The following is a 144,179-nucleotide window of genomic DNA, read 5'->3' as shown; positions in this document are numbered from 1 at the left end:
GCAGTATTTTCTCACCTGAATTTTTAATAAGACTTAAAGAGCTGAAGAACCTGAAATTACCTGGTCAAAACTTATGAAGTGATATCAGCTGCTCCAAATTCTTCAGAAGGTTAGGTCACACTGGTTCTAGCTTCCATGTTCATATTTTCTTAGGAAATATGAATCATAGTATATTCTTATTTTCCCTTATAAAGAACTTTAACCCAATGAATTATATATAAATATTCCCTGAAGTTAAAATGTTAAAATTGAAATCACTTTTTTCTACTACACACTCTACTAGAATTCTGTTTCTGGCAATGTCAGACAAGCTAATATGGATAAACTACCCCCACTGAGAAGTGAAAAGTCTAGGCAAAATGCCTTTAAACATTACCTCAGTCAGGGGTGTAGCTCCATGGGCGATTGCATGTTTAGCATGTATAAAACTCTTGATTCAATCCCCAACACAAAAAACAAGAACAATAAAAATTACCTAAAGGCATTAGAGAACTAACTGGAGGATGAAAGATTACTATGCTACAAGGGCATGAAGTTCAAAAAAAGGTGACCTCTGGCTTTGGAGCCCTTTTTCTTCTAGGTTATCTTCTAAACCTGGGAGAGGGACTTGGTATGGGTAGGTTCACAGAGGGAAAAAAAATACCAAAATTGGAATCTGGGGACTAAGAAGAAGATCAGGACTGATAAGCTAATTTTGGTATATGGGTCCCATAGTCAGAACTTTAAGGGTAAACCAGACTTAGGCTCTCCCAGGGTGCTGAAGCAACTTTGAATTTTCTCAGTCCCTATAATTACATTTAAGTAATCCCATGGTGCTAAAGAATCAATTTTCTGGAAGTCTGCTCTATGAGTAATTATTTGGGCTCTTAACTTACTTCTATAAACAATTTTTGCAAAAAGAAAATTTAAAACTAAGCACATGAAGATAAAAGTAACAAAACCAACAAAAGCAACAGCTAATAGAAACCCATCCAATGGGATCCAGAATTAGTTACCATAAAGATATTTAAATATGCATATAACACTCAAATATATAGAAGAGAAGATTAAGAATTTTAACACAAGAAACAATGAGAACCAGATGGAAAATCTGAAATTGAAAAATAATAAGTAATTCAGTGGATACTGCAGCAGATAAAACCCAACTAAAGAAAAAATTAGTGAACTTAATAGTTGAAGAAAATATCTAGAATGGAGCACAAAGGGACAAAAAGGATGGACTATATAGGAAAGGGATGAAAGAGAAAACAGATCCAAAATACTTATAATTGAGGTTATAGGAGAAATGAGAGGAGATTGGAGAAGACACAATATTTGAAGAGATCATAGCTGAGAGCTTTCTAAAATTAAATAACAAATGAAAATCATATCTGGATAAAGCATGGTAAAATTGCTAAATATCAAGCACAGAAATATCTTTAAAGCAATGGGGGAAAAGTGGTCTTCAAAGAAATAACAATTAGATTGACAGCCAATAAAAAAAGTCAAATCCAAAAAACACTGAGATATCTTCATTGTGCAAAAAGAAATTAACACCAACACAGAATTCTGTAATTAGCAAAAATTTGCCTTCAAGAATAAATACAGAAACAAAAGCAAGAGAAATCATTGCAGACAAGCTCTCAAAAAGAAAGCATTCAAGAGAACTCAGCAGACAAAAGGAAAATATTCCTACTTGGAGGGTTGGAAATATGAGAAGTCATGAACAAAGAAAATAATAAATAGATGGGGACTTCCGGCTGGACGCGGAGTGGGAATATGCGCCGGCCTCTGTCCCTGGCCCCACACGCTGGCGGAGAGCCGAGACTCCCACTCACTCCCCGGGTGAGTCGGAGCCCGGGCGTCTGCTGGTGTTCACGCGTCCGCTTCCCCAGTACCTCCTGGCGCTGCACGGGGTCCGAGTCCTCACACCACCCCCAGGTGTGCAGCCGCTAGGACTTCTTGGGAGCACCAAAGCAGACACGAGGGAAGATGGCGGCGGGGAGTGAGTGAGCCGCTCTGTGTTCCGTGCCACCGCGACCCCAGCGTATGTTGCTGCTTCTTAAAAGAAGAAGTAAAGATCATTAAAGGAGATCTGTCGACAAGGATTCAGCACCGTGTCAAGAAAGGGGCCTAGATGGAGTGAATCCGCCACGACTTCAGCTCAAGCATGCCTGCAAGCTAGGCGAACCTGCAACCCACGGGCGGGTCAGGTCCAGCAACCTGCCGAGTGACAGAACAGCTACACGCACCTGCATGGAACGCTGACAGGACCCACAAGTAGGACAGGGCCGGTGGCTTGCTGAGGGGCAGGCCCGTCCCCTCCCCCAGTGTCTGCAAGGTAGGAAGGACTGTGACCACCGGCAGATCAGGCCTAGCGGCCTGCTGAGGGGCGGAACCGGCCCCTCCCCCAGTGCCTGCAAGCTAGGCTAACCTTTGACCCATCAGGAGGTTAGGCCCAGCAACCTGTGGAGTGACAGTGGTGCCCCTCGTGCCTGCTGGGTAGGCGGACCTTTGACCGACCAGCAGAGCAGACCTAGGGCCTGCCAGCGTGGTAGACGGATCACACCAATTGGAGGAGGATCACAGCCACTACCTGCCCTGCAAGGGTGATTTTTCAACTATACAAGAGCAATATAAATAAATAGAGGGAAAATTTCAAAAACACAACAGTTTCACCAAGCAGAAAGAAACGCCAGCAGTATGAAAAGACAAGGAAAGAAAGGATCACAGGCAATGCAGGTCAACTCAACTTTAGAAGAGGTAATAGCTGCAACAGATGGAATGTCAGATAGAGAGGTCAGGATGTACATGCTTCAGATGATCTGGAGTCTCAAAGAACACATGAGACAGCAAAATCAGATAATGAAAGATCACATTGACAAACAAATCCAGGAAGTAAAAGATCAATTTCACAGGGAGATAGAGGTAATAAAAAACAAACAAATAGAAATCCTAGAAATGCAGGAAACAATAAACCAACTTAAAAACTCAATTGAGAATACTACCAGCAGAGTAGATCACTTAGAAGAGAGAACATCAGACAATGAAGACAAAGTATTTCGACTGGAAAAGAACATAGACAGCTCAGCAAGTCTGCTAAGAAACCATGAGCAGAACATCCAAGAATTATGGGACAATATCAAAAGACCAAATTTAAGAGTCATTGGGATACAGGAAGGCACAGAGCTCTAAACCAAAGGAATAAACAGTCTATACAGTGAAATAATACGAGAAAACTTCCCAGACTTGAAGAATGAGACAGAATCCCAAATCCTAGAAGCCTACAGGACGCCGAACGTGCAAAATCATAAGAGATCCACACCTAGACACATTATAATGAAGATGTCCAACATACAGAATAAGGAGAGAATTTTAAAAGCTGCAAGAGAAAGAAAGCAGATTACATTTAGGGGTAAACCAATCAGGATAACAGCTGATCTCTCAACACAGACTCTGAAAGCTAGAAGATCCTGGAATAACATATTTCAAACACTGAAAGAAAATGGGTTCCAACCAAGAATCGTGTATCCGGTGAAATTAAGCTTCAGGATAGAAGATGAAATTAAAACCTTCCACGATAAACAAAAGTTAAAAGAATTCGCAGCTAGAAAACCATCTCTTCAAAAAATCCTTGGCAAAACATTACAGGAAGAGGAAATGGAAAATAACATTGAAAACCAACAATGGAAGTAGGACAGTAAAGGGGGGAAAGTAGTCAAAGAGGATAACAAATCAGGTTTAGTAACATCAATAAACAAATATGGCTAGAAGAACAAACCATATCTCAATAATAACCCTAAATGTTAATGGCTTAAACTCACCAATTAAGAGACACAGGCTAGTAGAATGGATCACAAAACAAGACCCAACAATATGCTGCCTACAGGAGACGCATCTGATAGGAAAAGATATTCATAGACTGAAGGTGAAAGGTTGGGAAAAATCATACCACTCATATGGACTGCGGAAACAAGCAGGAGTGTCCATACTCATATCTAATAAAATAGATTTCAAGCCAAAGTTAATAAAAAGGGATAAAGAAGGACACTTCATACTGCTCAAGGGAACCATACACCAACAAGACATAACAATCATAAATATAAATGCCCCCAATAATGGTGCAGCTGTGTTCATCAAGCAAACTCTTCTCAAGTTCAAGAGTCTAATAGACCACCATACAATAATCATGGGAGACTTCAACTCACCTCTCTCACCACTCGACAGATCTACCAAACAAAAGTTAAATAAGGAAACTATAGAACTCAATAACACAATTAACAACCTAGACTTAATTGACATATATAGACTATACCACCCAACATCAAGTAGTTACACTTTTTTCTCAGCAGCACATGGAACCTTCTCAAAAATAGACCATATATTATGTCACAGGGCAACTCTTAGACAATATAAAGGGGTAGAGATAATACCATGCATCTTATCTGATCATAATGGAGTGAAACTGAAAATCAATGATAAAAGAAGGAAGGAAAAATCAAGCATCACTTGGAGAATGAACAATAGGTTGCTGAATGATCAATGGGTTTTAGAAGACATCAAGGAGGAAATTAAAAACTTCCTAGAGTTAAATGAAAACACAGACACAACATATCGGAATCTATGGGACACATTGAAAGCAGTTCTAAGAGGAAAATTCATTGCTTGGAGTTCATTCCTCAAAAAAAGAAAAAACCAACAAATAAATGATCTCATACTTCATCTCAAAATCCTAGAAAAAGAAGAGCAAAACAACAGCAAAAGAAGTAGAAGGCAAGAAATAATTAAAATCAGAGCTGAAATTAATGAAATTGAAACAAAAGAAAAAATTGAAAAAATTGACAAAACTAAAAGTTGGTTCTTTGAAAAAATAAATAAAATTGACAGACCCTTAGCCATGCTAACGAAGAGAAGAAGAGAGAGAACCCAAATTACTAGCATACGGGATGAAAAAGGCAATATCACAACAGACACTTCAGAAATACAGAAGATAATCAGAAATTATTTTGAATCATTATACTCCAATAAAATAGAAGATAGTGAAGGCATAGATAAATTCCTTAAGTCTTATGATCTGCCCAGATTGAGTCAGGAGGATATAGACAACCTAAACAGACCAATAACAATAGAGGAAATAGAAGAAACCATCAAAAGATTACCAACTAAGAAAAGCCCAGGACCGGATGGGTATAGAGCAGAGTTTTACAAAACCTTTAAAGAGGAACTAACACCAATACTTTTCAAGCTATTTCAGGAAATAGAAAAACAGGGAGAACTTCCAAATTCATTCTACGAGGCCAACATCACCCTGATTCCGAAACCAGACAAAGACACTTCAAAGAAAGAAAACTACAGACCAATATCTCTAATGAACCTTGACGCAAAAATCCTCAATAAAATTCTGGCGAATTGGATTCAAATACATATCAAAAAAATTATACACCATGATCAAGTAGGATTCATCCATGGGATGCAAGGCTGGTTCAATATACAGAAATCAATAAATGTTATTCACCACATCAATAGACTTAAAAATAAGAACCATATGATCATCTCGATAGATGCAGAAAAAGCATTCGACAAAGTACAGCATCCCTTTATGTTCAAAACTCTAGAAAAATTAGGGATAACTGGATCATACCTCAACATTGTGAAAGCAATCTATGATAAGCCACAGGCCAGCATCATTCTGAATGGAGAAAAATTGAAGGCATTCCCTCTAAGATCTGGTACAAGACAGGGATGCCCTCTCTCTCCACTTCTGTTCAACATAGTCCTCGAAACACTGGCCAGAGCAATTAGACAGATGAAAGAAATTAAAGGCATAAAAATAGGAAAAGAAGAACTTAAATTATCACTATTTGCAGATGATATGATTCTATACCTAGCAGACCCAAAAGGGTCTACAAAGAGGCTATTAGACCTAATAAATGAATTCAGCAAAGTGGTAGGATATAAGATCAACACGCATAAATCAATGGCATTCCTGTAAATCAGCGACAAACCCTCTGAAACGGAAATGAGGACAACTACTCCATTCACAATATCCCCCCAAAAAATAAAATACTTGGGAATCAACCTAACAAAAGAGGTGAAAGATTTATACAATGAAAATTACAGAACCCTAAAGAGAGAAATAGAAGAAGACCTTAGAAGATGGAAAAATATACCCTGCTCATGGATAGGCAGAACTAACATCATCAAAATGGCGATATTACCAAAAGTTCTCTATAAGTTCAATGCAATGCCAATCAAAATCCCAACAGCATTTCTTGTAGAAATAGATAAAAGAATCATGAAATTCATATGGAATAATAAAAGACCCAGAATAGCAAAAACAACACTAAGCAGGAAGTGTGAATCAGGTGGTATAGCGATACCAGACTTCAAACTATACTACAGAGCAATAGTAACAAAAACAGCATGGTACTGGTACCAAAACAGGTGGGTGAGGACACAGTAACCAATCCACAAAACTACAACTATCTGATATTTGATAAAGGGGCTAAAAGCATGCAATGGAGGAAGGATAGCATCTTCAACAAATGGTGCTGGGAAAACTGGAAATCCATTTGCATCAAAATGAATCTGAATCCCTATCTCTCGCCATGCACAAAAGTTAACTCAAAATGGATCAAAGAGCTTGATATTAAATCAGAGACACGGCATCTGATAGAAGAAAAAGTTGGTTATGATCTACATACTGTGGGATCAGGCTCCAAATTCCTTAATAGGACACCCATAGCACAAGAGTTAACAACTAGAATCAACAAATGGGACTTACTCAAACTAAAAAGTTTTTTCTCAGCAAAAGAAACAATAAGAGAGATAAACAGGGAGCCTACATCCTGGGAACAAATCTTTACTCCACACACTTCAGATAGAGCCCTAATAACCAGAATATATAAAGAACTCAAAAAATTAGACAATAAGATAACAAATAACCCAATCAATAAATGGGCAAAGGACCTGAACAGACACTTCTCAGAGGAGGACATACAATCAATCAATAAGTACATGAAAAAATGCTCACCATCGCTAGCAGTCAGAGAAATGCAAATCAAAACTACCCTAAGATACCATCTCACTCCAGTAAGATTGGCAGCCATTAGGAAGTCAAACAACAATAAGTGCTGGAGAGGATGCGGGGAAAAGGGCACTCTTGTTCATTGCTGGTGGGACTGCAAATTGGTGCAGCCAATTTGGAAAGCAGTATGGAGATTTCTTGGAAAGCTGGGAATGGAACCACCATTTGACCCAGCTATTCCCCTTCTCAGTCTATTCCCTAAAGACCTAATAAGAGCATGCTACAGGGACACTGCTACATCGATGTTCATAGCAGCACAATTCACGATAGCAAGATTGTGGAATCAGCCTAGATGCCCTTCAATGGATGAATGGATAAAAAAAATGTGGCATTTATACACAATGGAGTATTACTCTGCATTAAAAAATGACAAAATCATAGAATTTGGAGGGAAATGGATGGCATTAGAGCAGATTATGCTAAGTGAAGCTAGTCAATCTTTAAAAAACAAATACCAAATGACTCCTTTGATATAAGGGGAGGAAACAAGGACAGGGTAGGGACGAAGAGCTTGAGAAGAAGATTTACATTAACAGGGTTGAGAGGTGGGAGGGAAAGGAAGTGAGAAGGGAAATCGCATGGAAATGGAAGGCGATCCTCAGGGTTATACAAAATGACATATAAGAGGAAAGGAGGGGTAAGACAAGATAATACAAATGGAAGAAATGATTTACAGTAGAAGGGGTAGAGATAGAAAAGGGGAGGGGAGGGGAGGGGAGGGGGGATAGTAGAGAATAGGACAGACAGCAGAATACATCAGACACTAGAAAGGCAATATGTCAATCAATGGAAGGGTAACTGATGTGATACAGCAATCTGTATACGGGGTAAAATTGGGAGTTCATAACCCACTTGAATCAAACTGTGAAATATGATGTATTAAGAACTATGTAATGTTTTGAACGACCAACAATTAAAAAAAAAAGAAAAATTTAAAAAAATTAAAAAACAAAACTGCAAAGACTTGCCTAAATAAGTAAATAAATAAATAAATAGATGGGTAAAAATAGACAAATCTTGATCATATATAAAACAAATATATCTTGTAGAGTGTAAAAGTCTATAATATAAAGGGTTTGGATTGCTAATATAAAGAGTGAAAGTAGAGCGCTCACCTAGCACGTGTGAGGCACTGTGTTCAATCCTCAGCACCACATAAAAATAAAGGTATTGTGTCCATGGTATACCAGAAGAAAATATTGTATGTTAGAAGAATAAAAATGGACTTAAATATCCCTAAGGTTCTTACATTATCTATGAGGTTGTGAAATAAACAATTACTATAAATAAGTCAAGAATGCAAGTTATAATCTTAAAGTAACCACTACAAGAATAGCCAAAGAGTATATATTTCCAAGTTAATTCATGGAGAAGAAAATTTGAAAATGAAACAATTCTAAAGAGAAAACAATTCTTGTTATGAAATAGCATTTAGTAAATTATACAATTAAACTAATATTAAATATATGTGGTCTAAATTCTTCATTTAAAACACAATTGTGTAGATGACATTTTTTTAATATTTTTTATTTTTTAGTTATTGGCGGACATCTTTGTTTGTATGTGGTGCTGAGAATCGAACCCGGGCCGCACGCATGCCAGGCGAGTATGCTACCACTTGAGCCACATCCCCAGCCCCTAGATGACTTTTCTTAAATAGCCTTGTTTATAAGAGGCACATTTTAACCATAAGAATGTGAAAATATTGAAAATAAAAGGATGTATCATGCAAACATCAAAAGAGTGATATAGCTCTTTCACCATCAGATAATGTAGAATTTAATGGCCTAAATTTATTTAAATATACAACTGGCAGAAGGATACAAAGCAGAATAGAAAAATTGTTCATGGAGGGAAAATGTAGCATGCCTTTTTTGGTAACAGAATAGACAAAGTTTTGTTACAAAACAGTACGTGTATTTAGAAGATTTGAGAGATTTTTTAAAATAATGGATCAGAGGAACCTAGAGCACCATATTAGCTTCCCAAGAGTGAATTAAAGCAGCAGTTCTGTAGAGGCAAACTGAGGTAAGAAAATGGTAGGGCAAAGCTGGAGGACAACTCTAGCAACCAGGAGAAAAACAAAAATACTGCTGTCTAGAATAGAAATAAAATTTTAAATATGCCCAGTGTTGGGCATAGTGTGGCTCAGTAGAGAAGGAAATACTTCCCCAACAAGTCCAAAGACGTTCTTTCACCAAGCTTAAGAAAAACTGATGCTGACCACCATATTCACAATCAAAGCAGAAAAGCTGGGGTGACCAGAGAGAGAACCAGCACTCCTTGGCAAAGATAACTGGAGCTTCCTGGAACAGGTGGTTGGAGAGGGGAAGCATTAACAACTTTATGAGACTTGTTGTTTGGAATTGATTGCCATGCATGTATGAGTTTGTCAAGATGAACCCAAATACATAATAACCATAAAGCTCTAATAGAGCAAGAGAAAGAGACTTGTTTGGACTTTCTGAGTCAGCAGAATAGGAATTATTACAATTTATCATTGTTTTTCAGAAAACACTATTTTTTGTCCTGTATTTGGTATGCTTACTTTTGAATATCCAAGAACAAATAACAACTTAGGACTCTACTTTTAACTGAATTGGTGGTGCCCATATGAGAGCCAATCTGAGCATAAAAGAAACACTTGAACTCAATCTGGGGAGAAATTTCACCAGTTGATCAATCTACAGAGTGGAAAAGGGCACTTCCATTTTGAAATTGGAAGGCTGTACTCTGGGACAAGGAGTGTGGATTATGGGGTAAGCAACTGGGACAAATCAAGGTCACATGGAAAGATCCACCTCTCTCAAGCACAGAAATGACTGGAAGATAGAGTGATGCTCCCACACACATTTCCCCAGCACACAGAGACTCTTGGAACTAGGATTACAATTGAACCATGATCAGACTGCAGACAGAGTAGGTAAAGAAGCTGTCCAACACAACTAGATTTACTCCTCTACACACACACACCAGACACAACAAACCATTTTGAGAGAGAAAGATGTCCATACTTATACTCTCCTCCACCAGAGATTGCCAGGCAAGGAGACATAGCCTCACCTAACAAGTTTGGCATTTGGGGTCAGAACTGGAAACTGCAGTGTAGAAGGTTTGCATCATAGAAACTTCCTCCAAGTTAGATGTTTCTAAAATTGAAAAACAGGATACAAAACTGCCAGGCATGGTGACACATGCCTGTAATTCCAGCAGCTTGGGAGTCTGAGGCAGGAAGATTGCAAGTTTAAAGAACCAGACTCAGCAAATTAACAAGACCCTTTCTCAAAACCAAAATATATAAAAAGTGTTGGAAGTGTTGCTCAGTGGTTAAGCACCCCTGGGTTCACTATTTCAAAAACTTCAGGAAGAAGTAATCTGAAACTCTGTATGATAATTATTGCATTAACTGATTGACATTCACTAATACTTAGTATTTGCTATCCACAATCTCTTTCTTCTTTTGCATCTTCATTTCAGCCTCCTCTCCTACATCAATTTTACTCTCTCCATTTTAACCTCTGTCTTCTCTCCCTTAGTCCTTTTCTTTTTTTCTTTTTTTCTGTTTATTTTTACCTCATATCCAAATTCTATTTAGTATACAATTATTAATGTGTAATCTGTTCAGCCTCTTCTATATTACTTCTCACTCATATTCTTCCTTGATTAGTAGAGTTGTAGAGATCACTAGTAATCACATTTATAGAATCTGTTAATATATGGTTTGCTCATAAACCACCACTGTGACTTGCAGCACTCTCTTTTCAAAGAGATATTGGGGGTTAAAATTAATGCTTTGATTTTGCTGATCAGAAGTGTTGAAGTAGAAATACAACTTCAACACAGGACTCATAAAGAGATAACTAGTCACCAACAGAACCCAACATAAATGAGGAAGAAGAATCCATCTCAACAGATGTGCAAACATAGGACCTCTGAAAACATGAGGACACGTGCCAACAGGATCTCTAAAGACATGAGAAAACAGATCAACAGGACACCTCCAAAAATTTGCAACCCTCTAATAACTAAATCTGCAGATGTTGAAGGAGATAAAATTCCAGAGAGTGACTACAAAATATTGTTTAAATGATTAATTATCTAGGCAATGAAGTAAGAAAGAAAATACAGGATGTAAAAAAATGTATTTCAATAAAGAGAGATTCTGAAAAAAAAACACAGAAATCCTGGAAATGAAAGATACAAAATCAAAAAAAATTTAGTTGAAAATCTCTCCAATAAAATAAAATATGTAGAAAACAGGATTTCAGGTCTTGAATACAAGTTATATGAATTTGAACACTTATCAGCAATAGAGAAAAATTTTAAATCATTATGAGAATACATAAGAATTCTGGGAAATTAAGAGGCCAAACATAAGGGTTATTGGAATCAAAGGAGGAACTGAGATACAAGCTACTGGCATTAATAACTTTTTCAGAGAAATAATAGAAGAAATTTTTTCAAACCCTAACAATGAGATGGACACATTCCCATACAGGATGCATACAGAATCCCAAACAGACATCATAAAAAAGAAAACATCTCCATGATACATTATATTTAAAATGCCTAATATAAATAACAGAATAGAATCTTAAAACACTCAGGAGAAAAATGTCAGGTCATGTGTAGAGATAAACCAATAGGAATAATGTATGATTTCTTAGCATACACATTAAAAATCCAGAAGGACTTGGAAGGAGTTATTCGAAGACCTGGGTGTAGGGAGATCCAAGATGATGGCTAGAGGGAGGACGCATTCTGTGTTGCTCTGTGACCTTGGATTCTAGTTGTGAAAATACTGTTTCTCTGTGAGTTATTAGAGGACCCCTGACAGCTGCTCCCCCACAGGAATTCTAGCCACTGTGCCTGTGCAGGTCTCCAGACCTAAGTGTCACTGCCCACATGCAGGACCTCTACCACCACACCTGTGTGGACCCCCATCTATCAATGTGGGGCTCTCATCTTGGGACTCTGGAACCACTGCATAGTCCCCTACATTCATAAGTCTGCACCTGGGGACAGCTGCCAGTCACAACACTTCACACCACAGAGCTGCATCTCTGAACATGCTGTCCAATGCTACCATCCAGCCCAACTCAACCTGACACCCCATCTCTGAAAGCAGCCACCTCCATCTTGGGACACCTTTGTCACAAACTTTAGTTGGGGCAACTCCCAGCTTGGGACACCTGCTGGGGCCTAGAAGCAATATCAAGATTTCCAACTCCCCCTTCTCTGCAGCCACTAACCCAGCACAGTGTTTGCAGCTATGCAGCCAGTTCATAGTTTGCAAAGTCTGGCCCTGAACTGCCCAATATAAAACAGCTCTCTGAAGCAGATGTGCAGCCCCCAGAGTGCAGCAAAAGATCTCTAGAGAGAGAGGCTCCTGGTTGGGAAGTAGAAAGCAAGAAGGTGAGTTAGATACAATTTAGAGACTAAATTAGAGACCAGGAATTGTGAGGTCTACAGGTGATATAAGGAGATAAGACCAGGCTCCCACATCACATGAGCAGCCCCCAAAGGAGATCCCTGGGGTGCAGTCTCCCATTGGGGACCATCAAGTGCTATACCCCTGTTAGAGTCTATAAACAAGTCTGGATGGTGCTTGGCAAAATGCCAGAAGGAATGATTTATGAAGTAATGCCAGAGAACCATTAAGTGTGGAGATTTCTTATTGGTTGACTGCTGTATCTAGTTTATGTTAATTAGATAAGCTCTGTGGAATGTATAAATACCCCTCTGGTCCTACAATAAATGGCTTCCACTCCTGCTGTATCAATGTACACAAGTTGTTCGTCACCCCCCAGTTATTTTGCTGCAGCCAGACTGTGGCAGATGGTGGCCCGTACAGGGAGCCCCAGGACACTCTGGGGTAAGTGATGAAAAAAAAAAGCTGCCCGTCCGTAGATAGGACTGGAGCAAATCTGCTCATCCCTAGACAGATAAGGCAAAAGGAAAAATGGCCATTTTGAGAAAATGGAGAAGATTAATACAGTATGTTTGTGTCTTGTTTTGTCTTGAAATGTTGTATTGTCTTTGTGATGAAAATATGGAAGGAGTGAAAAGTAAATTGATAAGGGAAAGAGGCACCCTAATGGAACCAAGAGCTGTTAGGGCATGTGTTGATGGAAGCCCAGGAACTCTAATCAAAAAGAAAAAGAAAGTTCAGAAGAAGAAAGATTATCAGGAAAAAAGTTGCAACAAAAGGCTATTACTAAATACTTTCCGTTACCAGAGGGTACATGAATCGACGAAATGGTGGCTGCCAAATGCATGCACCAGCTGGTCATGGCGCAGCAAGGACTTTCTGAGCTGCAGCAGCTGGCTCTTCCACTGCCGCCAGCCCAAATCTAAACCTGACCCAAAGGCACAGTCTCGCAGGCTCTTGCTCCCTGTGCCCAGAAGCAGTTTGAGTCCAGAACACTCCCCGGACTCTCTCTGGGGCCATCTGAGGTGGCCCGGGATGCTGCAAATGGAATATGGCCCATGTCCCTGAAGTTTGATCATTTCCAAGGCCAGTAACTACAATGGTTCTCCCACACCTGGAAGCTAATGAGTAATGAGAGCCATTAAGGCCTATTTCAAATGTAAAAAACCTTGAGATAATGTACTAAATTGTTCAGAAGGTTGTTTTCTTAGTGGAATACTTCAGGATTTTCTTTAACCAGCATTGCTGGAGTTCCTGCCTTTGTCCCAGTGCCAATGAAGACAAAGGTGGAAGAATTTCCAGTGTTGCTGAGAACCAGAGGAGACTTCAGATCAAGCTAGCTGCCTGCAGAACTTACCTGGACTGTGATTTAAGCTAGCTGCCTGCAGAACTTACCTGGACTGTGACTTACCTGGACTGTGAGTTAATCTATTGAGACACTGCTTTACCTGGACTGAGAAAACAAACTGTAATCTACAACAAATTGTAACTCGGTATCTTTCTAACGGTGTCATTGCTGGTATAATTTTTTCAAGGGCTTCTTGCATGGAGCCATCAATTGGCTTGGTATTGTGGCATTTTGTATCCTCCCTTTCCATTTGTAGCAGGTTATTTATGGTGTTTGTGTAAAAACCACTATGGTAGTTATTTAAATTAAACAAATGGGGGAAATGTTAGAGTCTATAAACAAGTCTGGATGGTGCCTGGCAAAATGCCAGAGGGAATGGTTTATGAAGTAATGCCAGCAAACCATTAAGTGTGGACATTTCTTATTGGTTGACTGCTGTATCTAGTTTATGTTAATTAGATAAGCTCTGTGGAATGTATAAATATCCCTCTGGTCCTACAATAAATGGCTTCCCCTCCTGCTGTATCAATGTACACAAGTTGTTCTTCACCCCCCGGTTATTTTGCTGCAGCCAAACTGCGGCATACCCCACCTCCAGGAGCTCTTTCCCAAAGACCAACCCTCCCAACCTAATAACCTTCACCATTCTGAGGGTGGAGATACCATCAAACAACAGACAACCCCACCTATTGGATGAGAAGGGAAGCAGGAAAGATACTGAACTCCAGCAAAATCAATCCTTGTATTTTCCTGAGAATTAATAACTCTTTTCTTTTCTTCTTCTTTTCTCTTTCTTCTGCAACCCTCACATCCCCAATATTTGTGAAACCAAGTACTTTTCATGAATGAGGCTACTGAGGACTGGGATGTTGGAATAGTATATTATAGTTGTGTTGTGTATTCTTTTATCTCCTGTTTTTACATTTTTTGTTTTCTTAAATTTGGGCGGGGGGGTCTTCCCAATTATTTTTATGTCTCCCCAAAATCACTTTCTCTCTTTTCTCCTGCTACTAGCCAACTTATTTAGATTCCTCTTTCAAGCTCCCTAAGATCTAATAACTATATCCTCACCTCCTACCTCCTTAACACCTTATTCTGCATCCGTGGCATCACTGTACCAGATCTTAAACTATACTACAGAGCAATAGTGACAAAACAGCATGGTATTAGCACCAAACTAGACTTGTAGACCAGTGGTACGGAATAGAGGACACAGAGACAAACTCACATAAATACAGTTATCTCAAACTAGACAAAGGTGCCAAAAATATATATTTGAGAAAAGATAACCTCTTCAAGAAATGGTGCTAGAAGAACTGGAAATCCATATGCAGCAAAATGAAATTAAGCTCCTATCTCTTACCATGCATGAAACTCAACTCAAAGTGAATCGTGGCCCTAGCAATTAGAACAGAGACCCTGAGCCTAATAGAAGAAAAAGTAGGCCAAAACTTCATCATGTCAGATTAGGCCCCAACTTCCTTAAATCAAGAATCAATAAATGGAATGGATTCAAACTGAAAAGCTTCTTCTCAGCAAAAGAAATAATCAGCGAGGTGAAAAGAGAGCCTACAAAATGGGAGCAAATTTTTACCACCACCCACATCAGATAGAGCACTAATCTCTAGGATATATAAAGAACTCAAAAAACTTAACACCAAAAAAATAACCCAATCAATAAATGAGCCACGGAACTGAACAGATACTTCACAGAAGATGATATACAATCAATCAACAAATATATGAAAAAATATTCAACATCTCTAGCAATTAGAGAAATGCAAATCAAAACTACTCTGATTTTATCTCACTCCAGTCAGAATGGCAGTTAATAAGAATATGAAAAAAATAAAAGTTGGTGAGGATGTGGGGGAAAAGTCACACTCATACATTGCTTGTGGGACTGCAGATTAGTGCAATCAACATGGATGTTCCTTGGAACACTGGAAATGAAACCTCAATTTGACCCAGCTATCCCACTCCTCAGTCTATACCCAGAGGACTTAAAAACAGCATACCACAAGGACCCAGCCACATCAATGTTTACAGCAGCCCAATTCACAATAATTAAACTGTGGAAGCAATATAGATGCCCATCAGTTGAAGAATGGATGAAGAAAATGTGGTATATATACACAATGGAGTACTATTCAGCATTAAAAGAGAATAAAATCATGGCATTTGACAGGTAGATGAATGGAGTTGGAGAATATAATGCTAAGTGAAGTAAGCTAATCCATCCCAAAAAATGCCAAATGTTTTCTCTTATATAATGGTGCTGAATCATAACGGGGTTGGGGGGAACATGGGACGATTATACAAACTCTAGATAGAACAAAGGGGAAGGGAGAGGGAATTGAGGTAGGAGAGATGGTGGAATGAGGTGAACATCATCACCCTAAGTACACAAATGGTGTGACTCTACTTTGTGTATGATCAGAGATATGAAAAATTGTGCTCTATATAAATCATATGAATTATAATGCATTCTGCTATCATATATAACAAATTAGAATTTTTAAAATGCTTACTGCAGTCATGCAGCCACATCAATATTTATAGCAGCACAATTCCCAGTAGCTAAATTGTGGAACCAACCTAGATGTCCTTCAATAGATTAATGGATAAAAAACTGGTATATATACACAATGGAATATTAATCAGCATTAAAAGAGAATAAAATCTTGGCATTTGCAGGTAAATGGATGGAGTTGGAGAATATTATGCTAAGTGAAGTTAGCCAATCCCAAAAATCTAAAGGCCAACTGTTTTCTCTGATATGTGAATGCTTATTCATAATGGGGGTGGGGGGAGCATGGGAGGAATAGAGGAACTTTAGATAGGTCAAAGGGAAGGGAGGGGAAGGGAGGAAGCATCAGGGTAAGAAAGATGGTGGAATGAGGTGGACATCATTACCATAAGTAAATGTACAAAAATGCAAATTGTGTGACTCTACTTTTTGTACAACCAGAGACATGAAAAATTGTGCTCCTTATGTGTACTGTGAATTGAAATACTTTCTGCTGTCATATATAACAAATAGAATAAATAAATAAATTTTAAAATAAAAATACCTGGGTGAGGGGGACTGTTAACCAAGATTTTTATATCCAGCAAAGCTATCCTTCAGAATTGAAGAAGAAATAAAATCTTTCCAAGATAAATTTTTAAATAAAGTCTGACTAGTAAGCCAGCATTACAGAAAATACTTAAAGAAATACTAAAAAATAACTTAAAGCCCAGAGCTCCTGAATGGATGAGGCTCATTAGAAGAGAAGTTAAACAAATGAGAATTAACACCAAATTAAATATATGGGATAAATAAAAATGTCAGGAAATAACACCCAGGACCAGGGCCTTCCTTGCAGAGGAAGAGAAGCAGAGTGACCCTGGCTCTCCTTGAGGAGGAGGAGGAGACTGACTGGTACATGAGTGGAGGAGGACAGTGACTGTGCCATGGCCTCTCATCTGTGAACACATGGCTCCTCTGGTCTAGTTCCATCTTGTGACATTGCAGCCACCCCGATAGATCCCCACCACCCACAGCATGTGTCAGCTTCCACATTAGGACAATAGACAGGGCCTGGAGGCAGCAGCCTGCTGCAGCACTGCACACCACAGCATTGCATCTCCAAACAGATGGCCCAATTTTACTGCATAACGTGCCCCTCAGCCCCATCTATGAAAGCCATCACTTCCATCTTGGAATGCCTCCACCAACATCTTGTGTTACCTCTCCTGCTACCACCACCATATTTGGTTTGGGCAGCTTCCATGTTAAGACACCAGCTAGGGCCTGGAAACCTAACATCAAGGTACCTACAGGTCTGATGCTGCCATCAACAAAAACTAGGACCATGCCTTCTTCCATTTAGAGACAACAGCCACCACCAACATCCCTGTAGGTTTGTTTACATTGGAAGTATCCCTGCTAACATACTTCTCTTGATTCCTCTTTCACTCTTCCTGTGATCTAATATACCTCTATATCCTTAACTCTTACCTTATAAACCCCACATTCTACACCCCACCCACCTCCCTGGCTCTCTTTGTTCACCCTTAGAAACTGTAGACCCTTGTGCAATCCTACTATTTATGATGTAGATATTATTTGAGCACATCATTTCTGCTTATTGTGACAAAACTCTAATTGTTTAAATAGGAGATATTTGGCTTAAGGCTGCATATTTTTTTGCATTGGGTGCTGTGTTGATCTTCCCCGTAAAGGCAAGGTATTATTAACCTGAATGGATACTACAAGATTATAGGGTAGAAACTGTAATACCTTGGATCTGCACTGATAGAGAGGAAGACACATGGACAACATAAAAAAAATAAAAGAAAAAAGTGCCCCAAACAAACCAAGATGCTTCAATAATAGACTTCATTGACAGCACCATAGATGAAATGTCAGAGAAGGAGTTTTTCAATGTACATAATTAAAATGATCTGCAAAGCAATGAATAAGAAAATAAATACAGGCAATAATTGGTCACTCTAACAAAGACATAAGAGAGCAAATACAAGTAGTAAAAGATTAATTCATGAAAGAGAGATTATGGGAAGACAAAAAACAGAAATCCTTGAAATGAAGGAAACAATAGACCAAATTTAAAAATTCAATAGAAAGCATCACCAACAGACTAGATCACTTAGAAGACAGAACCTCAGGTAATGAAGACAAAATATATAATCTTAAAAATAAAGTTGAAAAAATAAAAAGAAGGAAAAGAAAGTTGACCACACAGTGAAGATGGTAATAAACCATGAACAGAACCTCCAAGAATTATAGGATAACAAGAAAAGACCCAATAAGAATTATCAGAATAGAAGAGGGCAGAGTTACAAACTAAAGGAATGCATAATCTCTTCAATGAAATAATATCAGAAAAATTTTCAAACCTGAACAATGTATTAGAAAATCAAATACAAGAGGCTTGTAGGACACCAAATGTACAAAATTACAACAGATCCACACCAAGCCACATTATAATGAAAATGCCTAGCATACAGAATAAAGATAGAATTTTTAAAGCCTCACGAGGAAATTTCAGATTACATATAGGAGGAAACTAATCCATACATCAGAAGATTTTTTAACCCAAACACTGAAAGGTAGGAGATCCTGGAGAAGAAAAAAAAAATATATATATATATACCAAGCTCTGAAAAAAAATGGAACCAACCAAAAATCTTATATTCAAAAAAATTAAACTTCACATTTGATGACAAAATAAAAATCTTCCATGATAAACAAAAGATAAAAGAATTTACTAGAAATCCTGCACTACAGAACATTTATGGCAAAATATTCCAAGAGGAGGATATGAAAAACAACAATGAAAATCAGCAAAGGAAGTTCCTACTCTAAAGGAAAAGTCAACCAAGTCTAGTTAAAAACAAAACAAACAAACAAACAAAAACAGAAATATAAGCCATACCCTGAATAATAACCCTGAATATTAATGACCTAAATTCATCAATAAAAAGACATAGTCTGGTAGATTGGATTAAAAGAATTCAGAAATGTGCTGAATTCAGGAGACTCATCTCATAGGAAAAGATATCCACAGACTAAAGGTGAAAGGATTGGAAAAAAATATCACTCATATGGACCACATAAACAAGCAGGGGTTTCCATCCTCATATCAGATAAAGTGGATTTCAAACCCAAGTTAGTCAGAAGTGATAAAGAAGGTCATTTCACACTACTTACGGGAATCATACATCAAGACATAACAATTGTAAATATCTATTGATATATATGAAGCATCTGTATATATCAAACAAACCCTTCTCAAAAAAATGATGCTAGATAAAACTTAGGGTTTTATATGTTTTTCTGTTTTTAACATTTATCTTCTGGGAAATACATGCTTTTTTAATGGCCCCCTCTTCCAGCCTGTGCTGAAATTCTAAGTAAGAAAACCTATCACTCTAAATTTTAAATTGATAAAATTTGTTTAGAAGCAAATCACTTTCTACTCTCATTTCAAGTGAACATGAAATTGTCTCATTTTTAAATTTTAAAAAACCACTTGAAAAAACCCTGAATGTAGAATAATGATTATTATGGATTAGTAAGGAAGAGTAGGGGGTGTGTGTAGAAAAATGATGAATGGTTAGATTTGATCAGTGCATGCTGTATGCATGTATTGAAATATCACAATGAATCCCATTAATATCACAATAATTAAGAGCAAAAACAAAAAATTACACCCTACTTAACAAAAATTGCCTATATTTATGGTTTCAAACATGATGTTTTGATAAATTTATGCCTTGCAACAAAATGGCTAACTCAAATTAATTACCAGATTAATTGTTATCTCACATTTGTTTCATTTTTATAGTAAGAATCTTCTCTCTTGTTCAAATATCAAATTCACTGTGCTCAGATTATATAAATTACAGATTTATATGTATTATAGTTAATATGGGTCATGAAGCTCCAGAAATATGAAGGAAAAAAAACATGCTGGGACTGGTGTTGTGGCTCAGTGGCAGATTGCTTGCCTCAAACATGTGAGGCACTGGGTTCAATTCTCAGCACCACATAAAGATAAATAAAATAAGAATAGTGTGTCCATTTATATATAAAACATGCTATGACCTTGTAGAGCTATGAATTCTAAATTAATTGTAGTTACTTTTGCCAGTTTGCTTTGTTAAATCATTTTGTTTGGTTAAGGTTTTTTGTGTTCTACAGTTCTTTGTCTTCTATGTTGATCAAGAAAGAACCTTGTTTTTGTGAGACTATAGCATATCTATTGGTGAGATACAAATGATTTCATGTTAAATCAACCTCCCCAAAAATGGGACAATATAAACTTTAAAAAATGCATATATTTCCTTCACTAAACAAGTGATGTATGCCAATTTATTTTTAATCAGAAAACTATCACACTAAGATTCATTATTAACATTCTGGTAGTTTTTCTCCTAGTTGTTTATTTGTATTTGGGACAACAGATTCCTCTAAAAAAAAACTGTAATCAAACTAAATTAAACTAAAAAATATTGTAATCAAACTAAATATTACTATTTTTATTCTATTACTTTATGCATTTTCTATGCTGTTTCACAATCACATTGCTATATTTTATTTCATCCACTATAACTCAAAATAAATGAATATAAAATATATTTTAAAAATTTAATGAAGATGAATTATAGCTGATTGAGACTGATTTTTATAAGCTGAAAAATCATGTAAAACATATCTCCAATTTTTGGTAGATTGAAACAATACAAACAAAAGGTAACTATGGTTTGTGTAAGTGTGGAGGGAAAAAAAGCAATAAGCCTTAGATGGAAAGATTCCTTATGTAATCTTTATGTGTTCTCATATGTGAAAAATACAGAAAAGGAAAAAAACTGAATGTAGAATAGTGATTATTATGGATTAGTAAGGAATAGTAGGGAGTGTGGGTGGGAAAAGAATGAATGGTTAGATTTGATCAATGCATGCTGTATGCATGTGTGGAAGTATCACAATGAATCCCATTAATATGTACAATTAATATATGCTAATAAAATAATTAAGAGCAAAAACAAAATAACACCCAACTATATCCTTTTTGCAAGAGACTTATATGCAATGACTTCCACAGGTTAAAAGTGAAAAGATGGAAAACAATATTCCATGTAAATGAAGTCAGAAAACCATCAGGAGTAGCTATTTTCATATCTGAAAAATCAGATTTCAGCATAAATTAATCAGAACACACAAGGCCACTTCATACTAATAAAGGGAACAATCCAATAAGATATGATGACAGTAAATATTTATATGTCAAACATTGGTGAGACTAATTATGTTAAACATTTTTTTACATAAAGAATCAAATCACCCCAATACAATAACACTGGGTGATTTTAACACACTTAATTCACCAATGGATTGATCATCCAACATAAAATCAATAAACACTCATCAGATCTAAAAAATACTATAAATCAAAGGACCAAACTGACATCTATAAAACATTTCATTTAACAACAATTGGATTTATTTTCTTTTTTGGTTGATCATAGAATCTTATCTAAAATAGAAAATATTTTAGGTCCAAAGCAAGTCTTAACAAATACAAAAAACATCAATAGAATTTGTTGCACCTTTTCAGATCATAATGGAATGAGATTCTAATCAACAGCTAGAAAAATTATAGAAACCATGAAAATTGAATAAAAAATTCCTGTAATCAAACTAAACTAAATAAAATGAGAAAAGTGAGACAACACACCAAAATCTATGGGACAATACAAAGGCATTTATAAGAGAATAGTTTGTGGGAAGATTCTCCTGAGCTATTTAGCATCTTCACTCAAGACTTGAGCCAAGGAGATTTTGATCTGGCATTGCATAATATTTGTGGCCCCTCCCACTTAATGGATTACACATGCATGTGACTTCAGTCTTTACTCAGCTAGAAAGACTGCTCTCATAACTCGAGAATTGGGTGTGACCCATTGGGCATGGACAGCACACCTCCTGCCTTATTTGGCAAAGAACATTCTATGGTTAACCTTTGAAGATTCCCCATATATAATAAAATAAATGCAGGGCCCCACTCTCTCTCTTCCCAGTGTGAAGCTGGACCCCTAAGTTAATAGAGCCATCCCACCTCCAGTTTCCAAAGTTACTTCCTGTGTAGTATGGTTTTTTTACTGCTTCCTTTTCTTAGCTTAATTTTGCAGCCAGCCCACTTCACACAGAGGAGACCCAAATTCTATCACCTGTGCAGGATGTGGGTGAGAAGAGTTTATAGTATTGATATCTACATATGAAGAAAAAACAGAAAGATACCAAATAAAGAATCTAATGTTACATTTTAAGGCCCTGGAAAAATAAAACCAACACAACAAAACCAATATAAGGCAGGAAATAATTAAGATCAGAGCCAAAGCCAACAAAATAGAGAATAAAAACAACACAAAGGATAAATGTAACAAAGAGATTGTTCTTTGAAAAGTTAAACAAGATTGATAAACCCTTAGGCAAACTAACCAAAGAAAAAAGACTGAAATCAAAATTAGAGATGAAGAAGGAAACATCTCTAGCAACATTTCTGAAATCCAGAGGATAATGAGACTATGTTTACATTTGGATAAATTTTAAAAATCTGTAAAATATTGGCAAATTTCCAGAAACTAATGACCTACCCAAATTGAACAAAAGGATATAATAAACTTAAACATACCAATAACAAGCAATGAAATGGAAGCAGTAATAAAAAGTTGTTCAAAAAAGAAAAGCTTAGGCCCACCTGGATTCTCAGCTGAGTTCTACCAGATCATTAAATAAGAACGAATGTCAATCATCCTCAAATTAGTATCATGCTGATACAAAAACCAGATAAGGACAGACACATCAAGAAAAGAAAACTACAGACCAATTTCCCTGATGAACACAGATGTAAAAATATTTTTAAAATATTAACAACTTTATTCATAAACACATCTAGAATATTGTACACCAGTACCAATTTGGTTTCATTCCAGATATGCAAAATTGGTTCAATATACACAAATCTGTAAACATAATTCATCACTAGGGTAGAATTAAGAATAAAAATTACATGATCATTTCAATAGAAGCAGAAAAAAAGTACTTGATAAAATTCAGCACCAATTCCTGTGAAAACCAATGGGGAAAAACTAGTAATAGAAGAAACCTCAGCATCATAATGGCTAGATTGACAAATCAAAGTCAACATAATACTGACTGGGGTAAAACAGAAAGCATTTCCTCTAAAATCAGGAATAAAACAAAGATATCTGCTCTCATCACTCCTATTCAGTATAGTACTTGTCATTTTAGCCAAAGAATTTATGAAAGAGAAGGAAATTAAATGGATACAAATAGGAAAAAAAGAAGTCAAATTATTTGTTTCCACACGACTTGGTTCCTATACTTAAAAGACTCAAACAACTCCATCAGAAAACTTGTGGAGCTGATACATTCAGTAAAAATAGCAGACACAAATGTATGGGACCCCAAATATACAAAATTACAACAGATCCACACAAAGTCACATTATAATGAAAATGCCTAACATACAGAAAAAAGATAGAATTTTAAAGCTTGACAGAGAAAAATATCAGATTATGTATAGGGGGAATTAATTTGGATCTCAGTTTATTTTTCAACTCAGACTCTGTTATGTATTATTCTCCTAGAGTAATACATAACAAGCTAAAAAAGAAAGTGGATACCATGGGTTGGGGTTGTGGCTCAGTGGTAGAATGCTCACCTAGCACATGCAAGGCTCTGGGTTCAATCCTCAGCACCACATAAAAATAAATAAATAAAATAAAGGTATTGTGTCCAACTACAATGTATGTGTGTGTATGTGTGTGTTTTAAAAAGAAAATAGATGTCAACCAGGAATTCTATATTTAACAAAATTAAGCTTCAAATATAAAGATGAAGTAAAAATATTCCAATATAAACAAATGTTAAAAGAATTCACAACTAGGAAAGCCAGCTCTACAGAACATTCTCAAAATATCCCATGAAGATAAAATGAAAATAAAAGAAGTGAAAACCAGCAAAGGTAGAACTACACTAAAGGAATAGTCAAAGAGAAATTACATTTATTAAAAACTAGAAATTAACCAAAATAACCAGGAACATAAATCATATCTTTATAATAAACTTAAAAGTCAATGGCCTAAAGTCATCAAACAAAAGGCATACACACGGGGACTGGATTTAAAAACAAGACCCAACAATATTCTATCTTCAGGAAACTTACCTCATAGGCAACAACATCCACAGACTGAAAGTGAAAGGATGGGGGAAACATATCACTCACATGAATCATATAAACAGGGAGGGGTTTCTATGCTCATATCAGATATAATGGAATTCAGGCCAAAGTTAATCATAAGGGACAAAGAAGGGCATTTTATACTGATTAAGGGAATTATACATCAGCAAAACATAACAATCATAACTATTTATGCCCCTAACAATGAAGCATCAAATAATACATCAAATAAATTCTCCTCAACTTAAAAAATCAAATAGACTGCAACATAATAATATTGGGTAAATTTAACACATGTCTCTCACTACTGGATAGATCCTCTAAACAAAAACTAAACAAAGAAACTATATAACTAAATAATACAATCGATTTAGACATAAAATATATACTATTTCATCCACCAATGAGTGATACACTTTTTTCTCAGCATCACATAGACCCTATGTAAAATAGACCATATCTTATGCACAAAAAAACTCTTAGCAAATACAAAAAAAATACAGATTCTACCCTGTATCTATCAGATTATAATGGAATGAAATTAGAAATCAATGAAAAATGTAAAAATAGAAACTACTCTAACACCTGGAGACTAAATACTACACTATTGAATGATGAATGGATAGCAGGATAAGTCAGGAATAAAATTTAAAAATACTTAGATCAGCGGGATCACAGGAGGTTTTTAAAGAGATGATTTAGAGAAAATGTGATTAGGGAGGAGAGATCAAGAAGGAGAAGATCAGGAAAGAGAAGTTTAGGAAAAAAATATCAGAGCAGATGAGGGGAAAAAAATATCAGGAAGGAAAAGGTTACAAACAAGAAAATCAGAAGAGAATATCATGGAGGAGAAGATCAGGGAGAAGAAGTTTGGAAAAAAGAAAACAATATGTAAGTTTCAAAACCACAAGGAATATAATCAAAGCATCAAGTGAAGTCCTGTTACAATTCCTCACTGTCAATTTTTACCTTCCATTTCTATGGAAAGTGTATCCAAACTACTTCCTGCTGAAAGGTGCTGAAGTTGGGGGATGTAACCCCAAGTTCTTGTTCTCTATCAGGTTGAGTGTGAACAGTTTAAGAGCATTCAGCATTGGAGCAGTTCAGAGGTCCACAGTGGCAGATGGCAGCTGACTGAACAAAAGCACATATAGGGCAGGGATCATGCTAAGACAACAATAAAGGCAGCAAAGCATTACTTTTTTTGTAAGTGATTAGAACAAAAACAATTAGTATTTCAGCCAGTCTCTGAAAGCCATTCGGACAGTAACTCATAATCTTATCAGTGAAAACCAGATCAAGTTCATCAATGTAAGAGGTTAGGAAGATTTGTTTGTCTATGAAATCAGACTCAAATTAACTCTGGACAAATTTGCAACTCTTGTGGTCAGTATTATTAGGCACTCTCACACAAGAACCCTTCTGTTATTGCCTCCAGCTTTACTTACTTTTGGTAGGGCTGACATAACTGTACATCTTAAGTTACATTTTTTGAAACTGTTTTTTCTTTGAAATGTTCACATAGGACTGTGCTTTTTTTTTAGGTTATACTCTCCTGTCAGGTGTTTAAGACCAAGTGTGTCAAAACTGACCTTTTTACTATCTACTCTTATGAGTCAGGTGAGATTCCTCAGGGATCATTCTTGGAGACATGTATGAAGCCCCCTGGCTCCTTTAGCTTTTCTCTAACAGTGATGCCACTTACCAGAATGGTTGGGATGTGGCTGATCATATGTGGCTTTCTCTTGGAAGCATCAGGGAAATTTTCATCTCCAATGACCCTTCTCTTTGCAAAATGAGCACTGGTTGGCTTCCTGTTTTCTCAATTTCCTTGATCAGAAGATCGAGTAACTCACCAGAGTTGCAGGTCCCAGAGAGGAGTCCCACCATTCTCTGTGTTCTGGATGATCGTAGAGGGCAAGTGCCAAATGTTAGCTACTGTTTCCTTGTCATTTTTACTTCCTTGACTTTGGTCTCCAAGATTTTTGTTTAAACACACAGCAAAGTCATTTTGCCTCTCTTAAAGAGAGAGTAACCAGTTATAACTTAAATATCTATAATTTTGCAGATACCCCTTTCATGTAATTGGGGTCAGTATTAGTACTGGAAGTCAGCATTATTTACTTATCTGTCCTGTAAGAGATGGCTTATTATCTCTGAAAAGAAAGTGACCACAACACTCGGGGTGACCAAAAGATCTTTTTGCAGCAGTGCAACAGAGGAGAAAAGAGAGAAAGAGAGAGAGAGAGAGAGAGAGAGAGAGAGAGAGAGGAGAGCATGCGCGCAAGGGAGACAGAGAGATCAAGAGAGAGAGACAGAGCAAGAGAACAAGAGAGCAAGAGAGCAAGAGAGCGAGGGGCCCAGAAGGAGGGAGTTTTTATAGCCCAAATCTAACGGGGGGCCTCTGGGTCTGTAAGCTGCCTTGTTGTCACAAAGGGGGGTTGAGTGTTCAGCCTTGAGTGGGGGTTGAATGTTCAGCTTTGACGCAAACAGGTGATAAAGGACCAGACAGAAGGAGGTTTGAGTGCGTGGGCCATCCCGCAGCTAACATTTGTTTAGCCTGCGCTGCAGATAACATAGTTCAGCCTGTTCTGCACCTAACAATCTCAAATGAACCCATTTGGGTTTTGTTTTTGTTTATTCAAAAGCAGTACCTCTGCAGAACACTAACAGGCAACAGTTATAAAATTTACAAGGAAAATACAAACTAAAATTAACTGAGCAAAAACATATTCAATTTGTGTAATAACTATGAAACAAGAAATATAACTTTAATAATCTTGAACTTTTACTTAGTTATATATTATATTCCTGTTTGAGGTCACAGTAACCTTTATAACAAAAATCAATCTTTTGAACACAACTTTAAGTGAGCCTAAGTCTAGCCTATTTTGGAGCCATTTTAACATGGTGCAAAGTGGAAGGCAGAGTCTTATCACGGGTAAGGTGGGGTTCTTCACAATTAACACAATACAACATTACACCTGAAACTTGTTTAACTTTCTATTTGTGAAAAAAGTGGCAGAATTATTTCATGTTTTACAGTGTCACCTTTAAATAGATCAGGATCTCCTTGTTATCTTCCAATAATGCATTTAAATTTCAATTCCAGTGTAAAGAGTAACCAAAAAAAATGTATATACAACTTACCGGTTACTTTATCCATGTTACTTTATTCAGCTATAAAACATCAAATGACATGAATAAATACCAACCAAATTTTTTATTTCCATACAACCTGAGACTTTTGCTACACCTATTTTAGTTTGGAGAACGCCAACTTGGCAAGGTGCTCTCCAAAGCTTTATATTTAACTGTTTAACTTTTACAGTACAATTTATAATCCAGAGTGTACAGTAACAATAACCACAGGTCTGCATGAGTTAACAAAAATTAGGGGATTGCTTTTAATCTCTTATACATTTAGGAAACAATGTTAATAATTGAAATTGACTTAGTCAAAGCAAACAGATATAAGACAGCTGTTCAAATGAGAGTGTGACCCTTCTATATCAGATACAATGCATAAAAGAGAGAATGAATTGGTTATCTTGCCTTTAAACTTATATAAACTTTCATTTTATAAACTTTTACATAACACTTAGACAAGGCTTAGAGAGTTCTCAGATGCATACATATACCTAGTCACATATATTTAGGGTGTCCACTATATCATTATAACCTAAGTAACAGTTGCTTGTTTAACCAGTTACAAAGTAATCATGTGACTTTACAACAGGTACAAACCCTAATTTCTTAGTTCCCCAAGTAATAAAACCTAACAAGTACAAGAAAATTATCTCAATAGATAGAGCAGATCAATATTTCAGACTTTGCTTCACATAAGTACCTTAAAATTCAAGTAACTTTAACTGATTGTCCTAATTATAGCCAATTTAATCACAAACAGAAACTTTTTTGAGATTTACCCTCTTCAAACCTTCTGCAACTTACTTAGACATTCACAACTTTACATTCTTAGTTTAGTCCTTTTTAGTCTTGGAATTTACCCCAAGAATATTACTTTGCCAGATAAAATACTTTCTCATCCAGAAACACTTCTTTTATCTTCTATTTTTTTATCCTATAACTTTCTTATATCTTTTCTAGTTTCAGAGCCTTTCTTAAATTCATATTCTTAAACATGTTGTCTGTGCATTTAATTTACACAAAAGATTTTATTCCAGGAGAGGTTTGGACAACCCAGCATGTACCAAAAACTATGCCTTAATCATTTTTCTCCCAGGTTGTATTCAAAAGGCTGGATATTTTTTATCCTGACCTGTCTCCATTATCATTATCACAATGCCATCAACTTTAAGTGAGTTACCCACTGTCAATTGTACCCAGAGGATCTTTGGGGGGCTATTTCTTATACTAGGCATATGATATGCAATGGAGGAGGTCCATCCCACTATTTTATTTAGGTTTCTTTGAGATCCCTTTGAAAAGGCTGCCTACAAAACACTGACTTAGTTTCTGCCTTTTTTCTTTTCTGAATGCAGTTATTTATTCTGCCAGCCTCCCCATGCAGTTAGTTTGATGGGATACTATTATACCAAGAATTGCTTTGCCCCAGTGATGAATTATCCCCTGGCAAATGGGGTCTCCTATAAGATCTTAAAAGGGGAAACTATTCCTGTCCCCAGATTATAAACTGACAGTCTGGAACCTACTACCACATTCTTTGTGGACAGCAGCCTCACCCCACTCCCACAGGGCAAAAGGGCTGAAAGGTAGGGCAGAGGCCAAGTTCTCTTTGACCATTTTTCTACAGCACAGTAAGATTTTCTGGGATTTTTTCCCCTCATTTTAGGGCTGGTGTCCTTGACCCACAGTGAAATGATCTGCATCTGCCTGAGGCTAGGCTGAGAAACAGTGCTGGGATTGTCAGCACTGGGTTTAAAGGATTTAAACCTTTTAAAAATTTTTCTTCTGGTGTCCTGCTGTCCTTGCACACCAGAGGCAGTGACTTTTGGCACCTTCAAATTAGTTTCTGATAGTTCAGACCCCTTATAATGCAACTGCCTAAATTCCTGTATATACAGAATCTCTTTCAGATACTTTAACCCTAACAGATCAACTTCAATGTCAAAATTATATAATAATCCAGAAAAAAACTTTTAAAGGCCATATTGTATTACAGTAAACCCTCTTTCTCCTAGACTGTCTTATTTCTATTGGTGGCTCATGTAGCCAAGACCTCTGCTCAAGAGACTACCAGTAAGATCAATGCAGCATGGCCTATGGCTTAAAGGACCAGTAACAGACAAAAACAATCAAGAATCACCAAAACCAGAGCTGACAGATAGGAACCTTTAAAACAAATAGAACTACATGTGTAAATTTCTTCTGACAGACCAACTCCAACTGCAAGATTGTAAAATAATCTAGAATCTATTTAAAAGCCCGATTATTACAGTAAAATATTATCTTAGACTTATAGGTGGCCTTTCTTCAACTCATTTTACCTCTCAAATTGCAAGATTCCACAAAAGAGAAACACAAAGAGAAACATCCAGAGATGAGTGCCCAAACCAAGGATGGGAACCTTCAAATTGATCAGCCAAGATCTTTCCCAAGAGACTACCCATAGAATCAGTGCAGTCCTGGCCATGTCTTAAAAGGGGCAGTAACAGACACAAACAAAACAGATGACCAGAGGGAATTCCCAAATCATGGCCAACAGATGGGAACTTTTAAAACAGACAGACCAGATAGGGAAAGATCCTAAGTTCCCAATTCCCAATTAACCATGACTTCTACACCAGCAGTGCCACAGATGTCCCCACAAAGAGGGACCAGGTAGTCCCACAAATGGGAACAAGATGTGTAGAATCAAGGGCCTTGTTGTGCACACTGGGGAGCTTACCAAATGGTCAAAGTTGTCATGACTTTCCTGATTTCAGTTTCCTTTTTCTCAAACTAGAGCAACTGATAGAGAAATTTGTTCAGTTTAGGAAGAGAAGACAGGAGTTCCCTGAAGCAAAAAGAGCTTCAACAATGGCTGAGATGATCCCTCAGTTCCTCAGTTAATCCCTCAAAGAATCCTCTGGTCCCAATTTCTCCATAAGTCAACTCTCAACAAGCTCACCAGCCACCTTGTATCCTTAGCAATGAAGTGGGGGTTGCTTGAAATGTCAGACCTGCCCAAGAATGCTGGAGTGGGGGCTGCTCTCAGGCCTCATCTGGATCATCAAACTTCTTGCCAAAACTCAGTACTTTTCCCAGATGCCAATACAATAATAAGGACACGGTTTTAGGAAAAAGGAAAACGAGGCCCAGATCCACCCATACTGGCCCAAGAGGGACCCAGACTCTCACTAGGCCTGGTTTACCTCTCCACCTGTGGGACAGACACCCGCCAAAGCCTAGCCTCTGGCACAGGACCACCCCTTTTGACCAGCAGACTACGTCAGGACGTCAGGCCCAGTGGTCCAGATCCACCCACACCAGCCTGTGCAGGTCCCAGGCACACAGCAGGCCCAGTCCACCCCTCTCCTGGCAGGACATACACCCACCAGAGCCTAGCCTCTGGCACAGAACTGCCCCTTCCTACCATCAGACTTCCAAGGGAGGTCAAGACTAACTGCCCAGCTCCACCCACTCCAACTGCACAAGACACAGGTCCAGGATGAAGCAGCATTCATTGAGCAACACCGCAGGGTCTGGAAGACCAACATCAAGGTGAGGTACAGACAATCTACACAGGTACTACAAGAATATAGGGAAGAAACTATAATATCTCATATCCACACTGCAAGAAAGGAAGACACATAGACAACATAAAAAAACAAGGAGGAAAGTGCCCCAAACAAACCAGGATGCTATAATAACAGAACCATAGACAGTGAAGTTGATGAAAGGTCAGAGAAGGAGTTTAGAAGGTTCATAGTTTAAATGATCTGTGAATTAAAGAATGACCTAAATGAGCAAATACAGGCAAAAATTAATCACTCCAACAATGAGTTAAGAGAGTAAATACAAGTAGCAAAAGATTACTTCGAAAGAGATAGAGATTCTGAAAAACAAAAAAGTTAGAAATCCTTGAAATGAAGGATACAATAAATCAAATAAAAACACAATAGAAAGCATAACCAATAGACTAGATCACTTGGAAGAAAGATTGTCAGATAATGAACACAAATTATACAATTTGGAAAATAAAGCTGATCACACAGTGAAGATAGTTAGAAACCAGGAACATAACATCCAAGAATTATGGGATGTCATCCAAAGACCAAATCTAGGAGTTATTGGGATAGAGGAAGGCACAGAGTTTCAGACCAAAAGAATGCAAAATCTCTTCAATGAGATAATATCAGAAAATTTCCCAAGCATGAAGAATGAATTGGAATACAAAATACAAGAGGCTTATAGGATAACAAATGTACAAAATTACAACAGATCTACACCAAGTCACATTATAATGAAAATACCTAGCATACAGAATAAGGGTAGAATCTTAAAAGTTGCAAGAAAGAGGAATCAGATCACATATAGAGGTTAAAAAGTTGTTAAAGGTGAATGAGAACACAGATAATTCATATCTCAGCAGATTTTTCAACCCAGATCCTCAAAGCCAGGAGATCATGGAACAACATATACCAATCATGAAAGAAAATGTATGCCAACCAAGAATATTATATCCAGCAAAACTAAGCTTTAGATTTGAGGATGAAATAAAAACCTTCCATGATAAACAAAAGTTATAAGAATTTACAACTAAAAATCCTTCACTACAGAACATACTCTGCAAAATATTCCAAGAAGAGGAAATAAAAAACAATGATGAAAATCAGCTGAGGGAGGGATTACACTAAAGAAAAATCTAATCAAAGGAAAAAAAACTCATGTTTAATACCCAAAATGGCTGGGAATACAAACAGACTTTCTTCTCAGCAGCACATATATCCTTCTCTAAAATAGACCATATACTATGCCACAAAGCAACTCTTAGCAAATATAACTCCGAATGTTAATGGCCTAAACTCACCAATCAAAAAATATAGACTAGCAGATTGGATTTTTAAAAAATACCAACAATATGCTGTCTCCAAGAGACTCGTTTCATAGAAAAAGACATGCACAGATGGAAGTTGAAGGGTTGGGAAAAATCAGACCACTCAAATGGACTGTGGAAGCAAACAGGGGTTTCCATTCTCATATCAAATAAAGAAGACTTCAAACTAAAGTCAATCAAAAAGGAAAAAGAAGTGCACTACATACTGCTCAAGAGAACTATATATCAACAAGACTTAACAATTATAAATATATATGCCCCCTAAAATGAAGCATTTATGTTCACCAAAAATACTCTTCTCAAGTTCAAGAATCAAATATACCTCAACACAATAATTTTGGGTGACTTTAACATACCTCTTTAATCACTAAAAAGATCTTTCAAACAAAAGCTGAACAAAGAAACTATAGAACTCAATAATACAATCAATAACTTAGACTTAACTGACATATATAGAATATTTCATCCTTCAATGAGAGAATATACTTTAGTTTCAGCAGCATATGGATCCTTCTCTAAATAGACCATATACTATGCCACAAAGCAACTCTTAGCAAAGACAAAAAAGAAGAGAAACTAACCTGCATTCTATCAGATTATAATGGAATGAAATTAGAAATCAATAATAAAATAAGAAATAAAATCCACTCCAACACCTGGAGACTAAATAATATGCTACTGAATGAACAATGGGTTACAGAAGACATCAAGGAGGAGGTTAAAAAGTTGTTAGAGGTGAATGAGAACACAGATACAACATATCAGAGGAAAGTTCATTGCATGAAGTTCATTCCTTAAAAAAAAAAGTCAACAAATAAATGAATTAACATTACATCTCAAAGTCCTAGAAAAAAGAAGAACAAATCAACACCAAAAAACAGCAAAAGACAGGAAATAATTCAAATCAGAGCTGAAATCAATGAAATTGAAACAAAATAAACAATTGAAAAAATTGACAGAACAAAAAGTTGGTTGTTTGAAAAAATAAATAAAATTGACAGACCCTTATCCATGCTAATAAAGAGAAGGAGAGAGAAAACTCAAATCACTAACATACATAATGAAAAAGGAAATATCACAACAGACATGACAGAAATACAAAAGATAATTAGAAATTATTTTGAAAACTTGTACTCCAACAAAATAGAAAATATTGAAGGCTTTGACAAATTTCTAGAGTCATATAATTTTCCCCAATTGAATCAGGATGATATACACAATTTAAACAAATTAATTTCAAGTGACAAAATAGAAGATGCCATCAAAAGTCTACCAACCAAGAAAAGCCCAGGACCGGATGAATACACAGCTGAGTTCTACAAGACCTTTAAAGAAGAACTAGTGCCAATACTCTTCAATTTATTTCAGGAAATAGAAAAAGAGGCAGCACTTCCAAACTCATTCTATGAGGCCAAGATCACTCTGATTCCAAAATCAGGCAAAGACACATCAAAGAAAAAAACTTCAGACCAATATCTCTAATGAACATAGATGCAAAAATTCTCAATAAAATTCTGGCAAATTGAATACAAAAACATATCGAAAAGATCATGCACCATGATCAAGTGGGATTCATTCCAGGGACAAGGTTGGTTCAACATACAAAAATTAATAAATGTAATTCGTCACATCAATAAACTTAAAGATAAGAATCGTATGATCATCTCAATAGATGCAGAAAAAGCATTTGACAAAATACAGCACCTATTTATATTCAAAACACTAAAAAAAAAACTAGGGATGACAGGAACATATCTCAACATCATAACAGCTATCTATGCTAAGCCCCAAGCCAACATCATTCTAAATGTAGAAAATTTGAAGGCATTTCCTCTAAAGACTGGAACAAGACAGGGATGCCCTCTTTCACCACTTCTACTTAGCAATTAGAAAGACAAAAGAAAGTAAAGGGATACACATAGGGAAAGAAGAACTCAAATTGACACTATTTGCTGATGATATGATTCTATACCTAGAAGACCCTAAAATTTCCACCAGAAAACTTCTAGAACTAGTAAATGAATTTATCAAAGTAGCAGGATATAAAATCAACACCCATAAATCAAAGGCATTTCTGTATATCAGTGACAAATCCTCAGAAAGGGAAATGAGGAAAACTACCCCATTTAAAATAGCCTCAAAAAATAAAATAAAATACTTTGGAATAAACTTAACAAAAGAGGTGAAAGATCTTTATAATGAAAATTACAGAACTCCAAAGAAAGAAGTCAAAGAAGACTTTAGAAGATGGAAAGATCTACCTTGCTCTTGGATAGGCAGAATTAATATTATAAAAATTACCATAGTTCCAAAAACAGGTTTAATAAAAAATTCCAATGACATTCCTCATAGAAATAAAAAAGCAATCATGAAATTCATCTGAAAAAATAAGAGACCCAGAATAGCAAAAGCAATCCTTAGCAGGAAGAGTGAAGCAGGTGGCATCACTCTACCAGACCTTAAACTATACTATGGAGCAATAGTAACAAAAACAGCACTGTATTGGCACCAAAACAGACTGGTAGACCAATGGTGCATAATAGAGGACACAGAGACCAACCCACAAAATTACAATTATCTTATACAAAGGTGCCAAAAACATGCACTGGAGAAAAGATAGCCTCTTCAACAAATGGTGCTGGGAAAATTGGAAATCCATATGCAACAAAATGAAATTAAACCCCTATCTCTCACCATGCACAAAACTCATCTTAAAATGGATCAAAAACTAAGTAATAAAACCAGAGACCCTGCATCTAATAGAAGAAAAAGTAGGTCCTAATCTCCATCATGTGGGATTAGGGCTCAACTTCCTTAATAACACTCCTGTGGCACAAGAATTAAAATCAAGAATCAATAAATGGGGTGGAATCAAACTGAAAAGTTTCTTTTTAGCAAAAGAAACAATCTGTGAAGTGAATAAAGAGCCTACATCTTGGAAGTAAATCTTTACCCCTCACATATCAGATAGAGCACTAATCTCTAGGGTATATAAAGAACTCAAAAAGCTAAGCACAAAAAAATACAATCAATAAATGGGCCAAGCACCTGAACAGACACTTCTCAGAAGATGATATACAATCAATCAACAAATACATGAAAAAATGTTCATCATCACTAGCAATTACAGAAATGCAAATCAAAACTACTCTAAGATTTCATCTCACTCCAGTCAGAATGGCAGATATTATGAAGACAAACAACAATAAGTGTTGGCAAGGATGTGGGGGAAAAGGTACACTCATACACTGCTGATGTGACTGCAAATTGGTACAGCCATATGGATAGTAGTATGGAGATTTCTTGGAAAATTGGGGATGGAACCACCATTTGACCCAGCTATCCCTCTTCTCGGACTATACCCAAAGGACTTAAAAACAGCATAATAAAGGGACACAGCCATATCAATGTTTATAGCAGCACAATCCACAATAGCTAAACTGGGGAACCAATCTAGATGTCCTTCAATAGATGAATGAATAAAAATAATGTGGCATATACACACAATGGAATATTACTCAGCAATAAAAGAGAATAAAATCATGGCATTTGCAGGTAAATGGATGGAGTTAGAGAAGATGATGCTAAGTGAAGTTAGTCAATACCAAAAAACAAAGTGACCAGTCAGTGTCACTCCAGGTGAACTGGGCTGGCAGAAAATAATCACACAAAAACAGAGACAATACCTTTTTCTTTGGGTTCTGTGATGACTCCTCTGGCCCAGCTTCCACAAAGCAGGCAAGGCAGGCAAGAAAGAGAGAGGAGCATGCCTTGAACCCTGATTTTATTGGGGGAGGCTGTTCAAAAGAACATTTCATCCATATAAGGCAGAGGGATAATGTTACAAGGGGCAGCCCACTCCCATTGGGTAAAGCCCACTCTCAAAGCTGTGCTCCTCTGCTGAGCAGAGATGGGGTGCTTTCTGGTGAGGAAAGCCAGTCTCTACATTTCCATCACTCAAAGCTAGTGGGCACTCAGCTATTATGTGGCAGCTCCTGACAGAAGGATAGTACTTTTTCTGCTTCTCTCTTTTGTTCCACAATTCATTGATAAGCAGACATTTTCTCTGGGAATTTTCTCCAAACACTAACGGAAATGAATAGGACAAAGTTTAACCTGATTTTCTTTTTATGAGGGATTCTTAGCTCAGTGGAAATGATAATTCCCAGATCTTTTTGTGTAAAAATTTATTTTTCTTCTTTCTTTCTTTATTTTCATCCATTTTTCTGCAAGTGACATAATTTCATTTTCTTAATAGTTGAATAAAACTCTTGTGTTTATATACCATATTTTCTTTACACAGTTATCTGTTGATGGACACCTAGTCTGGTTCCACACTTTGGTATTGTGAAATATTCTGCTATATTTGTGCATTATTATGCACATATTGCTATAACTTTCATTCTCTAGGATAAATACCAAGGAGTGACATAACTAGATCATACGGTGGTTCCAATCCTAAGTCTCTTGAGGTTGTACTTATTTACAATGCCACCAATAAGGTAAAAATATTTTATTTTATTCACATCCTCTCTAGCATTTATTACTGTTTGTATTCTTGATGGCTGCCAGTCCGTTCAGTCACCTGATTCTTGGCAAAACTGCCAAGAACATACATTGGAGAAAAGACAGCTTCTTGAACAAATTATGCTGGAAAAACTGGTTATCCATGTGTAGAAAAAAGAATGAGCCAGGCAAGGTTGTGCATGCCTGTAATCTCATGGCTCAGGAGCCCAGGCAGGAGGATTATGAATTCAAAGCCAGCCTCCACAAAATCAAGGCACTAAACAACTCAGTGAAACCCTGTCTCTAAATAAAATACAAAATAGGGCTGGGGATGTGGCTCAGTGGTCAATGGCCCCTGAATTCAATCCCTGATACCAAAAAGAAGAAGAAGGAGGAGGAGGAGACTAGACTCCTGTCTCACATCCTATACAAAAGGTAACTCAAAATGGATCAAAGAGTTAGGTACAAGAACAAAAAAAGAAAGAAAGAAAGAAAAGAAAAAAAAAACAGAAAAAGAAGGGGAAACATGAAACACTATGACAGATAAGCACAAGTGACAATTCCTGAACAAGAACCAGATCTTAACACAGGGAAATGTTGGAACATCCACCTGGTCACCATCTTTCCTAACATCCCCACTGGCTGCCTGAGCCCACACTAAATATTTATTAAATCACAAATTTCTCTACTAATAGTTTGTTTACCTTTAGAAAGAATCAGAGAGGAGAATAAGAGAGTCAGTATAATTAATTGGTCATAACTTTCCTAGCCTTGTATTTGTATTTGTGACCAGGGTAGCTCCACATAATGTATGACCACAAGAATGGGAACCTAAACGGAATAAGTTATACTCTTGGTATGTATATTCTGTCAAAATACATTCTACTGTCATGCATAACTAAAAGTACAAAAAAGAGAAAGAATCAGAGGGTATTCAGCAAAAGCAAGGATTTGGGCAACTTTCCTGGGATCTAACACCATAGATGGGGAGTATAAGAAACTCAGTGTGTATCCCAGCAGGGGCAAAGTGGCATTAATATGCCACTGCTGTTGAAATTCCCTACAATTCATTTGTTATGCTCCTTGACTTTCTTCTCTGTACCTCCAGGAAAAAGTAATTCTCTAGAAGAGGGTACACTGGACATGATATCCGATTCCTTCAAACAAACATAATTTTGGAGCATTGGCTAATATTCTCTATTGTGAAAGATTCACTCCTGACACCTGATTTAAATGGATGTGGAGGGCTGTCAACATTTTTGTAAAATTGGAGGTTTTTCTAGCCAAGTGTTCTGGCATACACATCTCAGCAACTTGAGTGGCTGAGGTAGGAAGATCACAAGTTCAAGGCCTGCCTCAGCATCTTAGCAAGACCTTGTTTCAAAATAAAAAAGGGCTGGGGATTTGGCTCAGTGGTTAAGCAATCCTGGTACTTAATAACCCTGGTTAATATTTAATATTCCTGGTTATTGAAACCTGGGTTTAATCCCTGTTCCCCCAATCCCTGAAAAAAAATTGGAGGCTTTCTTAAAAGCTTCCCTATTCTTTTTGGTAAATATGTACAACTTAAATTTTTGACATTTAAATAAATGGACAATGTAAAGAATAGGTAGTCATTGGAAATGGAACATAAGCCAACAAATCAGTAAATGATTTCCTATTAATTAGATTTACTCAAAGAAAGATAGATTCCAGAATATTTACCAATTGTAGTTAAAATCTCTAATGAAGAATGAGTTCTCCATATGGATATAAATCTGATATTTTCTATAGTATTTTTAAAAATCTTTCTCTGAAAAAAATCCTACTTTAGACATTTGGCCTGCATAGGTTTATGACTAATCTTAACATTCAAAAGTTAAATCATCATTCCCACATTACCTGCTTTTCCCCAAATTTTCCCATTTTCAATAACTACTACTTTCATTTGCCTCACCACTCAAGATGGAAGCAAGACTTACATTGATGCTTCCCTGTCACCAATTGTTCGGGTTTACCTGAGTCATTGGAAACTACCAATGTCAAAATGGGAAAATTTTCAGCAAGCCAGGACAAGATTTTACCCTACTTGTCCCCACAGTATTTATCAAAATCACCATCAGATTTCCATGATTTTATCTCCAAAATGCATCTTGGACCCATCCATCTGTCTCTGTTCCTATTGACAAACTTCTAGTCCAAGCTACAACCATCATCCTTGGTGACTGCTGGAATCTGCTCACATCTATATCTTACCACCTAGTTTCTCTGGGTTAACCAGAATGGTTTTTTAAAAATATTACACAGAACAATTTTATTATCCAATACATAAGTAAGTATTGGATTTTATACTTCTTTGTATTGATCCTTAATTGTTTTATGCCTGTTCTCTTATATTTCCCTATCCCATATTTTGTGGCAAGATAAGATTTTTAAGTACTGCTTTGACAATTTTGTTTGCTTGTTTGTGTTAGCTTCCAGATCCTGACACTGAAAACATAATTTTATAAATAACATAAAACATTATTTGTTTTATTTATGAAAACATAAATAAAAAGGAACATTTCTTATGAATGTGTGTGTGTATATATATATATATATATATATATATATATATATATATATAATGTGTGTGTGTATTTTTTTTACATAGGTCTGGTGCAGTGGTGCACACCTGTAATCCTATGTCATTGATTCGTACTCTGAAATATATATATGAAAATTAGAATTTACAGTAGATGCTGCTATAGTGGCCATTTCCAATGGAGATTTAGGAGAGACAGTATATACCCATGATATGAGGAAGATATTCTATTATGCTTACAATCCCTACGGCAGCATCAAACATCTCCTTGCCCATTGGAAATACTCATAGATCTCTATATACATAAGGTTACTCCTTTTTGTTTACCCCAATTTCTTCCATTGCTTAAATATACCATGTCATTCCTTTATGAACTCTTTGAATTTTATGAAAAAATTATTACATGTGTATATTCATACTCCTGTTTTAAAACTGTATTCATTGACAAGGCTTATGTTGAAGTGGCTACTTATGCTTCCATGAGTGTTATTAGCACAAATCTTCTATACAGTGCCATGATTATAGATGACACACCTTTGACTAGAAGGTGTTTAGCCAGTCTTTGGCCCAGCAGTTTTTTGGATGTTTCATATCCAGAATGTCTTAATCTGAGGAATGGAGCTGAAGGGAATTTCAGGCTATATTTATGAACATTGGATGAAAAAGAAAACTTTTGTTGTTAATGCATACTACCATTGGGTTAAAGAGGAGCTAGATAAAATAGTGGCATAGGTACTGAAAACTGGGGGAATTTTACTACATCCACTGGTGGAGGAAAAGAGAAGGATAATCCAGCATCCTGCCTACACTTTTTAATAAAGTGTCCACATACACTCTCCAGGGAATACTACTAATAATAGTATGTTTCAGTGTAAAGCCCACCTTGTGATGAGATTGATTGAAAATATAATCAGCATGGAATTTATGCTACAAGTTTTTAATAAATTGATAAGCATGGAAGAAAGAAAGAAAGAAAGAAAGAAAGAAAGAAAGAAAGAAAGAAAGAAAGAAAGAAACTTCATCTCAGAATTTCCAGTCACACATGTGGAGTCAAATGTTCATTTCCACATCAGGGTTTTTGAAAACCATTACAAATGTCTCTGCCAAATATATCTAGCTTTTAATACAACAGTGGGTAGACCAAAGTAGAATGGGAAAATTTTATGGAACTTTTGTATTTAATAAAAAATGAAATGTCTTAGAGTTGGAAATAAAATTATACATCTAGAACTCAGAAAAATATGGTACCACTTAAAGTGATAGTACAAGAATTAGATGGATGTTTCAATCATACATTGCAAATTGAAGAAAACAACTTTAAACATGATATACTCTGCCATTCCAAAAGCAGAAGGAATAATAAGAAAAAATCCCAATGATGAATGAAGAAGAAGTTGACATAGATCTTTCTGCAATGAATGCTGATTCCCCTTTGTTGTGGATAAGGATAGACCCAGATATGTCATATTGAAAAAGGAAGAATTTGAGCAAGATGAGGATGTGTAGAAATATCAACTCCACTATGAGGACAATGTTGTTGCACAGTAGGAATTCATCTTGACTTTGGAAAAATTCTCTACTCCAGCATCTCACTTTTCCTATTCTAGCATCTTATTTTCACTGACACATTAGAATAAGGGCAGTGTTTCTACTGAGTAAGAATGTCAGCTTGCTCCTGCCTTGCAAAGACTGGAAATTGAACAGTGAGCACATGGACAGAACCAAGGACCATAAAGTCACTCTTTACTAGAATGTTTTGTTGTAAAAATTGTCCAGATATTGTAAAAACAACCAACTTCATGATATTTTAATTTTATTTTCTACAAAAGACTGTGCCAGTTGCAATGGCTTTATTAAGATATGTTCATAACCTCTGTTCCAGAGAAGTCTTAACATTTATTTTAGATTTAATCAAGTAGAATGACAACAGGAAAATAATTTTTAATTTAACTACTATTGTGCACAAATAATTGATGCCCTGGCCAACTCTTTTACATCTACAGTCAAAGTGAATAATGAAGTTAGAATGCTGGATAACTTAAATCCTGATATGCAACTGATTCTTGAAGAAATCATCAGGTTTTTGTATACAAAAAAATCTTCTTCCAAGTTATAGACACACCATCACTGCCAGTTGTTTGAGAGCCACACAGGTACTTCAAAAGAATGGACATGTACCAAGTGATCCAGCTCTTTTGAAATCTTATACTGAACACAGTCACTTTGTGGACATCAGGATAGCAGCTTAGGAAGATGTTGATTTTACTAAAGTGGGCAGCAGTTATGAAGAACTGTAGTGGCTTTTTAATATGATTCAGAATGACTTTGAACCCTATGTGAGGCATAAGATTCTAAACATTGTTAAGGCACTATTCCAAAATCTCAACTAAAATTCTGGGTCTTTTTGAAGCAAAGACAAAGGATTTATAATGGCAAGGGCCAAGTGAGCAGAAAGCAGACAATTTTGCAGCCCAAGCTGCTGAATGCAGACAAGGGTCACTTAAAAACAGAAAAAAAAAAAAACGAAAAGTAGGGGGGCCGAGAGAGGCAAGTACAATCATAAAACACACTTCTTACAGTGCCACCACGTTCTCAGAATTGGCACTTCCTGTACCTACTCAGGATGTAAGCTAGCACCAGCTCCACAGTTTAAAGATACTATGGTCAGAGTGCAAGTGGGTAAGGGTGGAGATGTGAGCTTCTATGTGAGTGGGCTCATGCAGAAAGAGTTCTGCACAGGTTGAGAGGTCTGAACAGAGTGGGATCAACCTGATTTAACTTTCAAATCAGCCCATAATAATATGTTGACTAAGAATCCACCATTTACAAAAAAACATGGAGTCTGCCTTATGCAATGAAGCCTTGGTAGATCAACTTTGGAAACTTATGAATTCTGGAACTTCATATGACTGGAGGTTGTAGTGTGGTGCTGTGGACTTGTTTTGCACATTGTGGGCCTCAGTAGACCTTCCTGTTTACCATACCAGAATTTGGGTTGGTTCTTTATATTTATTTATTTATTTATTTATTTATTAGTTATAGGTGGACACAAATCTTTGTTTTATTTTATATGTGGTGCTGAGGATCGAACCCAGTGCCTCATGCATGCTAGGTGAGTGCTCTACCTCTGAGCCACAACCCTAGGCCAAAATGGTAAGATTTTTTTTTTTTTGGTGGTGGTGCTGGGGATTGAACCAGGGCCTTGTACATGGGAGGCAAGCACTCTACCAACTGAGCTATATCCCCAGCCCTTGGGTTGGTTCTTAATTTGAAGGAAAAAAAACTGTCTTGAATCCTACTATAATGCCAGAGGCAATAGCAGGTGACAAAAAGCTGTGAGTTAATCCAAGCAGTCATGCACAGCTAGTTGTATTTCAAAACCCAGAAGATGATCACTTTGCCAAGGGAGCATCTTATAATGTTTCAGCTCATCAGCAGGGAGTGAAGAAAAAGGCTGATACACCACTGAGGTTCCCACTAGAACCTGGTAAAATATTGGAGATGAATGAGGATAACAGTAAGGTCAAACTCAAAATCAGATTTTCAAATTCTCAAGATGAGGAGGAGATTTACATGGTACTGTTCCTGATAGTGAGGCCTTCATTTTCCATTATCTGAATATACTTGAAAGACCATTAACTCCAGGACTCTCCAAATATTGACCAGCTAGCTTTCTATCTACTCTAATGCCCCAGCATTCATCAGGTTGTGATAGCACAGTCACCATAAAACCCCAATGGAGTATGGAACTTACACATAAAGAAACAGGTAATGAACAATCAATCGCATTTGGGATAAGTATGTATCCAGTGGCAAGAGCTCCACTTTCAGCATTTACTAAGGAATCTACATCCTCCAAACACAGTGATGAACATCACCACAAGCATAAGAAAAAGAAGAAGCACAAAAGACAAGCATAAGTACCACAGCAAAGAAAAGGACATGGATCCTTTCACTTACTCAAGCACTGCTAGTGGCAGTTCTGCTCATTTTCCTCTTTCAAACTGAAAAAGAGACAAAGATCCCTTTCCTTCTGTGTCCAGAAGAAGACATACAACTAAAACTCTGTCCTCTGTGGACAATGATAAAAGGTAGGAAAAGATTTCTTCTTACATGAATTTAGAATCCATTTAAGTTCTAGATATTTGATGTATATTGCTTATACAGTTGAGATTTAATTAGGAAGATATGTTTTATAATTGTGGATAAACTATTTCATTGCCTGTTTCCTACTTAAAACATACATACACACAGAGAAAACTTCTTTTTACAAAAGACCTTATAGCCATGAGGCAGTCCCTATTCACATCATGATCTCCATGTGTGTGATAGTAGGAGCAAATGTGATTCCATTTTGTTTTATGACTTCATCCTGTAAAACAACCATGCCAAGTAGAAGAGTCATGACTGGGGCAAGATGATCTTTTCCTTTTGCTATAGAAATCTTTAAGAACACAAAACTACCTAATGGGGTATTGTTTCTGTAACTAGGGAAATGGGGCTCTGTTTCTGTAACTGGGGTGACTGGGCTAACTGTGATTGCTTAGGCTTCCCTCCACTTGACTGCACTGTCCCGCTTCTGTAACCTGGCTTGCTTGCATTGGCTAGACCCCCTGAACATCCCTTTTGCAGTTTTCAAACTTATAAGGAGTGCCCTTGCAATTGTTCAGGGCTGATCAGGGGAACAGCTTTATGTTCTGGTCAGCCGCCACCGGTGTGCTTCAATAAAGGCTTGATTCGATTATACATAAGTGGTCTGGAAGTCAGTGTATGAAACCCTGGGATGAAGATTTAACTATAACAGTGTACTGCCAAAATCAATTTTTGAAGCCTTTGATGGATGTGGTAGGACAGAGTTGAAGTTTAAATAGAAGCAACTGCCAAATGTGTGGTGTGACCACTATTTCCAGAGAAATATTATATAACTTCATTTGAAACTACTGAAAAGACAGAGGTTTTTTCTATAGGAGTATTCCCTCTTGCACTAGTTATTGTGTTAACAGTAAAAACTAAGCACCATAATTTATGAACAAAGAAGTTGTAATTCCTTTTATGCCAAAATATTACAAATTTGGAAGAAGTTCTTTTTAACAAAAACTGGGATAACTATCTTTTAATAGCACATTTGGTTATTATGATGTTGGAATTTAACAGAACTACCAAATCCATGGTTATTCTCAAATCAAGAAGCTTAAATTTGGGCTGAGAATATAGCTCAGTTGATAAAATGCTTGCTTTGCATGCACAAGACCCTGGATTCAATCCCCAGCACCACCAAAAAAAAAAAAAAAGTTTTGTTTTGTCTTCCATTAAGTATGAACAAATAAGTTTAGATATAAAATGTTTTGTAACATGTAGACAATTTACATACCCAATACATATTCTTTCTAAAATTGTATAACACAAAGTTTGACTTAAGAAGCTTAGTTTATATTTTGTTTATTAACTTGAATGAAGTTTCATGTGAGTGTACCAGAAGTATTTGCAAATGTGTAACATTTTGCTTTCCTGGTTTAATAGTCTATGGTTATGTGTTTTTATTTTTTCTTCTGAATTTACCATATGCTTTATTGTTTACTTAAGGAAGCTTTTCATATCTTCAATTTTTATCATTTCCCATGTCATTAAAAAGTTTGACAAGAAAAAAATATTAAAAATATCATATTCTTACCTCTTTATAAAGTTTCAATAAGATCCCACTACAATTTGGGTAGTATTTTAAATCCTATATATGGTATGTAATTCCTGTAAGATTTGGTCAACCTCTCTAGTCCAGTTCAGGTTACGTAGACATTCTGATAATTTTCTAGCTTTCCCTGCTCCTCCTGCTTTACAAACTTCACACACATTTCACTCTGCCTAGAATACCCTTTGCTTCACATTTCTCCACCCAATATCCTACTCTTCTCTCAGGTTCCTAATAACATTTTGTGCATTTTTTATATCCCTTAATAAAATTAGTGATGATGTACTTGTATGCTTTTTTATTTCAAGTCTGTCTTTCCTACCAGACAGTATACACTGTTTATAATGCAGTACCTGACATTTGTCATATAACTGTTGAAAGAATTGATGTGCAGATGGTGTGAATTTATCATCTTCAAAGTGAAAATGTGTTTCCTGGTAGATTTGCTTCACTTTTTCATGTTTTTTTCAACTATTTTAAATGATCTGAGCAAATATAGTAAAAATTTGAGCAGTAAATCCCCCAGACCACTCAGGGATTTAGCTGCATCTGTTTGTGTAGAAAATAAGAGAAAAACTGGAAAGATACAGAGGACAAGGAGATTATCTGAATGGCATCAGAATCAAAGCTTTCCCTGCTCCTATATATTGGGTACATAAGCAGATGATAAGGAAGGGGCTCAAACACAGGGAACAGATGCAGAGCATCAAATGAGAATTCTACTCAGAATCTGATTCAGAGGGGTTTGTAATCAAGTAAATCAAGTATTTTTTCCTTGAAATCAAATGCTCTCCCTGTGGAATAGGGAGATCTGTAATATAAACCATATATGAACTGAGAAAATGTGGGGAAATATAGTCCTGGTCCCCTATAGTTTCGTGAAAATTAAGAAACAAGATTAACTTTGGTAGAAGAATGTCCAGATGTTTACTCAGCTTGAGTCGGGAGAAAACAGCAATTATAGCCATTAACATCACAATTAAAAAAAATGTTTTCCACTGTCCTGAAATCCTTTGTGGAATCATACTGCTTATAGGTAACGTCTGCCAATTAGAACCATAAGATGTTAAAAAGAAACTACATTATGTCATACATAAAAGCGGTTGTTGTTAAATCTAGTGTTCATCTCTTCATATCTTACTCATTTCTGAGCAGCATTTAGCTATGTTCCCTGTTCTGCTTTTAAATAATTTGTTAAAATTCATCTCTGTTTTCAAAAATTTAACTACTGGGTAATACATATTTGTGATAAAGGAAAAAAGTAAAATCTTGAAAAAGACATTTAATGTAGAAAGTTTAAAAGTTTCGTAGTCTCATTCCTAGAGATACCAGATGTTAACAATTGTTATAGATCATTCAGAAAATTTTATTTTGTTTATATTGATCAGAGCCTTCCAGAAGATGCAAAAGATTACCAATTACCATCTTCTTTCTCAATATATAAAAAAAATAGAAATACAAATTAGATTTGAAAATGCTGAGCTATATTGAAAACCCTTAATTTAACTCAAAAAAATACACAGTGGTTGTATGATTAATATATACATAGACATACATAATACTCCTTTGAAGATAACATGAACACTCTTAGTTTAAAACCTTTATGGGATTTAGGCTAAAGTTAAATGGCCCTCATTGATAGTAAATATCTAAACTTTCTCAGTCTAATACCTAAAACAAAAATACTATGTATATTATTCTGCAACTTGATTTTTTAAAGTAGAAAAATATTTGCAAATTATTTATAGAAATCAGTATTATTTTATTAAATATTACATCCTAATTTTTTAATCATTCATTATTTAACTATTCCATTTTGGTGAATTTGGAATAATTTTTAATGTTCAACTATTAAAAGTAGTTGCTCCATTGTTTGTGTATTTCACATTAGTATAGGTATTTCTCTAGCATTTGCAACTAGATTAACTATTCAGTTTAGGGAAGGGAAGAAAGGTATGAACTTTATAATTTTTTTCCAATGCTGGGGATTGAACTCAGTGCCTCTCACTTTACAGGAAAGCACTCTACCACTGAACTATATCCCAAACCCTGAATGTTGTAAATTTTAGTAGGCCTTATGCAATTGTCTGACAACCTGGTTAAACTTGTATGAACAGTATTTCAGACATCTAAAATAGTAGTATGAATAGACAGATGATATAAGGCTTTAAATATCTTTAGGTATAAGTAAAGTGAAGAAGCTTCAGAAACATTCATTAACATTTGATATTCTCTTGTGAGTAAATGTGTTTTTACCTCCTGGGCTTTTCTTGTTGGATATAATTGCAGGTAATCAAATAGTAGTTTATTGTTTATTGTCTTAGCATAGTAATGAAAGCTACTACAATAATATCAAATGACTTATGTAGTACTTACTATTTACTAGACAATTTTCTAAACATTTAATTGCTATTAACTCATTTAATTTCAACACAACTTTATAATTTTTCTTTAAAAACCGAGATTATTGATCAAGAAATTTAATTCATTGAAAACATTCTTTACCCTTGATTCTGATAGTTAGATTTTGTATGAAATCTAGCCTGCTTCATTAATACTTTTAACAATAGTTATTATTTGCTTATTCAGGCACTGATATAATATTATAACCAAGACACATATGTTTCCTGTCCTGCAGAGAGACAATGGTCTAAACTTCAATTTAGTTAATAGCAGAAATCCCCACACCTGACCAAAGCTTCCCCTGAGGAATGGTTCTGAAGTTACTAGTATGAAATGAGGTTGTCCTTGAATCTCTGAAGAGTAAGTGTGAGGGGTAGTGAATGACTCAATGTTTAATAAAAACTGCAACATATGTGCCCACTCAAAGCAATAATAAAGATTATTTTATTCATTTCTGTGGATGAAGTTTTTCTTATGGGTGGGTGTGAATCCACACCCATGAGAAAGAGAAAGGGAAAGAGGGAGAGGGGTATGGGGGGAGAAAAAGAGAGAGAGAGAGAGACCAACCTTAGGTTCAGTGAAGAAACAGCGGGTAAGTCTAGGACTATATCTTTGTGGTAGAGATTGTACTTAGCATGCCCAAGGTCCTGGACTCAATGCCCAATATCAAATCAAAACCAAACAGACCAAAAAAAAAAAAAATGGAACAAAAGAAAACAGGTGAGAGAGGAAAGCCCTTCCCATCAAAGCTAAGAACAGAACTAAGGTGTTTCATAGGGAGAGTAAAAAGCACCAACACTTTGATAGAAAAATTTCCTCTCCAAAATTCTGCACTAAATTCAAAAATCACAAAAACTCTCAAGAGTGGAAGAGGTTCTGCAGGGGTCTTTATATCACTGAGGTCGTCATCACTGGAAGTTAAGGGCTAGTCAGTTCAATCTCCCAAATGGAAGTTGGAATAAGTAGTGGGGCTTGGAAAAGAGCCACGACCAAGACCTCCCCATCCCTCCCTTTGCAGTAGGTAGCAGTCAGTCCAAGCCTATCTTGCCTTAGGTACAAGAGTGTCTTTTCCCACCATCCTGACCAATGCCCGAGCAGCCCCACCAATGTGCTTATAGTTCTTCACCACTTCTTTTCAAAACTGGGAGTCGCTTGTTGCTGATTTATCAAACAGATCAATGCCAAATCTGAGAGAGAGGCTCCTCTTGGCTATCCAGCTTATTATAGAAGCAAATTAATGAAACCACACAGTAAGTTTCTTTTTCAGAAAACAGGAATCTAAGAGAAGTTCTGGTCAGGGGCAGGGGAATCGCCCTGAATGCAGTACTGAGCAGCTAGGTAAGTGGGCTACTGTTGTTTAACCAGATTTGACCTGCATCTAACAATGTGTTAGGCACCAGTAAACACTATCTGGTATTTGCCAATAACTTCCCACTTTAAAATTTTGCAGTAGTTCTGAAATGTACTTTTTGACATGTGACTCCGTCAATGATTATAAAGATTAAGCTAGTGAAAGGGCTATTAAATGTATTAATACATTGGGGAGCCCTACATGGAGGGGAAAATGACAAACAATGAGTCCTGAGCTCTTATGTGAGGAGGTGGATGGGTGGTTAAGGCAATGGACTTCTAATTGATTGTACTTTGCGTGGGTGGATTCTAATTCCATCCTTGTCAAGTTGAGCAATTTTCTCTAATCCTCCTGTTCTCTTGATTCCTCCGAAGTTGTTATTCTGACTGAGAACCTAATTTGGTAGTTGAATTATTTGATTCAAAATTTTATTACCTCACAAACTTTCTTAGCAGGGATTCCTTATCAAGGTAAGAACTGAAGAATAAATTGAGGACCACAGGAAAGCATTGCCTAACCAATTTAAAGGAACTAGCCAATTTATAGATAAAATTATCTAAGAGTTATATACACAAATTTATGTATCCCAAACTTTATGGGTTACTTAAGGCATTTTTAGGCCAATTTTATCTCTACTGCAACTTTTATCTATTATCTTTTATGTTAATTTTTTACTATTTATTTCTGAAACCTTGATTTTCCCAGGCTGTTTCCCAGGATGTTTCCCAGGCTGGGCTCAAGGCATCTGCCTCAACCTTCCAAGTAGCTGGAACAATAGGCACAGCCATAAAGCCTGACTCTATGCTAACTTTTAAAGCAATCACTATTGTCTACAGATCCCTATCTTTGACAAAAATGAATGTGTTTCAGAAATAAAAAGGGAATTCTAGGGCTGGGGATGTGGCTCAAGCGGTAGCCGCCTGGCATGTGTGCGGCCCAGGTTCGATCCTCAGCACCACATACAAACAAAGATGTTATGTCCACCAAAAAACTGAAAATAAATATTAAAATTCTCTCTCTCTTAATAAAAAAGTAATTCTATACAACATTCCCTGTTAAGAAGAAAGATTTCTTCCTCAGAATGGAAAAGAAGAATGTCACTATTGTGGTGGTTTATACTTGTGACTTCCTCCTGGCTCATAGTCAGAGGGGAAAGTGAATAGCATATTTCTTCATTTGATTCATTTATTTTATAATTTTTATTTTTAAATAAATACCACAATCTCATGATTTTAAAAGTATAAAAAGACATACAACAAAGATTTGTCATCAATTACCCTTCTCACCAGTTATTACTGTTTTTAAACAGCATATATCCTTTCAGAAACAGAGTACACATATGTTAGAAAATTAAGCTCGCAAAGATATATTGTTGTGTGGGCTCTCTTTCATCCAGTGAGGAGGTCCACAAAACACAAAACAAGGTAGAGGAGAGTATGGCTGTGAAGTCACTAATCAAGACCTCCAGAAACCAAGCAGGAAGCAGGTTTGATTTCATTGCACAGTTACCATGTATATATACTCAGGCAGTAGCTAAACAGATTACAGGCAGTCACCAATACAATTTCTTGCCAACTGTCCTTGCTATGACAATTCGAGGAGTGGGCTGTGGAGCAAGCACAGGGACTGCAACACATAACCTCACACTCAGGGCTGTGCCTGTGGGGTAAGCAGTCTGCCATTCATGCGTCTAGCACGAGGGGAGTGGCCTTCTACTCAGACACCCTTAACCTATGCCATGTAGGCAGTACTCCATGCATTAAGTGAAAAAGGTCATGGTACAATTCATGAATAGGCAGAATTAATATTGTCTAAATAGCCATACTATCAAAAGCAATATACAGATTCAATGCAACCCCCCCCCATTAAAATACCAATAACAATTTTTGCAGAACTAGAAAGAACAGTGCTAAAATTCATTTGGAAGAATAAAAGACACAGCAATTCTAAGTCAAAAAAGCCATGCTGAAGGCATCAGAACACCTGATTTCAAACTACAATACAGAGCTATAATAACAAAAGTTACATGATACCGGCATAAAAACACACAAACCAATGGTACACAATAGAAGACACAGAGGCAAACCCATTCAGATATTGTTATCTGATCCTTGACAAAGGTGCCCAAAACATACATTGGAGAAAAGAGAACCTTTTTAACAAATGGTGCTGGGAAAACTGGTTATCTATATGTAGAAACTTGAGATTAGACCCTTATCTTTCACCCTGAACAAAAATCAACTCAAAATTGATCAAAGACTTAGGTCTTTGATGCAACTCCTAGAAGGAAATGTAGGGTCAACACTCCAACATATAGGCACAAACAATGACTTCCTCAAAAGAACCCCTAAAGCTCAGGAAAAAATGCCAAGAGTTAATAAGTGGGCTGATATCAAATTTAAAAGCTTCTGCACAGCAAAGGAAACAATTAAGAATGTAAAGAGAGAACCTGCAGAATGGGAGAAAATCTTTGGTAACTACTCTTCTAACAAAGGATTAATATCCAGAATATACAAGGAACTCAAAAAACTTAATGCCAAAGAAGATCAAATAATCCAATTAATAAGTGGGTAAATGAGCTGAACAAATACTTTTCAAAAGAAACCCAGATTACCAACAAATACATAAAAAATGTTCAATTTTCATTAACAATTATGGAAATGCAAACCAAAACTACACTGGAGATTTCATCTCACTCTGGTTAGAATGGTAGTCATCAAGAATACAAACAATAATAAGTGCTAGAGAGGATGCAGAGGACAAGGAACACTTTTACACTGTTCATATAAAAGGATTGTAAATTAGTACAGCCACTATGGAAATCAGTTTGGAGTTTCCTCAAAAATCTAAGCATAAAACCACCATATGACCCAGCTATATTTGTAATAAAGTCTTCATATTATAGGAATACATGCATACCCATGTTTATAGCAAAACAATTTACAATAGCCAAACTGGAACCAGTCTAGTGTTCATTAACAGATGAATGGAAAGAAAATGAAAAGAAAAATATATACATATATATGTATGTGTGTGTGTGTGTGTGTGTGTGTGTGTGTGAGAGAGAGAGAGAGAGAGAGAGAGAGAGAGAGAGAGAGAGAGAGAGAGAGAGTGTTTTATTCAACCATAAAGAAAAATGAAATTATTTCATTTGCAGGAAAATGCATGGAACTTGAGATCATTATGGTAAGCCAGATAAGCCAAATTCGGAAGGTCAAAGGTCACATGTTTTCTCTCATATGTGGAAACTAGAGAAGGGAAAGGGGGGAAAAGGTTAGGGAGAGTTCTTATGAAAATTGAAGGGAGATCAGTAGAGAAGAAAGAAAAGATCAGAGGCAGAAAATGGGAAGTGTTTCCAAAATCTCGGTCCTTGTCCCCAATGCCAATACAATAACAAAGACACAGTTTTGAGAAAAAAAGGAAAAGGTTTATTGCTTTGCTAACAAAGAAGAAACACAGGGGACTCCTATCCCAAATGCTGTGATTCTGCCCATCAGCAGGAACAAGGGATTTTTAAAGAGGTGATTCAGAGAAAATGAGATTAGGGAGGAGAGATTGTTATGAGGTGACCGTTCAGAAAACACTTCCAAGTCGAAACTGGAAACAAATCAAGGAATTTTATTTGATCTATTTGACAATTATACCTGGCCAGGGACTGCTTCTGACAGAAAATAGATCTCTAAGAGAAAGAGCAGCCAGTTGTTTTTGGTCAGAGTATTTAAGGAGAAGAATAGAGAACCACTTCACACTTTATAGACTTCCATTTGGAATTTTGTAAGATCTTGAAAAATTCAAGCAAGCAAGCAGAATACAGGGGCTAAAAATGTAGTTAGCAGAGCAAGAACAGAAAACCACATCCCATCGATGGGGGTCTACATCCTCATTTGTATGGATTTACATCCTCATTCCCATGGATCTTTCACAATAATACTTTATATGTAATAGAATTTTCACGGGAACCAAGAAAATGAAATCACTATGGCTGTACTAACTTATGCTTGTCTATAGTTATTTCTTATATCTGACTACTGTTTTAGCAACCTGTATTTACCTCTATATTTATCTATAACTACTTGTAACTATATTAGACTTATGAGCTTACACTTACCACATTACATTTTCAATATCTTATTACTGGCAACATAAATCTTTATGTCCTTTAGTGATTATCTTATTGTTATTTCTTTTAACTTATAACTAGGGCAGACTGGAGTATCTTAACATTACTAATTTTATAACACTTATCTTATACTCCTATTATTTTTATTAATTATTATTTTATTAACTTATAATTTCTAATTTATAACCTATAACCTGTATTGATTAAATTCAGACTATAACAAGATCATGAAGGAGAAGATCAGGGGAAAAGAAGAACATGGAGGAGGTAAGGAAAAGATGATCAGGAAAAAGATTAGGGACAAGAAGATCAGAGGAGAGAAGATCAGGAAGGAGGTTAGGGAAAAGAAGATCAGGGAGAAGGAGGTTGGGAAAAAGAAAAACACATGTATGTTTCAAAACCATAGGGATATAGTCAAAGCATCAAGTGAAACCCTGTTACAGTCTAACTCCTCTTCAGATATGCCACAACTGAAGGAATAGCTGGTCCAGCATGGTCACTGCACCATCTCTGCTTCTGGCTTGAAGAAACAGTTCTCCACACTTTGTTTTAAGGAAACTAGCAGATGCTGTTACTGAGGTCATTGCTTGCCTGAGCCTTGGCAAGTGAAACGTTTCTGCTAGAACTGGAGATGTCTAGCTCTGGCTCAATAAAGGGTTTAAGTTCATATAAAAGGATTGTCCACGTCCCACACAGGCAATGGAGTCAGGGTCACTCTGCATGAATTTGGGCTGGCAATAAAAGGACCACACAAACACAGATACCTCTTGGGAGTTCAAGGATGGCTCTGAGACCTTAGCTCCCATGCTGGAGGGCAAGGGGAACAAGGGAAGCAAGAGGCAAGAGGCCAGACAGAGAGAGCATACCCAGAACCCCTGCTTTTATTTAGGGGGGGCATTCTATAGAAAATTCCACCCAAATAAGGCAATTGTATTGTGTTACAGCAAACTCGGGGGTGTAGCCCAGTCTCATTGGATGACACCTATTCCCAGAGCTGCACTCCCTTGGGGAGCCAAAGTGAGGCCAACCTGCATAGCAGGTAGTGTGATGCTGGTTTCAAATCCCCTTTACTCAAGGCTAAGGGGGCGTGCTAAGCTTCTATTCAGGGCAGACCCCGACATTTATGCCCTGTGTTAATCTACCTGCCCTTCATGATTTGTTGTAGAGTGCCTTGCTTAATTGGGTTTAGCACCAGGAAGCATTTGAGAAGGTTTTCACAAGTCTGTGGAAAAGCAGAATGGGGTTCTGTATTTCCCTTGTACCATTCTCTCACTAAGACCCTTCGGATTCTGTCCACAAAAAGGAAGTGACCCACTGACTAGGGTGTACAGGATAATGCTAAGACTCCACATGTCAACTACCAGCCCATCATACTTCTTGGTCTGGAAGATCTTTGGGGCTGCATATGGAGGACTACCACAAAACATGTCTGGTTTACTGTCAAAAGTAAACTCATTGCTAAAATAAAAATCTGCTATTTTAATGTTTGTATCTGCATCTAACAACATATTTTCAGCCTTGAGGTCTTTGTGAACTATCTGCTTTTGTTGGTCATACTGTACTGCAGACACGATCTGCCTAAATTTAGCTCTTTCTTCTTTCTCAGTCATTCTTCCATGTGCAACCAAATAGTCAAATAGATCACCTCCACTTGCATACTCCATGATTAAGTAGAATTTTTTTCAGTTTTAATGACTTCAAGCAACTTCACTATGCTTGGATGATTTAAAATCTTCATATACTTACTTCTCTGAAGAGATTTTGTAGACTTGTTGTATTCAAATTTTGTCAATTATTGAAACTTCTCTGCCTGTAAGGGTGCGTCGTGCCAATGTCACTTTTTCAAAGCTCCCCTTACCATCACTTTCAATAGTCTGTATGTAGTCTTTGATGTGAGTCTGCTCATCTGCACAAGAAGCTATGGAGTTTCTATACCATGCTCCAGAGTGCCCAGTGCAGGAGGTGACTTCTTGTCACCAATCTCCACAAGAGGTGTGCGGGTGTGCATGGTATGAGCGAGTTTTTTTTAAATATTTATTCTTAAGATTTAGGTAGACACAATATCTTTATTTTACATTATGTAGTGCTGAGGATCGAACCCAGTGCCTCTTGCATGCTAGGCGAGCACTCTACCACTGAGCCACAACCCCAGCCCCTGCAAGGTTCTTTATCATTAAATATACTCAATGTCTTTTGATGATTTAAATAAAAAAAAATAAACTCCTACATCTACTTAACTAGCAAAGCTAATAAATATCTCTGGGTCCTGTTATGCTCGAGTTCGGGACCCCCAAAAGACCACCAGAGACCCAAGATCCATGTAAGCAGCAAAGAGGTGTTTATTGCAAGCTAGCTCGGTCCTCCACGCGCACACACAGCAATTGGTGATGCTGAGAGGCCCCGAGCCCAGGGTTTGCTGCAGTTTTATACATTCTTTGGAGAAGACAGGGACCCCCACATACATCATAGCATCCCTTAGCAAATCATCACACACCACAGGAAAATCAAATCACAACTCTAAGACATGATTAGCACATTCACTGGTGGGAACAAGTTGGGTAAGGGTGATTGGTCAGTACAAAAGGGGTATTCATTTGAACTGATTGGTTTAAGCCATGAGGGGTGTACGTGCTGAACTACATGGTTTCCCAACATGTTATCAACCACCATAAACTACTGGGAGGGTCATCTGTCATCCCAGGTATTTCCCTGTCTCATGCTGATTGGTGGCTTCTAGGGGTTGCTATGGATCCCCACCTAGCTTGACTGGTCAGGGACACCTGGCGCAGCAGATCTCTCCTCTTATTTGTAGATAAACAACTTAGCAGGGTGGGAATGATCCTAGGAGTGCTCTGTGGGTTTTTCCAAGGACAAAGGTGATGTCCCTTCCTTGGACAGGCTTTGCTCTGAGGTAGAGGCTGGTTTTTCAGGTACCACTACCAGGCTTAGGATAGGTAAGGGTTAGGCAAGGGAAGGAGAAAAAGGAAAGAGCTGGAGATAGAATGTGAAAAGAATGCTAATAGCCTCAAATGCCTTCCACAACAAAAGATGTTTGCCCAGTTTAAAACTATTCTTCTGGGGTAAGTCAAAGAGAAAAAGGCAAATGAGGAGTGGTTCTAGGTATATTCATTTCTAGAATTCTCATTCTAGAATCTACTATGCAGTCAATGAATGCAGTCATAAATGTACTGACTGCATAAAGAATAGTTATATACACTCTAAGTGGATCGAAGACCTAGGCAGTTCATGGTACTTTACAGTTTGGGGATTAAGACCTGATGAAAACTAAAACAATATTTCCCAGAAATATGCAGCCAAACAACAACAACAAAAAAACTTTACAAATCAATTTGGATGGTAAAGTTGATTGGTTGACAGCAATGGGATTTTAACAGTGGTCCACTTTACTTTTTGAATATAGCCCTTGATGCTGATTTTAAAAGGAACATGTTTTTCTGTTCCTCTTCTCCCTCTTCCCTTCCCTAACCTGGGGGCAGGGAACAAGATTACATTGAGTTATCTGTTCTCCTCAGAAAGGAGATGTCACCAGAATAACTAGGAAGTGACTATTTCCCAAATAAACAAGTGAATTTCAACACACCATCAGGGTGCACCTGGGACCTTCTATCAGGGCATACCTGGAATGTAGCCTTTGAATAGCTTCTTTAAAAGTCCTCTGTTTTCACTGATGGGCAGAATCACAAAAGTCCCCTGAGTTTCTCCTTTGGTAGAAAAATAATACTTTTTTTCTTTTTCTCAAAACTGCATCCTCATTATGGAATTTGAATCAGGGACAAGGCCCATGCTTTTCAGTAATAGGGTCAGACACCCAGCCTCTAGTGTTATTGCTCATCTGCTTTTCTTTCTAGTGTCTTTCAAAAGACTTCACAACCTCTTTCAATGAAAGTTGTAGATTTAGGGACCACAATATGCAAATACTAGTTTCACCTCTGTTCTTTGTACAAGTTGTCTTACATTTCTGCCAAATGCCCCATATTTTTAAAACATATTATTAACTTATTTCAGTTATTGAACATATAGGATTTTTAATATCAATAAAGAAACAAAATAAAATGCCTCACACATGTGACAAGTTAATATTTACAATTCATTCTCAAAATAAACCATGATGCAATAAAAAGTGCATTTGCACTCCATCTGTTTAAATTGTATATATTTTATTTTGGAAATGAAATCACTTTTGAACAAAGAAAAATATGTCTGGCATGTGGTATGTACTCAATAAATATTTGTGAAATAAATAGATTAATATTGCTTTGGATTCTTCTGAGAAACTGATGTGACTTCATTTTTGAGAAACCAACCTCTACCTCAGAGCAAATCCTGTCCAAAGTGGGGGAGTGACCCTTGTTCTTGGAAAACATACAGAGCGTTCCTAGGCATGTAGCTACGGACTATGTCGTTTGTAAATAACAGGAGAGATCTACTGATAGACCCAACCTGATCTTTTATTAAAATTGGGAGCCATCTTGCCACAAAGCCATGAAAAGCCAATTTCGGCTTTACTATAAATTACTGAAAATTCTGAACCTGCTTGGAATGCCTGCTCGTGCCTTGAACTTACCCATTCCTGGCTCTCTGACCAGATAGCAGCCCTCTCTGAAACTTAGTGACACCTCATAAATATTGGCCTTCCCTGGCCAGACAATGACCCTCTCTGAGGCTCTAATGGTCCTCATAAATTCTGATGTTGGGGCCAGCAAAAAAAAAAATGTAAACTACCATTAGTGTGATGCTTGTCAGAGTTCTGTTATCTGTAACCCCCCTTTGTGTAACTTTCTGGGCTATAAAGCTGGGCTGTAGGAAAGGTGGGGCGGCTGTTTTGTTCCCACCATTTTGGGATGGAAAGGCAGCCCGGCCGGTCGAAATAATAAGCTTGCTTTAATTTGATTTTAATTGGAGTCAGTGGTCTTTTCTTGCGTCCTGGTCTAACACTACAGCGCCAAGTGTCCCTGACTCAGCAAAACTAGTTCCTGGAAAGACCAAAGAATGTTTGAGGCCTAAGACCTGACGGTGATAACCCTAGCAACAACCAATCAGCGTGAGACAGGGAAGATACCTGGAATGCCAGACGGACACCCCCCTCCCCCCCTCAGTCTCGATGATTGATAACATGTTAGGAAATCATGTAGTTTAGCACATACACTCCTAACATCTTAAACTAATCAGTTCAAATGTATCCACCTCTTGAACTAACCAATCACACTTACCCAACATGTTCCCGCCAATGAATGTACTAAACAATGCTAAGAGGTGTTGTTTGATTTTCCCATGGTATGGAATGATTTGCTGTGTGATGTTTACAGTATCTCCCAAAACCCATAAAATCTGAACAAATGAACAACGGACTGAACTCACTCCTTGGGACCACTGTGTCAGAATGGTTGTGAGTCCAGGCTCGAGCTTGCAATGAAGACTCTTGTGCAATTGCATCAGATTCAGCTCCTGGAGGTCTATTGGGGTCCCATGAATCTGGTATAACACTTCATGACAGGGTACATATACATTGGTACAGCCTTTCCTTGTTAATAGCAACCTTCTTGTTCATATTGAATGTTTTCACACATAATTTTCTAATAGCACTACATACATCTAGTGTCAATGTAACAATCCACTCTATGCTTTGAATACAACACTTACTGCTCTGCCACTGCAACTGATTTTTAAAGTGGACATGTCTCTTTCTCACCCTCTCTCCCTGCTCCTAATCTCTTCCCCTCCCTAGTCTGTAGTGAAACAGGATTACCTTTCTTCCCCATTTTAGGCAGAGTTATCTGTCCCTGAGTACACACCCACCATAGAAATGAAGTAATCCAGACTTTGGGAATAGTACCAGAAGATCTCAAAAATGACTATCTCTCAAATTAACAAGTGAATTACAACTCCAGACAGAGAACAGGTGGAATATAGCCTTTGAGCTACATTAAAAGTCCCCAGTTTCTGTTGATAGGTGGATAGGTTTCTGTTGATAGCCTTTAGGACAGGAGTCCCCTGTGTTTCTCCTTTGCTAGCAAAGCAATAAACCTTCTTTTTCCTTTTTCTCAAAACCATTTTCTCATTTTTGGATTGGCATCAGGGCAAGGACTGAGCTTTCAGCAACACTTTGGAGAAAGTTTTTTCTCACCATCATGGAAAGAGACAATGTAATCAACTTGCCACTGATAATATCCTATATCTAAGTTTTAGGATTAGTTGCAGATCTTGCAGAGTTGACCTCCAGCCATGGTAATGACTAGATTAGTCTTTGTAAAAGAAAGTTTGTTGTTTTAGTTTGTTTTTTGTTGTTTTTTTTTCAGCCTATGCAAAAAAAATCATGCAATTATAGTCACTGTATTCAAAAGATACTTAAAGTGAATAAGAGAGAGTTGCTAAGTTCCACAGAGCAAATTATTATACCCACTTATACTGAAATCCTCATACACAGTGGGTTAGTGAAAGAGTTATATGTGATACCAATATTTGGACATTTGGCATGAATGTATAGATTCTTTGTCAAGAATCCTCCAATTCCTTCCCTTCTTTTTTTTTTTCTCTTTTGGAGACCTCCCTTCTATAAGGTCCTTGCTTAGCATCTGGATTGACATCTTAAGTGACAGCCACCATTTTAAGGAAAAAGTTTCTCTTTCCCACCCGAGGGCATTTCTGAGAAAGGCTCACCACTCCCTCATACCAACCCAACCCTTAACTGCCCACATTAGGACCTACCCATCTCTTATTCCTGAGCCTCCCTGATAAAAGTCCCAGAACTCAAGCCTGTTTTGCCTCTCTCTCCTATAGAGAGATGGCCTTTATTTGTCAGCTTTGAGAAATAAACTCTTGTGTATATCTCTGCCTTGTCTCTGTCTCATTTCTCACTTACCTATCTCTTATTTCTCACTTTCCCTTCATTTTGGTGCCAAAACCCAGGATAGGCTGAGTTCCTGGTGTGCCTGCTCCCCTCTTTGAGGGTCACTGAGCATCCCCAGGCCCTGATCAGTATTCCATCAAGGGACCAGGTCCTCCATTTTGCTGAATGCCCTCTCTGCACTCATCACTGGACATTTTAGGTAAGACCCCTGTCTCCAGTCAACCTAAATGACCTATGGGTCCCAGGAAGTGACCATGGATCATCTGGCACTCCCAGGGTTACCATTTGGTCAGGGGAACCCCAGCCACAGCTTTCACAGCTACTGCTGATCCCTACTGTCAACTGAGTCTATAGGTGGTCTTTTATTAGGGTCCTGGGTATTGAGAAAAAAACACAGAGGATTATTGGGAGTTGTTTCTGGTGAGATTACCTCTCATCCTTGGGTTAATCTCTACAGGCTTCTGCCCCTTCTACAGGCTTCTGCCTCTACCACATAGTCCTGGCCAGGCACCCAAGTGCCTTGACAGACTCCTGCCCTGACACTTACCCAGTGGTGGTGACAATCCACTGAGCGTAACTGTCTTCTCAACTAGGTGATACTAGAGACTGGGGGACACCCCACCTCTAAACTCATTTCCTACATCTCACCCATGGGTGGCTCTTCATTCATTCCTTCCCATAGTCCCCTAGGCTGCCTCCTGGCTAATCTAGGGTCTCTCTCTTACACCTTGAATGTAAACCTTCCAAAACTTATCTGCTTGTGCAATCAGATCTGGCCTCAATATCCTTTGGATAATGACTCTAAATGGCTGCTTAATGGCACTCTAGATCCCAATATTATCAGGGATCTTTTCAACTATTGTGAACATTTGGGAAAATGGAAAGAGATATTATAAGTTCAGGCCTTCTCCTTTCTATGTTCTAAGCCCTCTCTCTCTGCAACTCTTGCTCTCCCTCACAAGTCCTCTTAGCTCTCACTTCGCCTATACCTGCTTCCAAAGGGACAGAAGATCCTACTCATGACTCCTTCTCCTTCAAACCAGCAGATGAGCCCCCACCATACCACAATTCTTTCTAATGAAGCCTCCTCAGCAACTGTCCCCATGGCCCCTCTGCCCTTTTCTCCTCCCACCACATGCTCATGAGCTGCCGCATCCCGACTCACATCTCTGTGTCCTGATAGTATAATCTGGGTTCATGTACCTTTCTCTTTGTCAGATCTTTCACAAATAGAAAAGTAGCTTGGGTCCTATACTTCAAGTCCCACCACATACATCAAAAAGTTTCAGTATCTGACTTGATCATATAATTTGGCCTTCCATGATGTCCATATGATTTTGTCTAACACCCTCCTTTCTGAGGAGTGCAGGAGAGTTTGAGAGCAAGCTAGAAATTATGCTGATGAAGTACATCAAACCTCCCCTGCCCATCCAATTGGCACTGAAGCAGTCCCTGATCAGGACCCCAATTGGCATTTTAATTCACATAGGGGAGTCACTAGTAACTAAACCAACTCATTACTTGCCTCATGGCAGGACCTAGAAAGGCAGCCCATAAGGCTATCAATTATGAAAGGCTTCAGGAAATCTTCCAAGATAAAAATAAAAATCCTTCAACATTTTTAGATTGCCTGACCAAGGCTTTATTACAATATACTAATCTGGACCCTGAAACTTCAGATGGGAGACAACTACTAATGACCTACTTTTTCTCCCAGATTTCCCCCAATATTAAGGCCAAACTAACATGCCTCAAAAGGGAGCCCCTAGATCTCCAAACTGAGGTTCTGAAAGTGGCCTTTAAGTGTATAACGAGAGAGAGGAGAAGGCCCGGAAGCAGAAATATCAGATGCTTGCTCAAGCCATTGGTCCAACCTTAGCATCTCCCTTGTTCCACTGACCATCTGTCCCTCAGGACTGCCAGGATCCTGTTTTAATGTGGTTAGACAGGTCACTGGGCTTATACATGTCCTAAGCCTCACAAGCCTCAGGACTTTGTCCTAAATTCCATCAGAAGGGACACTGGGCCATTGACTGTCCCTGAGCCTATAGCAGCCCCCAGCCATCTGGCCCTTCTGATTCTCCTTTCCAACTTTTAGGACTGGCTGCAGAGGACTGATGAGTCCCAGGTCCCCCATCATCTGTCCACTGCCATCACTCTGTGGGGACCCAAGGTAACTCTGCATATTTCAGGTAGGTCTGTCTCCTTCCTCCTAGATACCAGAGCTATATATTCAGTCCTCAAGGAGTTCTGGGGGCCTACTACTCATTCAATGACTTCTATTGTCATGGTAGAGGGTTAACCTTACCAACCCTTATAGACACTTATTTTTGTTTGTGCTTTTGGCTCTCTAATTTTTACTCACTCCTTTTTAGTCATTCCACAGTGCCCTGTTCTCCTTATGGGAAGGGACATCCTCACAAAGTTGGGGGCTATGCTTTCCTTCTCCCCTCATATACACTTCCATCCAGACTCTCCAGATACCCTGATCTTCACCCTTACCTTAGGACCATACCCTATTCTATCTGCCAGTGCCTTCCCATTACCTCTTTCTGAGGTGGACCCTACTGTCAGGGATGCTTCAAGTTCTATCACGCTGCACCACAAGCCCATTCATATTTGTCTCAAAGACACCCTCCATTTTTTGGCCCAATCACAGTACCCGCTCTCCCAACAAAAACTCCCAGGCTTACAGCCTATCATTCAAGATCTCTTTTTGAAAGGGATTTCCTAAACCTACTCATTCCCCTTATAACACCCTCATCTTAGCAGTTAAAAAGCCTAATGGTTTCTACCTCTTGGTCCAAGACCACCATTCCATCAACTCTGCAGTCATCCCAATCCACCCCATAGTAATCCTTACATCTTTTTCTCCACCATTCCTTCCAGGACCTCTTACTTCTCAGTACTAGACCTGAAATATGCCTTCTTCTGTATTCCCCTCCATTCTGACCCTCAAGACATTTTCATCTTTATATGGATAGACCCTGAGTCTTATAAGTCCACTCAGCTGACATGGACAGTTCTCCTCGAAGTGTTCAGAGACAGTCATCATATCTTCAGACAGGCCTTGGTTAAGGACCTAGCATTCATACATCTCATTCAGTCTATGGTCCTACAGTATGTTGATGACCTCCCTCTTTGCAGTCCCTCCTTTGAGGTCAGTCATCAGGTCACCTGTAAACTTCCTAACTTCCTTTCTGCCCATGGCTATATGGTTTCTCCACCCAAAGTACAGCTTTCTTTGACAATAGTAACATACCTAGGCCTCCTCCTGACCCCTACACACAAAGCCATTACAGTTGATAGAAAAGGCCTTATTGCTAATATACCAATGCCCTCTACTAAGGAAGAAATTTTCTCCTTTCTTGGTATGGCAGGATTCCTCAGAGCTTGGATTCCTAACTACTCTATATTGGCTAAGCCTCTATATGACGCAGCCGGGGACCTACTCTCTGAACCCCTATTACACTCTGTTACAAATCCCTTCACCAGGCTCCAGCAGGCCCTCCACTGGGCCCTCCTCCAGGCCCCTGCTCCCCATCTCCCTGATCTCACATGCCCATTTCACCTTTACATGGTTGAAAAGCAAGGATTTGCTCTAGGGGTCTTCAGACACATGCTGGAGTCAACATTTGCCCCTGTGGCTTATCTATCAAAGGGTCTTGGCCCTACTGCTCAGGGATTGGCCCCTTGCCTACAAACATGGCTTCAGCCTCTTTACTCATTAACGAGTCAAAGAAACTCACCTTTGGAGTCCCACTCACCATCCTGGCTCCTCATCACCTAAAGGAACACTTCACCTACAAGGGTTTACATTCTTTACCCCACTGTCACCTTTTGTCTCTAAAAGTTTCCCTGGTGGAAGATCCCCATCTTACTTTCCACACATGCTCAGCTCTAAACCTTGCTACTCTCCTCCCCACTCCTCAGGACTCTTCCATTTCTTCTCATCTTACCCATTCATGCATTGAAACTCTGGAGGAACTTCTTCCATATCCTTCCCACTACAGGAAGGCCTCTTGCTCCAGGCAACATACACATGGTTCACAGATGGCTCCTCCTTCCTTCAGTGGGGAGTTCATCAGGCAGGGTATGCTATAGTCTTTCTAATCTCCATTGTGGAAGCAGCTCCCCTTCCCAATAATATATCCAATCAGCAGGCTGAACTTGTTGTTCTCATAAGAGCATTCACTTTGGCAAAGGGAGCCTCCCTTAATGTCTACACTGACTCTCAATACACTTTCCACATATTTCTCTCCACTCTGCTATTTGGAAGGAGTGTGAATTCCTTACCACCAAGAGAACTTCAATTATTAATGCCCTCTTTATCTCTGATCTTCTTCAGGCCTCAAAGCTTTCCACTGCCATTGGAATCTCACATTATATATCCCATCAGACAGACACCTCCTTTGTGACACTCAGCAACAAAAAGGCAGACTCTAAGGCAAGGGACACTGCCCTCCAACAGCCTACCCCAACTGCTATCCTCTGCCTTGCTAGTCCCCTGATGGACTCTTTCCCACCTGACACTCAACAGATGCTTACCTTCCTTCACAAGCTCTTTCACCCTAACATCACATCTTTAAAACAATTTCTCACATCCCACCTTAAATTCTCTCCATAGGACCTACAATTTCTCTCTACCCTCTCTGCCTCCTGTGAAATCTGCCAAAAAAAAATAAATAATCCCACCTCCAATCTCCACCCACCTGCCTTCCCTTCACACCAGGCAAGAGGATATCACCCTTACTCTAATTGGCAGCTGGATTTCATCAATATGCCCCCAGTCAAGCAGTACAAATTTCTCTTGGTACTTTTAGACACCTTCTCAGTATGGGTCAAGGCTTTTCCTCCCACCAATAAATGTGCCCCTATGGTAGCCAACATCCTCATTGAACACATTCTTCCCCTTTTGGCCTCCCTTCCTTGCCCCAGGCTGATAATTGTCCTGAATTTACTTCCCATGTTTCACAGTCTATAGCTAAGGCACTCAACATCTCCTCCCTTTTTCATATCTTCTACCATCCCCAGTCCTCTGGCAAGGTGAATGTACCAACCAGACCTTGAAGAACATTCTCACTAAACTATCCCTTGAATTACATTTAGAATGGATTAAACTCCTTCCCTTGGCTCTTCTTAGGTTATGAGCCTTCCCAAAGAAGCCACTCAACATCTCCCCTTTTGAGCTTCTATATGGACAACCTGTTTCCATGCTCAGCTCAACACCCACTCATTCTCCACTACCCCCTTGCTCCTCATACTTTCTGGCCCTTTCTTGCATATAATTAGGAATATTCTTTGGCAATACAGTAATGATATTCTAGCAAAGCCTAGTTATGCCTCTTCTCTTTCTCCTTCTCTGTCTGCTGGTGACTTGACTTTTTTTTGAGAGAGAGAGAGAGAGAGAGAGAGAGAGAGAGAGAGAGAGAGAATTTCAATATTTATTTTTCAGTTTTTGGTGGACACAAGTTTTTTTTGTTTTGTTTTGTTTTTTTTTGTATGTGGTGCTGAGGATCAAACCCGGGCCGCACGCATGTCAGGCAAGCACGCTACCGCTTGAGCCACATCCCCAGCCCAAACCTGGTACTTTTTAACTGCCCCAACAGGCCCCCTTTCTCCTCTCAACTCTTCACAAAATGGACTGGACACTATCAGATCATTCTTACCACCACCTCTATTGCCCACCTTGAGGGCATCCCATATTGGGTTCATAACTCCCATTTAAAATGACTTTTCTCTTCCCCTTTATACTGTGACACCCACAGGCCTTCTCAAGCTGTGTTTCTCCAAGAACAAAACCCCCAATCTTCCTTTGGTCTCTGAGGACCACAAGGACACTGCAAAACCATGAATACCATCCTTCCCTTTTTTCATTTTTGACCTCCTGCCTTATTCTGCAGTCACCTCCTAGGGGTGCCATTACCAGGAATTACCATTCCAGTTTCTAGGAGACTTATAGCAATTTGCTCAAACCATACTAACCATACAGTCTCAGCTTGATTCTTTAGCTGCTGTTGTTCTGCAGAATTGAAGGGGCCTTGATATTTTTAAAGTCAAAAAGGAAGACTTTGTCTGCACCTACATGAGGAATGCTATTTTTATGTCAGTCAATCTGGTATAGTAAAGGTCCAGATAAAACAATTCCAACAGGACCTTGAACATTGGAAACAACAGCTCTCCTCTACTGAAGGATGACAGCTAAGTAACCCCCTTCCCCAGTGGGCATTTCCCTTCTCCTTGTCATAGGCCTTCTGTTAACTCTTGCCCCCTGCATCATTAAATTGGTTCAAGACCAGATCCAAAATTCCTCACCAAAAATTGAGGTTCTGAGCACAGCATTCCAACACCACTCAACCTCCATCATCATTCCAATGGCATCCCATCCCCTAATGAAGGATTCAAATGCCACACTTTACCAGCAAGAAGCAGTTATAGAAGATTGACCTACATCCCTGTTCCCTAATGATCCCAATAAAAACAAAAAAGAGGGGAATATAAGGTCCATGCTTAGCCTCTTAAGTGACAGCTGCTATTTTAAGGAAAAAGTTTCACTTTCTGACCCAAGGGAGTTTCTAAGAAAGGCTCACCACTCCCTCATACCAACCCAACCCTTAACTGTCCACATTAGGACCCTCTCAACTCTGATTCCTGAACCTCTCCCATAAAAGTCCCAGAACTCAAGCCTATTTTGTCTCTCTCCTATAGATAGATGGCCTTAATTTGTCAGCTCTGAGAAACAAACTTGTGTGTATCTCTGCCTGGTCTCCATCTTTTTTTTCTTGCTTGCTCATCTCATTCCTTGCTTTCCCTTCACCTCCCTTCCTTTTTTCATTCCTCCTCCTCCTCCTTCTCCTCTCTCTAATTTATTTTTTAAATCACAGCAGAGTCAGTAATTCCAAAATTAGTTTTGTAGTCTCCTGTCCATGAGGACAGTATTTTCAGTAGGAATTTCCAAATCTAAGTTGAAAATTAACCCTTCAAAATTAACAAAATTAACACAAAATACTGCTACATGTGAACGACTCCAAACATAGAGATGGGAGGCAATCTATCTGAGAGCTATTTACAGATAAGTTCAGTGTGCTGCCCACTTGACTCTAGGTTTGGGCCTGAGTCCTATAGTTAGCTCACTCAATGAGCACATATAAACCAGCTGCCAGTAAAACATTTGGGTAGTCTCATAAATAAAATGGAAGAGAATAATATATTTAAAGCTATATTATTAAAGTTCAAGAGAAGTTGAGCATTTCTCCCATTACTTAATTGGTTAGGAAAGTTTGTAGGGAGGGCTTCAAAAGTAAATATAGCATTTTGAAGAAAGCAATGAGTATTTGAGCAAATTTTCCTCATGTTGGTGCTATTAATGATTATACATATATGTACCTATATATGTATGAATATATGTGTATGTATATTTATGTGTATATATGTGTATGTATATTTGCATGTGTGTGTGTGTGTGGAGAGAGAGAGAGGAAGACAGAGACAGAAACTGACTCTCACTATGTTGCCTAGTGCCGCAATCTGGCTGGGCACAATTCAGGAGCCACTTGTCAAAAGAAACTAACTTTATTTTTAGAACCACACATGCCAAACAAAACAGCTCCTCAGGAAAAACCCTCAGAGCCCAACTGCCACCACCGGCTTCCCACAAGCCTCTCCCCCAACCACAAGCCTCTCCACCTCCCACAATCCTCCTGCTCTTGAGGCCAATTGGCTGAGTCGCGTGGATGGAGCCAAAAAAGTCCCCCAATGAGCAGCTCCGTGGTCTGAAAGGGCAGGGAAACAGCCCAATGAGCATCACCCAAGAGGAGCCAATCAGCTAGAAGTTGCTGGGGCCGCTGTGAGCCAATCATCAGCCGGCAGCTAGAAATTTGCTGGCAGCTGGAAGTTTGCTGGGGCCCCATCGGCTGTGGCTCTCAACAGCCTAGGCCTAAAACTCCTGCGCTCAAAGGATCCTTCTGCTTCAGCAAGTGCTAGGACGACAGGAATGAGCCAGCCCATCAGGATTCACACTGAAGGAACTGAAGTAAAATGTGAAACTTGGATTTATTTAATGCCTTCAGAAGAGTAGGTTGAGGGATATAAAGAAATTAATAGAGCTACAGTTTTAGAGTTAAAACACATCTTGGAAACTCCAATAACACCGAATATACTTTCTTACTGTTATAATAAAATAAGGAGCTTCAATTAAAATAAAACAAAGCTTATGCAATACCACAATTTTGTTTTGGCATAACAAAACTGATATGTGACTAACAGTATATATGGTTATACTCTTTTGTACCAGTAATGCTTATTTATTATTATTACTATTATTATTGGTACCAGGGATTGAAGTTGGGGTCACTTAACAGCTAAGCCACATCCCCAGCCCTATTTTGTACTTTATTTTATTTAGAAACAGGATCTCACTGAGTTGTTTAGCACCTCGCTTTTGCTGAGGCTGGCTTTCAACTCACTATCCTCCTTCTTCAGTTTCCCAAGTTGTTAGGATCACAGCCAAGGCGCCCAATTTCTATATATATATTTTGTCGTAGATAGACTGAATACCTTTATTTTATTTACTTATTTTTATGTATTACTGAGGATCAAACCCAGTGCCTCACACATGTGAGGCAGGCGCTCTACCACTGAGCTACAGCCCCAGCTCCCTCTTTGTATTCTTAATGTAGACTTTATCTCTTCCTGCCTTCCCTTTCCCTTCCTTCCTTTCTTCCTTCCTTCCTTCCTTTCTTTCTTTCTTTCTTTCTTTCTTTCTTTCTTTCTTTCTTTCTTTCTTTTTAATTAAAGAATAGATTTTTAATTTGTCCCAGAAAACATCTGTAATCCCAGTGGCTTCAGGGGCTAAGGCAGGAAGATCACCAGTTCAAAGTCAACTCAGCACAGCGAAGCACTAAACTACTCAGTGAGACCTGTCTCTAAATAAAAATATAAAATAGTGCTGGAGATGTGGCTCAGTGTTCCAGGGCCCCTGAGTTCGATCCTAGTATTCCTACTCTTAAAAAAAAAAAAGGCCTTGAGTTGCATGGTAGCTCTCCCCTTTGATCGCAGCAATTAGGGAGCTTTGAGGCAGGAGGATAGCAAATTTGAGAAGAGCCTGGGTAATTTAGCCAGACTCTGTCTCAAAAAATGAAAAAGGCTGGGATGTAGCTCAGTTATAGAGGACCCCTGGGTTTAATTCCCAACACAATAAAGGCATTGTGAATGTGATTTATGGACTCTTATGCAGTCACTAAATTAGATACAAGACAGACAAAAGATATCTGAAGATACAGTACATGAATACCTGAAGTGAAAATTTTAAAATAATAGAGGGAGAGAAAGCTAAATGTAAAATAGCTTAACGACATTTTGTGTGTGTGTGTGTACGAGAGCACACCAGAGACATCACAATAATAAATATAAATTCCAAACTAACAGTAAAAGTGACATTCTCAGAGAATTCAACTAAGGAAGAACAGAGAAGGGTTCCCCTTTTACTTTATTAATTTTGGCATTTCTGAGGGGTTTTTTTTAACCACAATAAATGTATTAATTTTTTAAATCAGCATTTCAATAGTCAATTGTCTATGTTTCATCCTTTCAGGTTATGCTGGTGTTGTGGCTCAGTGGTAGAGCACTTGCTTAGCGAGTGTGAGGCCCTGAGTTTGATCTTCTGCACCACACAAAAAGATAAATAAAATAAAAGGTATTGTGTTCATCTACAACTAAAAAATAATTTTAAAAAATAAAATAAAAACTTGAGTGTGACGCACACACGCATGAAATTCTGATTATGTGACACAGTGCTTAAAGAGAACTGGATGTCAGAGGAGAGTAGGGGAAAGGGAAAAGGAATGGGAAAGACAGTAGAATTAAACGGACATCAATTCCTTGTTCATATATGGATACACCATCAGTGAAACTCCACACCATGTACAACCACAAAAATGGGTCGGTATGACATGTCAAAATACATTCTACTGTCATGTACAACTTAAAAGAACAAATAAAAATTAAAGGGGGGGGGGGGAGGTAGTAGAAATCGATTCCAAGGTGAGGTGGGCGTAGGAGGTAGGACACCTAGACTCGGAATCTTAGATCCTCCCGCAAGTGCCTCAGCTCCGTGGGTCGCCGGGACTGGCCAGTCAGCATCTTCCCCGCGGAGCCTTTATTTCTTTCAAGATCCAGGTCAAGCCGGAGGAGTAGCCCAGTACCTTCAGCGCTAGTTTCGGCCTGGTGAGTTGACCCCTGGGACTGGGGTTGGGGAGGGTGGGGCTGAGAAAGCGGTGTGGACTGTGGGGTTGGAGTACTCCGAAGGAACCCAGGTCTGTGCCACCCCGGGCTGGATTTAGCGACTTTGCATGGGAGGGGGCTGAGGGGACTGAGAGGCTAAAGGGTTTCCAGGGTGAATAACGACCACAACATTAGGACTCTGGGAACGCAGGCAACTCAGGAATTATCCTCCGGGGAGAGGAAACTAAGGGACAAATTAGGAAAAATAAACGATTTTGCAGCCTTTTTCAGCAAAGTCGGTATGGCTACCCTCTGACCTTTTGGTTCTTAAAAGCTGATTAAAAGGCATTGAATGAGCTGATTTTCAAGAGCACAAGGTGATCATTCCCTTTCCCTTAGTTCATTGATTCTCAAACTTTATGGTGCATACAAATCAGAGGGGTGTGTTAAAGGTGCATATTACAGTGTTCCCTAAGGTTCTTTCCCACGTCCCCACCGGGATTCAGATTCCCTAGATGTTTGTCAAAGAGTCTTCCTGGCTGGAATCCAGCTGCTGCGTGATACTTCCTGACATTTTGGAGACACACAGATCTCCTAGGTCTCAGGCACTGCCTGGGTTTACAGAAAACTGGCTTGGATACTTCCTAAGACTGTGCTCCAAAGATTTGGCCTTGGGTAACCTACTGAACTTTCCCTGCCCTACATTTCTTATCTGGTGAAATGATTATAACAAAAACTCAGAGGATAATTGTATTAAATAGGGTCCTGTTTGTGTCCTAAAGCAAACTGAAGATTTGTGTGCATGTTGGATGTTACTTTTAGGAAGCAGCAGGGTAGTATGGAAAGCTGACAGGACTTGGAACCTATCTAAGCTTTTCTTTCTGTAAACCTGGTGAATATAATACCAACTTTAAATGGTTGTTTTAAAGAATAATTTAAGAAAGCTCAAGAGAAAGTGTAAATAAATGTTGGTTTGCTCATTTTGAGAACAATATTTCCATTCATTTGTTTTCTGCTTTGCTTTTTTATACAGTGAGTTTAAACTTTTTATCCAGACATTGGTGAGTGATCTGTGTGGTCCCTAATTCATGGAATATTTCCTCCATGAACTCTGTTTGGTAAAGGGATTTTTTTTCTTTTTTCTCCAGTGCTAAGAATAAAAATCAGGGCTTCATGTGTGCTTGGCACATGCCCTACCACTGAACTATAACCCCGCCCCCATGAGCTCTATATTATTACTATTTCTTTTTCATATACAGAAATTGAAAGAACTTAAGAAATTGGCACAAGATCACACAATTAGTAAACGTTAGAACTAGAATCAGACCTAGGTCAGAGTACCTTGAAAGTCTCTTTGTCCATTATAACTTTATATTTTTCTACTAGTTCTATTCTTTGTTCATCAGGTCATTCACTTTACTTTTTAAGCAAAAAGCTTTAGGCTCTATGATGATTATATTATCAGTTTCTATCATGATTTATTGCCATTTTCTCTATAAACAATTATTTTTACTGATTAGGAGGGAGCCTCCCAGGGTGTGTCTTGAAGCATAGCTCCAGCTGGAAGGTACTTTAAGAACTATTCAAGGTCAAGATGAACACAGAGTCAAAGGAGGCTTTTATCCCTGAATGTTCAAGCTCCTGAGATATGGGAAGAGCTTCTGACAATGAAAGTTGAGCCAGAAAGTCACTTCCATAGTCAGGAACCCAGACTGAAAAGCAGTAACCCACTGGCAAGGGAAATCTTCCGAAGACACTTTTGGCAGCTCTGATACCAGGAGACACCTGGACCAAGGGAGGCTCTAACCCAGCTTCAAGAACTTTGCTACCAGTAGTTGAGGTCACAAGTAAGCACAAAGGAGCAGATTTTGGATGTATAGTTCTGGAGAAGTTCCTCTCCATCCTACCCAAGGAGCTTCAGGGCTGGGTAAGGGAACATTGTCCAGAGAGTGGGGAAGAAGCTGTGATTTTGTTGGAGGACCTGAAGAGAGAGCTTGATGAACCACAACATGAGGTAGGAAGAGAGTTTTGTGAAGGAAAAGTGTCTTTGTGGAACAGCAAGAGTCCCTGTGTCGACTGTTCCTTGACTTTGGTAATAAAATAAGATCTTCTTTTCTGCTTCCTTTTTTTCTAGGAAGTGTTTCTTCAGTTCATTTCTTTAGAAATCAGATCTTGTCTCTCTGTCCCCAGATGGTAACTCACCACCAAGTAAAAGTCCTCTCTAAAGAAATAGTGCCTGTAGCAGAGCAGACATTACTGAGCCTTCAGTCCCAGCCTACAGAGTCCCAGATCACATGTGACCCCACTCAGGAGTCCCATGCTATTGGAGAGACAGGTGAGAGACAGAGTTTATCTATTGTTGAACATATCTCACCTGGTCAAGTAAACCAATAAATCACAGCTGGGGAAATGAGGCATCTAATGAGTCTTTACCAGATAACAGTAATGCTCAGTGCTTCTGAATGCCTAGTGTGCTCATCTTTGACTCATCTTATGCAAGCATCTTCCTCCTGAGTACCATCCTGAAGCTCTCTGGAATTCTGGCACATGATTATTAGAAAACTTTCAGAACTTGCTGTGGGGCATAGCTGTAAAGGATAGGTTTCAAGGTTTTACAGATATAGGTTCAGATCATGGCTTTGCCCTGTGGAAGTTGCTTATACTGGGCAGATTAGTTAACCACTTGGCCTTAGCTCTCTTATCTACAAAATGGAAGTAATAATAGTATTTTTTAGTCTATTCAGGCTTTCATAACAGAATGTCACAGACTGGTGACTTAAACAACAGAAATTTATTTTCTCACAATTCTGAAGGCTGGAAGTCTAAGATCAGTATATATCAGGTTTGGGTTTTGGGCATCTCTCTTCCTGGCTTGTACACAACGATCACCCTGTATCCTTATACAACCTCTCCTCTACATGTATGCAGAGAAAGAGAGATAGAGATCTGGTGTCTCTTCTCATGAGGACATTAGTCCCCACCCTATAACTTTATTTAACCTTAGTCACCTCCTCAATGGCCTTATCTCCAAATAATCGCATTGAGGGTTAGAACCTAAACATATGAATTGTGAGAGAACACAAGTTAGTCCATAACAATTGTGTACTTCAGAATATTATCGTAAGCATCAAATAAAAACAGTCTGTGAAAATCCCTTAGCATGCATTATGGTACAGACATGGCAGCTGTTCTTATAAGAACTCACCCACTAGTAGCATCTTTGGCACTTTGAGTTTGCACTTGGCCATAGAAAGATATGAGAAGTATGCTTAGTAGGTAAAAGACTGTATGAGAAGATCCAGTGGAATCAGACTTTGTGATTTCTTTTTTTTTTAATTTTTTGGTTGTTGATAGACCTTTATTTTATTTAGTTATATGCGGTGCTGAGAATAGAACCCAGTGCCTCATATATGCCAGGCAAGTGTGCTACTGCTGAGCCACAGCTTTGCATATAATCTTAGTGGTGGTAGTGGCCACCCTTGTGAACATAGTACTGGGCGCTTGGGGCTGAGTCAGCTGCCTTCCCATTCTAGCTCTCCCTGTAGGAACTGGCTTCAGCTTTCCTCTAGTTATCTACACGTAACATAAAAATCTCTTGCTGACTTTTTATTAGCCTTCTACCAATCAATCTATAGCAAGATTCTTGTTCTTTTCACAGTCACATTATTCCCATCTATATCAAAGCTATTTTCATTGCCTATGTCTAGCCAATATTTCATCTACCCTAGCAATCATATAGTTACTGTATATTTCTATTATATTGAACACATCTCTTGGCTTAAATTAAAATAGACTTGTTGAGTAAATTCCATGTACACTGCAGACCTTCCCTTGGCTCCCATAATCTTGTCAGATTATAATTCCTTCTGGTTTCATTTTCCTCCTTTATGAGCATCTTTCCTGCCAGTTCTTTTGTTTCTTTCCTCTTCTTTTCTCTATTTATTTATTTTTTAATTTTCTAGCCATCATTTCCTTTCTTCTACCTCCTGAACTGCCTCTAGAATCTTACTGAGAACCCTCTCCCAACCTTTCTAGGAAGCACAGCTCAGTAAATTCATCCACCTACACATACATCTGTTGAGGCATTCATTTGTTGAACTATTAAGTATTGACTCTGGCTATAGGAGAGTATCCAAAGGGCTTCTATAAATTAGAGTTCTCACTATAGAATATTAATTCAGCTTATTGAGTTTCTTTTTAGTTCATGCTGATTACAAAAAAATCAATATAGAAGCTTATATAATGAAAAAATGAAAGTTCTCTAAATCCTTGCACTTAGGAGTAACTAGTCTTGACAATTTGCTGTGTATTTTCCAGACTTTTTTCTATCTATATATAATATGTCTGGCTATACATCTGTCCTATCTTCCCCTGACCCAGTTCATTTATATATATAATTTTGGGGGGGTGGTGCTAAGAATTAAACCCAGGGCCTTGTACATGTGAGGTAAGCACTCTACCAACTGAGCTATATCCCCAGCCCCTTACCACCAATTTTTTTAAAGAGGTGGAATAGAGCAGCTCAGCAGCCTGAGGCAGGAGGATTGCAAGTTCAAAGCTAGCCTCAGCAACTTAGCAAGACCCTGTCTGGAAACAAAAAATAAAAATGGCTGGGGATGTGGCTTCGTGGTTAAGTGCCCCTGGATCCAATCCTTGGTACCAAAAAAAGAATAAAAATAAAGAGACAGGATAATAACATCAAGGGGGGTTGTGTTGAGTCAATTTGATAATACATATGAAAGTGTTTAATAAGCCATGAAGGCCGTATAAATAGTAATTATTAAAATGTGGAATGTATTCTGGTTTTTATATTCTCCCTAGTTCCTTGAACATTTCAGATGTAATTGTGAAGTTTGAACAAAAGGGAAGTACGAATCCTACTTATGGCACATCTGTTCTATGGAGACAAATTTCTGTTTTCCAAACCTGTTGCAATTCCCCAGCCAAAAGGAGGAGAAGAGCCATGGCCTAACAACAGAGGAGTCCTAAGAGGTACCTACTCAGGTATGTGAAGAACAATACAGTTAAATGTGGAAGAAAGAATCAGATATTTTGGTCAAAAGAGGAGGTCAGAGGCTGTTTTCTTTGGGTTTCATCTGGGTTGCAAGTTGGAAGTCCAAGATCACACAGCAGCTGCTTTCCAGTATTTAGACAATTTGGGTCTGTTTCTCACCATTTTTTCCTGATGCTTCTCTAAGCAAAGAGGTCATAATTTGGTTGTCTGGACACTGCCCAATATGGATAGTGGTGTAGCCTTTGCCTTAGGTGTCAACGTTGGGCCAATCAATTGAGATCATAAAATAGTTGAACTGGTTTCAATCCTTTCCCTTTTCTTCATTTATTCATTCAATAAACATTTTTGAGGAACTACTATGTGCCAGGCATTATTCTAAGGCAATAAAATATATCTTGCTCTCATAGAGATTATATTGTAATAATGGAGAGACAATGAACAACATAAAAATAAGGCCATCTAGTATGCTGGAAGGTAATAAGTGTTGTTGAATAAATAACAAATAGAACAAGATAAGGGAGGTTCAGAGTGCAGTGGGACTCGGCACAATGGCATGTACCTGTAGACCCAGCTACTACTCAAGCAGGAGGGTTACTTTAATTTAGGATTTTGAGACCAGGGTAGGCAACATAACAAGACCCCCATCTCAAATTTAAAAAAAAAGAGCAACACATTAAGCAAAGAGATTGCTTTATTAATTAGAAGAATTAAGATAGGCCTCATTAGAAGGTAAGCATTGAACAAACACTAGAAGGAAGTGAGGGAAGGCCTTGCTCTTTCCAGAAAAGGAGAGGTGCTAGAGCAGAAAGGACTTATGGGAATACAACTTGGATGGCTGTGGATTTGAAAGTCATGAAGTACTACTTGAAATACCTGGAATGGTAAAGCTTGATATTTGTTCCATAAATGAATGAGTCAATATATAAAGTAACTTTCCTTGGAAACTGTCTCTTTGAAGCTTCCTATCTCAAAAGGGAAAAAAACTCCTAAGAGTAAACTCCAGAAAAGCCACCCTGATCTTTATCTTCCCACATCCATGGAAGAAGCATAAAAATTTTCCCCAGGCTAAGTTCACATGGGGATAGACTGAGCCACATTTTGATAATGAAGGCAAACTTTCCTCGTTACCTATGAAAAGATATTAACACACGAGCTCTTCAACTTTTAAAATCTTCCATATGGTATGATGTATGTCTGTGGACATAGTGATCCTATCATAGATGCTGGATCAAGTGACATTTATTTAGGGAAATACTGTCCTAAGGTAGTAGAACCACATGGGGAAATGTTTCATGGTCAGACCAGGGAGATATCACACCAGGATCCTCGAAATGAAGAAGTTAGTGAACCTAATGGTGGGATAGAGAGGCAGTGGAAAAACTCCTTAGGAGATGGGCAACACAAATGTGATGTTTGTGGAAAGAACTTTGCTCAGAGTTCAGGTCTCATTTGACATCAAAGAACTCACACTGGTGAAAGGCCCCATGAATGTAATGAGTGTGGGAAGACCTTCAGTAGAAGTTCTGGCCTTTTTAATCACCAAGGAATCCATAATATATAGAAGCAGTACCACTGCAAAGAACATGGGAAGGCTTTCAGCCAGAGTTCGGGTTTTATCCAGCATCAGAGAATCCACAAGGGCAAAAAGCCCTATCAGTGCAGCCAGTGCAATAAGAGCTGCAGTTCTTGTTCATTTCTTATTGAGCATCAGAGAAGCCACACAGGGGAGTGACCTCACCAGTGCTTAAAATGTGGAAAAAGCTTTAACTGCCACTGCAATCTTATCCGCCATCAGAAGATCCATGTAGGGGCTGATCCTGTCTAGCCCTGCTTTAGTATGTTTTCTGGAGCACTGGCCAAGTTTTGTGAGGAAGATAAGATGAGAAAATGCCTCTTTCCTTCCTGTCTCCACTAAATATATTTGGAACAAATACTAACCAATGACCCAGTCACTTCCCAAGAGGAATGTGTGGGTTTTTGAAGCTGCTGCTTTCCATTTTGTTCATTTGCCCTTTTCCTGTTCTTACTACTTTGACCCTTTTTAAAATTATCTTTTAGATGGCTGCTAATATAATAAATGGCATTGCTTACATCAGCACACATAAAAGATCTGGTATTTGTGTTTAATTCCTAAAAATAACAGAACTCTGCTCATGTTTTATAATAGATGGGTCTTTGGTGTTCCCTGAGACCCATGCCTACATTATAAACTCCTTTCCACCCTACTGGTTCCTTCTGATTCTGCCTTAGAATAGTGACCAGCATTGGCTTGGTGCTTCAGTGTTTACAGAAGGCATCCCTTTACCTAACCACCATTGTTCCTTACAATAATCACACAGGGAAATAAGTTTTATCATTATCCCATTTTACAGATGAGGTATCGCAAATTCAGAAAGTCCCAAGCATCAGAACTAAACCTGAAGCCTGAACTTTTCAATAATCTCTTCCTTTTGGAATAATTTTAGACTTATAAAAAAAGATTAGAGTTTTCCTATACCTTTTACCAGGTTCTAATGTACACTTTTAATATCATGTCTCTTTGATAACCCTAGGATTGTAACCACAAATTCTAATCTCCTTAAAATTCGGATTTCCTTAGTCACCTGAAATTACCTTAGTATTTTTCTATCACATCTTCAGTGTTACAAAAAAATCACTTGTATTCTGATTACAAGGTCACACCAAAGACTTCTGAGTAGAAGGACACCTCAAGGAATTGAACACTGACTAGATAAGATGCTACACAAGCTACTGTTGGAAATCTCCTAATTCTTTCTCTTATGTTTGCTTAAGTCCAGAGAAAAACAATTCTTCCATGTATAGATCTTTAAAAAAAAAATCAAAGAAGAGTTCGTAGCCTTGTGAGTTCTCAAATCTCTCAAAGGAAACTCTTTCTAGCGCAGTTTACTCAAGGGAAAGAAGAATCTCCTCCTCCTTGGGATGAAAACAAGTCTTAAGGCTTGAAGATATCAAAAGATTTCTTTGCTTTTTGTATTCCCTTTTATGATCTCTCTTCCATTTCTTTCCTTTAATTTATTTGACTTGATGTTTGGAGGTTTCCCAACATATAGGGGTAAAAGCAGGAAAATCCTGCAGTTTGCTCAGACAACTGTACAATTAGAGCTTTGCACTGTTTTTAATAATTCTTAAATATGCTGCACAAAGCATTCAACTCTTAATTTAAATTGGGGATAATATGAATGAAATATTTTATTGAAAATGTAAATAAAAGTGGAATAACATGTAGACCCCCATGCACATATTCACCCAGCTTCAACAGTTATCTACTTGTAGCCCATTTTGTTAAATTTATACCTTCTCCTCCTCACTTCCTCTGTATACTTTTAGAATAAACTTAAAATATAAACTTTAATTCAGGTAGAAATTATTAAACAGATCTGGTGACTGAGTTCCCTCTTGTGTGGGATTTTGTTGTTGTTGTTCTTTGATTGGTTGGTTGGTTAGTTGGTTTGGTTAGGTTTTTTGTTCATATTTTTGTTTGTTTTCAGTTTGGGATATTGGGGATTGAGCCCAGGGGTATTCTACCACACCCTTGGAACTACATTCTCAGCCCTTTATTTTTTATTTTGAGACAGGGTCTCACTAAATTGCCAAAAGCCAGCCTCCAACTTGCAATCCTCCTGCCTCATCCTCCCAAGTTGCTAGGATTACAGGTATACACCAACATACCCAGCCTGAATCCCCCCTTGATCCAAACCTCTATCTTTTTTTTAAATTTCTTCATAAGTGGCATAGGAAGTTAGATTTTAAGTCAAGGCCATTACTAACATTTCCCCATCACAAGGAAAATAAATAATCTAACACACAGCATACCAACTTCACAAAGTTTATTCTAAAAAATACAAGCTGGAACTGACATCCATTTTCCTCTTTCTGCAATTCTTTTGGATGTCAATTAGATTAATTATAATCCTTGATGTTATTTGAAATGCACTCATATCACTGGTATTTAAATGACATGCTTTTGATTATAACTTTGGTAACTTAGAGTTATTTTTAATAGTTAAATTAGCATTCACCTGTCATACAAAAGATTAGACCTTAAAAACTGCATATACAACTGAGGTGTGGCTCAGTGATAGAGTGCTTACCTAGCATGCACAAGAGACTGGGTTCAATCCACAGCACCCCAAAAAGAAACAAAATATTTTTTAAAAGAAAACTACCTATATATCCATTATCTGTTACCCCTTATTTCAGCTACCTGACTTCTTCCAATTGAAGAAACATCAACTACCTTGAATCCCAATTTTATTCACTTCTTGCTTTCTTTTGTTATATATAATTCTATTACATATGTATGCATTCCTAAGAAGTATCATTCTTATTCTTATTTATCTATTTTTGCAGTGCTAGAAGTTGAACCCAAGGCCTCATGCCTCGATAAGTGCCCTACTCCTGACCTATATCCCCAGCCCTTTATTTTAAGTGATTTTAGTATTCTTTTACAGAATTTTCAGTGAAGCATTGATGTATTTATTCCTTCAGAAATATAGCAGGACACATGCTATAAACCTGGAAACAATCCTGTTATTTTTTTTTTTTAGAGAGTGAGAGAGGAGAGAGAGAGAGAGAGAGAGAGAGAGAGAGAGAGAGAGAGAGAGAATTTTTAATATTTATTTTTTAGTTCTTGGCAGACACAACATCTTTGTTGGTATGTGGTGCTGAGGATCGAACCCAGGCCGCATGCATGCTAGGCGAGCGCGCTACCGCTTGAGCCACAGCCCCAGCCCCAATCCTGTTATTATTGAAGGAAGGAGTCATGACAATAATATAATATTATCAAAACTACATTTGAAAACCAGAAGATATAATGAGAAGCTTGATATATTGAAAGGGTTAATAGTGATATATTTTCCATCTATTGGGAATATAAGGACTGATCATAATCTATGAACAAACATTCATTTATTTAGCAAATAATTTATTAAGTACCTATGCAGTAGGAAATATTTTCAGGACTTAAAATACATAAATGAACAAGACATCCAAATATCCTAGGCTCATCTTTCTAGCTGGGGGAGTCAGACAAATAATCAAGTAAATAAATAAAACATACAATATATTAGAAGAAGATAAAATGTTTTTTAAAAGACTCATCAGGCTCAGGAGAAGATCAGGAGTGCTAGTGCATAGAGGACAGTTTGAGTATTAAATAAGGAGATTGTAGTAGGCTTTATTGAAAAACGGCCTTTGAGGGGAGGAGACTTAAAAGAGGTAAGAAAGTTAGTCAAGTAGATTACTCTAGGAAGAGTAGTAGCTAGAGCAAAGGTCTTGAAAATATGTATGTTTGTTGTATTCAAAAAGTAATAAGGTCCAGCTACTTCAGAGGCTGAGGTAGGATAATCACAAATTCGAGGCCAACTTCATCAACATAGGGAGACCCAATCTCAAACTGAAATAAAAAGGAATGGGGATATAATTCAGTGGCAGAGTGCTTGCCTAATGTGTGTGAGGCCCTGAGTTAAATTCATGGTACCACATAAAGAAAAAAGAAGAAAGGAAGGAAGGAAGAAGGAAAGAGAAAACAAAAAGAAACAAGGAGGCCTGGGCCAGGCCTGAGAAAGGGGGTAAGAGATAGGAGATTAGGTGAAAGAGGTAATGGGAAGCCAGAATTTTGAAGAGATTTGTCCACCTCTGTAAAGACTTGGGCTGTTGATTTTGGTAAAAAATGGAAACCATTGTAGGGTTTTGAGTGAAAAAATGATGTGTGTGATACAACATAGATTTAAAAATAGATTTTAAATTTTCTCAATATGCTCTTGACTGACATATTGAGAAGAGAATAAGGGGAGCAAGAGTCCACTCTTGCAAACTTTTTGCAAGCTACCATACTTATAAATTTGAAAGACAGAGTGTCCTAGACCAGGATGGCAGCAGGAAGGTAATGAAAAATGATCAGTTTCTGAGTCAACTTGGAAAATATACCACAAATGAAAACTTAACATGTAAGAATAGAGGGTAGTTCTCAGGCACTTCAAGGGCAAAGCCAAAATCTTGTTCATCTTCTTTTTTATTCATCTTTAATTCCTTAGTGTTTGATCACAGATATGACATAAACCATCACATTTATTGAATCAATGGTGGGGACACAAAACTTATTTAGAAAAAAGGAAAAGATTGGTATTACTGGAAGCAAGAATGCCAGCACTTTGGATTCCAGCAGTAGGTGCTAAGAGACCTTGTTTTATTATAATAAGACAAAAGAATGAGTTGACTCAATTTTCAGATTCACTCATTTAATAAGAACTCTGCTAGAAGAAAATATAATGGTAAGCCTAATACATATCTCACATATCTCTTGAATATCTCACATGTATCTTGTATATCTCTCAGCCCCAAACCAGCTGTTCTATGTCCTGTGCTATATACAAATGGGCATGGAAAGGTACCAACTCCATCTCCCAGGCTCCCAATGTTGATGGGTAGAATTGATGAGACAGAAGGAGAAAATGGTTAAAGGTTTTAACACTTTAATTAATACATGAGAACTTGTTATTTGATGAATTAAGCAATGTGTTGTCTGTTTAAGAATTCACTCAGAGAAAATTTGAAATATGGCATATTGCTTGCATTTAATAAGTTACATTAGGAATGTTTTCCCAGACTCCTGAAAACCTTGAAGAACCCAAGAAATTGAAATTTTAAAAAGAGATTTGGAAAGGTGTTCTGAAGATTTTAGATAATGACCCAATTCCTAATTTTAAAAAATACACAATGCAGACAAGAATATATCACAATGTACATTCAATTATTAGTTGTGAAAGAGAACAAGGAGAACTTGCAATTTCAAATTCCAGAGTCTTAGATTGATGTTGCAAATAGAGAGGGATTGCTAATGCCATAAACCAAGTGAGAAATGGGGGTAGATAAAAATAGAAAACCATATATATATATAGTAAAGTAAAGTGAAACATTCACCAAAAAAAGTTAACAGGAAAGTGGTCATCCTGAAAATTTTCTATAGCAGCAACATTATTTGAAATGTAGAAAACACATACTAGACAAAACTGATGGAAAAACAGTTTCCTCATTTGAATCTGTAAGACTCAATTTTACTATCATGAAAAAAAACCAAAATGGACTAAAAAAAGTTTTTAGAGAAAAGCAGATAAGCTGAGTTTACTTAGTGGTTGAAGTTCTCATCATGGGTAATGAGGAAATAGTATCATACAGATGTAGGGCATCATTGGAAGATAAGATACTGTCAAAAAGCTACAGGATATTTTTCAAATATAGTCTATTATTAAACATTTATGATTCCAAAATATAGAGGTTTCAGCTAACAAGTGATTTCCAGTTATCTATCAATTATTAACATTTTGAGAGTACTTAGGTAACACTTATTTGTATAAGCAGACCCTCACAACTTTGTGAAATAAGTTGTCACTCTTACTATTCTTTCTCCCATCAAAGGAAGAGGCAGAAAAGGTCTTCTGCAGCATTACACACATCTTTGCCAAAATTAAGAACCAATCTAGGTGGACTCTTCATCAAAAGTTATTTTTGTTATAACCATTCATCCTACCTAAGTAGCAGAGGGGAGAAATAGAGGGTTTTTACCTGGCTTTCAGTTGGAGAAATAGAATTTGTGTATTTGGTTTTTTATGGTGCTGGAGATTGAACACAAGTCCTGGTGTGTGCTAATCAAGCACTCTACCACTGAGCTACATCCCAAGACCAGGAGAAATGAAATAGAATGCGAGCTAACCAATGCTAAAATTTCTAAAATTAACTTAAGAAAGCATGTAAAGTGGTATTGTTTTATACTTTATATGCTGCTTATTTTTTTAGCTAAGCAGTTTACTAGGTCTCAATTTTCAATTTTATTTGAAGATGACTTTTTGCTCATCCTTTAAATAGTCTAGAGAAGGTGGATGCGGTGGTGCACACCTATAGTTCCAGTGACTGGGGAAGCTGAGGCAAAAGGATCACAACTTTGAGGCCAGCCTTGGCAATGTAGCAAGACCCTATATCAAAAAAAATAAATAAATAAAAAGGACTGGGAATGTAGCTCTGTGGTAGAGTACCCCTGGGTTTAATCCCCAGTATTTAAAAAAGGCCAGAAATATAATTCACTTATTTATAAAGACACATTTATCTTATACAAAAGTAGAGTATCTAAAAGACTATCAGCAAAATATTTTATTTTTTAATTTTTTATTTTTTGGAGTACTAGGGATTAAACACAGGGATGCTCTACCACTGAGCTATACCCCCAGCCCTTTTTGAAACAAAATCTCACTAAGTTGCTTAGGTCCTTGCTAAATTGCTAAGGCAACTTGTGATCCTATCACCTTAGCCTCCTGAGTCACTGAGAGGTGTGTACCAGCATGCCCCAAAGTAAAATAATTTCATTTTTAGGTAATACTTCTTATTTTTATAAGCAGACTTTCACAACTTTGTGAAATTTTATAATACTGTCAAATAGTTTCCCAGATAAGATCTTTTTTTTTTTTTTTAGAAAGAAAGACTGAGTTTCTTTCTTTTTTTTTTTTAAAGAGAGAGTGAGAGGGGGACAGAGAGAATTTTAATGTTTATTTATTTTTTCTTAGTTCTCGGCGGACACAACATCTTTGTTTGTATGTGGTGCTGAGGATCGAACCCGGGTCGCACGCACGCTAGGCGAGGGCGCTACCGCTTGAGCCACATCCCCAGCCCCCCAGATAAGATCTTGATCATAAAATGTCAGTGGTTTTCTAGCACTTCCTGAATGAAGTTTAAACTCTTTGCTCTGGCTCCCTTACCTAATTCGTCAAACTTGCCTTATTTACTGAATTTAACAAAGTCATGATCTTTTCAACTAAACATGTCATCCTATCCATATAATAATTAGTCATACCCCACAAGTAGTATTTCCTTTCTCTGAACTTCTATAGCCTTCAGCTTACCACTCACAAGATTATTTCTCAGTGTACTATCTTCTCTGTTACAAATCTTGTCGAACTTATCATAATAAAAACCTAAGTATATAGGTATGTACGTTTTATCCCTTCCACTGTCTAGCATAGTAGGTACTAAAAATACTTTTCTATGACATTCCTCTCCTCTACAGAGATTTTAGGGCCAGAAGAGTGAAAGAAGGTCCAGGGATCCTCTATTAATTTCAGAATTATATTTGTATTGTTTTCTGGTTTCTATAACATGCCTCTCTTCATGTAATTCCAGAAATAGTTAAATACCACTGAGCTTGATGTCACTCACCTGTAAGCCCAGATACTCAGGAGACTGAGGCAGAAGGATTGCAAGTTTGAGTCCAACCTGGGCAATTTAGCCAGATCTAGTCTCAAAACTAAATTAAAAAGGGACTGAGGGCATGGGTCAGTAGTAGATTTTCCTGGGTTAAATTCCTAGTACCAAACGAGAAAGAAAAAAAAAATACAGTTGCTAGCTATTATGGTTTGGATGTGAGGTGTTTCCCAAAACTCACATGTGTGACAGTACAAGGTTTGGAGGAGAAATGACCTAATCAGTGAATACCTGATGGGACTAACTGAGTGGTAACTGGAGGCAGGTGGGGTATGGCTGGAGGAAGTGGTTCATTGGGGGCATAGCTATGGGTATATGTTTTATATCTGGAGAGTAGAGTCTCTTTCTCTCTTTCTCTCTCTCTCTCTCTCTCTCTCTCTCTCTCTCTCTCTCTCTCTCTCTCTCTCTCTCTTATCATCATCATCATCATCATGTGAGCTGCTTCCCTCTGCCACACTCTTCCACCATGATGTTCTGCCTCACCTCCAATCCCAAGGAATGCATCCTACTGTCTATAGACTGAAATCTCTGAAACTGTGAGCCTCCAAATAAACTTTTCCTCCTCTACAATTTGTCTGGTCAGATCCTTTAATCATAGCAGTGAAAAAGCTGACTAAAACACTAGCCCATCATGAATTTGAATGTTAAAAGTCATTCTAAGATTAGCAAAAATTTAGAAAAGGTAAAGATTATAAGACAAAAGGAAATGGCCAGCTGGTAAGGTTAATTTAAAATGAAATTTTAAAAAGCTAGACAAGATTAAGTAGAGAAAGTCTACAGATTTGGAAACTAAAGAAGTTTAAACTGGACTAAAATTGGGGATAATAAAGGCAACGAAAGATAATAGAGGATTATTAAATGAAGAGCCCTTCTGTTTTGAAAGTACCTAATCAGCCTGCAGTACTTCAGAGCAGGAATCCAGAAATGGCACTTGAGAACAGACATGAACACTATGATGTTGGTTGAATAAAACATGATCAGGCAGTTATCAGAAGCAAAATCCACTTATGACATAGTCTGGCAAGGCTGGAGGCTAGTGATATACTTAAGCACCTAAGAAGATGATATCAGTCTTTGAAGAACAGAGGTGATTTGGGTGGAAAATAAGGGATATCACAAAACTCTTGTTACTCATGTTTAACTCACAGCTTTGAGTCTTGATTTCATATGTTGATTCTTTGGATATTGTAGAGTTCTTTTCTTCAGAAGCTCAAGATTCTCAATGTGCTTCTACCTACAGTTGGGTTTCTATTCATATAACCTGCCACTAATCTAATTTTCCTATTCCCATCCCACAGGGAAGTTTTGAAGCCACGAATAATAATTATAAATATTTAACGAGATTGCTCTCACCTGGAGGAAGTTTAAGCTTACCTGTCATAAGCCTTTGTGCAGTTGACTTTAAGTAGGGGGAGAAGGATATACAGGGATCATAGAACTTGGTTAGGCCCAAGATATGTAAAAGGTGACAAAGAAGATGTTGAACATTAGAGAATTACATAAAAATTCATAATCATTTTACCTGACTTAATAAATTAATTTTTATTTACCTGAATGCAAAAGAGTAGCAAACCTGATTGCAATAATACAATTCTATGGATGAAGCCATCTCCCAATATCTTAATCATTAAGAAGTTGTTTAAAGCATTCTTACTATTAGTACTATCCTCATGAAGAAATATGGATTCCCCCACCCCAAATCTGGCACAAATACATAGTATTGACCCAGAATCTAGAATCTGAGAATCAGACACAAACACAAATGGCATTAGTTACAAATCTCTCAGAAATCTAGACACAGATTTCCAGAGCTATGCAGATCATTTCACAGGTACATCCAGTCAATATTTATTAGCACCTATATGCAAGGCACAATGAGGGGTAAAAGACCTCATGAACCTGACCTACTCATGAAGGATTCATTATTAGAAAATGAATGGTAAGAGCAGCAGCCCCCCAGATTAAGAATTATCCATCCAGGAGAAAACAAAAATACTGCTGTGGCATTTAGCTATTCTGGAAGGCCATTTAAGTCCAATAGGTAAGAATAAAACATTTTAAGTCAACCTTTTCCAGACAACATTCCTCAAAAAAGTTTGGTTCCAACCAATTGCTAGAATGTGGAAGATAATTCATCTCAGATTGTTTCCTAACACATGATGATGCACTGGTAAATAAAGCCCTGGCCTACAATTTCTGTAGTGCTCCAGGCTAGCTTCAGTTGAATTACAAATAAGCCCCAACTTTGGCATGTATAGTCAGTGAGACAGAATTTTTTTTCCCTACATGGCTCCTCTGATGTTGAACAAGGTATGAAGTTCGGGTGAAGCCTTTTCCACATGCATCACACTGATAGGGTTTCTCACCAGTATGGATTTTTTGATGTTCAATAAGGCTTCTATTCTGAGTAAAACTTCTTTCACACTCATTACATTTATAAGACACAGGAGTTCCAACATTTTCCCACTGGCTTTCTATCCTACCGTGACCTTCCCAGGCCTCTCCATGCTCAGGCTCCTGATTTTTATCAGCATGGATCCTCTGATGTCTCAGAAGATGTGAATTACGCCTAAAGGCTTTGCCACACATCTTGCATTGGTATGGCTTCTCTCCAGTGTGAATTTTGTGATGTTCAAGGAGGCTGCAGCTCTGGCTGAAGGTTTTCCCACAGTCATCACACTCATAGGGCTTCTCCCCAGTGTGAGTTCTCTGATGTTTAATAAGGTTTGAACTGTGACTGAAGACCTTGCCACATTCTTCACACTCATATGGCTTCTCACCAGTGTGAACTCTCTGATGAATGACAAGGGCAGAGCTCCCAATGAAGGTCTTCCCACAGTCTTCACACTCATAGGGTTTCTCTCCAGTATGGATTCTCCTGTGCTTGGTCAGGCCTGAACTCTGAGCAAAACTCTTTCCACATTCATGGCAAATGTGTCGCCTACTCCCTATGGCATTTTTCTGCTTTCTTTGCAACCCACCCTCATCCTGTTCACCAGCTTCTGCACCTGCAGAGATTTGTGCAATGTCCTCACCAAGATGGTACAATTTCTGCCCAGGCTTTTCTAGATGTTCCTTTGCTGGAGGCAAATCCTGAATTGTAGCCTGTATTTTACCACCTGAAACAACAAGCCAACAACTGTTAATTATAGGAGCAAAGCTCTGTGATGAAAAGTGATGAGGCAAGAATTACAGAATTATATGCTTGCCAAGGATGAGAATTTAAGTTCAAAAATAAGGGTGGGAATAATGGAGGAAAAGGAATGCTGGAAAGGAAAGAGACCTGAGAATGGAAATGGGGCCATTGAAAGAAGGGGACAACTGGAAACAAAAGAAGTGGAAGAAGAGTATCAAAAACAAAGTACTATATTGAGCATTTATGGAGTGGAGGCTTGAAAGAATAGTAAGGCAGAGTCATAGACCCAGGATTAGATACCGATAGGTCTGAGCAGAAGGCAATCGTAAACAGAGGAAGCAAAAGGATTTCTGAAACATTCTGTAACAAACAGCAAAAGTAGAAACTTAGAAATTGATCACTGATCAATGATACACGTTGTTATTTCTGCTCTCATTTCAGGCAGAAGTAGGATCCCCAAACAGAATAGGCATTGGTGCTGGGAGTTCTGAGTCAGAGCACCCACTGTGCCATCAATGAGCTGTGTGACCTCTGACAAGTCGGATAACCCTCTGTGTTTCTTCACCCTCACCTCTAAGAGAGTGTAGTCTGTAGTCAATGTCTGAGGTTACTACTAACTTTCACACTGTTTGACTCAATGGTCTGTTTCCTGAAGAGGCCCTTCAGGTTTTCTCCTCTGTCAGGGCTAGAAATTCAAAGGAAATCAACATTTACTGAGCACCTACTTGAGCCACAACTGTACCAAGGTTTGTATCTACTTCCTCTCATTTAAACTGACCAGAATACTGACATGATAGAGAAGAAGGCACGGATCAGAGGTTTAGGAGTTAATTATACATCTGACCATTAACAGGGGTTCAGAAATGGTGGTTCTGAAACCAAACATACTCCAAACACGTTCTAACAATCCGGTAGGTTCTAATACACAAAATGAAAGAAAAAAAGATACCTTAGTAAAAATTAGGGACTATTAATCTTACCCAGGGAGACTAGGTTTCCACAGTTTTCCTGCCTTTCATCTCTGTAGAGGTTCATTTGAGATGAATTCAGCTGTGTCCAACCAGGAGAGAAGGTCAGGGCCACATTTTCCATTTTCAGCATCCTCTAAAACAATAAATAATCCCACTTAGTACTTCTTATATATAATGATTATATGATTATAATTCTATAATCACTCCCAAAGCAGGATACTTGCAAAGAACAGACATAATTCTTTAAAAAGGGCCTACCTAACCCTATCTCAATAAAATCTTTATTTAAAAGAACTGTCAAAGGCAAGAAACAATTACATTTGATGTAAGTACTTTCATATAAATATCTAAACAGTCCAGAAAGTGAAAAGGTTTGGAAAACAAGGGGCAAAACAAAAGGAGTAGAACCATATCCAAACTCTCCAAAAGATGTGTGGTATGCTTTGGTAAAGGAGCAAGTAAGGGCTTATTTACATTAATGGTTTTTAAAATACAATGAAATCTAGATCTGAGGTAAGAAAAAAATACAAAAACTCTGCAAACACTGAGTACTTCAAGCAGGACATTAAAGACTGAGAAATGAAAATCTAGGTTTAGTAAATCTTCCTTCTGGGAGTGGTGACACACTCTGTAATCTCAGCTACTTAGGGGAAACTGAGGCAAGAGGATCACAAGTTCAGGGCCAGCTTCAGCAACTTCATGAGACCCTGTCTCAAAAAACAAAAAGGGCTGGGGATTATAGGTGTGGTAGAGCACCCTGGGATCAATCCCCAGTACCACATTAAAAATAGGGCTAGGGATATAGTTCAGTTCATAAAGTGCTTGCCTCACACACACAAAGCCCCAGGTTCAATCTCCAGCACCACAAAAATAAATAAATAAATAAACAAGCAAAAAACAAAAAAGTTGGGAATGTAGTTCAGTGGTAGAGTACTTGCCTAGTATGTGTAAGGCCCTTGATTTAATCCTCCTCACTGCCAAAACAAAACACCCCATAAAACAAACCACCATCACAATGAAATATTTAATTGTTGAAGAAAAAAATCCCACTGATAAAGGAGCTAACCAAAGAAAAGGGAAGCACAGAGAACCCTTTCCTGTAAGAAAACAGGAAAAGCCTCTTAAGTGGGCATCAAATATTAACCAATGATGAGATGAGAAAACTCAAATCCTATGTGGATTTAGAATGGGGTAGGGTAGAACTGGGGAAAGAGGAACCTAATAGGAAGCCTACCAATAGTAAAGTGTGTGGAGTATCAGAAAGGGGAGGGCTTTTAACTCACCTGGGACTGTGGAGTGGATCTGGCAGCTACTGGGGTATCTTCTCTGCAAATGATTCCCTGAGAAAGTCCAGGAACCTGGAGAACTAAGAAAGAAAGAAACTCTGGATAAGATATACCCTGGTGTTTAGCCTCCTTGCCTTATGGAATCTAAGATCAAAAACTGGGTTAGAACAGGGCAGGGTGGTGCATGTCTATAATCTCAGGGGCTCAAGAGGCTGAGGTAGGAGGATCATGAGTTAAAAGCCAGCCTCAGCAAAAGTGAGGTGCAAAGCAACTCAGTGAGATCCTGTCTCAAATACAAAATTGGGGGGCTGAGGCTGTGGCTCAGTGGAAGCACACTTGCCCAGCATGTGTGAGTCACTGGGTTCAATTCTCAGCACCACATAAAAATAAATAAAGGACTGTCAACAACTAAAATATATTTTTAAAAAATACAAAATAGGGCTAGGGCTATGGCTCAATGGTCAAGCGCCCCTGAGTTCAATCCCTAGTACTCCAAAATTTAAAAAAAAAAAAAAAAACTGGGTTAGGAAATTGTTGCTGAGAAGTTTATACAGTGTATTCCTTTCCAAAGTGCAAAGGCCTAAGGAGTTCTGGTATGCTCCTGCAGACACACAAAAAACATGGGCAGAATTCTTGGGAGGAATGGTAAAGTGAATATAATATAAAACCAAAACAAAGCTTTTCATTTTTAGACCTTTTGGTCTTCAGTTTTGATGGGAAGAGAAAAGGGGTTTTATTTGTTTTTGTTTTTTGTTTTGGTTAAACTGTCTTTAGTGTGTATTAGAGTACTTTCCTCTTAGGTTCTGAAAAACTGAGAAAAATAAGGCTGATCCCATAAAGAATACAGAGAAGTAGAGAGGAACCTCACTTTCCCTATAAGAAATGAACACTGCAAGATTCAGAAAAGGAGTTGGTTTAGGCCAAGACTTCTGTTGGGAAATAAAGGCTATATGTTGAATGGTAAGTCTAAGTATTGTACATTCTGGGAACCTGCCTGAATGAACCCCCTAGAACACAAAGTTGCTTCCTGATAAATGATTTTCACCCTGTTTTCATTACAAATCTTATATTTAGAAGATGTATTCTCTTTAATTTGCAACAGTCCTACCATTTCTGGCTTTACAAATTTAGTTGGCTTTACAAATTCTACCTTATTTTCTTCATAGCACTTGTGAATATCTTAAATTATATTATTGATTCATTTTTATCTTCCCTACTAGAATATGAGCTCCACTAGAGCAAAAATTTGGTCTCACTGATGACTCTATTCCCAGTGCTAACAACACTGACTATTATAAAAAAGGTCTCCATAAATATATGTTAAATGAAAGGAGATCACTAAGTTTTTAAAAATAAATTCTTTCCTGGTGCCAAGTTTAATGAAGTCTTATTTAATATGTCTAGGTTTGGTTAGGAAAACTTTCTACTATTGTTTAAAATTCCTGTTTTAGTTGATCAGTAATCAGCATATAAAGTAAACATCAATAGTCAGTCATGGTGGCACACACCTGTAGTTACAGTAACTCAGGACAATGAGGCAGGAAGATCATAAGTTTGTGGCCAGCCTCAACAATTTAAGGAGACCCTCAGCAACTGTGACCCTACCTCAAAAAAAAAAAAAAAAAAAGGACTAGGCTTGGTGGCTCACACCTGTAATCCCAGAAGCTTGGGAGTCTGAGGCAGGAGGATCTTGAGTTCAAAGCCAGCCTCAGCAAAAGCAATGTACTAAGCAATTCAGTGAGACTCTGTCTCTAAATTAAATACAAAATAGGGCTGGGTTTGTAGTTCAGTGGTCGAGTGCCCATGAGTTCAATCCCTGGTACTTCCCAAAATAAAATAAAATAAAAAGTAAAATGGACTGGGGATGTAGCTCAGTGGTAAAGCACCCCTGGGTTCAATCCCCAATACCAAAAAAAAAAGAGTAACTGTCAGTGGGTATAATGAACTGAATCAAGTCTTTAGAATTCATACAGCCCAAGGCTAGGAATGTAGGTCTGTGGTGGAGTATTTGCCTAGCATGTACCTAGCACTACAAAGTAAAAAACAAAAGTAGATTCATACAACCCAGCCCAGAAAATAATACTCACCTCTGTCTTGTAAGTGCTGGGATGCAGGAGATTCATGCTTGAGCAGAGCCTTCATTGGTTGGAATTGGTTATTTTGTGATTCTTGAACTGGTGTCAACAATGCCACCTTGCAACAGAGCAGTTCTTGCCCCTGGTGACCACCGGGAGGCTGAAAGTCATTCATCAAGCATTTCTATCATGCCTTCTACATGTTATTTCTACTTTCTAGGCACTAAGACCTTTATGAATATTAATCCACTTAATTCAGACAACCCTAAGAGCTAGAACTTTGTGACTACAAAATTGAGGTCCAGTTTAGGTAGCTCACCTAAGACACCCAATTTATAAACAGCAATGCTAATATAGGAGCTCAGGCAGAACAATTCAAGAGCCCATAATCTTAACCATTATTCTGTGCTCCCCCATTATATGCAATTGTGCTTTTATGAAACTGTTTGGAATCTGGTGCTAAATTCTCAAAGAATACTAATATTTCTTCTTACCTGAAAAAATCTGGATAATAGTATCTAGTTTATGGGGCTTAGGAGACTAGTAAATAAGATTAAATAAGATTATAGTAGGCCAAACCACTCAACAGAGTTTGGCACACGGTATGTCCTTGTTAAATGCAGATTTTCTTCCAGACATCAGTTAGTTTTCAAGTTTCTTTCTCATGTGCGCTCAGAATTTCCCACATTCTTTATAAAGAATGTAAGAGACTCCAGATGATTTTTCACTGTTACAGAGCTCAGTGGAATCGATCCAAGTAAAGAAACTTGGTTTCCTGATAACTGAAGGCTCTGAGAGAACTTGCACAAGAACACTGGAAAAGATAAAGAGGAAACATTGTAAAACAGATGAGAAGATGGGGGTAAAAGTTCATCCATTTTTTAACAAGTTCAAACCCAGTGGTCTGTGAACTTGTATAGGAAAAAAATCGTCTTTTTTTTTTTACTAGTCTCTAAGAAAAATGTAACATTTAAACAAGCCAATGCGACATAAGCAGTACTAAGACTTTGTCATCAAAATAGGTCTTATTATTTAGCACATTTAAGTTTAAAAAACACATATATAGCTTTACTGGACGTTTAATCATTTAATCATACACATTGCTAACTGTGTATCGATATGATTGAGTTCTTTTGTAATCCTTTATATTTTTCTTTATGTATTTAAATACTCTGAGTAAGGGTCCAGAATATCGATAAGGAGGTTCACAATACAAAAAGTGATCTTAAAGAAATACCCCTCTCTCTGCTCTGATCTTCAGGAAGGCACAGACCACAGCTCTCAGATACTAAACCTTTTCTTTCTACCTGAGGTGTGGGTTCATCCAGATGCTTCTCCAAATACTCCAACAGTACCACCACCTCCTCCCCGCTCTCTGGATGCTGCTCCCGCACCCAGTTCTGCAGGTCCCCAGGTAGGCTGGTCAGGAACTGCTCCAGCACCAACAGCTCCAGAATCTGTTCCTTGCTATGCATCTCAGGCCTCAGCCACTGTCGGCAGAGCTCCCGGAGCCGGCTCAGCGCCTCTCTGGGGCCTGAGGCTTCCGGATAACAGAAAGCCCGAAAGCGCTGGCGCGAACATTCCTTGCCCCAGGCGAGGCTACCGGGTGCGCTCTCCTCAGCAACCGAGGCGGGTTCCTCCTTCTCCACCTTCACAGTCAGAATCCCCATCTGCTCTTCTGCAGAGTGGGCTTCCAGGGCAGTTTTTTCTCTCCGTTCTCTAGCCATCCCGAGCAAAAGCAGTGCTTGAATCACACTGTAGCGCCCGTTGAATATCTTCGGAGAATTAATGAAAGATGGGAACTACTTGCCAGTAAAACTGGAAATGGTTCCCTCCTCTCATACCAGGGGCCCAGATCTTTCCTGAGGCGCAACTGCACAGATCTCTCCAGTAGTTCGTGCCTTGTGCAGCATACTCCTCTACACCCCACCCTAATCCCACAATAAATATTCTCAAAGGATGTCCTCCGGGTGAAAGTGAACGCTGTCCAGACACACGGGAGAAGTTGAGGCTGGGGTCTAGGAAGCCTCGCGGGGAATCAAAGCCACTTCCTGGGCTCTCTAGGAAAGTCCTCTCGGTGGTTGTCTCCGAATTAACCCGTTAGGGATCCTGTCTTTACCCTCATTTAACGGAGGTTTGTTAAGGAGAGAATGGCATACCGTGAATCATAAGAAATAGGACAAGAATCTTCAAAATCTAAAGGTTGCTGCTGGGGTCCTCAATTCTTTCTGATGTAAAACTTGCCTAAAAACCTGTCATAAAATTGACACTAAAATACAGCTAGAAAGCAGTGTTTCCTAGAGTCTTCAGAACTCTGGTAGGAGTTTTTGTTCCTTAGAAACATCAGAGAGGCAGAACACATCACCAGGCACTTGTTTCAGAATAATGACTGCCTCAGGTCCTTGCTCCCCCAACACCTCCCTTAGTCTGCCACCTTCCTCCCTTTGAGGCAAAAACAGTAAATTGAAGGAAAGCTCTCCCACCCTGACCTCATCCCCTCACAAATCCTTAACACATTCTAGGCAGTGAACTGCCAATGTAGCCACTGAGATAACTCCAGAAAAAGTAACCAGAAACGTCCTCCCCCAGCACCAGGTTACCACTTTGTTTTCCATAGCCTGTTCTCCAAGTTACCAATTTCAGTTTCCATGGCATGTAACCAGGCTTATGTTGCTCTCTGCTTCCAGAAACTCTCTAGTCCCTTGCTTTAGGTACATATTTTCCTCCTGCTTTCTTCCTTCCTGTTTCTTTCCAGACCCTATTCATGGTCTAGCACAGTGGGTAGATATATAGGCTCTCAAAGCAGGTCAATTGAGTAATCCTGACTTTATCACTCATCAGCTAGGTGATATTGATAACTTAAATTTAACTTCTCGGTATGTATGTGAGTCAGCTTTTTGTTGCTGTGGCAACAATTCTGAGAACAATAGTAAAATGTTACATGTAAAAACAATTTCATTTTAGCTGAACTTTCAAAATCTGGTGCTTTTTTTAATAATTGCAAAGTATTGTTTTCCAAAACTGTACCTAATTCTTAAAGTTCTTCAAATATATTTGTGTTCTGTTAGTGAGTATTTGTTATCTATAAATAAAACACAAAAAAATAAAATCCTCTCACCTCCAAAATGCATGATATGTGTTTATTCTTATTCCCAAGCACACCTTTTGCACTAATGTTTTTTTGGCCAAGTCAGGGGTGAGTAAACTACTGTCTACAAACCAAAGTTGACTCATTGCCTGCTTCTGTGTGACCTGAGTGAGGAATGGGCCATTTTTGATCTGTAGACAGTAGTTTACTCACCCCTGACTTAGTGACATATGAAACCACATAAAATTCAGTTTCCAGAAATAAAATTTTATTGGAACAGAGTTAGGTCCACTTATTTACATGTCTATGGCTGCTTTTGCTGTCCAAGAGTAAAAATCAAACAAAATGTTATTTGTGTAAAAAAGAATTTCATGCTGGGCATAGTGGTGCTTGCCTGTAATCCCAGCGGTTTGGGAGACTGAGACAGAGGATTGTAAGTTCAAAGCCAGCAACAGTGAACAGTGCAACAGTGAAGCCTAAGCAACTCAGTGAGACCCTGTCTCTAAATAGAATACAAAATAGGGCTGGGGATGTGGCTCAGTGGTTGAATGCCCCTGAGTTCAATCCTTGGTACAAAAAATAAAATAAAATTCATCCTTCCTGTTAGAAAAACTGTATTTTAAAAAAAAACCCTATATTTTAATTGCATTCTGAATAAAAAAATTATATTTCACCTATCTTAAAAATGTGAAAATTTGTATTTTCTCTTGCTATCAGTATATCATAGCTCCATGGTAGAGCGCTTTCCTGGAATTCATGAGATTTTGGGTTTCATCCCCAGCAGTACAAACAAAACAATGAACAAAACACAAAAACTAGGTATTTATATAATATCCTCCACATTGCCTCTTGCCCAACAAAGCCTAAACTATATTGGTCTTTTACAGAAAATATATTCCACATCTGTTGTAGGTTATAGGTTTCCTATACAAACGGATATATTCTAAAATTCATTTTCCCACGTGCTATTGGTTTGTTAATATTTGAATTTCCCATCAAATACTGCATGGCTTAATTTCAGTAAACTGAAGTAACATTTCAGATCCATTTCATTGAACTATTAAGTCCTCAAAACAAATTTTTTCTTTATTTACAGAGAATCTGTAGTGCTTACCTTATTCATTGCGATATTTTCCATATACGTGTGATCACTCATTTATATTACTCCCAGCTTGCCAATTCCTATATTAGAATGGTCTACGGTATGGTGCTAATCCATGTCCTTTTCAATCACATTACTAAACTTCTTAGATCAAATTATATATTTTGGTTCTATTCAATTTAATTTCCTCACTTCATTGTTTACAATCCTAGCATCATGAAAGCATCATTCCTAAATTGTGGTTTAGCTCATCTTTCACTTTCAAAGTCTATGAGCTAACTGAACGGATCAACTTAACTAGAGAGAACTCTGGTGAGAGAAATGCCTACGTACATTTTAAGACCAGGGAGAAATGGTTTTGTGTGAAATATTCGCCATTTCAGAGAGTTTGCTCTAAAAAATATCTTCAGAAAGTGGTTTCGAACTAAGTTTCTTAAGAAATGACCCCAGATGAGGAGAGTCAACGGGGGAAAATTCGGGAAGGCTGTGATTCAACAAGAGAGGAACTAATTAGTTTATTTCTCACGGGGGGGCCCAGGTTGTAGAAAGTAAACTTTAAAAAATAGGCACCCACTCCCAAAAGGAAGACCCATACAGCCTTCCCTGATACCGGCACCTCACCGTCCAGGCGCTGACTCGGTGTTCGCCTGGCAGCCCCACGGAAGCAGAAGCCGAGCGCGGGGAGCCCAGGAGCGGTTCCTAGTGCCTGCCCCTGCGTAGACAGGAAGTGTCGAGGCCTCGGTGTCTGCAATAACTGTCCTGCGTTGGCCATTTGGAGTGCTGCTCATGGCTCCAGTATCTCGGTCCAGCTATTCCGAGGATCCCCCAGGTTCTCAGAGGCCACGACGCAGCTCTTCTGGGAGCTCACCGTCTGCGCGGAACAGGTGCTCCCCTTGGGGTGGCAGTTCCCGCCCTCACTCCCGAGGACCGGAGGGCCTCAAGCCTCCCTGGGTTGGGGTGAGCGTTGGCCCTTCTTATCCCCTTAGCCGCGCTGAGTCTTGGGAGCGGCCTCCAGGCCTCCACAGCTACGACTTCTCCTCCTCCTCTTCAATTTACTGTGGGGGATATCGCTACCACCACCGTCACCACCACTATGGGGGCGATTGGCAGTGGGCAGAACACTATGAGAAGGAAAAGGAGGAGAGCTATCGGCAAAGGAGGCTGAAGGAGAGAGAGAGAATTGGGGAGTTGGGTGCGCCTGAAGTGTGGGGGCTGTCACCAAAGTTTCCTGAGCCAGATTCTGATGAACATACCCCAGTTGAAGAGGAGCTGAAGAATCAAAAGAGTACCAATTCAGATTCCAGCTCTGAAGAAAAAAGAAAAAAGAAGACCAGTCGTTCAAAAAAGAAAAAAAGAAAGAAGTCCTCCAAAAGAAAACATAGGAAGTATTCTGATAATGATAGTAATTCAGTCTCTGACACTGATTCTAGCTCCGATGATGATAAAAAGAAAGTCAAAAAACCTAAGAAGAAAGACAAGAAAAAGAAACACAGAGCGAAAAAATACAAGAAAAAGAATAAGAAGACTAAAAAAGAATCCAGTGACACAAGCTATAAAGCTTCAGAAGGGGAATTTCCAGAAGGTATCTGGATGGGACTGTCAAAGACTGCAGATACAATGGATTTAATAGGCCCGGAAGCACCTATAATACATACCACTCAAGATGAGAAACCTTTGAACTATGGTCATGCTCTGCTCCCAGGTGAAGGTGCAGCTATGGCTGAGTATGTAAAAGCTGGAAAGCGTATCCCGCGAAGAGGTGAAATTGGGTTGACAAGTGAAGAGATTGCCTCATTTGAATGCTCAGGTTATGTCATGAGTGGTAGCAGACATCGCAGAATGGAGGCTGTAAGACTGCGTAAAGAGAATCAAATTTACAGTGCTGATGAAAAGAGAGCTCTTGCATCCTTTAACCAAGAAGAGAGAAGAAAGAGAGAGAATAAGATTCTAGCCAGTTTCCGGGAGATGGTGTACAGAAAGACAAAAGGGAAAGATGACAAGTAAAGACGTTTGTTGCACAGCAGGACTTTCAACAACAAATTTTCCATCGCCAAAATAATTTGAAAAGATTTTACAGTGCTGTTATACTTACTACATTAGTAAGTCTCTCAGGGGAAAAAAAATCTGCTTTTTAAGATATCTTTAGTCATTTCATTTTTATTTTCCATTTAAAAAATACCTGCACATGATTTTTAAAATATTCAAATGTTACTGAAAGAGCGTAAAAGTAAATCTGTCACTCCAGTCCCCAATTTCCCTTCCCAAAGAAACCTCTTTTTGGTGTCTCCTGTATCTTCCCATCGTTTTGTGTTTATACAAGGGCATACTTTGCTGTATGAAGGTTAGCTTTATCCTGAAAAATGTTTTAAGGGTTTTTTTCTTCCACATTTCTTTGATCTTTCTTTTGGAGGGCTTCATTGCCTCTTGGAGCCAGTCATTTGCCTCGAAAGGACTAAAAGAATCTCAAAAAAGAACAAAGGATTCAAATTGAGTATATTATTCTGGTTGCAGTTAACAGATGAGCTTTTTGAAAAATAGAAGACATTTGATTCTTATAAACTGAAAAGTCTAGACAGCAAATGTATTTCCAGTATGGCTTTACTAAAACTTGGGATTATTTCCCAATCTTTCTTTTCCATGAGTCATTTTCCTCAAACTGGTTTCAAAAAGACTGCCAAATCTCCTGGTCTGCCTGTAAATAGGAAAATATTTGTAATATTGTCTATAATATCTGTAAAGAGCCAATATTTCTGACTTCACATTCCAAACAAGAATCCAGATTTTCTTGGGCCTCATGCCCACTTAAAACAAGGGCTATTGCCAGGAAAACAGAAAGGCCTACTCCCAGAGCTACAGGTATAGTTAGTTTATGAGTTACATGGGAAAAGAGTGCTATCTGCTGAATGAAAATCAGGGTAATGTTGGGCAGGGAAAATAGACAACCAACATATGCCTGTGGTGTTGGATTTAAAAAAAAAAAAACATGAAATAGTAGATTTGCTGAAAGTTGAAGAAAGTCTTGGCTTTGACTATTAAAAACCAACTTCTGATTAAAGAGGACATAGGGTTTATCCATAAATGAGATATAAGTGAAATGATGAAGATTGGAGGTACTTGAGTCTTCCAAAGAGTAGATTGGGGTCACCTACACTAACTATCAAAGAAAAAATGAGAAGATATAAAGGAGGAGCAGAACTCATGAAGAGAAGACCAGATCAGGAGGTACTCCATGCACAGGAGAGTTAGCATTGAGAGACTGATTCAGGATTCTATAGGGAAGACTAGAATAAACTCAACTTGTGGTCTGTCATAAGGCCTTTGTTGTCATTTAGTGATTTCTGCCTGATATTTCACTGACCTTGACAAGTTCAATAGTGGCCAAACTATCTCATTTGAATAACACCCTTCTCAAGGCTCAAGACACTGGTAAGCTGAAGGTGCAAAGGTGGGCTTCTAGAATCTAGCATGGAAGTGTAATGTGAAAGGTCACCTTCATCCCAACATATGGTACAGTTGAAACTGGACCATTCCAGCTTGAGGTTTTCCCAAAAAAGATGGGGGAATATTGATGAAAGACTGTTACATCTTCATTTTTAGAAATAAACAATTTATTCCAAACTAAACACAGGAATTGACAATTTGCTTTCTTCGCTTAATGGTAGATCTTGGAGATGTTTTGTGTCTGTCCATCTCATTCTCCTAAATGACTTATAGCATTCCATTGTATGAAAGGACTATATTTTACTGAATGTTTAAGGTATTTCTTATATTTTACTATTACACAGTACTGTAATGAAAATTTCTATGATGTGTGACAATATACCTAGCATATTCATCTAAAATAGAATTATTGGGTCCCAAAAAATCCTCTGAAAGCCGGGCACGATGATGCATCCCTATAATCCCAGAGGCTTGGGAGGCTGAGGCAGAAGGATCTTGAGTTCAAAGCCAGCCTCATCAGCTTAGCTAGGCCTTAAGCAACTCAGTGAGACCCTGTCTCTAAAATTAAAAAAAAAAAAAAAAAAAAGGCTGGGGATGTGGCTCAGTGGTTAAGTACTCCTGAGTTCAAATCTGGTACCAAAACAAAACAAAAACAAAAAACAAAAGAATCCTTTGAGTCATCTAGAAATGTTCATCTTTCAGTAGGATTACTGGATCAAAGGGAAAACGTATATTAGATGCTTTCTATGTGCTTCACACTGTGGTAGATAACTAGGAATAAACCCAGGATCAAGTTAGTCTTGATCACTACCATCATAGGATCTTACATTCTATTGGGGGAGATAGACTTAAGAATTAACAGTTACAAGTTGCAGTATGCTATAAAAACATATATGGGTCTAGAGATTTTGCAGGGGGAACTTTTTGATATGGCTGTCAAGGAAAGTCTAAGAATGTCACAGTTAAGCTCTGTGTGTTTTTAATAGATACTGAAATAGTGCTCTCTAATAAAATAAGATGCATCATTTTATAAACCAACATCAACCCCAGTACTGTACTTTCAAAAGCTTTTTATCTTTGCCAATCTGATGATGAAAATGGCAGTTCATTTTCTTTTCATTTCTTTAGGAGGTAAGAGAAAGCATCTTTTAATATATTTATGAGTGTTTTACAATTTGTATGTGTGAGCACACTTTATAACTTGTCTATTCTTCTATAGGCTTTTTGTTTTATTAATCAAAAAATTTTCAAATAATAAAAAATATCATGTATCTTGAGAATATTTCTTCCTTTTATTTTTTTCCCTCTAAATTTGCTTTATATAATCGAATGGATATACATTAAAAATAGAAATTTAAGCAAGATACATTACCAATTTAACAGAACCCGATAATCTAATTTCTTCCAATTTTTCTCAAATTCATTTGAGTGTTTCCATCATGGTGCTCATAAAGAAATCAAACAACATATGGCTACTACAGTTGAATGTCAAATTAAGTACGTATGACATACTAAATTCTTCTATAATACATTTATGGAGAATCTTTAAGGAACTTATGTTTTGTATATAGAAAAGTGTTAGAGTCAAACATTCAACTCAACAAAATTAAGAAACATTTCTGATTCCTCTGTTAGGTGTAGACTTCTTCTCCTTTTACTAATGAATGTTTTTTTTAGCTGTAATATCACTGAGATGAACAAATAAATCAGGAAAAATAAACACATGCTAAATGGATAAACATTACTACTACATCTTTACTAGACCATCTCTACCTCTAACACTTCAGAAGCTTAGAGATTTAGAGTATTATTACATTAACTGCAAGAAAAATTAAAGGAGAAATTCCTTTTTTGAGATCACAGCTATGAAGTCATGTGGTTATAAAATTCTGCATTTGTGTGCAAAACATGAATCACATTTACCTTTATTCACCCTAATAGTCTTGTCAATCACCTAGCAGGACTTAACAGATACCTTTCAAAGAAACAGGGACTGAGATGTGTTTATATAACTTCAATAATCTCATCACTACAGTAATGAGAGATGCAGTATCCTTTTGCTATGGTTCAAGACAATAAGGAAGGAGAGATCGCAAGAAAGAGAAATCAAAATTATTACAACTGAAAAACTACTTCTCATTAAGTTTTACCATAATGCCACTTTCATTTTTACATAAGCATGGTGGCATAATTCAAGTTCAATAAATCGGAAATCTTTATATTTAAAATTTACCTTGACTTTCATTTATCACCATATTAACAACCAAAAGAATTAGAATTGAGTGTTTCCATCATGGTGCTCATAAAGAAATCAAACAACATATGGCTAATATGTTGGAAAGGGTAATATTAAACCCACTTTGCTGAGTTGATTTATTGACACATTAACTCATTTTTATATAGAAAAGGAATAGTGCATCTCAGTTTGCTTACAAGCTAGGGGATCACTTAAAATTCTGTATTTCCTAACTGCAAACAGAATATAGCACTTACAACAGGTTATAAATAAACTGGTTTTTAAGCATAGAGCCAGCCCCAATGATAATACACTATTTAAAAAGACCTAAGGCAATGAATTTCATTTCCAATGGGAAAAAAGAACTGTGCAAACAAGCTTAAAACTACTTTTTTGTGTGTGCCAGTGTTATAAAATGTAGCTTTTAATAAACCTTGACCCAAATACCATTAACTTCAGAAAAGAATTTGGTGGAGAGAAGAAAGTTATTTCATTTAGGAAAAATAACCACTATCTTCTTTCCTAATCTTCAACACACACTTTATTTATTTATTTATTTATTTATTTATTTATTTATTTATTTTGAGAGAGAAAGAGAATTTTTTAATATTTATTTATTTAGTTAGTTTTCAGCGGACACAACATCTTTGTTTGTATGTGGTGCTGAAGATTGAACCCCGGTCCGCACTCGCGCTACCGCTTGAGCCACATCCCCAGCCCCAACACACACAATTTAAACATATACAGTTGCTTTTAACACTTTACACAATTCCTATGTACTGGAGCAATAACAAGGTCTAAATACAATTATATTCTTAAACACTGGATCAAGGCTTTACATAAATATACCATCCTACTCCCCACCTCCACCCCCACCCCCCACCCCCCACGGAAGTTTCTAAAATCACATAACTTTCCTCAACATCTGCAGCCATCCAGGAATTTTTAGGAAACTTTTTGTGCATGATCTTAATTCCTAATTCCTGGCTCTTTGGGCTCAGTGACCAAAGATCAAAACCACCAAAAATAATGGTTCACTTGAAGTCAGACGAGAGACCCTGGCTCAATTAGTCTCACAGTGTTGTAGGGACAAATGAGGCAAGGCACCAAAGACAGCAGGAAACAGTTTTATTTGGCTGCAGCCAGGTTCAGAGGGCACAGCTTTTGCTGTGATCAATTAATCCCCTGAACCCCAAGTTCAAGGAGTTTCAGAGTTTTATACCTAGTGTGTAAGGGGAGGGGCTCAGAAGTTCACAGTCTGCAAAAATTCACATAAAAGCAGCTTTTTAGCTGTTTTGGGCAACTTAACTCTTCAAGGACAACACCTGAGAAGGGGAGACCTTCTTCTCCCCTCTCTTTCTTCCCCCTGCCAGCTGTTACCATGGAGCCCAATTGTAACTTATCTTAAAAATGTAGACATCTCTGTGAAGCCCAGCTCAAGGCCAGAGGCCTTGTTTGCACATTTCTTCAAAGTACTATACTGGATATGTTTGTGAAAAACTAGTAAGGGGGTGTTCAGCACCTGGAGTGCTGGTATCTTCTCTTCTCTGCCAGTGGCCAAGTAAACAGGGCCACATGAAAACAGGAAGTTTATCTACAATGTACTCTTTTGCAGAGACTCTTTTGTTGACAGTCCTAAAATCAGCCATGGAGAAGAGGGCTTTTCTGTGGAGAAAGGGGGTGCCACTTCAATAGGATGAGGGCAGTGCTGCATCAACTGGCTCCAAGCAGGAGGAGCATGTGAAGGATCTCATCAACTAGTCATCTATACAGTCCAAGTGATGTGCATGCGCAGCAGAAATCGAATAGGGTCCCCATAAACAAAAGTCCATCATACAGATCACACACTCCTGGATCTTTTTTTCTGATCCATCTCTTCCAGGGTCATAAACTCCTTTAAGCAGATGCTATATAAGGCCTATTCATTGAGCTATCCTAATTTGTTCCTCTTCAGTCAACTAAGTTGCTAGCCAAGTCTGGCTAGGTGTTGGATAATGAACTGGAACTGGAACTTTTTCCTGATATGGCGACAACAGCCGCTCCTGATCTGGCTGTGTCCCCTCACCAAAGCTAGCCTGGTCGGATTGAGACTCCTGAAGCTGGGAGATGTCATCCGAGGTGGGGGATTTGAGGCAGTTCCTCATCTTCCGGGGCTGGGGCGTGTGATCTTTGCACCGTTGTGACGGTCTTCTTTCTCCCTGTTATTTGAGTTGGTTTTCTGGGAGACACTTGATCATATTGTCCTTTAGTACCTAACAAGATTGTTTAACATTATCCAAACAAATATCTTTTGTCTTTCTCACTTGGGGTAAAGATGAAGCTGAGAAACTATGACTTCTAAGAAAATCAAAGTAATATTGGTGGACTTTTTTCCAAAAAGAAAAAATACACACAATGTATCAAATACTACATATAATACTTACAGAAGAATTTTCCTAACAGTTTTTTTTACTGTAGTTATGTGTAACTTGCCATTTAACATTGCCATTAATGAGGGACCTAGCCAATTAACCTGACTTAAAAAGATTTTGAGAATTATAATTTGATTATGTATCACCTGTGTCTTGGTGGAGTTAATAACAGAACAACTTTTCCTTTAAAGTACTTTTGCCCAGAATATGTGGTTACAGGTTGTGGAAGAGAAGATAAGCAGACAACAAAAATTTTGTGTTATGTTTGTTTCAGGAAATCAATAGAATCACTTATTATTAAACTCTGCTCAGGTAGGAAGTTGAACAGATCAAATCACTTGTCTTAACCGCCAGAATTACACGGTTTTATTCAGTGCTAATAAACACCACAAAAAAATCAAACTAAAGTCACTTTTGCTGATTAAATTACAATTGTGAATTTTATGAAACTTCATTAAGTTTCTTATGGACCTTTATTTTATGAATTCATGAAATTATTTAAAATAATGTTTCACCAAACACAAAACACCAATCATAAAAATCCCCAACTGACCTGTCTCTACAATGGATATTTCATGGTAATTTTTAAGTTCTATAGTATTATAGAAATTAAATATAAAGGTATTTCTTAGCTATAAGCAGTTTAATAAGAAATTATAGATTTGGCAAAATTCTGTCTTTTTTATTTTTAACATCTGTTAGTTGGTTTCCTGTCACTGTGACAAAATACCTGAGGTAAACTACTTAAAAGGAGGAAAAAGCCAGGTATGGTGGTGCATACCTGTAATCTCAGCAATTTGGAAGGCTGAAGCAGGAAGATATAACAAGTTCAAGGCCAGCCTGGGCAACTTAGGGATAGCCTTGCTCAAATTTACAAAGGGCCGCGCTTGTGACTCAATGGTAGAGGACATCCAGGTTCAAAACAAAAGGAATAACTGTTTATTTTTGGCTTACAGTTTCAATTCATGGCTTATTGGCCCTGTTGCTTTAAGCCTGTGGGAAGGCAGAACATTGTGATGAACAACACATGGCAGAGGAGGTCATTTCACCTTACAATAGCCAGGAAGCAGAGAGATGGAAAAGGGGGTAAGGCAGGGGAGGGAGAGGGAGAGGAGAGGCTGATGTTCAAATATCCCTTCAAGGAAATGCTCCCAATGACCTAACTTTCTTCCATTAGGCCACGCTACTAAAACTTTCAACATCTCAGTAGCATCATAGGCTGGCAATCCAGATTTAACACATAAGCCTTTGGGAGAACATTTAAGTTCAAACCATAATATAATCCAACAAGTTCGGTGAGGTTTTTCTGGAGATACTTCTAAGATTACATCATCAAATATAAGAGAAATTTTTTATTTAAGATGTGTTTATTTTTGTATAATAAAGCATATATTACCTGGCAGTGTGGCCCACACCTATAATCCCAGTTGCTCAAGAGGCTGAGGCAAGAGGATCCTGAGTTCAAAGCTAGCCTTAGCAAAAGCGAGATGCTAAGCAACTCTGTCTCTAAATAAAATACAAAATAGGGCTGGGATGTAGCTCAATGGTCAAGTGCCCTGAGTTCAATCCCCAGTACTCTCTTCCCCCAAAAAAGAAAACATACGTCTATTTTTACTTTACTAGGAATCTCCTCTTTTAATAAGAAATGCATACTGAGTTTTATTAAATATCATTGTAGCATTTATGAACATCATATGATTTTTATTAGCCTATTAATATGATTTCTTAAAGTTATAAATTTTCTGATATTTAACTAAGGGTTAAGTTTATTAGATTTATTTGTAGAATTCTGATTTGTAGAATCACTGGTCACATAATTTTCCTTTTTGAAATTCAGAGATCTTGCTGTGTGGTCAGACAGGAAGCGCATCATCATTACAAGAAGATAAGAAATATAAATCTTATGTTTGGTGACATGATTTGCAATGCAGTTGTGTCTCTACTTATGATATTGGGGGAGGGGATCTTTTTTTGCATATCCAGTGAATAGACCTTGTTTAAGTCAGCTTTTTCACTTCTGCAACTAAAAGACCTGACTAGAATAATTTTAGAGGAGGAAAAGTTTGTTTAAGGGCTAACATTTTTAGAGGTCTCAACCCATAAACAGCAGACTCCATTCCTCAGGGCTCAAGGCGAGAGTGAACATCATGGAGAAAAGTGTGATGGAGGGAAGCAGCTTACACGATGAGCAGAAAGCAGAGAGCGGGGGTGGGGTGGGGGGCGGAACTGACTCTACCCACCAGATACAAAATATATACTGCAAAGCCAGGCACCCCAATGCCCTACCTCTTCCAGCCACATCCTACATGCCTTCAGTTACCTAATTTTTATTAGGGGTTTAATTCACTGCTTGAGTTAAGGCTCTCAGAACCCAATCATTTCTCCTCCAAATCTTGCATTGTCTCACATGTGAGCTTTTGGGGACACCTCACATCCAAACTTGATGGCACCATAAAGATCACTGTAGTTTATAAAAATGAGAATAATTCTGGAAAATGAAAATCTTAAATTAGAATGATTAGCAATGACTATTCTGTCCTGGTAAAAATGGCATTTTATCTACACTTGCCCCTCCCAAAAGTTGCAGACAGACTAATTAACATGCACACTTTGCTAGTTTGGTGACTTGCACCTGTAGTTCTAGTTCTTTGAAAGGCTGAGATATAATCATCACTTGTGTCCAGGAGTTCAAGACCAGCCTGGAGAACATAAAGATTCAGGCTAAAAAATAAATTAATTAAAATGAATTAATGGACTGGGGATGTTGCTCAGTGGTAGAACCCTTGCTTACTTTGTGCAAGACCCTAGGTTCAGCCCCTTGCACTGAAAAAAAAATGTATTGTACACCCTAATTTTAAAAACTCTATTTAAGAATTTTGATTTTCATAGGCTATTCAATTCAATGCCAATGATCTCAGCCTTGACAAATTAGCCATGGAAGGGGAGTTTGAGAGGGAGAGTAAGATACACTTACTTCCTTTTGAAATGTAAAATTTTGTTATGTTTATCCTTTAAATAATTGGGGGGCAATCCCTTCTTTAGAGATAAAAATGAAATCAATGAATAAGTTTTCCCTTAAAGAAGGAATTCACATAAAATATTTACTGAAATTGTTAGCCTAACAAAAAAAAATAAGTTAAATATATTTAACTTTTAAAAGATACTTTCAAGTATCTGATGCCCAAGGATAAAAATATAACTTTCTTCATGATCATGAACCTGCTATTTTTCTTGTCATGGAACTACGTCATGGTACAATGGTTCCTTTATTATTTAACGATGTTTCAAAATTTCTGTCAACTGATCAATTAAACAGAAAAGTTTGTTCAGATTTTTTTAAGGATTCATTTTATTCAAAGACTATAAACCAGTTTGTGACAAGATGGGAAACAGGAACTATTTCTATTCTCTGCTATAGAATATATTTTGGTAAAATAATATAATATAGATTTTTTTTCCTCTCTGAAACCTACATTCAAGGGATTTTTTTATGACGCTTTCCTAAGATAACAGACACTTTTTTTAATCACTTCAAACCTTTCAATTCAAATATCTTAATTGTTCAATTTAACTTTCAAAATATTTTGACACTAATTATTGTCATTGATGATTTTTTTTTGTAATTGGGAAGAAATGTGAAGTGTGAGCTTGTTTTATTTATTTAAGTGAGCAAAGTGGAAATGTTGGCTATTTGTGCTAACATTCAACTGAGCTGGCCCGTTGCAAGACTAAAATAAGTTCGCGCTTTAAAATGAAAACAGGTACAGCAAAAACAGAATATCAACATAAGCTCACATTCCACTCTCCTCTTTGATGAGCAGGGTTGCTTTAAAATCTCTCTAGCGAGGCGGACGCAGGACACCACAGAGTCAAGGTCCTCCAACGATCCTAGAGTGGAGAGGAAAGTGCTCCTGGGAGCGAGAGCTGACACTCTGAAAAGCTTAGAAACGTTTTCCAGAGCTTTTGGCTACCTCTGTGGGCCCTTGGTCGGTGAGTGGTGATTGGGCTCGGGTTAGGGCAGAATTGTGGCATGGAGGTTTTAAGAATGGCCAACTGTAGATGGATGCAAAGAAGCCTTCCCCAATCGAGTTGCTGAGAATTGGAAGCTGGATACGTGGCGGCAGGTATCAACACTGAGGCCTATGAGAGGACTTGTTAACCATCATAACCGTCTGTATATTTTTCTTGCATTGAGCGCAATTTTAGATAAGTAGTAAAGGAGGGCCTCACTTGGAAGATAATCTTTGAGCAGAAATCTGAGAAGGAACAGCAAGCTCAAAGGCCTAAAGCTGGAACTTGTTTGACATATTTGGGGAATAACAGGGAAACCAGAACGGTTGGAGCACAGTGAATAAGGATGACATTTATAGGAATGATGGATTAGGTAGAGGAGGGTGTGGAAAAAATGGGCATCGAATATATAAAAAATTTGGTCTTTTCTTGTTGATTTTGGAGATAAAGCAGAGGAAAAATGTGAATTATTATTGTGTGTGTGTGTGTGTGTGTGTGTGTGTGTGTGTAGGGGGTGGTTAAGTACCCAAAACAATCTGACATGTTTTAAAGCTTCTCTAGTTGGGAACTCATGATGAGAATAGATTGTGGATGGGCAAGAGTATAATCAGGAAACAACATTTAGGAGTATTAAAAAAAAAAAAACTTGCAAATATGTCAAGTTTTTCATTAAAAAAAAAAAACTTGCAAATAATTCAAGTGGGAGATAAAGATAGTTTTGGACCAGTATTGTGGTAGATGTTGTTAATAGTGGTCAGATTATTTGTCTGCTTTGAAAGTAAAGTCAGTAATATTTGCTACTGGATCAAATGTAGGGTATAAATATAAGAGAAGGCAAAGATAAGCCAAGGTTGTTGTACTGTGGATGCAAGGGAAATTAGAGGAAATCTGAGGTTCAGCTTTGGGACCTTATGTAAATTCTTCACCTCTTCATGTCTCAGTTTCCTCCTCTATACAGCGAGGTTAAAGTTGGCTATGGCCACTCAAGCCTGTAATCCCAGCAGTTCTATAGGTCAAGGCAGAAGGATTTTGAGATCAGCCTCAGCAAGACTTAGTCTCAAAATAAATAAAATAAAAAGAGCTAGAGATATAGCTCAGTGGTGGAGTGCCCTTGGGTTCAATACCCAATACCAAAAGAGGGTGAGGGAAGAGAGCGAAGAAGTTACTTTTTATAAGTTTGTCTGAGGATTAAGTGAATCAATAAATAGGAAGCAGATAGAATAGCTATATAGGCTAGGCAGTAGGAGTAGGATATATAAGGACCCAGGAGCAAGAAAGAGTATTGCAAGCCTGAAGAACTAAGAGTAATTCATAAGCAAAGTAGGTCATAAGAAAAGTTAAAGCACATTAAATATTTTGAACTTGCTCTTAAGAGTAATGATGAGCCATTAGATGTAACAGACATAGACACAATACAGACACAATATTTCATATCCTTCTTAGAAAGATCACTGATGGCAATGTAGAAAATAGATTGGTGTAGCAGAAAGACTAGTTGTAGTAGTCTGAGTAAGAGAAGGTGGTGGCAAAGGGGGATAGTGAGAAGGGGTTGGATTTGAGGGATATCTAAGCAATAGAATCAGTGAAACTTAATCAGATACATGAACTATAAAAGGAGGAGAGAGTAGCCAGTTTTCTGACACAAATAGCTAGGTAGATGGAACTCTCCCCCAAAACAGGTTGTTAATTACTGATTATGTATTATGCTAATATATTTAATTAATCATAAAAATCAACCATATCATACACAATATACCTGTATTGGTCAGGGCTTTCTAGAGAAACAGAACTAATATCTATATTGAACAATCAGTAGATAGATATATAGAAATAGAGTTGTTATAGTTGGGTGTAGTGGTACATGACTGTAAATCAGCTGTTCAGGAGACTGAGGCAAGAAGATCTCAAGTTCAAGACCAGCCTGAGCAACTTACTGAAACCTGCCTCAGAATAAAAAGGGGAATAGGGATGTAGCTCAGTGGTAGAGTACCAAATATCTGGGCATCCTGTGGCTCAGAGTCGACCCAAAATTAACTATTATAATACCAAACTCATATTTTCTGGCTAATAATAATCATTTTTCATTATTTTCTCATTTAACCTGAAATCTCTGTGAATTAGATATCATCTTCATTTTACAAATAAGTTAACTAAGTCTCTAGGAAGATAAGGGGACATGGCTTGTAAGTGACAGGGCTGAATTAGAAGGCATAAGACATAGGCATAAGACATAGTTTGTTTTTTTTATCTTTTCCTTTTTGGGGGAGGGGTGGTAGTTCTGGGAATTGAACCCAGGGGTACTTTACCACGAACATACATCCCTAGTCCATTTAATTTTTTGTTTTGATATAGAGTTTCACTTAGTTGCTGAGGGTCTTGCTAAATTCTTGAATTTGCCATCCTCCTGTCTCAGCCTCCTGAGTTGCTGGAATTACAGGCATGCCCCACTGCGTCCAGTGGCATAGGTTCTTGCTATCAGACCATATCTACAGAAATAGACCTTATTGTCCTACTAGATACTCTTTATTTTCACTTTTCTTCTTACATATAAATGTTTCCTAGGGTTCCAGCTCCCCATAATCTTTCTGTAGCCATTATAACTACTGTGCTGAAGGCCAACAACTCTATGTTGACTTCTCTCTGTCTAAAAACCCTTTCCTTGTTTTCTTATCTAACTTTCACTCATCTCCATGAAGCCTTTTCTGACCTGTTACTGAGATTTAACAGGTACTTTACCATTTTTCTCTTCTAGCATCCTATGCTTGCCTTCATCAAGACACTTAATCCACTGAACTATAATTGCTTCTTTATAGTAAACAGTTAATAACAGTTAAGATTTATTGAACCAGGTGCAATGGCACATGCCTATAATTATATCTACTTGGTATGCTAAAGTAGGATCACAATTTCATGGCCAACCGCATCCATTTAGCAAGATCCTGTCTCAAAAATTAAAAAGTGCTAGGGATGTAGCTCAGTGGAAGAATGACCCTGGGTTCAATCCTCAGTACTGGGAGAAAAAAAAAAAAATATATATATATATATATATATATATATATATATATATTGAGAAATAGAGAACAGGGCTGGGGATAAAGCTCAATGGTAGAACACTTGCCTAGCATGCAAAAGGCCCTGGGTTCAATCTTCAATACCACAAAAAGAAAAGAAACAGAGCAGTAGAGGTTCAAGGAGTTGTCCTTTATTTCTTCAGCACTTAAGAGACTGGCACATAACAAGCCATCAGTAATGATTTATGAATATTCTGACACTGGATTTAATGAACATATAACAAGTAATATTTATTTATTTATTTACTTTAAAATATTTTTTAGTTGTAGACGGACACACTACCTTTGTTTATTTATTTTTATGTGGTGCTGAGGATCGAACCCAGTCCCTCACGTGTGTGAGGCAAGCACTCTACCACTGAGCTACAGCCCCAATCCCTACTTATTTTTTCTGTATCTTTTATCAAGCCCATTTTTTTACTTGTTATTTTGAGACAAGATCTTGCTAAGTTGCGGAGGGCCCCACCAAATTGCTGAGAGTGTCCTTGAACTTTCAGTCTTCTACCTTGGACTTCCAAGTCATTGGGATTACAGAGCCACCACACTTGGCTCTCTCTCATCATTTTGAGAATTTTCAAATCCTTCAGAAATACTGAAAGAATAATACATGTAATGTCTTTGTGTACCAGCAGTTGTCAATTTCCTATTACATTTGTGTGTTCTTACTCTTTACACACACACATTTGAAAGTTTCAGCATTCACTTTCTGCTAATAAGACTATTGTTTTTTGTGACCATGAACTGTCATACCAGCTAAGAAAGTTCTGTGTCAGGGGTTAATAACCATTATCTAGCTGGGGATGTAGCTCAACAGTAGAGCACTTACCTACCATGTGCTAGGGCCTGACTTTGATCCCTTTGATCCCCAGCACTTGCAAATAAATAAATAAAAATTGGGCATAACCATTGTTTATAAAGGATTAGATAGTAAACATTTTCAGCTTTACAGGTGATACCCTTTGTGGCAGCTGCTCAACTCTGCCATTGTATTGGGAAAGCAGATGTAAACAATATCTAAACAAATGGATGTAGCAGTATTATAATAAAGGAATCCAAAATAAGGTAATAAGGTCCAGGCTTTACTTGGTTTTCTGGGCTATAGTTTGCCTACCCCATTCTAATCTTTCATTCACATTTGGACTTCTGAATTTTTCTTTTTTTTTTTTTAGAGAGAGAGAGAGAGAGAATTTTTTTAATATTTATTTTTTAGTTATCGGCGGACACAACATCTTTGTATGTGGTGCTGAGAATCGAACCCGGGCCGCACACATGCCAGGCGAGCGCGCTACCGCTTGAGCCACATCCCCAGCCCAGACTTCTGAATTTTTCAAAAAAAAATTTGTAGCTTTTTAAAATTATTATTTCACACATTGCATTTAGTGCTCTCCTTAATGTAGAATAACCTCCCAATACCTTCCTTTTATTTTTGATCCCATGCCTGTTATAAATGAGCTGCAGTCTGGATTTATCTCGAAGTGTTCATTATTAGATTCATGGTAAACATTTTTAGTAGAAATGCTGTATAGATGATAAAGCACTATTGTTGTTGCTAAGTTTGATCATTAGGTAAATTTGTGACTGCCAAATATCTCCATTTTCTCCTTTGTAACTATACTTAGTTACATTGGTTTGGGTTTTTTTTTTTTTTTTTTTTTTTTTTTGAGACTGAGAATGTCTATTGTCACACTCCTTTCACCCAGTGGTTTTAGTAGTCCTTGACTGAATAATTCATTTTGAGGGCTGCAAAAATGGTGATTTTCAAATCTATTATTTCTGCCATGTTAGATGGCAATCTTCTCTAAAACAATGTTTTCTCATTTTATTTATGTGCTTAGGAATGGTTACTTTAGGAAAAAAAACCAAATAAATAGTAGAAAGCTTATAAATCCAAGAAGAATTGCTATTGTTATTATTGTTACTACTAACATTACTACTTCTGTGATTCTTGTTATTATATTCTTAGGAGTACTCCTGAGAATACAGTCAAAAGAAAGTTCTCCAAAACAGAGCAGTCTGAAATTGGGGATGGCAACTGCATTGGTGAGTGCTCATTCCATTTCTCCTCTGAATCTGAAGAAGAAGAAACTTTGGGTAATGAAGGAGGATTGATATGTTACCAGAGTCCTAGATTCTCTGGGCCCCAGTAGACCAGATGCAGATACCCAGTGTCTCAAGAATACAATCAAAGAGAAAAACTGGTGATGAAGCAAGAAAGAAACTTATTAATCAGTATGGTTACACTGAGAAAAAACAAGCAGATGAGCATCCTAAACCTTGTCTTCTGGGTTCTGACAAGAGCTTCAGGAATATATAGGAGAAAGACAAAAAGTGGTAGCAAGAAGTCTTAATCAAAGTGTAGTCTGGTTGACCATTATATCAGATCTGGTTCTTCGAGGTCCTGCTGGCTCTAGGGAAATAGTTATTACTTGAGGAGGCAATTTGGTTTCCATGATGACACAATTGTTCCCATGTAGTGGAGCATCCTTGATTCCATCATGGGGTGATCTGCCTGCAGATCCTAAAATTCTTGAAAATATCTTAAGGCTTGAAAGGTTGAAATAAGAGAGGTTGAGTAAATGTAGAGTTAATGAATATTACATTACCAATATTTAAAAAGACACTTCTTATTAACATGTCTATATGCAGAGTTGAGCAGAAATCTGACCTAAAGTTTAAGGTAGCAAAGGAAATAGCTGTAGGAGCAAGTGAAGAGTCAATACTTTTAGCAAAAGCAGCCTTTAAGTCCCTGTTACAAGTACTCTACTTGAAAACAAGGATTCAAGCTGTAAGGAAATAGGAAAGGCCTTGGACAGAGCCATTTACAAATAATTCAGACAGTTGTGCAATGAAGAAATCACAGAACTTGAGAGACTTTGAGCCATCTCTGCAAGATCTGCCAATAGTGGCTGAGCCTGAGACGAAGAAGAGACCCTGGAGCTGCTGGTGCTCCAGCAATTCCCAGCCATCCTGCTCAAGGAGTCCCAGGACTGAGTGCAGGACCATTGCCCAGAGAGTAGGGAGGACTTGGTTGTTGTACTGGAGCATTTGTAGCAGGAGTATGGAGAAACAGGACAAGAGGAGATAGAAATCAGATGTGCTCTTTTGCAGGAAAACAAGAATTAAGCCTCTCCCCAGACAGCTGGGCGTGAGCACAGTTCAGTTTCTTTCCTGTCTGGGTATTCATCTTTATAGGTCTTAACATCAGCCTTACTTGATCCCTACTGGAAGGAAACTGAATGTGCTCTAGATTTCCCTCCCATTTTCTTTGCCACTTTGGGGTTTCTTTTTTCTATCTTTGAAGTGTTTTTGCAACAAGTTTCCTAAATCTACATGTACTTAATTATCTCTACATGTACCTAATTATCTGTAAAACCCAAACCAGGCAAAGAAATAAAAAATGTTTGTGGAAGAAGCAGCCCCTCTGAAAAGAGGGCAAGAACGGCTGGTCCTATCCAAGTGTGACATTCAAAAACCTGAGAAAGAGAAGGGTAAGAACTAAATTGCATGTTTTTGCTTATGAGGTGAGAGAGGCTGTGTACTTCCCTTTGAGGCCCTACGAGCAACGTTGGTGTTTTGTTTGTTTTTGTTTAAAACCTTTATTTTATTTATTTATTTATTTTTATGTGGTGCTTAGGATCGAACCCATTGCCTCTCATGTGCTAGGTGAGCGCTCTTCTGATGAGCCACAACCCCAGCCCCAACCTTGGTGTTTTGTGTTTTGTTTTTGAGTTAGATTTATTGAGGTATAACTTACATCAGTAGAATTCATTGTAACTCTACCAATCAGTGAGTTTTCACAAACATGAGAAAAGTATAGTCTTCTAATCAGCACCACAATCAAGATATAAAAAATACGCATCACTCTAGGCATTTTAGTTGAATAAAACACCCCAAAAGGTGAATCTGGACCTTTATCTTGCTCTTCTTCCCTTTTACTATAGGAATGAATTTTAAAAGTAGTACAGTTTTCCACTGAAGGCAGAGAATCTCGGCCACATGTTTCATTACTTTTTTTCTCCCTTTCTTTTGCTACTATTTGAGGATTGATCCCAGGGATGTTCTACCACTGAGCTACATCCCCAGGGTTTTTTTTTTTTTTTTTTTTTTTTTTTTTGAGACAGTTGTTGAGGATCTTGCTAAATTTCTGAGGGTGGCTTCAAATTTGCAATCCTCCTTCCTCAGCCTCCTTTGTTTCTGGGATTATAGGCTTGCACCACTACACCCAACTCATTTTTTCTTATCTCCTTCAAATTATTGTAAATAGCAACTGTCTTTTTTTTAATACTTTTTTACTGTCAATGGACCTTTATTTTATTTTTTTTATATGCAGTGCTGAGAATCGAACCCAGTGCCTCATACATGCTAGGCAAGTGCTCTAACCCCAGCCCAAATAGCAATTATCTTTTATTTCTTAATGTCACCTGGATTTTTCTATTCTACTCTTAATTTCTTTGTTACTAAAATCCCTCTTTTTCTGTTTCTTACATTTTTCTTTTCTTCTTTTTAGTCTGATATAATCCCTGCTTCTTTCTCTCTCTGTTCCTCCCTTCCATTGAAACTACCTTCTGCTCATACTTTATTATTTGAATACAAATTCATTAATGTTTCTCTTTTCCTTAAAACCTTTGTCTGTATATATGGTACTTAGAATTGAACCAGGGGTACTCTACCAGTGAGCTATATCCCCAAACCTTTTTATTTTTTATTTTGAGACAGTGTCTTGCTAAGTTACTCAGGCTGGTCTCAAACTTGCAGTCCTCCCACCTTAGCCTCCCAAATTGCTGGGATTACCATTGTGTGCCACCATGCCTGGCTTAAAAACCTTTTAATAAGCTGAATAATATAATTTTTCTATAAAATTTTATAATAAAAAATTAAAATAAGATAAAAATCACTACCTTAACTCCCAGTTTCATTAACAAAGGCCTCACATGGCCTGTTATCAGTCTTATGTTCACTAGAATAACCAGTTTGTCCCAGTTTTTTTGCGACTTTTAGTGACAGTTACACATCCTAAGAAATCCCTCAGTCCTAAATTGGGACAATTAGTTGCCTTTTGTCCCACCTACTCATATTGTATTTTTCTATCATGCCAGGCAATGTTCCATTTCCTACTTTCTCCTTTCGGTTTCTCTCTTTTGAACCTTTTTTGCCTTGTTTCTTTTATCTGGAACAATTTTTTTCCTGCTCTCCCTGACTACTTCCTACTCATCCTTCAAGATATATCTTAGATATCACTTCCCCAAGTCTGGGTTAGTTATGCTTCCAGAGCAGCAAGGTTTCTCATGTCGTAGAATAGATGATATTCCATTATAGTTTCTGGTCTACTTCTTTTTTTTTTTTCTTGCCAGACTAAAAGGGCAGGGACTTTATTTGTGGTATTTTGTTTTGTTTGTTTTGTTTTTCTTTGAGTCACCATCCTTGAGTAGACACTCAATAAATGTCTATTGCTGAATGACTGATTTTCTTTCTTTCTTTCTTTTTAATTTTTTTTTTTTTAGTTGTAGATGGACACAATACCTTTTTTTTTTTTTTTTAATGTGGTACTGAAGATTGAACCCAGTGCCTCATGCGTGCTAGGCAGGCACTCTAACACTGAGCTATAGCCCCAGCTTGGCTGATTTTATTTCTAAAGTCATCCTTTACTTATTGCCCACTAGACTTTTCAGTTTGAGTCTGCTTCAAATCCCTTTCTTCTGAGAGTCTCCTGAGTAAATTAGCTGAAAGAAAGGGGCCTACCATTTTCTGAATGACTTTGAAGAAATGATAAACAATGACAGGTATATATTTTAAAACAAAAAGTGAATGTAATGATAATAAATTCCTGAGAATGTTCCTTACCCTCTGGATCTGTTGAAATGTTATTTTATATTCAAAGTTCCGGTTATTTTTTGTTTTAATCCCCCTCCTTCCTTTTAGTTATACATATCATGTTATTGTTGAAAAAGAATCTCTTCTGTTTCCTTCCCTTCCTTCTCTTAGTCTTTCACTTCTTCATCCTGTGTAGATTACTTCATTCTATTAAAAAGAGCTTTAATCCACAGTGTAGTCCATTATTTATTATATTATTTAATATCTCTACTCCTCACATGTGACTACTTTCTCTGATGCCTTCTTACTAATCCTTTCATGTTCACTTTTACTTTTGGCTCCCATCTCTTCTCTACTTGTTAATATCTGCTGCCTTTCATTTGATCACACTGATTAACCTTCAGGTGTTTTTTAGAGCCGCTTAGGGTCTCACTCTTCTATTTTGTCTATCCATTACCCCATTCTTACTTTGCGTGTCTATTCATATTTCAGGCCTTAAAAGCCATTTTCCTGTCCGTCATCCTTCACATCCTTCTGCCTGTGTGTTTGAACATAGGTTTTCTTTCATCTTCACATAATTTCACCCTTACGACTCAAATCTATATTCATAAAACATTTTTCTTAAAAAAAAAAAACCACTTGTTTAGTGTCTGCTATGTACCAGGCACTGTGCTAGTCTCTTGAACTATTGGGGTTGGGGTGGAGGAAATAGTCATATGAAATTATAAAAAGTCATATGAGATATAAAAAGTCTGTTGAACTTATATAAGAAACCAGTTACTGCTGTCCAAGAAGATTAGGATTTTCATGAACACATTGCCCTCAAGTTTTTATGGTTCAATGGTTTTTGATTTATTGATAAGGATACTGAGCCCAGAGGACTTAAATTACTTTATAAAATTGTGTAGCTAGTTGGCATCACATCTACATTTCTTCATTTTCACTTAAAGTGCCATCCCTTTCTTATTGGCCTGAGGAACTGCAATTGAGCTAGTCCCCCCCCCCCATGTAATGAAACATTTTCAAGACTGTACAGTCAAAAACAATTATTTGCTTGTTTTCTAGCTTCTCTGTGTGTGGTGTGTATCACATGATAAAACTTAAACCATTGAAAAGAAGTCATCCTTCACTGCAACCCTCTATCCTTCCCTGAAGATCACTATTAACAATTTCTTATATATCATTCTATGTACTTTATACAAACACAAGCAACCACAGCATTTTTACTTTGCACACATGGCTTGATTTCATTTTTTTTCTCCTAGTTGCAGATTCCTTTTCCCAAGCACCGAAAAACAGGTAATTAGTGATATATATTTAATGTTTCAGGTAAAGAGACAAGGATTAAGAACGGGAATCTTGTTTTAGTGACCAACTCTTGTGGAAAAGTGGAATCATCTAGGAAAATTTCTGAACCTATAGAAGCTCTTTATGAAGACTCTGATTTGGGAAGGGAGCAGGCTAAGCCCAAGGAGAAGACTGACTATAAATGCTGAGAATGTAGGGAGGGAATTATCCAGCATTCAGACCTGATTGAACATGGACTTGTACCCATGGGAGAAAAGCTCAGTGAATCTGAAGGTTGTCAGAGTTCTACTCTTACTGGACATCAGAAAATTCTTTCTAGAGAGAAAGGTCATCAGTGCCATGAATGTGGGAAAGTCTTTCAGAGAAGCTCACATCTTGTCAGACATCAGAAAATTCATCTTGGTGAGAAGCCATATCAGTGCAAAGAGTGTGGAAAAGTCTTCAGCCAGAATGCAGGCCTTTTGGAACATCTCAGAATCCATACTGGAGAGAAACCTTATCTATGTATCCATTGTGGAAAGAACTTTAGGCGTAGCTCTCACCTTAATCGACACCAGAGAATTCATAGTCAGGAGGAACCTTGTGAATGCAAGGAGTGTGGAAAAACATTTAGTCAGGCCTTGCTCCTCACCCACCATCAGAGAATCCACAGTCATTCCAAAAGCCATCAGTGTAATGAGTGTGGGAAAACCTTCAGTTTGACCTCAGACCTTATTCGACATCATAGGATTCACACTGGAGAAAAACCTTTCAAGTGTAATGTGTGCCAGAAAGCATTCCGACTTAACTCACACCTCAATCAGCACATAAGAATCCACAACGAAGAAAAGCCCTATGAGTGTAATGAATGTGGGGAAGCCTTCAGACAGAAGTCAGGTCTCTTTCAGCATCAGAGACATCACCACAAAGGCAAAATGGCTTGATGAGGTGTTCTCTTCCTGTAGAACATCAGAAAGTATACATTGAGAAGCAAACAGCACTTTAGGAAAAGTTATTCTGGCCAACATCAGAATTCTTAGGGATTGTGTTGGAAGCTGTTTGCCTCCATTCTCTGTCCTTTGCTTTCCTTGAAGTTAGTTTTGGAGCCAAATAATTTCACCCTAGACAGTATAGTGAGATCAGAGTTAAATAGCATTCTTTACTATAAGACTTCTCAGAATTTTTAATGTGTTAATGAATTATTATGGATCTCCAAGAAATAGCCTCATGACTAAGTGAGGTCTTTGAAATTATCAGCAAATATAATGTCCACTGATTCATTAGACTTGTGTCAGTCAGGGGCAGGTTGATATTTTTTGCAAATGATATAGCAACAGACTCCTATAAAACTCATGATGTTTGGAAGTATACCACTCTCAAAGTTGTCTTAAAGTATGGGTTAATAGTGAATACTTTTCCCTAACAGGCTCTACCCCTCCCTCCCACTAGCCTTACCTTTATCCCTCCAACTCTACCCCCCATGCACAGAGGAAGCATTTTGGAAAGCAAGGATGATCCTTTCCTGGTTAATAGTAGAACTTGCCTTCAGAATTATGTCATTTCATTTTTACATTTTCCATCCCCACCCCAATATCTCATTAATTCAAGATATTAATCAAAGTTTTACAATCTGTGGAAGAGATATCACATCATTTTGAACTGTACTGAATTAATCCAAATAGCAACTGTCTTACTTGGTAACTCCAGTGCCAGTACAGTAACTACTGCATATATACTATTCAATAAATATCCACCGAAAGATATTAGACTTATTCCCTTTAATATTGATGATGCAGTTTTTAAATGTTGCTTGTTTTGGAATTCTTTGAAAGTCAAATAATAAAATCATCTTGGAGAGAAGATTATGATCTTTATATCATGAATAATGAAGTTTCATGATAATGATAAAGAATCTTAAGCTTAGAGTAGTCCATTCCCAAGCATAATAATAGCATCACTAACCGGTCAGTAGTAGCTGCATAAGGTACTGCTCTTTGGAGAAGCTGTCTTAGTTCACCAGTGTGGGAAAATTAGTGAATCCTCACAATGCAATGTCCACTAATATATCCATTGTGGAAAGAACTTTAGGCTCAGCTCTTATCAGACAATTGTTAACACCAGACAATTCAGTCAAGAGGAACCTTGTGAGTGCAAAGAATATAAAAAAACTTTAGTCGGGTCCTTCTGTTCACTCACTATCAGAGAAGCCAGTCACTCTAAAAGCCATCAGTGTAATTATGGTTAAATCTAGGTTCAGCTAGGCATGGTGGTGCACACCTGTAATCTCAGCCACTCAGGAGGCTGAGGCAGAAGAATTGCAAGTTCAAAGCCAGCCTCAGCAAAAGCAAGGCACTAAGCAATTCAGTGAGACCCTGTCTCTAAATAAAATACAAAATGGGACTGGGGATATGGCTCAATGGTCCAATGCCCCTGAGTTCAATCCCTAGTACCCCCCCCAAAAAAAAACAACAACTAGGTTCGGCTACATAGCTTAAAAACACACACACACACACAACACACACAAATAGTAGTCACAGTAGTGAGTTATTAAAAGTTTTTCTATTTAATAGAGAAGAGTCCAGTATTGAAAAAGTATTTCCACAGTATCACTAGGGTCCTAGATTTCTGCCTTTTGATTCTACCATCCTGATCCATGTCATCAGTATTTAAGGTCCTTGTTTCATCTCTCTGTGGTTGTTCAAGCTCTGGCCATCACATCTAAAATGTGGACAAAAGACAAAAAGAATAAAAAGAGGCTTCTGTCAATTTAGTCAGCTTCCTTTGAACAGTCATTCCCAAAATTGCTTAGCACATATGTCTTGATCAAAACTTTGAGGAAAGAAAGCAGAAAAGGGTATTTTATTCTTTTCTGCAGAGTGCTTACTGAATGTTAGGTTTCTTTCATTAAGAACAAAGGAATGAATGTCAGAATAGGCACTTAGCAGTCTTTGGGCCACTTCCTATTTCTTTCCATTCAATATTACTGAGTGCAAGCTGACCAGAAGCAACAGTTAATACCATTTTCTGGAGTAAGACCAAATAGGGGAAGCAGCTGTAACTTTTTGGAACACAAAAATTTCATGAAAAATCAGTTGTATTTCCCCCAATTACAATTTTTTCTTTGTGATGCTGGGGATTGAACTCAGGGCCTCAGATACTAGGCAAGCCCTCTACATCCTAGTTCCCTAGCTACATCCTTAGTCCCCTCCCCTAATATTTTTAAATGCTATGCTGAGATCAGTAACTAAAAATTTAGCTCCCTGTTATAGTTTAAATCTATTTGATTCTGTTCAGTTAAAGAAGAAAAGTACATAGAGTATTATGAGAAAGCAACTAAGCCAAGCACAATGGCATACAACTGTAATCCCAGCAATTTGGGAGGCTGAGGCAGGAGGATGGCAAGCCAGCCTCAGCAACTTAGGCCCTAACTTAGCAAGACTGTCTCAAAATAAAAAGCAGGGAATATAACTCAGTGGTAAAGTATCCCTGGATTCAATCCCCAGTACCAATAAATAAATAAATAGATAAATAGATAGATAGATAAATAAATATTACTGGGAAGTTTTGACTTTTCTCAATCAGAGCTGTCCCCTGAAAGTCCCCCTCCTCCTTTTATTTTCCTGATTAAAGCTTTGTCTGTATATTTGTGCTTACTTTGACTAATATTCAGTTTGGGCCATCATCAAATCAAAAGTCCCCATCTCCAGTATCATTTCCACCATTATAGTTTCATATAAGTTTATTTAGGTAAGCAGATACATATTCAAGGGAGAATTAGTGACCTATGGGATTAAGCAAGGAATACATATTCAAGGGAGAATGTGGGCCATATCAAGAGTGAGAGATGTGTTTTGGGGGTTCCAAGAGATGTTATTGGTATCCTAGGCCAAAGGGTAGGGGACCTGACTTCAAGGAGTCTCAATAATCCACAGGGTCTGACAAAAGTAAACATGGTTTTACCATATGATTGATTTAGGATAGGAGGAATAAAAAGTAGAAAGGAGACCTACAGGAAGGACAAGGAAATTAAATTTGACTTCAGAAGTTCTACACACTTTTCCAGGTCTGTGTCTCTTCCAGGTCTGTTACTCCCAAATTCCTGTAAATCTACCTCTGCACTGTTAATTAACACCCCAATAAATGGATTAAGCAAAGAAAGATATGATATCATGAGGATCCCAAAATTTGGGGAACTTTACAGTGCTATCTACTGATAAGATAATGAAGATCTTGTTAGTGAGGATCCTGAGATTGAGCAGATCACCAGAAACCATCTTGAGATTGCTGGACTGATTCCTACATAGCTTTCTGATTAAGATAAGATAGATAGATAGTAAAACAAATAGACACTTAAGAAAATGCCCCCCAAAAGAGGCTTCTCCATGAAATTATCCTGTACAAACTTTCCAACCAACTGCTTTGTCCTGGGCTGAGGGTCAGGGGACAGACCTGAGTAAAAGCTACAGATTCAAGAGCTAACCAATCAGTATTTCAGGCTGAACCAATAGCCTTGGCACCTTTCCAATATCCAATTAGCTTGGATATTGATCACTGCTCCTACCCAGTAGCTATATAAACCCTTACAAATCAGTAAACTTAATTGGTAACCTGCTATCAGGTAGCTTCTTGCCCAGCAAGAGAACTCTGCTTCCTTTGTTCTCACTTAAATAAATCATACTCCTTTTAGTCTCATCTTCTGTTTCTGACAATAATCCAGAAAGAAGTCACAGATGGCGGAGACTGCTGTAATACTGAAGCAGAAGAGGCTGAAAATTCCATTAAAAAAAATTTTTAGTTGCATATACACATATGCTGAGGATCAAACCCAGTGTCTCACATGTGCTAGGCAAGCACTGTACCACTGAACTACAACCCCTGAAAATTCATTTCATTCCATACCCATGCCTCCCCAAGTTTCCTTTAAAAGAAGAGCTTGCAACCCCCAAAACATATCTCTCACTCTTGATATGGCCCACATTCTCCCTTGAATATGTATTCCTTGCTTAATCCCATAGGTCACTAATTCTCCCTTGAATATGTAGCTGCTTCCATAAATAAACCTCTGTGCCTCTGACTAGCACATGCTGAAATTCTTTTTCATCATGTATTCCATGAACTCCACTGGTCCTAAGTCACTTCCCCCTTTTTCTTCCGGAACTCCTCAAACACTTCTTTAGATTTATCTCTTCTTCTGTGACATGATCACCCTCCTTGGTGACTCAAAGGAGTTAAAAACTGGTGTCCACACAAAAACCTGCGCACAGAATTGCCAAAACTTAAAAGAAAGCAAGGTGGTTTTCAGTAGGTTAATGGATAATTAAAGGGCCTGTTTTTAAGTGGTATTTTATGTTTTTACTATTGGATTAAACATCCTTTTACATGTTGGTTTGGTAGTGGAGTCTCAGAGGCATGACCCTGAAGATCCAATAAATCTTGAGTTTTCAGTGTACACATAGCTCAGAGACACTGGGTTTGAACATCAGCACCACATAAGTAAATAAAATTAAATAAATAAAATAAAGGTATTGTGTCCATCTACAATTTAAAAAATATATTTTATAAAAAAGATTCTTAAAAAATTAAATAGAGAACTATCAAAAAGTAAATATATATGCCCTTTGATCAGTTTCAATATGTAGTACCACCCAATAAATATGAGTATATATGAGAAAGTAAAGCTATTGAATGACATTCCTTACACCATTGCTTATAAAGAGAAAATTTAACCTACACAGACATCAATAGGGATAAGTTATGGTATACCCATACAACAGAATACCATTAGCTATAATAAGTAGATATGGAAAGATCCCCAAGCTATCTTAGCTGAAAAAGAAAAGGTACAAAATTACATTATGGTATCATAAGTGTTCTAAAAGATATGTGCACATTTTTTCAGTAAACAAAATGTTCGTTGACTGCTACTATATGGTAAGTAGTGTCCTGGGATGATATGTCAAAAAAATAAATAAATAAAGATAGATATCATTAACCCTGAATATTGAAACACTTCATTTTGTAGTCTTCATGAACTTGAGTTTTCAGTGTACACATGTAATCTGTATACTTAAATTTTTTTTAGTTTCTTCCATTTATCAAATTATAATTGTTTATTGATGAGCGTGGTGGTGCATATGTATAATTCCAGAGACTTTGGAGGCTATGGCAGGAGGAATCACAAATTTGAGACCAGTCTGGGAAATTTAGGGAGACCCAATAAATAAATAAATAGCTGTGGGAGACCAACCTTACACATGACTGAGTCATACTCCCTGGCTGGGTGCTAAGAGGCTCAGCTGCAGAAATGTGGCAGAGCTTTCCCCACCCTTCTTGGGTCCAAGGGTCAGTGTCTCCTGCATGGGTGTGTCTTGCTAAAGCCCCCTGGGTGAAACTATGCTCACCTGTTCCTTTGTAATATAACCCCTTGCCCTGTTTAGGATAGAATCTTCCATGGAAGTGCCTTGTGTGAGTCCCCTTCTCTTACTATGCCCTTGGGTGTGGCCTACCCAGGTGTCAATCAACCTGCTGACAGTGGACATCATGAAGATAAACTCGGCCCCCTGACACTTGACCCCTTGCCTCATTTGAATAGCTTCTCCTCAATAAAAGGGGTCAGCCCAGGCTCTCCTGCTCTCTCTCTTCCTGCAGACCCTTAAGGTCAGAGGAGCTGTCACAGCGACCCCAAAGAAAAAGGTATTTGTGTCTCTTGTGTGGTTATTTTTGCGGAGCCCAGTTAGCCCAGTTTAACTAGAGTGACCCCTGAGCCTTTTAGTCTGGAGAACAGAACCCGGCAAATAGCTACCGACATAACTCAGTGGTAGAGTGCCCCTGAGTTTAATCCCCAGTACTGGAGTGGGGAAAAAAGAAATATAAAAATTTATTGATCACCTCCTCCCCCGCCTGTGCCTGTGAGGAAGCCAAGGACAGATATGGCTTTGCCTTTACCATGCTGTTGGGGTTTTGTACTGGGGATTGAACAGAAGGGGGCTCTATGGCTGAAGAACATCCCCATTCTTTAAAAATTATTTTGGAACTTGAGACCCAATTGCTTCAATTAGTAGTTGGGATTTCAGGTGAGGGCTACCCCTTCCCCTTATTTGGGGGAGTTTGTGTTGTCCCCCCCCCCCCTTGGTACCTGGGATAGAACATAGGGGCGCTTTACCACTAGGTTACAACCCCAGTCCTTTTTGCCAGTGGTCTCGAATTGCTGAGGCTGGCCTTGAAGTTGCGATCCTACAGTCTCAGCCTCCAGAGTTGCAGGGATTTCAGGCCTGTCCCACAGCGCCCCGCTACCGTTGGTTTTTAATTTAGAAGGTTTGTGTAAATGTGGGGCACACTAGGGCCAATGGGAAGAGCCCCCAGCCCGGGATGGAAAAAAGAATCGGCCTGTGTGGGGCAGCAATTGGAAGCCAGGCGCATCAGAGAGATGAGGGGAAGGCTCCTAGAGAGGCATGGAGCTCCACCGGAAGTCGCCGGAGGCCGCCCAAAGCGGCGAGAGGAAATAACCCCGGCTGGCATCTGTGTCTGCAGGAAGTGTCTCTCAGCCTCCAGCACGGATAAAGGAAGGACCCCAGAGATTTGCCCGCCTAGCTTGACTCCCCGGCAGGGGCCTGGGAAGACCAACCAGCGCTTCCCTACCGTGGAGCCCCAGGCCTCCTTATTCCCGCTGGAGTTCTTCCTGAGGTTCGCCACGTCTTTGTTGTGCTCCTTACCTGAACTTTTAGTCTGTTAATCAGCAGACACTTATTGAGTGCCTGCTTGTGCCAGGTACTGTGCTGGTTGCTGGCGTGTACTGTTAATAAACTAATTTTGGGTCCACCGGAGAGATCTGGCTACTGGCATCAGGACATCGCATACGTTCATCAAGAAGTCCACCAATATTTGTCAAATATCAGGTACTTACCGGGCACCTAGAGTTTATGCAAAGATAAACCCCTACCCGCAAGGTGCAAGGTGGGGCGATCTCTAATACAAGTTGGAGAAAGAGGGTGGTGGGTGTAGTTTTCCATGGTTCCACCGCCACCTGTGTGGCTTAGTGGACAGTTTTCCCCTTTCAATGTGAGGTTTGAGGATGGTCACAGAAAATTTTATTCCTGTACATAAGAGATGGCATTTGCACGGGACCTTAGGAATTTACCTTAGAAGAATGATAGTACTTGCTATAAAATACAAAACAGGTGAAAAATTTTGGAGTAAATATCATTGCAGTGACATGAAGAATTTGGGAAGACCATAGTTTTCTTGAAGATAGGGATTGTCTTTTATTCCATTATAGCATTATGTGTGGGAAACAATGAGGTTCTCAGGAACTTGAGTGACAAGCAAATGAGTAAACCCTAATAAAGATCAGATCCCTGGGAGTTCAAATTTAATTCTAGGAGGAGTATTTTAAACTTTTGGAAATGTATAAGGACAACAAACTTTTTTCTGCTCTCACACCCAATAATCAATACAAAAGACATATGTGAACTCAAAAGATGTTGGAATTTCTCCCTACCAGCAAGCAAGCAATTCTTGTGGTGTCCTATAATTTTGTATAGGACACCAATTAGGTTCCCCTCTAGTTCAGTTCAATTCTGACACTGTTAGATCTCACCTGTTGAGAGCTCAGTCTCAATACTGCCTCCTACTTCCAATGTGAATGTGGTTCCCAGTTATTTTACCTGGACTTCTGACAAACTAGCTAGAAATCAGGATTCATAAGTCTCTACTCTTGAGTTCATAGAGCTCAGGAAAATACATGCTTACTGGTATATTAAAAAGAATTTTACAAAGGATACAGATGAAGAGTTGCATGCGGGGAAGTGTGGGATAAGGAGCATTAAGCTTCCATACCCTTCAGAAACTTCCACAGGTCCAGTTATCTGGAAGCTCTAAGAACACTGCTCTTTTGGAGTTTTATAGAGGCTTTATTGCATGGGCACAATTGATTAAATCATTATTCATTGGTTATCACCTTCGCTTTCAGCTCCTTTCCCCTCCCTTGAGGTTGGAAAAAGAACTGAAAGGCTCAGCCTTTTTAATTCTGCCTTGGACTTTTGGGTGGCCAACTTCCTTCTGAAGCCACCTAGGGGCTGCCAGCCTTCAGTCAGTCATTAATGTACAAAAAGAAACATTGCTTTGAATATTCTAAGGATAATTAGAAGTTGTATGCCAGGAAACAGGAACAAATACCAAAGGAGGTGGGTTGAATGTTGTCAGAATTGTGTTTTAGGAAATATTAATCCAGAGATGGGAGGTTTAGCAGGAATACCACACAGAAAATGACAGTAATAGTGATTGAAAATAATAATAAAGTAATAAAGGACAGAGGCATTTTGTATAGAGGATTAACTGGAAGCCTGGGGCGCATGCCTGTAATCCCAGCACTCAGGAAGCTGAGGCAGGAGAATCACAAATTCAAAGCCAGCCTCAGCAAAAGCAAGGCACTAAGTAACTCAGTGAGACCCTGTCTCTAGATAAAAATACAAAATAGGGCTGGGAATGTGGCTCAGTGGTTGAGTGCCCTGAATTCAATCCCCAGTACCTGATAACAAACAAACAACAACAAAAAAAAGCCTAAAGGATTAACTGGACTCAGAGGGATTATTTATAAGGTATTGTTTATTTGTACATGGAAGTTGGTGACACCAATAGAAAGGAGAAATACAGAGTGCAGCTTTGAAGGGCTCTCTGGTTTGGAGTATATTTAAATTATGGGGCAAGTGAATGAAGCCTATAGCTGGAGGTATCCAGCTGACATTTTAAGTGTGAATCTACAGTGTGAAAGGCATCTTGGAGCCAGACAAAGATTTGAGTGTTCTTGGAACAGAGATATACTGAAATCGAGATTGTAAATGGAGAAAGTGAGGAGACAAGAGAAAAGAACTTGATGCATGTCTACTATTTCAGTTATCTATTGTTGTATAAAAAATAAACTAAAATCCTAACCTTCATGGTTAAAAACAATTTCTCAGGATTCTGTTGGTTGACTGCCACTTCTGCTGGTTTCACTTGGAATTACTCATGTAGCTGCATTCAGCTGGTGAACTATGTGGAAGTAGACCTAACTGAGCTAATGGGGCTTTAGCTTTGGAGCCTTGGTTCTCATTTACCTTGACCTCTGCATGGCTAGCTTGAGCTTCCTATAGCATGGCAGTATCATGATAGCATGCCAAGAGCTATAGAGGCACTCTTTTACAGTGTCATATCTGCCATATTTCAGTAGTCAGAATAAGTCATAGATCAACAAACATTCAATTCAAGGAAAAAAAATCCACTTAATTTATGAGAATAGTGGAAAAATCTTATTACAGAAGATATTTGGGAATAGGAAAGTTTGGAAACATTCTGTGACACCTACAAGGTAGCATACCCTTGTAATCCTAGCTGCCTCAGGAGGATCACAAGTTCAAGGTTAGCATTGGCAACTTAGACCTCATCTTATAATAAAAAAATAATAGAGCTGGTGATGTAGCTCAGTATTTGAGGGCTCATGGGTTCAACCCCCAATACCTCAAAAGGAAGAAAATAAGAGAAAAAAGTGGAGTTGTCAGTACATAGAGAAAAATGACCTTTGAGATTGCATTGTATGCCCACAAAGCTAGCCATCTTGATCCTCCCTGGGCAAAATTATCCCTTTTCCCCAGTTGAAGTATAAGCTGTTCCAGCACTGATAACCCTTCTTCCTCATATTCTACATCCCTTACTTCTGGGCTGAACCCCTTTATGTTTGAACCCCTTTATATTCAAGATATACTTTTTATTGATTTCATTTGTAATAGAGGCAAGCAGGCTCAGCTTTTGAGAATGACTTACAATGGGTACAAAGATTTAAGTACATTGCATAAGGTTTTGAATCTCTTGTAATTCGTATGTTTCTGATCAATTCTTATATTTAGATGTACATTTGGGAAACAATATTTGAAACATAGTCCTCAGCCAAAAAGACCTTTCTCCAGCTACAAAGCTCAACATGTATGAAGCTTTACTGGGTTCTGCTCCTGAAAATGAAGACAGCCTTGTGAAGGTAAAAGTGGAAGATCCCACTTGGGAGCAGGTGTACAACACACAGGAGGGCAGCTCCCACACTCAGGAATTTTGCCGCCTGAGATTCCGGCAGTTCTGTTACCAAGAGGCTCCTGGGCCCCGGGAGGCTCTGACCCAACTTCGAGAACTTTGCCAACAGTGGTTGAAGCCAGAGATGCACACCAAAGAGCAAATACTGGAGTTGCTGGTGCTGGAGCAATTCTTAACCATCCTGCCCAAGGAGCTGCAGGCCTGGATGCAGATGTATTCTCTGCAGAGTGGGGAGGAGGCAGTGACAATGCTAGAGAATCTAACCTCTGGACATGGAGACACAGGACAGCAGGTGAGAAGATAATGTGTATGGTGGTGTGGGAAAAGAAATGATACATATGAATTTGTTAGTTTTTAATTTTATTTTGAAATAATTTAAGACTTACAGAAAGATTGGGAGAATAGTATAGAGAACTCCTGTATGCTCCTCACCCACGTTCACCAGTTGTTAATACTTATTTCATGATGTACCCATCCCACTTCCCTACTTGTGCAAGTGAGCCCTCTTTGTATGAATATGCACATTCAAACAAAGACACACATACACTTTTTTTTTCCTGAATCATTTGAGAATTAATTGCAGACATTATGCCCCTTAACCTCTAAACACATCAGTGTATATTTCATTCTCTTGTACAACCAGAATACAATACCAAGGTTAGGAAAATTACATAAAATTGTTATGGTACTATCATATAACACTAGTATTTCACATTTTGCCACAATATCCCCTCAGTGCACTTTTTTAAAAAATATTTTTTATAGTAGATGGACATAATACCTTTATTTTTTTTTTTATTTTTATGTGGTGCTAAGGATTGAACCCAGTGCCTCACATATGCTAGACAAGCAGTCTACCAACTGAGCTACAACCCTATCCCTAATAGTGCGCTTTATGGCAAACTTCCCCTTGATCCAGGGCATAAGCTAGAAAGTGTCACATATTATATTTAGATGTTGTGTCTCTCTAGTCTCCATGAATCTGCTCAGTCTTTGTCATGACATCGATATTCTTGAAAAATACAGGCAGTTTTTTTGGAGAATTTTCCTGTTTCAGTTTGTCTTGCATTTTCTCCAGAAAACTTTGGCTAGAGTATCTACCCTAGGGGTAATACTTTGTTCTCAGTCTGCCATTTCAGGAGGCTTTGATGGTTTATCTCAATACTGATGAGATTATGGTGGAACCTAACAAGTTTCTTCAATACAAAAGATAGTAACTTATCTTCCCCTTCATAATTACTGCATAGTGTGTAGAAGACATTTTGAGACAATGTATATCCGAGTCCTTATTAAACATTCATCTAAGGAGTCTTTTTTTGTGTTGTTTTTCTGGGCAGGAATCCTTTGCTTGTCTTACCTGCCTTGCTTCTATTCTGCACCCTAGATACTGAATGGGACCTGACTGCATGCAGTCCTTATTTGACAGATGAGTGTCTGTTTCGATTTCTGCTTTTTTAAGGGATTAATGGGGCTTGTTCTCTGTTCTCTTGGAGAAGTCTCTAACGGCTGTTCAGTTCCACCAAGATATGTTTTCAAGGTGAATCTTTTGTCTACAGGCCTCTTTCTATATTCAGGGACAAGACATGCACCTAGTGATGACACAATATCAGGAAGCTTCTTTGGAGTGTCAGCTCCTGCCTGGGGTAACCACCCTGACATGTGAACCTCCTCAGCCTCCCCAGGAAGTGAGTGGTGAGTGCCAGAGGGTGAGTGGTGAGTTTAGTAAAGACACAGGAAGCAGGCCACTGACAGGAGCATGGTCTCCTTAATAGGAATGTGATTATCTGTGTCCTCAAGGTTTTGTATTTTGTTTTTATATATATTATGAAATGATTACCACAAACTTCTTAATGTTCCTATTATCTCAGTTATCTTTGGTGAGTGTGGTGAGAATATTTAAGATCTATCTCAGCAAATGTCCAGCAATATTTATTGTTAACTGTAATCGCTGTGCTATACATTAGGTCTTCAGAATTTGCTCATTTAGCTAGGCACAGTGGTACTTGTCTGTAATTCCAGTAACTCAGGAGGCTGAGACAGGAGGATCTCAAGTTTGAGGCCAGCCTGGGAAGTAAGAAAGGCTCTAAGCAATTTGGTAAGACTCTGTCTCAAAATATTTAAAATAAAAAAGAATTGGGTATGTAATTCATTGATATAATATTCTTGGGTTCAATTCCCAGTAATATATGTATATGTGTATATATATATATATATATATATAAAATTTGCCCAGGGTCAACAGAGGAAGAACCTCTTCTAAAATTTAAGGCTTCTTACTTTTGACCAAAATACCTTCTTTATGACATCTCTATATTCTACATTCCTAAATTTATACCCCTCCTCTCCCGAAAAAAGATAAGAATTTTTCAAGAATATGCTGAAGTGGATATTGTCCCTCCTACCCGAACACTCATCACCAGCTTCTTCCCTTCTCTTTATTTTCATATCTGATTTTAACTTTCTTTTTGTGAAAATGCATCACTGTAAAGCATTCATAAATGTCACTGACTTTGGGGGTGGGAGACCCTGAAGTTTTAGAATTTCTAACAGAATAGAAATAGTTATAGTGCCCTATCCTAGACAGTAAGGTGTACATCTTCATTTGGATGTTTAATAAATCAAAGTCCTAAACAGAGGACACTCTTAAAGACCATTGCATTCAGGACTCTTGTTTCCTTTCTTTACAGAGTTTACTCCCCAGGAACCAGCCCTTCTCCGAGAGGAAAATTCCAGAAATTCGGCAGCAGTGCTTGAGTTTAACTCACCCAGGTTCCAGGTAAGCAAGGGTGCCTGGGCTTTGGAAACCTCAGTAGTTACCCTTCTTTTCTCCTTGACCTGTTCTTTGCCTTTCTCTTGGCCCACACTCCTCACTCATGGTATCTTTTCTTGTGTTCATTCCATCACAGAATGTCACAGGCCATGTGCTCAGTAATCCAAGGAGTTCATGTCGATTACATTCTACTACCTCATATTATACTGTGTTGAGGAAGTACATCCAGATCTCAAGATATGAGAGTGAGGGGTTTCAGAACGTGCCCCACTGTCAACTAGTCACTTGTGTTTGGAATCTCTGGTTTTTCTCCTCAGCCTGAGAACTAGGACCCTTTTTCACATTCCAATTAATTTGGTGACGATAACAGAAATTCTGTATATGCAAAATAAAACTTCACATCATCTTCACAAAATGAACTGCTTTTTTCCTTTTTAGTGTCTCAGTGGTTCATTTGTTTTCCTAGAAATTTGGTTTTTAAAAAACTATACGTTTCCCATTTTAAGTCCTCTTACGTACTGCTGGCACATCAGTTTTCTCAAGACACCATCTTCATGGAATCCTTTCCTCACTTAGTCCTTTTCTTTGACTTCTATTGTTCTCAATCCCATTAGACCCAATGTTTGCTGCTCTTAATAAGTACTTTGTCTTCTTGAAAATAAATGTATGGATAATAAAATAAATATATGAAATAATGATTTAAGAAAGTGTATATACATTTTAAATATCAACCCAGTTGTGGCTGGGCATTGTGACACATGCCTATAATCACACCAACTCGGGATGGTGGTGTGGGTACAAGTTCAAGGTTAGCCTTGACAATTTATTGAGACCCTGTCTTAGAAAATGAAACTCAGTAGTACACTGACCCTGGGTTCAATCTCCAGTACTGCAAAAAAAAAACCAAACAAAAAAAAAAAACCTACTGCCTTAAAAATATATATATAATATAAAAAAGTGATGTATGTATGTACGTATGTATGTGTGTGTGGTACTAGGGATTGAACCCAGATTCACCCTACCACTGAGTTATATCCCAGCCCCTTCTATTTTTAGTGACAAGGTCTCACTAAGCTGCCCAGGTTTGCCATGAACTTAAAATCCCCCTGCCTCAGCCTCCCAAATCACTGGGATTACAGGCAAGTGCCATCACACCCAGGTTCTAACAGATTAATTTTGGATTTCTAGTTTCTAGAACTGTGAGAGAATTAATTTCTGTTGTTGTAAGCTATCAAGTTTGTTACAAAAGCCCAAGAAATCATATAGGTTTCAAGGCAAAGTAGACTGATAAATAGATCATAGAAGGGGTGTGCTATTTAAATAAGGTAGATTTTATATTTTTTAATTAATAATTTTTTTTTTTTTGTACTAGAGATTGAACCCAGGGCACTCTACCACTGAGCTATATCCCTAGTCCTTTTTACTTTTTATTTTGAGATAGGGTCTCACTAAATTAGCTGAGGCTGGTGTCAAATTTGTAATCCTCCCACCTCAGCCTCCCAAGTAGCTGGGATTACAGGTATGTACCACTACTCGGCCATAAGGTAAGTGGATGTTTTTTTGCGGGGGGGGGGGGGGGGTCGTGCGGGGAATGAGGTAGGTTTTTAAGTATCAAAATAATTGTTTGCAGTTTGGGATGGTATAGTGATGAAGTAAATATATCTTCTGTCTCGAAACTCACCTGTTTGTCAAAAAGTCTGTGAAAAACTAGACACAATATCAGTTTCCAGGCAAAAGGAAAGAAAGGGTAATTTGGAAAATGAAAAAAAAAAAAAAATCAAAAAGTTAATAAAAAGCCATATGGTAGACCTTTGGAAACAGTGTCAGATAAAGAGAGAAAACCATAGACAACCCCCCAAAAAATTAATTACAGTGTATAATATTTCTGACTTAGCTGTCTTATATTTCTGGCTTTGAAGTATTTTAAAGCAATCTTCATTAATGAAATTCAATGAGATCTCTACATTTATATTGTTTTACATCTGTTAAAAGTCTCAGAACTCTTCCATTATATATTTGTAATCAGTTTAATTGCATTTTCCATAAGTGCCATTTTGTATTGAAATGCCTATTAGCCATAATAGAAAATGCTGTTAAAACAGTTGGTAGAACCAATTTGAGTCAACTTTTTTTTTCTTTTTTTTTGACAATACTGGAGGTTATTGAACCCAGAAGTACTCAACCACTGAGCAGCATCCTCATCCCTTTTTGTTTTTTGAGACAGGGTCTTGTTAAGTTGTACAGGTTGGCCTTGAACTTGTGATCCTTCTGCCTTAGCTTCCCCAGTTGCTGTGATTACAGCTGTGTGCCACCATGACCAGCTTAAGTCAACTTATGTAAAAATATCTTTATTCCATGTAAGCTTCCTTCTCTGAAACATTCTTATATTACTGTTGGTTAAATCATCTCATAAAAACTTTTCAGAATTCTTATTCTTAGAGGTAGCCAATTTATATCAATTTTAGATTTGGTTCAGCAGGACACTGAAAAGTTCTACAGGATATGTGACGTTTTGTTATAGTGTGGGACTGTTCCATGCATTTCAGGATGGCCATATCCTGTGAATAACATTGGCATGAGCTGGTGGTCATCATCACTGGTAAAACCAAAAAGTTCTCACAAATTTACAGAATACCCTGAGTGGCTGGTACCACTGTTCTGTAGTGTGATATTCAACACCTTTCACAACTGGACCCCTTCTCCTTACCACAGTGAAAACTGAAAGGCCACTTTTTGCCTTTTAGATGTCAGCGAAGACTGGGGAAGGAGAAGCCCAGGCCTTTGCCCTAGCAGAGTGGCCACATCTGAGTCTGGCTCAGAGGAACCTCTGTGAGAATTCAGCTCAAGAAAAGGTTACAAGCCTAATGAGTAAGGACAGGCCTCTAACTGGTCCCCTGTCTGTGCTATCCTTGTCCTGTCCTTTCCCTGACTTGGCCCATGGGAGCCCATACTTCTACAAACCCTTACCCTCCCTTCCTCTTCTTCTGGCCTCTGCCTCCAAACTTTTCTCAGTCCTTATAATTTTGCATTTTTCCCAATCACATTATATTCTGCTGCTGCTACTTTTCCAGGTTGTTAATTCTTCTTGTGATCTTCTCTGATTTTCTCTCCGTATTCTTTTATTCCCTTCTCTGATTTTCTCTCCCTATTCCTTTATTCTCTTTGCATCTCTTCTTCTTCCCCATCAAGGATTCCATATAACTTATATCCTTTCACATTTAGAAGACCCACAAATACTTCTGCCTGATCCCTCTTTACCTTAGAGGAAATTCTCTTCATTCTCTCAGAACATTACTATTCATGTTTTCTTTCTTTTTATTCTTTAGCTGATAGATGAATCATTTTAACATTTTTATTTTGAAATGATATTTAGGCTACCAACAAGTTTTAAAGATAGTACTATCCATGTTTTCTTTAAATGTGCTCTGCCCTATTGTGCCTTCTCCCTAGCTGGTGTTTGGTGCCAAGGTTAACCTTTCTTATCATCTTCCCATAGCATACCACATTTTGTAGTATTGCTGAAACTGGATGCCCTGAAACACCTGTTGATTTCTTTGTTTTTTGAGGCATAGTACTGGAGATCAAACCCAGAGGTACTTTACCACTGAGTTACCTCCCCAGCCCTTTTTATTTTCCTTTTTGAGATAGGGTCTCACTAAGTTACTAAGGCTGGCCTCGAACTTATGATCCTCCTTCCTCAGCCTCTCAAATAGCTGGGATTAATTAAGTATATGCCACAACACCAAACCCTATTGATTTTTTGTTTCTTTTATTTTGAAACATCTATTCCCAACCACAGAGATTGTTTTTTTCTAAATTCATAGAATATATGACATTAAATAATTAATGTATTATTTTAGCAAAAGTAATTGTAACTAAAAATGTTTTGTTTAATATAGGGCAAGACATTTCTGAAGCAATGGATCAAGGTAGGAAGACTTCAGGAATACCCAACAGGTGAGTATCTGTGGTCCTGAGTGGATCCATATTCTGCAGATCTAAGAAGAAATTAGAACCATTGGGTTCAACCCCTAGTACCACACACAAAAAAGAATATCTTGTTTTATGTAACAAAAAGTTCAAACTGTAGATTTGGTGCAGCAACTTACCATGATATCAAAGATTCATCTCTCTGTGGTCCTATACCCTTTTCTAGTTCCCCATTCATACCCAGCTTCCTTACCTCACTCTTTTTCCCATTTCCCACTCCAAGATCCTTCTCTCACCACATTGAACTTAAAGTTTAAAATTTCATCAGTGAAAAGGTTCAGTGACATGATAGGATTCAAGAAGTATTCCCAAAGTTAAGAATGTCAAGGAATTCTTAAGATGGATATGTTAAAGAGGTCATGCATATAGATACTGAAGACACCCGGATTCCCCCTTGTGTCTTCTAAAAATAGACTGGTTTACTAATAGGACACAAATACATAATATCCAAAATTTTAAAAGTAGTAGTATAAAATAATACTTTCATCTTAAAAACGTTGGCTTTCTTCCTTGTAAATCACATAAAAATCCATTCAAGTGCAATGAGTTTTGAGTTTCTTTTTTATTTTCACTCAAAGAAATACATCTACCAGATCAAAGAGGGTCTCACACCTTCCATGTGTAGAAATTATGTGTGAGGAGGCCTGGTAAATAGCAATTGCCGTCCTTTTCCAAGTTAAAAACCAGTTGACATGGACATAGGAGTAAAACAGATGGATCCAGAACCTTCAACTTATTGATAGAAGCTAGACTGGATAAAGTGGCTCAGAGGTAGAGCTAAATAGGCTCAAACTGGCAGAGGAGAAGTGCAGCAGAAGTCTTCTTTTGTGGGCCTGCCTAATGCAACTGGTGACAAAAAGGAGCATGGAATGTCTGCATCCTACTCCTAAAGAGGATTGAAGGAGTTGCTATGCTACCTGAGTTTCTTCTCCTAAATTCAACAGTTATGTCCTGAGGAGTGAGTTGGGGAGAGGCCAGCAATGTTAAGTCTAGCCAGTTTTCCCCATGGAAACATGAGAATTGAGAATTAGCACCCTACTGTACTGCTTTAGATTTAACATGTATGAAAGAATGAGACTTTCTTTGTAGCATATTTTCTTTTTTATTTCCCAGAGACTGTGCACCCCACATCTCTTGTAGCTCTTCTGTCCCTACTGAAAAGACAGTCTCAAATTTGAACACTCTAAAGGATCGTCATCCACCCCGTGACTCCTGGGCCCGGATGCACATTGCATCCTTGCAGTATGCAGCAGGAGATATTACCCGAAAAGGAAGAAAAAAAGACAAAGCTCGAGTGAGTGAACTGCTCCAAGGTCTTGCATTTTCTGATGACTCAGAAGTGGAGGAAGATGAGCCTGAGGCTCAGCCTCAAAAGAAGCTAAAGGTGTCAAATGTCCCAGAAAAAAGTTGGACCAAAAGAGACATTAAGCCGAACTTTCCCAGCTGGTCAGCACTGGATTCTGGACTTTTAAATCTCAAGAGTGAAAAGTTGAACCCAGTAGAACTCTTTGAATTGTTTTTTGATGATGAAACATTCAACTTGATTGTCAATGAAACCAATAATTATGCTTCTCAGAAAAATGTTAACTTGGAAGTCACAGTTCAGGAAATGAGGTGTGTATTTGGTGTCCTGCTATGGAGTGGATTTGTAAGGCGTCCCAGAAGGGGAATGTACTGGGAAATCTCTGATGCTGATCAGAACCTGGTTCGAGATGCAATTAGAAGGGACAGATTTGAGTTGATTTTCTCGTACCTGCATTTTGCAGATAATAGCCACCTAGATCAAAAAGATAAATTTTCAAAATTGAGACCTCTCATAAAGCAAATGAATAAAAATTTCCTCTTGTATGCTCCCCTAGAAGAATACTATTGCTTTGATAAGTCAATGTGTGAATGCTTTGATAGTGACCAATTTCTGAATGGAAAGCCTCTTAGAATTGGCTATAAAATTTGGTGTGGTACAACCACACAGGGTTATTTGGTTTGGTTTGAGCCCTATCAAGAAGAATCAACTATGGAGGCAGATAAGGATCTTGACCTTGGGTTAGGTGGAAATCTAGTGATGAACTTTGCTGATGTTCTTTTAGAGAGAGGTCAATATCCCTATCACCTGTGTTTTGATAGCTTCTTTACAAGTGTCAAATTGGTGTCAGCTTTGAAGAAAAAGGGGGTGAGGGCAACAGGATCAATTCGTGAAAACAGGACTGAAAAATGTCCTCTTATGAATGTAGAACATATGAAAAAAATGAAGAGGGGGTATTTTGATTTCCGAGTGGAAGAAAATGATGAAATAATCTTATGTCGTTGGCATGGTGATGGTATTATCAGTCTGTGCTCCAATGCCATAGGCATAGAACCAGTCAGTGAGATAAGTTGTTCTGCTGATGATGAAGAGATCCCACAGGTAAATCAACCATGCATAGTGAAATTGTATGAGGAATGCAGGAAAGGTGTAGCTAAAATGGATCAAATTGTTTCCAAATATAGAGTGAGGTTAAGAAGCAAGAAATGGTATTCAATTTTGGTGAGCTACATGATTGATGTAGCTATGAACAATGCATGGCAACTGCACAGAGTCTGTAACCCAGATTCCTCTTTAGACCTCTTGGACTTTCGGAGATGTGTTGCACATTATTACTTGGGACACGATGCTAATCTTCCAGACTAAGGTAGGTAAACAAAATGCATACAGTAAAAAGATAGTAAAACCACAACTACCACATTTGGTTGTATCTTACCAAAGCAAATCTGAGGCATATAATGCAATTATTGAGTAACTACTATTTTTTTAAATGAGACATTTATATAAAAGAGTTTCAAAGACTATTATAAGAAATAATGTTCAAAGTTATCTGACAATGTTGAACTCCAGTGGTACTTTTCTATATGTCTAATTTGTATCAGATGTGAGAAATCATTTGTTGAATTTATTTTGTGCATTAAAAGAATGGAATTCTCCCTCTCTTGTTTTCTCTAGAGAATGTAATTTTTTATTAATTTTTAAAATTTTTCTTCTAGAAATAGTTTAGTAAAAATTGACCATTTCTGAGAAACCCCTATCTCATGCCCAGCAATAAAAGAGGACCATAACACAATATAAAATTTGCTAAAGGACTTATAATTTCTTTGAAAAATTGCAGACTCTGAAACACATCAGCAAAGTCCAATATTAAGTTCACATTCCTTTTTATGGGCTATGAATAAGAATCTGATTAGATACCAAAATAAAACAATGCAAATGCTGAACTATTTAGGTCAAAAGACCTGTACAGAAGCATCTGTCCCCAAAGGCATTCCAGTTTGAGACCCAATTTTAGAATAAGGCATAACAAATGTTATCAAAAATATACAAGGTGATGAAAAGGGAACTCTACAATTGCCAGCATACTCTGAATCTGATAAAACAAATGTAGATATTTTATTATTTTTTCTTTAATCAACTGCCAAGATTGAAATCAAAAATAAGTAGAAGGCACAACAAGTTTTGATCTAGTTGTTATTTGAATTTTCAGAATTTTTTTGTTGTTTTCTGTTTTGTACAAATGAAACATGAGAAAAAATGTACTTCAAAATGGTCTTATCAATTCAAGAAAAGCCTGTCAACCACAAGAGAATACCATTTTAAAAATACTGGCAATATTATAACCATAGAATGACACTGTATCTATAGTCCAAAATGGAGCTGTTGCCCATGAGCTAATAATTATCTAAATAAAACCTATATGTCAAGAAGCTTAAGACCAGAATTGATATTAAGCTGGATCAGACTGTGTAAGCAAGTTGAGCCAGACAAATGTTGGAGAGTTCAACAGAGGAATACCAGAGGTGAAGCAATGCCACTGAACATTGAAGTGAAAGATGTGTACTGTTGTATCTGTATGGATTGGCAGCAGAAGTCAAAAAAGAGTTGAAGAAAACAGGAAAATATGAAGCACATCAGGGTCAAAGAAAGGAAAAGATAACAAGTTGACATCAAACCCATTTTGAAATATCCTAAGTAGTAAATCCAGGAGTAAGCAGAAATACTTGGAAAAGTGAACTGATTCATTAGTATTGAAATGTAGTTTTGGTAGATTAACCAGTAAAGAGAAAATGGATTTCACTGCAATTGTGTTGTAGACAGAACTTTTCTTTCAGCAGGAATTTTTTTTTTAGGTTCTCTAAATTTATTTTAAAAATCATAAAACTTTTCTTACAAAAGAGCATTACATTCTGCACACTGCTCTGAACAGATGCCAGGTACATGTGGACTAATATTTTCTTCCCTGTCCCCCCCCCCAAAAAAAAAGGTTTACAGTGCCCACAAAGCAAGGTGCTCACAATAATTACATAGAGGGGTTGTTTTGTTTTGTTTTTTAAACCACCAACAATGAACAAAAAAAATAAAATTCATTCACTCTGCTTCTGTTTTACAATTTCAATGTTAGTTTTTGCACGCCCTTCCCTCCCAACCCTGTTTGTAAGGAACTAAAACTACATCTGGTAGGTGAACAGCAAAGATTCCGCTATACCTCAAGTGCAGAATACCTATGAAGCAGAGGAATGTTGGTTTTTTAAACAAACAGATTTAAAAAAAAAAAAAAACATGCAGGACTCCTTCAGTTCTTCCTTAGTCTTAGAAAAACTTTCCAGAGTACTGCTAAACACTGTTATGCAGCAAATACTGTACATTCTGTATCTGGTCCTGTGTTCCTATAAAGGTAATGATCTGATCTTCAGATCCTTCTAAAGGCTCTTCAATTCTGATTGAGGCTCTGGATTCATGACAGATTTGCTTAATCTGCTGACCATCTTTGCCAATAATAGATCCAGCCAAATCTTTGGGAATATTTACTTGTATTGCAATAATAGGTCTACCAAGATCACCATATGAGCCACGACTCCCTGCATAGGAATAATCATATCCAGAGCCACCCTGTGGTTCATAAGCCATCTGCCATTCTGATGGGCTCCATGTATCTATTGCAGATTCCCAAGTTTCATCAGCACTGAAACCAACCATGCCATAATGGTCTCTAGGTTTTTCTCTTTTGTCATAAGCCATTAGATCTAGATGGTGGCGGTAAAGGAAGAGAAAGATTTCAAGCTCTGCTCCCACCTTGGCCACCTCGACCAGAAGGAGTCGTGGTCCTTGATGAGGGCTCATATCAACATAATCTCTTCTAGAGGGAGGCATGGGATACCCACCCCTACCAGGTGGAATTCTGTTGAAACCACCTCTTCCCCACATGGGAAATCCCACTAGATGTCCACAGCGGTCATCAAACATCATAAAACTACCATAATCATATGTTTCATCATAAAAACTAGGATCATAAGGCTGTGCATGCCCTTTGATGGAAGACTCAGATATAATATCAAGGATGATCTTTATGCACTCTACTACCCTATCAGGCTTTCCCCCAATAAGAACAACTCTGTCAGTGGAATGAGGGCAGCATTCCTGGAAAAGCTTATTGTTGTCTGAGTGTTCTCTCGAAGTCTTTGATTTTAGCATCTTTGACTCCAATAATTTCTCCTGCCAATAATTTCTCCTGTTGATGAATCAACAGTCTCAACTCGAAGTCAAAATCACTTCCTTTATAGTGCTGATTATTTAAGCATTCCATATCAGATTCAAGCAGGAGCAGGCTGGTTGCAGTGATTGATGGCAACTGCAGGCCCTCTTCCAAGATACCGATGGTTTTCTTCAGAATGTCTCCAATTGTTCCAATATCAACACTGATTCTCAATATGGTCTGTCCGGAGACCCTTAGTATTCTTGTCTCCTTTTCCAATCACTGCCCCAGCATTCTTGCTCTGAAGCAGAATTTGTAATTCAACCATATCATCAGTGTTTGTAGATCTTTTAAATGCTTGCTCCTCTTCCATATTTTCTGCGGGACACTTACCAAATTCACCGTTGGTTTTAGTGTTGGGGAAGGTTTCCTCTGGCTGTTCAGTATCCATTTTCTTGTATTAAATGGACACACCAATCAGTTATTATATATCCTTGCAGAGCAAAACTGTAGTGTTCTGGGGCAGGACCAATAACTGACACACTACTGCTGCAGTAGCCACACAAATCTGCTGTCCCCTCACAGCCCTGCCACCTCAATTGACCTATTCCACACAAGCTGCTTAAAGTGTAAGTTCAGTATTTCCTGTAATTTGTTTCTTCATGATATATTCTTCAACATTTCTGGTATCTATAAGCATCTACCCACAAAAAATCACCTTGCAGAAGTTCAACACCTTTGTAATTATGAGACTGTTGCCTTAGAAAAGGACTTTCCAAAGTTTCTTGCAGAATAATGATCACTTTGTATACTCTGCCCATTAAGCTCAACACCTGTGATACTTCTCTCCATACCTCTTTTATGGTGCATATCCAATACTATCTTACATGGTTATTTTTATTCAGTACATGTCTATTACTAGAAAATAAACATCCAGAAAATCTCTCTGCAACCAAAGCAGGACCTAAAGTTATTTGCTATTACTATTCAGGATACTTGTTCACTTCAACTTCATGGGATAACTTAGAAATCCAAATAAATAGCTTTATCTTTAAAATGTACTTTAGAAAGGGACAGATTTGAGTTGAGTATGGTATTAACCTTGATGGGAAACTTGGGGTGAGAGATGGGGAAGACAAATGGTGATTTTAAACTATTAGGGGTTAGGGTATAGCTCAGTGTAATGCCAGATTTATGGGACCCCAATAGACCTCTAGGAGCCGAATCCGATGCAATCACACAAGAGTCTTTATTGCACCTCCATCCTGGGCTCACAACTGTTTCCAATGCAGGTCCCAGGGAGTGAGTCCTGGCCCTTTGTTCAGTGAGATTTTATAGGTTTTTGGGGATACTCTATGCGTCACAATATCACACAGCAAATCATTTCACATCGAGGGAAAGTCAAACAACAACTCTTATTGATTAGCACATTCACTGTAGGGAACAAGTTGGGTAGGGGGATTCCTTTGAAATGATTATTTAGGCCACGAGGGATGTATATGCTAAACTACATGGTTTCCCAACATGTTATCAACCACCATAAACCTGTGGGGGGGTCATCTGGCATCCCAGGTATTTTCCCTGTCTCATGCTGATTGGTGGCTACTAGGGGGTTGCTATGGGTCCTCACCTAGCCTAACTGAGTCAGGGATACCTGGTGCCACAGATCTCTCTTATTTGTAGACAAACAACTCAGCAGGGTGGGTATGTGCTTAGGAGTGCTCTGTGGGTTTTTCCAAGGACAAGGGTCATGCCCCTTCCTTGGACAGGCTTTGCTCTGAGATAGAGGCTGGTTTCTCAAAAATGGAGTCACAGCAGTTTCTCAATAGAATATTTACATATGTGAAGCCCTGGATCCAATCTCCAGCACCAGGGAAAAGATAAGTTACTTTAAGTAATCTGGCTAGCACCAAGGAACTATTCCAGCTGAGTCACCATAGTTACTGTAAGGCAGGACTAAGATCAGGTTTCCTGTATCTCTCACATTGAAAGATCTAATTCAGGATTCTCAGCATGGAGGGATCTGATTAGGAATTCTCTGATTATCAATAATTGGGTACAAAATTAGGATCAAACTGGTTTGCCTTTTTTGCGTATACATTCTGAAATAAGGCCCACACTCAAGAGTGAATATTTTCTTTATTATTTTAAATAAAAATTTTGTGTAAAGTTCTTTACTGTAGTTTCACTCCCCTGTCATTAAGGGGAAAATCCCATGTGAATATGTAACTTCTTCACCACAGTGGGTTTTTAAGGTTGAAAGTCAGAGTTCAGAAGAAGAAAGTGCCAAAT

At 38.1% G+C, this 144,179-nt stretch overlaps 4 protein-coding genes and 6 pseudogenes across 5 annotated transcripts; 6 read left to right on the top strand and 4 right to left on the bottom strand.

The window, feature by feature from the left end:
• Positions 1-39,811: 39,811 nt before the first annotated feature.
• Positions 39,812-43,632, top strand: LOC144256496 (transcription initiation factor TFIID subunit 2-like; annotated as a pseudogene).
• A 10,084-nt stretch (positions 43,633-53,716) lies between these two features.
• LOC113200961 (MAP/microtubule affinity-regulating kinase 3 pseudogene) lies at positions 53,717-58,510 on the bottom strand (annotated as a pseudogene).
• A 192-nt stretch (positions 58,511-58,702) lies between these two features.
• On the top strand, positions 58,703-72,912 carry LOC144256495 (zinc finger and SCAN domain-containing protein 9-like; annotated as a pseudogene).
• A 714-nt stretch (positions 72,913-73,626) lies between these two features.
• LOC144256494 (uncharacterized) lies at positions 73,627-77,200 on the top strand (annotated as a pseudogene).
• Positions 77,201-86,201: 9,001 nt separating this feature from the next.
• On the bottom strand, positions 86,202-94,129 carry Zkscan4 (zinc finger with KRAB and SCAN domains 4). Its single transcript, XM_077801653.1, has 5 exons — positions 93,421-94,129; positions 92,126-92,273; positions 90,036-90,118; positions 88,762-88,885; positions 86,202-87,764 (listed from the first exon to the last, which is right to left on the bottom strand). Exons 1-5 carry the CDS (start codon positions 93,838-93,840, stop codon positions 86,872-86,874), a joined length of 1,668 nt encoding a protein of 555 aa, XP_077657779.1. The 5' UTR covers positions 93,841-94,129; the 3' UTR covers positions 86,202-86,871.
• Positions 94,130-97,089: 2,960 nt separating this feature from the next.
• Nkapl (NFKB activating protein like) lies at positions 97,090-98,307 on the top strand. Its single transcript, XM_026414553.1, has one exon. It carries the CDS (start codon positions 97,090-97,092, stop codon positions 98,305-98,307), a length of 1,218 nt encoding a protein of 405 aa, XP_026270338.1.
• A 5,361-nt stretch (positions 98,308-103,668) lies between these two features.
• LOC113200956 (RING finger protein 11 pseudogene) lies at positions 103,669-104,124 on the bottom strand (annotated as a pseudogene).
• Positions 104,125-108,297: 4,173 nt separating this feature from the next.
• Zscan26 (zinc finger and SCAN domain containing 26) lies at positions 108,298-124,511 on the top strand. The gene is given in 3 exon segments (XM_077801655.1): positions 108,298-108,515; positions 113,437-113,513; positions 118,614-124,511. Coding segments are annotated over 3 exon segments (1,044 nt in total). The 5' UTR covers positions 108,298-108,450; the 3' UTR covers positions 119,516-124,511.
• A 1,540-nt stretch (positions 124,512-126,051) lies between these two features.
• Positions 126,052-139,336, top strand: Pgbd1 (piggyBac transposable element derived 1). 2 transcript variants are annotated; one of them, XM_077801652.1, is made up of 7 exons: positions 126,052-126,466; positions 129,452-129,921; positions 131,204-131,321; positions 132,317-132,405; positions 135,144-135,267; positions 136,299-136,356; positions 137,503-139,336. In XM_077801652.1, exons 2-7 carry the CDS (start codon positions 129,526-129,528, stop codon positions 139,055-139,057), a joined length of 2,340 nt encoding a protein of 779 aa, XP_077657778.1. In that variant the 5' UTR covers positions 126,052-126,466; positions 129,452-129,525; the 3' UTR covers positions 139,058-139,336. The 2 variants fall into 2 exon arrangements, with proteins under 2 accessions (XP_077657778.1, XP_026270333.1); XM_026414548.2 differs by having other exon boundaries at positions 131,186-131,321.
• A 1,668-nt stretch (positions 139,337-141,004) lies between these two features.
• Positions 141,005-142,338, bottom strand: LOC113200947 (heterogeneous nuclear ribonucleoprotein K pseudogene; annotated as a pseudogene).
• Between the last annotated feature and the right edge of the window lie 1,841 nt (positions 142,339-144,179).

Source organism: Urocitellus parryii, chromosome 8 (assembly GCF_045843805.1).
Source record: "Urocitellus parryii isolate mUroPar1 chromosome 8, mUroPar1.hap1, whole genome shotgun sequence".
NCBI lineage: Eukaryota > Metazoa > Chordata > Mammalia > Rodentia > Sciuridae > Urocitellus > Urocitellus parryii.
Note: the sequence above shows the minus strand (reverse complement) of the source record. Positions and strands in the feature narration are given on the sequence as shown.

Bases quoted from the DNA above. Each gene is read 5' to 3' on its own strand.
- Zkscan4 (XM_077801653.1), bottom strand. From the start codon at position 93,840: ATGGCTAGAGAACGGAGAGAAAAAACTGCCCTGGAAGCCCACTCTGCA. The intron at 90,119-92,125 runs GTGAGTATTATT...TTTCTTTCTTAG, and splicing joins CCAGCACTTACAAGACAGAG to TTCTCCAGGTTCCTGGACTT. The intron at 87,765-88,761 runs GTAAGATTAATA...TTGTTGTTTCAG, and splicing joins TGGAAACCTAGTCTCCCTGG to GTGGTAAAATACAGGCTACA.
- Nkapl (XM_026414553.1), top strand. From the start codon at position 97,090: ATGGCTCCAGTATCTCGGTCCAGCTATTCCGAGGATCCCCCAGGTTCT.
- Pgbd1 (XM_026414548.2), top strand. From the start codon at position 129,526: ATGTATGAAGCTTTACTGGGTTCTGCTCCTGAAAATGAAGACAGCCTT. The intron at 129,922-131,185 runs GTGAGAAGATAA...TTTTGTCTACAG, and splicing joins ATGGAGACACAGGACAGCAG to GCCTCTTTCTATATTCAGGG. The intron at 131,322-132,316 runs GTGAGTGCCAGA...CTTTCTTTACAG, and splicing joins GCCTCCCCAGGAAGTGAGTG to AGTTTACTCCCCAGGAACCA.